Genomic DNA, 144,179 nt, shown 5'->3' with positions numbered 1-144,179 from the left:
TTCTCTGTTCACCTGTTTCCATCAGGATATGGGAGTATCCTATTTAGCCTTGCTGCTCAGTCATTCTAGTGCCGGCCATCAATGTAACCAGAGCCTTTCTGTTGCATGTTCCAGCTCCTAGTCTTCTGATCAGCTAAGTTGGACTCTTAGTCCTAAGTTTGTTTTGTATTTTTGTTCCAGTTCACAGTTGTGTTATTTTTCTGTAGCTGGAAGCTCTTGTGGACTGAAATTGCCACTCCGGTGTCATGAGTTGACACATGAGTCTTAAAGTAATTTCAGGATGGTATTTTAGAGAGGGTTTTCAGCTGACCGTGAAGTCCCCTTTTGTATTTTCCTACTATCTAGTAAGCGGACCTCGCTTTGCTGAACCTACCTTCATACTACGTATGTCTTTTCCTCTGAATTCACCGTCAATATTTGTGGGGGGCTTCTGTCTCCTTTTTGGGGGAATTTCTCTAGAGGTAAGCCAGGTCTGTTTTTCCTCTATTAGGGTTAGTTAGTCCTCCGGCTGGCGCTGGGCGTCTAGGGGCAACGTAGGTACGCCACCCGGCCACTATTAATTGTGTGGTAGGTTTAGCTCACGGTCAGCTCGAGATTCCATCACCCAAGAGCTAGTCCTTATTTATGTTTTTCTGACGTTCTCTTGCCATTGGGAACCATGACACAGGGGTGGGGGGTCCGTCTGTCAGTGCTCAGGCCATACACCTTGCTGCAAAGGTTACATGGGTGGGGGTCCGCCGGTCAGTGTGTTCCGACCATACACATTGCTGGAGATGTTACAGGAGTGGGGGGGTCTGCCTGTCAGGGCTCAGATCATACATATTGCTGCAGAGATTACAGGGGTGGGAGGTCCGCCTGTAAGTGCTCAGATGATACACATTGCTGCAGAGATTGCAGGGGTGGAGGGGTTGACTTGTCAGTGCTCAGATCATACACATTGCTGCAGAGATTACAGGGGTTGGGGGTCCGCCTGTCAGTGATCACCCCCATAGCAGTATAATGCAGACCCATAGAAGTATAATGCGCCTGCTTAGTAGTATAATGCACCCCCATAGTAGTATAATGCACCCCCAACAGGACCGGCGTTAGGGGCAGGCAGACCAGGCAGCTGCCTGGGGCCCCCACTCCCCCAGGGGCCCCCAGCTAGCTGCAAGTCATGCAGCCGCTATGGGGCCCCTGTGAGGCAGGGGGGCCCGCCTGCCACCAGCGCCGACTCCCCAGCCGCATTGAACTATACCGGCATCTGCCGGTACAGTTCAAAGCAATGATGGAGGAGAGAGCGTCACCCGACGCTCCCTCTCCCATCATTCCCCGCTCTGCCTCTGACACTGCGGGTGCGCATCATCGCGCACTCACTGTGTGCCAGGCAATGCGGCGGCACAGGAGCAAGGAGCAGCGCGGGTACGAGGAGAGGTGAGGAGCTTGTGTTTTTTTTTTTACTGGACTGTGGGGCCATTCTCGGGAGGGGAGGGAAGGGGGATGTGGGCAGTGCTGTATGCTACTGTGTGGGCTGTGCTATATACTACTGTGTGGGCTGTGCTGTATACTACTGTGTGGGCAGTGCTGTATACTACTGTGTGGGCAGTGCTGTATACTACTGTGTGGGCAGTGCTGTATACTTCTGTGTGGGCTGTGCTGTATACTACTGTGTGGACAGTGCTTTATACTACTGTGTGGGCTGTTCTATATACTACTGTGTGGGCTGTGCTATATACTACTGTGTAGGCTGTGCTATATACTACTGTGTGGGCTGCGCTATATACTACTGTGTAGGCTGTGCTATATACTACTGTGTAGGCTGTGCTGTATACTACTGTGTGGGCTGTGCTATATACTACTATGTGGGCTGTGCTATATACTACTATCTGGGCTGTGCTATATACTATGGGGGTATATTATATTCTATAGTGGAGGCTGTGTTATATACCGTATATACTTGAGCATAAGCCGAGATTTTCAGCTCAAAAAAATGGGCTGAAAGTACCCCTCTCTGCTTATACTCGGGTCATGGAAGGCAGGGAGGGTTGGCGTGTGAGGGGGAGCGATGACGATCACATACTCACCTGCTCCTGGAGCTCCTGACGCGGTCCCTGCTTGTCCCATGGTACCTTCTTTCTCTGTTCAACGGTCACGTGGTACCGCTCATTAAAGTAATGAATATGGACTCCACTCCCATAGGGGTGGAGGCGCATATTCATTACTGTAATGAGCGGTACCAGTGACCGCTCAATACAGAAAGAAGCTGCGGGCGCCGGAGACCATCTGTCCGGGAGAAGCTGCCAGGGACCGCGCCGGGAGAAGGTGAGTATTAAATATTCACCTGTCCCTCGTTCCAGCGTCGCCGCCGCTCCGTCTTCCGCGTCCTCTGCAGTGACTGTTCAGGTCAGAGGGTGCGATGACGCATTAGTGTGCGCGCTGCCCTCTGCCTGAACAGTCACTGCGGAGAGACGGGATGCTGAGGAGCAGCGACAAGAGATGAGTATGTCATTTTTTTTTATTGCAGCAGCAGCAGCATTATATGTGGCACATTGTTATATGGAGCGTCTGTGGGGCGATAATGAACTGTATGGAGCATTATATGGGGCATATTTGTATATGGAGCGTCTATGGGGCCATAATGAACTGTATGGAGCATTATATGGGGCATATTTGTATATGGAGCGTCTATGGGGCCATAATGAACTGTATGGAGCATTATATGGGGCATATTTGTATATGGAGCATCTATGGGGCCATAATGAACTATATGGAGCATTATATGGGGCATATTTGTATATGGAGCATCTTATGGGGCCATAATGAATTGCATGGAGCATTATATGGGGCGCATTTTAATATGGAGCATCTTATGGGGCCCATCATGAACTATATGGAGCATTATATGGGGCTCCTGATTAAATATGCATATTCAAAAACACGTAACCTACTGATGTCTCAATTAATTTTACTTTTATTGGTATCTGTTTTTATTTTTGAAATTTACCGGTAGCTGCTGCATTTTCCACCCTAGGCTTATACTCGAGTCATTAAGTTTTCCCAGTTTTTTGTGGCAAAATTAGGGGGGTCGGCTTATACTCGGGTCGGCTTATACTCGAGTATATACGGTACTATGTGGCTGTGTTATATATTTGGGGGGGGTACATTATACATTATATTCTATGGAGGAGGCTGTGTTATATACTATGGGGGCTGCATTATATTCTGTGGGGGGCTTTATTAGATTTTATGAGGGATGATTGCATCATACTCTTTGATGGGGCTACATTATATTCTATGGGGAGGTGGGCTGTATTTTATCCTGTTCGGGGCTACATTATATTTTATGGGGGGGGCTGTATTATATTTATATTGTATGAGAGGTGATTGCAACATACTCTATGAGGGGGGCTACATTATACTATATGGGGGGGGCTGCATTATATTCTGTGGGGAGGTTACATTATACTCTGTGGGGGGTTACATTATACTCTGTGGGGGGATTACATTATACACTGTGGGGTGACTGCATTATACTCTGTGGGGTGGCTGCATTATACTCTGTGGGGTGGTGGCTGCATTATACTATATGTGGGCTGAATTATACTGTATCGAGGACTATGGGGAACACATACTATATGAAGAACTATGGGGTGCATTATATTATGGGAAGAGAATTGTACTACATGGATGACTTTGGCGGTGCATTATACTATACGGAGCACTGTGAGTAGTGTATTATACTATATGGAGGACTATGGGAAGTTTATAATACTATATGGAGGACTGAGGAGTATATTTTAATATATGGAGGACTATGAGGAGTGTATTATACTATATGGAGGACTATGTGAAGTGTATAATACAATATGGAGGAGTGTATTATACTATATGGAGGAGTATGGGGCACATTATATTATATGGAGGACTATGGGGTGTGCATTTTACAATATGGAGGACTGTGGTGCACATTATAATATATGGAGGAGTATGGAGTGTATTATACTAAACAAGCAAAATGCTGCATATTCATTGGGTGATTGGATTGTTTATGCCGGAATAAAAATCCTTGTTCTCAGCAGGACATCGCCGGTGTAAACTGTAGATGTGCTGCTGATAACATGATACTGTATGGTGATCTGTTAGTGATCTATTAGTGAACGTTCTGTCCCCATCATTCATTCTCAGACGGTGGAAAGAGGCCGGGAAACAAGCGTCCAACGACTTCAGTATTGTCGATCACACTCGTTTAGCGGCCTGAGATCAGCGCATGTAAATACAACCGAAATGCTTCTGTGGAAAAAGGAGAAGACGGAGCAAATAGGTCTACATGAAAATAAAGCAAGTCTTTTTATTAGTGACAATAGCATATATATGTAAACACAAGTGACGATTAGAAGATACACATGATAAAATCACAGGATAAAGACAGAGAAACCCAAAGGGTCCATATTTGCACAAGCCCGGGTAAACAATAAACAGGTTTTATATAAAGTGCCAGTGCCTATATACTCAGAAAAGTGGTAAGATCGCCATTCCAAACATATTGTAATAAGAGTGGCAAAACAGTCACAAGGAGGGCAGAACTTACCAAAGGGCATAGCAAGAGAGGACCCTGGGCCAGGTGTAGAAAATATACACCGCTTTATCAAGGGGAATGCTTCTGTGTGATGTGCAATATGGTAGCATTTGGGTCCCCATTTTAAACTTTGCCTAGGGCCCCATGTCACGATATTGTATGAAATAACATAAGTTAGTTTCTCTTGCTAGCATGCTGTGGGCTAAAGCCCCCCTTCTTGGAGTGATTCTGCAACAGCTTTTATGGCTTTTAGCTGCAAATTCCTGACTTTCAGCTCCCAAATCCCTCATACCCCTCCCAAAAGAATTTTTACGATCGGGATAGATGCAAAGACAGTTGTACTAGCAGAAACTGGTCTCATCTCGTTTTTAAAACATGCTTTCCTTTGTCCCATTATTGTAAGATATTGGACCAATGATTTAAGGTAGGAAAATACCAAATACATTTTGCAAATCTCCATCGGCGGATTTATCAGCCACTCTAAGCGTGAGCTTCTAACTCCATCAGGTAAAAAGTTTGGATTTCTCTGTAATTATACATCACAAATAGGACATATTTGATCTCATTAGAATGCCAACGTTAATACGAGATGAATGCTGGGTTTGTTATGACTATGACATGTTCTGTAGCGGAGATACAGGCATTAGAGAAACTTGTGCTAAATCTAGTAAGACTGAAGAGGTAGGACGGACTGGGTAAACCATCCCCTTTCTGTGATGTCACAGGCTGCAGCTATAAGTTTTTTGGCCAGACTCCAGCAGGGTGTCTGTCTGCTGGAGCCCATGTGAGTCTGACTTGAAGAGCTGTTCCTACCCAGAGTCCTAATGCACTGGGACAGATGGAAACTCCACTAGCCTGGTTGCCTGCAATACACTGAACACATGTAAGTGTTGATTTCTCATGTACTCCCTGTTTTTTTTTATAATTACCTTGTACATATTTGCAATTGTCTCTTTTTGTAACATCCTTGTAATATTTTTCTATAAACACTGCCTAAACTTTATGGAGTATAATATTTAATACTAGTTCGTTCTTCCTGTTCTAAAACGTACCCTGTCTCCTGAAGGGAATTACGCTACTGTGTTGGGTTAGCTTTGGACCCGTTTAATCGAAGCTGGTGGCAGCATACCGTGCAGGCCTTTGGGTGTTGTTGTAGTGACTGCGGCGTTGATAATTATTGTTCCTGCCTGAGTGGGAGTAGTTTATCGCGTCCCTGCAGCGTGCCCAATAGCCAGTACATAGCAGGCAGCCTTTCTGGCGCCTAATTACCCAAGTTGCAGTACCTAATCTGACTTGAGAGTAAGGGGGCGCCAGAGAGCTGCAAGTTTTAAGTGGAACTGTAAGCGGGATATACATAAATCCCTGCAGTTCGTGGTATATTGAAGAGCAGTGGGATACCTAGAATAAGCCCCTCCTGTAAACTAAGAGGTCAATAGCCTTGTGTGTGTTTTTCATCACATTGTGGAGTGGAGGGATAACTAAGATAAGCCTCTGCACATGTGATAGCCGTCTGTTGGCCTAAAGTCACCCCGATCCGTGACGTAGGGGCGACGGTCACGGTGTGAATCGTGACATATTGGTGGCAAGGCGGTGGGATCTTAGAGCATTAGTGATTTGGTTTGAGCAATCATTCCTCTCACTAAAAACTTGCAAAGTTCTTGCGAGGACTCTGCGCAAATAAGTTTGGAGAACGAACTCAGTGTTTATTAGTCCTGAGACAATTGTGTACTGGTAATTATCCCCTCCCTTTCTCTTCGTTTTTCTATCCTATCTTTTATTTGGCAACCATGGCTGCAAAAGGAGAAGCCTGGTACACTCAGCAGACGAAGGACACTCTTGCTGGGATATGCATGTAACATGGCCTGAACTCCCAGGGCAAGACCAAGGTTCAAATGGTCGCTGAACTGGTGCAATTTGAAGTAGACCAAGCCAGGCCACAGAGCCCAGAGGCCGCAGAAGCCAGCACAAGCGAACATAGTGCTGCAGCAGAGGTCCAACCACTGAATGCTGGCCTGATTAGCAACCAGGGCGAATTGGACCCCCACCTGCGGGCGGCCTTGGAAGAATTCCCCACTGACGACCTTGAGGGACGTCGGCAGCTGATTCAGCAATACCGGCAGGAAGCCCAGGCCCAGCGAGCTGAGCGAGAGGCCCGAGCCGAGCGGCAAGCAGAGCCAGAGTACCAGCTGCAGTTAGCCCGACTGCAAATGCAGGGGTCGTCCCAGTCCAGCGGTGAGCCCAGCAGCGCTCAGATACCGAAGCCCCGGCCTGATCACTTTCCTGTTATGGAAAAGGACGGGGACTTGGACACTTTTCTGCAGGCCTTTGAGAAAGCCTGCAGGCAGTACCAGCTGCCTACACAAGAATGGACACGATACCTGACCCCAGGGCTGAGAGGCAAAGCTCTGGAGGCGTTTGCTGCACTCCCTAAAGAACAAGATGGTGACTATGAGGCCATCAAGCAGGCCCTCATAGCCAAGTACCAGCTTACACCCGAGGTGTACCGTAAAAAGTTCCGGAACCTCCAACGTGGCCCACACGACAGTTGCAGTGATGTGGTGCATGGACTGGGGACCCACTTTGACCAGTGGACCCAAGGACTGTCAGTGACCACCTTTGCACAGCTGCGAGACCTGATGATCAAAGACCAGTTCTTCCATCTTTGCCCAGCTGAGGTGCGACAGTTTGTGATGGACAGAGAACCCAAAGACGTGACGAAAGCAGCGCAGATTGGCGATGCCTATGAGGCCAACCGTAGATCGGAAGTGCGGAAGCCAGTCACCACCAGCTGAAGAGGGGGTAAGCATGCAACCAACACCAGTACCCCTGCCAGCCAACACACCAGAAGTCCTGTCCCCGTGGCCAACAACCCCAGACCTACCACCGACCCTCGCCTGTGTTTCCACTGCAGGCGGCCTGGTCATATCAGTCACTACTGTCCAGACAAGCCGAAGAACCCCTCATCCAAGGCCCCAGGGCCTAATGCAGCAGTTCTTTTTGTGGGTGGTGTGGCTGGGAGGGTGTGTGACAACGTACAGCATGTCACTGTGGGAGGCCATCTTGCTACAGGCCTCAAGGACACCGGGGCTGAACGAACCCTCATCCGACCCGAACTGGCGGCCCCTGAAGAAATCATTCCGGGGAAAACCCTAACTGTCACTGGGATTGGGGGCATCAGCTGTCCCTTACCGATGGCCCGGGTTTATATTGATTGGGGTGCCGGGAGCGGGGTGAAGGAAGTGGGGCTGTCTGATAATTTGCCCACTGATGTTTTGTTGGGGACTGATTTGGGGAGGATGGTTGCATACTACGTCCCTGACACCCCTCCCCAATATACTAATGAGGGTAACGTTAACCCTGATGATGATGATGATGATGATGGGAAATCGCATGTGTTACCTGACCATGCTTTATCTTGTAATGATGCATCTGATAACCATTTTTTCCCTAGGATTGATGGTGAAAATGTTGTACCTGTGCCAACTGAACCTGATAACCATTTTTCTGCATAGGTTAATGTGTCCATAGGTACAGGCGTGCTCAGCCATGTCGCTCTGCGGAGTGAGACGGCTGAGGAACCCCTAGCAGGGGCAAGTGTCGGTGCTACAGGAAATGGGGAGATGCATGGGAACCGTGAGAAAGGTGACGCCATGAAATTGACCAGTGCCACCAAGGAAGGTAACTGGCCCATAAGTAGCACTGCCCCTGAAGTGTTGGGGGGTGGATGGGGAGGTAGAGCCTATAGCAGCGCTGGCTGATGGGTCTGTAGAAACCCCCGGGGAGACAGCCTACGTAGCTGCTGTCACCCGCAGTCAGAGTGCCCGGAACGCAGATAACTGTCTGCCTCCCGGACCCTCCTCAGTCGTGGACCCAGAGCAGGTCCAAGAGGGTTCCCGTGGGGAAGGGACCCTGACATTGCTTCTGGCTTCCCCTAGCCAGGAGTTTCAGGCCGCTCTGCACACTGATGCGAGCCTAGAGAGTTTGAGACAACTCACCAAGACGACCATCTCCGAGACTGATAAGGAGAGGGTGTTCTGGGAACGAGGAAGGTTGTACCGGGAGACAGTACCTGGAGAATCACAAAAGGAGTGGTTGAGGGAAAGACAGCTGGTCGTCCCGCATCAATTCCGGGGTGAGTTGTTACGGATTGCCCATGAGATCCCGCTAGCTGGACACTTGGGGGCTGTCTCAACACTTCTATTGGCCTAAGATGGGGACAGATGTGTCAAACTACTGCCGCTCCTGTATCACCTGTCAAAGAGTGGGGAAGGCGGGGCCTGCTCTTAAGGCTCCCCTGATCCCTTTGCCAGTGATAGAGGAGCCTTTCCAGAGGATCGCGGTGGACATTGTAGGCCCGCTGGCCGTCCCCAGCAGCTCTGGAAAGCAATACATCCTTACTGTGGTAGACTACGCTACCCGGTACCCAGAGGCAGTATCTCTGTCGTCAACTAGGGCAGATAAGGTAGCAGATGCCTTGTTGGCTATCTTTTCACGTGTAGGATTTCCCAGGGAGATGCTCACTGATCAAGGGACCCAATTCATGTCTCGCCTAATGGAGGCTCTCTGTAAGAAAATGCAGGTGAAGCACCTGGTATCGAGTGCGTATCACCCACAGACCAATGGCTTGTGTGAACGCTTCAATGGTACCCTCAAACAGATGCTACGCAGGCTGTTTGAGACCCAAGGGCGCGACTGGGAGCGGTACCTCCCACACCTGCTATTCGCTTACCGAGAGGTTCCGCAGGCCTCGACGGGGTTCTCCCCCTTCGAGCTCCTGTACGGCAGGCGAGTCCGGGGACCCCTTGGGTTGGTAAGAGAATCCTGGGAAGAGGAGCCGAACCCTTCTGAAGTGTCCATAGTGGAGTATGTCATGCGCTTCCGTGACAAGATGCAGACCTTGACGCTGTTGATGCATGACAACATGACACAGGCTCAGGCTGATCAGAAGCACTGGTACGACCAGAACGCCCGGGAGCGGACCTACCACGTGGGTCAGAAGGTGTGGGTGCTGGTCCCCGTACCAACGGATAAGCTTCAGGCAGCCTGGGAGGACCCGTACGTCGTCCACCAACAGCTCAACCCGGTCACCTACGTGGTCACGCTTGACCACGCGCGGGGTAGGCGAAAGGCCTTTCACGTCAACATGATGAAGGCTCATCACGAACGTGAACCTTTCGTCCTACCGGTCTGCAGCGTACCCGAAGACGGGGAGGAAGACACCCTCCTGGACATGCTGGCCCAAGCCAAGGCCGGTGGGTCCATCGAGGACGTGGAGGTAAGCGCCTTGTTAAATGAACCACAGCGGTTGCAGTTGCAAACCACACTGGAACCCTTCCGGGTCGTGTTCTCCAACCGGCCTGGAAGGACTGAGTTAGCAGTCCACGAGGTGGACACCGGGAATCATGCCCCACTACGGCGAACACCCTATCGAATCTCCGACCAGGTGCAGCAGGTTATGCGCCAGGAGATCGATGAGATGTTACAGCTGGGGGTGATTCGACGGTCAAAGAGCGCGTGAGCCTCACCCGTAGTTCTCGTGCCAAAGAAGGACCGGACCACCCGGTTCTGCGTGGACTACAGGGGGCTCAATGCTATTACAGCCTCTGACGCGCACCCAATGCCGCACATCGAGGAGCTGCTTGAGAAGTTAGCTGGCGCAAAATACCTGACAATAATGGATCTGAGTCGATGGATACTGGCAGATTCCCCTGAGCCCCGAGGCGCAGGAGAAGTCCGCCTTTATCACACCCTTCGGACTGTACGAGTCCACGGTCATGCCCTTCGGCATGAAGAATGCCCCTGCCACTTTCCAGCAGATGGTCAACCTCCTGCTTCAGGGACTGGAGAAGTACGCAGTGGCGTACTTGTATGATATTGCCATCTTCAGTCCCTCCTGGGAGGAACACCTGCAGCATCTCGAGGAGGTGCTCAGGCGAATTCACCGAGCAGGACTGACAATCAAGCCGGGAAAGTGCCAGATGGGCATGAGGGAGGTTCACTACCTGGGGCATCGGGTAGGCGGAGGCACCCTAAAGCCAGAGCCTGAGAAAGTGGGCGGGATTGTGGACTGGCCCACTCCCAGGACCAAGAAACAGGTGATGTCCTTCCTAGGCACTGCTGGGTACTATAGGCACTTCGTACAGCACTATAGTAGCCTGGCAAAACCCTTGACGGACCTCACCAGGAAGAAGCTACCCCACATCGTCAACTGGACCGATGGCTGTGAGGGGGCCTTCCAGGCGTTGCAAACAGCACTGTGCAATGCCCCTGTGATGAAAGCAGTCGACAGCAGTCGACCGTTCTTGGTACAGACTGACGCCAGCGAGTTTGGCCTTGGTGCTGTGCTCAGCCAGGTTGACTCGGATGACCAAGAGCACCCCGTGTTATACCTGAGCCGGAAACTTTTGCTGAGGGAAGTGGCCTACTCCACCATCGAGAAGGAGTGCCTGGCCATAGTCTGGGCCCTGCAGTGCTTGCAGCCCTACCTGTACGGCCGTGCCTTCACTGTGGTGACCGACCACAAACCTCTGCTCTGGCTAAACGCCATGTGTGGAACCAACGGCAGGTTGCTACGCTGGAGCCTTGCCCTTCAGCAGTTTGACTTCACCATTGAACACAAAACGGGCAGGGAGCATGGAAATGCAGATGGACTGTCCCGCCGGGGTGAACCTGCTGAGGTGCGCATGGAGGAGCACCGAAAGGTCCTGCCTCTGTAGCGCACACCACAAGGGGGAGGTGTCACGATATTGTATGAAATAACATGAGTTAGTTTCTCTTGCTAGCATGCTGTGGGCTAAAGCCCCCCTTCTTGGAGTGATTCTGCAACAGCTTTTATGGCTTTTAGCTGCAAATTCCTGACTTTCAGCTCCCAAATCCCTCATACCCCTCCCAAAAGAATTTTTACGATCGGGATAGATGCAAAGACAGTTGTACTAGCAGAAACTGGTCTCATCTCGTTTTTAAAACATGCTTTCCTTTGTCCCATTATTGTAAGATATTGGACCAATGATTTAAGGTAGGAAAATACCAAATACATTTTGCAAATCTCCATCGGCGGATTTATCAGCCACTCTAAGCGTGAGCTTCTAACTCCATCAGGTAAAAAGTTTGGATTTCTCTGTAATTATACATCACAAATAGGACATATTTGATCTCATTAGAATGCCAACGTTAATACGAGATGAATGCTGGGTTTGTTATGACTATGACATGTTCTGTAGCGGAGATACAGGCATTAGAGAAACTTGTGCTAAATCTAGTAAGACTGAAGAGGTAGGACGGACTGGGTAAACCATCCCCTTTCTGTGATGTCACAGGCTGCAGCTATAAGTTTTTTGGCCAGACTCCAGCAGGGTGTCTGTCTGCTGGAGCCCATGTGAGTCTGACTTGAAGAGCTGTTCCTACCCAGAGTCCTAATGCACTGGGACAGATGGAAACTCCACTAGCCTGGTTGCCTGCAATGCTCTGAACACATGTAAGTGTTGATTTCTCATGTACTCCCTGTTGTTTTTATAATTACCTTGTACATATTTGCAATTGTCTCTTTTTGTAACATCCTTGTAATATTTTTCTATAAACACTGCCTAAACTTTATGGAGTATAATATTTAATACTAGTTCGTTCTTCCTGTTCTAAAACGTACCCTGTCTCCTGAAGGGAATTACGCTACTGTGTTGGGTTAGCTTTGGACCCGTTTAATCGAAGCTGGTGGCAGCATACCGTGCAGGCCTTTGGGTGTTGTTTTAGTGACTGCGGCGTTGATAATTATTGTTCCTGCCTGAGTGGGAGTAGTTTATCTCGTCCCTGCAGCGTGCCCAATAGCCAGTACATAGCAGGCAGCCTTTCTTGCAACTAATTACCCAAGGTGCAGTACCTAATCTGACCTGAGAGTAAGGGGGTGCCAGAGAGCTGCAAGTTTTAAGTGGAACTGTAAGCGGGATATACATAAATCCCTGCAGTTCGTGGTATATTGAAGAGCAGTGGGATACCTAGAATAAGCCCCTGCTGTAAACTAAGAGGTCAATAGCCTTGTGTGTGTTTTTCATCACATTGTGGAGTGGAGGGATAACTAAGATAAGCCTCTGCACATGTGATAGCCGTCTGTTGGCCTAAAGTCACCCCGATCCGTGACGTAGGGGTGACGGTCACGGTGTGAATCGTGACACCCCACTTTGCCTTAAACCGGCCCTAATCCCAAAAATAGTAGAATGTACCCCTATGGTAGTATAATGCACCGTCATAGTAGAATAATGCACCCCATATACAGTAATAATAAAATAATAATTTATTTATTTATTAATTATTCACTGACCCTGTGGAAAGTTAACAGTACAGTACTGTGGGGACTGATATCAGATGGCAATAACAGCTATTCATCAATTAACAAATATCAACTCGTCCTACAGGAGAACACTGAAAATCAGTAAAATATGAATATAGATAAAATCATACCCACATACATTCATGGCCAAAAGTATTGACACCTCTGCAATTCGGTCAGATAATACTCAGTTTCTTCCTGAAAATGATTGCAAACACAAATTCTTTGGTATTATTATCTTCATTTAATTTGTCTTAAATGAAACAACACAAAAAGAATTGTCCTAAAGCCAAATTGGATATAATTCCACACCAAACATAAAAAAGGGGGTGGACAAAAGTATTGGCACCGTTTGAAAAATCACTTGATGCTTCTCTAATTTGTATAATTAACAGCACCTGTAACTTACCTGTGGCACCTAACAGGTGTTGGCAATAACTAAATCACACTTGCAGCCAGTTGACATGGATTAAAGTTGACTCAACCTCTGTCCTGTGTCCTTGTGTGTACCACATTGAGCATGGAGAAAAGAAAGAAGACCAAAGAACTGTCTGAGGACTTGAGAAACCAAATTGTGAGGAAGCATGAGCAATCTCAAGGCTACAAGTCCAGCTCCAAAGACCTGAATGTTCCTGTGTCTACCGTGCGCAGTGTCATCAAGAAGTTTAAAGCCCATGGCACTGTGGCTAACCTCCCTAGATGTGAACGGAAAAGAAAAATTGACAAGAGATTTCAACGCAAGATTGTGCGGATCTTGGATAAAGAACCTCGACTAACATCCAAACAAGTTCAAGCTGCCCTGCAGTCCGAGGGTACAACAGTGTCAACCCGTCCTATCCATCGGCGTCTGAATGAAAAGGGACTGTATGGTTGGAGACCCAGGAAGACCCCACTTCTTACCCCGAGACATAAAAAAGCCAGGCTGGCGTTTGCCAAAACTTACCTGAAAAAGCCTAAAACGTTTTGGAAGAATGTTCTCTGGTAAGATGAGACAAAAGTAGAGCTTTTTGGGCAAAGGCATCAACATAGAGTTTACAGGAGAAAAAAGAGGCATTCAAAGAAAAGAACACGGTCTCTACAGTCAAACATGGCGTTGGTTCCCTGATGTTTTGGGGTTGCTTTGCTGCCTCTGGCACTGGACTGCTTGACCGTGTGCATGGCATTATGAAGTCTGAAGACTACCAACAAATTTTGCAGCATAATGTAGGGCCCAGTGTGAGAAAGCTGGGTCTCCCTCAGAGGTCATGGGTCTTCCAGCAGGACAATGACCCAAAACACACTTCAAAAAGCACTAGAAAATGGTTTGAGAGAAAGCACTGGAGACTTCTAAGGTGGCCAGCAATGAGTCCAGACCTGAATCCTGTAAAACACCTGTGGAGAGATCTAAAAATGGCAGTTTGGAGAAGGCACCCATCATATATCAGGGACCTGGAGCAGTTTGCCAAAGAAGAATGGTCTAAAATTCCAGCAGAGCATTGTAAGAAACTCATTGATGGTTACCGGAAGCGGTTGGTCGCAGTTATTTTGGCTAAAGGTTGTGCAACCAAGTATTAGACTGAGGGTGCCAATACTTTTGTCTGGCCCATTTTTGGAGTTTTGTGTGAAATGATCAATGTTTTGCTTTTTGCTTCATTCTCTTTTGTGTTTTTTCATTTAAGACAAATTAAATGAAGATAATAATACCAAAGAAGTTGTGTTTGCAATCATTTTTAGGAAGAAACTGAGTATTATCTGACAGAATTGCAGGGGTGTAAATACTTTTGGCCATGACTGCACCTTCCCCATCATCACAATAATGTACCCTCATAGTAGTATAATGCACCTCCATAGTAGTTTAATGCACCCCGTAGTAGTATAATGCACCCCATAGCAGTATAATGCACCCTCATAGTAGCGTTATGCGCCCTCATAGTAGCGTAATGTGCACTCATATTAGCGTAATGCGCCCTCATAGTAGTGTAATGCACCCCCATAGAAATATATTGCACCTTATAGTAGTATAATACACCCCCATAGCAGTACAATGCACCCCTATAGTAATATAATGCACCCTCATAGTAGTGGAATGCACCCCTATAGTACTATAATGCAGCCCCATAGTAGTATAATGCTGCCCCCATAGTAGGATAATGTGCTCCCATAGTAGTATAATTAATCCCTATAGTAGTATAATGCACCCTGTTGTGAATTAGACTTTTTTGGCTCCCTCTTGTGGTCACTAGTGATATGACTCTGGGATTGTCTTTCTTAAGTTTTGGCACCCACCTGGGTCGTTAGTCCAGGGGTGTTGCTATATAAACTTCCTGAATTCTCAGTCTGGTGCCTGGCATCGTTGTAATCAGTTCCTTTCTGTTTGCTCCAGTCTGCTGGTCCTGGATCTTGCAAAATTAAGCTAAGTCCTGCTTCTTTGTTTTTTGGTTATTTGCATTGCTTTTATTTTTTGTCCAGCTTGTACTAAATGTGATTCCTGATTTTGCTGGAAGCTCTAGGGGGCTGGTATTCTCCCCCCAGGCCGTTAGACGGTTCGGGGGTTCTTGAATATCCAGCGTGGGAATTTTGATAGGGTTTTTGCTGACCGTATAAGTCATCTTACTATATTCTGCTATTAGTCAGTGGGCCTCTCTTTGCTAAATATCTAGTTCATTCTTACGTTTGTCTTTTCTCCTTACCTCACCGTTATTATTTGTTGGGGGCTTGTATCCAACTTTTGGGGTCTTTTCTCTGGAGGCAAGAAAGGTCTATCTTTTCCCTTCTAGGGTTAGTTAGTTCTCCGGCTGGCGCGAGACGTCTAGAACCAACGTAGGCACGTTCCCCGGCTGCTGCTATTTGTGGTGCTAGGTTTAGATATACGGTCAGCCCAGTTACCACTGCCCTATGAGCTGTTTTTTTGTGTTTGCAGACTTGGTATTTACTTTTGAGACCCTCTGCCATTGGGGTCATAACAGTATGCCAGGCCAAAGTTGAATGTTTAATGCATTGCAGAAGTGGGATAATAAGAAAGGAAATTCTGAGTTTTTTGTTTTTTTTTTTCCTCTCTTTCTTCCTCCCCTTTACCTCTGAGTGGCTTGAGCTTGCTGCAGACATGAATGTCCAGACCTTGATTACAAGTGTAGATCAGCTTGCTGCTCGTGTGCAGGGCATACAAGATTTTGTTACCAGTAGTCCAATGTCTGAACCTAAAATACCTATTCCTGAACTGTTCACTGGAGACCGATTTTAAGTTTAGGAATTTCAGGAATAATTGTAAATTGTTTCTATCTCTGAGACCCCGTTCATCTGGAGACTCAGCTCAGCAAGTTAAAATTGTTATCTCTTTCTTACGGGGCGACCCTCAGGATTGGGCCTTCTCGCTAGCGCCAGGAGATCCGGCATTGGCAAATATTGATGCGTTTTTTCTGGCGCTCGGATTGCTTTACGAGGAACCCAATCTTGAAATTCAGGCAGAAAAAGCCTTGCTGGCTATTTCTCAGGGCCAGGATGAAGCTGAAGTGTATTGCCAAAAATTTCGGAAATGGTCCGTGCTTACTCAGTGGAATGAGTGTGCTCTGGCCGCAAATTTCAGAAATGGCCTTTCTGAAGCTATTAAGAATGTGATGGTGGGTTTCTCCATTCCTACAAGTCTGAATGATTCCATGGCGCTGGCTATTCAAATTGACCGGCGTTTGCGGGAGCGCAAAACTGCTAATCCTCTGGTGGTGTTGTCTGAACAAACACCTGATTTAATGCAATGTGGTAGAATTCAGACTAGAAATGAACGGAAAAATCATAGACGTCAGAATGGGTTGTGTTTTTACTGTGGTGATTCAACACATGTTATATCAGCATGCCCTAAACGCCCAACAAGGGTTGTTAGTCCTGTCGCCATTGGTAATTTGCAACCTAAATTTATTTTGTCTGTGACTTTAATTTGCTCATTTTCCTCCTACCCTGTTATGGCGTTTGTGGATTCAGGTGCTGCCCTGAGTCTTATGGATCTGTCATTTGCCAAGCGCTGTGGTTTTGTTCTTGAGCCGTTGGTAAATCCTATCCCTCTTAGAGGTATTGATGCTACGCCATTGGCGGAAAATAAACCGCAGTTTTGGACACAGGTAACCATGTGCATGACTCCTGAACATCGGGAGGTGATTCGTTTTCTTGTTCTGCATAAAATGCATGATTTGGTCGTTTTGGGTCTGCCATGGTTACAGACCCATAATCCAGTCTTGGATTGGAAGGCAATGTCTGTGTCAAGTTGGGGCTGTCAGGGAATTCATGGTGATTCCCCACCGGTGTCTATTGCTTCCTCTACTCCTTCGGAAGTTCCTGAGTATTTGTCTGATTATCAGGATGTATTCAGCGAGTCTAGTTCCAGTGCTCTTCCTCCTCATAGGGACTGTGACTGTGCTATAGATTTGATTCCAGGTAGTAAATTTCCTAAGGGAAGATTATTTAATCTGTCTGTACCTGAGCATACCGCAATGCGTTCGTATATCAAGGAATCTCTGGAGAAGGGGCATATCCGTCCATCCTCTTCCCCTCTTGGTGCGGGATTCTTTTTTGTGGCCAAGAAGGACGGATCTTTGAGACCTTGTATTGACTATCGGCTTCTGAATAAAATCACTGTTAAATTTCAGTATCCTTTGCCTCTGTTGTCGGACTTGTTTGCCCGGATTAAAGGTGCCAAGTGGTTCACCAAGATAGATCTTCGTGGTGCGTACAACCTTGTGTGCATTAAGCAAGGAGATGAATGGAAAACTGCATTTAATACGCCCGAAGGTCATTTTGAGTACTTGGTGATGCCTTTTGGGCTCTCTAATGCTCCTTCAGTGTTTCAGTCCTTTATGCATGATATTTTCCGGAAGTATCTGGATAGATTTATGATTGTTTATCTGGATGATATTCTGGTTTTTTCTGATGATTGGGACTCGCATGTAGAGCAGGTCAGGATGGTGTTTCAGGTTTTGCATGAGAATGCTTTGTTTGTTAAGGGCTCAAAGTGTCTCTTTGGAGTGCAGAAGGTTCCCTTTTTGGGTTTTATTTTTTCCCCTTCTGCGGTGGAGATGGACCCAGTCAAGGTCCGAGCTATTCATGATTGGACTCAACCCACGTCAGTTAAGAGTCTTCAGAAGTTCTTGGGTTTTGCTAACTTCTACCGTCGTTTTATCGCTAATTTTTCTAGCGTTGTTAAACCTTTGACGGATATGACCAACAAAGGTTCTGATGTTGCTAACTGGGCTCCTGCAGCCGTGGATGCTTTCCAGGAGTTGAAGCGCCGGTTTACTTCGGCGCCTGTTTTGTGCCAGCCTGATGTCTCACTTCCCTTTCAGGTTGAAGTGGATGCTTCTGAGATTGGGGCAGGGGCCGTTTTGTCGCAGAGAGGCCCTGGTTGCTCTGTAATGAGACCATGTGCTTTTTTCTCTAGGAAGTTTTCGCCTGCTGAGCGGAATTATGATGTTGGCAATCGGGAGTTGTTGGCCATGAAGTGGGCATTTGAGGAGTGGCGTCATTGGCTCGAGTGTGCTAAGCATCGTGTGGTGGTCTTGACTGATCACAAAAATCTGATGTATCTCGAGTCTGCTAAACGCCTGAATCCTAGACAGGCCCGTTGGTCATTGTTTTTCTCCCGTTTTGACTTTGTGGTCTCGTATTTACCAGGTTCAAAGAATGTGAAGGCTGATGCTCTTTCAAGGAGCTTTGTGCCGGACTCTCCTGGAGTCGCAGAACCAGTTGGTATTCTTAAAGAGGGAGTTATCTTGTCAGCCATTTCTCCGGATTTGCGATGTGTGTTGCAGAGATTTCAGGCTGGTAGACCTGACTCTTGTCCACCTGACAGACTGTTTGTTCCTGATAAGTGGACCAGCAGAGTCATTTCCGAGGTTCATTCCTCGGTGTTGGCAGGGCATCCGGGAATTTTTGGCACCAGAGATTTGGTGGCTAGGTCCTTTTGGTGGCCTTCCTTGTCACGGGATGTGCGGTCATTTGTGCAGTCCTGTGGGACTTGTGCTCGAGCTAAGCCTTGCTGTTCTCGTGCCAGCGGGTTGCTCTTGCCCTTGCCTGTCCCGAAGAGGCCTTGGACACACATTTCCATGGATTTCATTTCAGATCTTCCGGTGTCTCAGGGCATGTCTGTCATCTGGGTGGTATGTGATCGCTTTTCCAAGATGGTCCATTTGGTATCTTTGCCTAAGCTGCCTTCCTCTTTCGATCTGGTTCCTTTGTTCTTTCAGAATGTGGTTCGTTTACACGGCATTCCTGAGAATATTGTGTCTGACAGAGGATCCCAGTTTGTTTCCAGGTTCTGGCGATCCTTTTGTGCTAAGATGGGCATTGATTTGTCGTTTTCGTCTGCCTTTCATCCTCAGACTAATGGACAAACGGAGCGAACTAATCAGACTCTGGAGGCTTATTTGAGGTGTTTTGTTTCTGCAGATCAGGATGATTGGGTGACCTTCTTGCCGTTGGCTGAGTTTGCCCTTAATAATCGGGCTAGTTCCGCTACTTTGGTTTCGCCATTTTTTTGCAACTCTGGTTTCCATCCTCGTTTTTCCTCGGGACATGTGGAGCCTTCTGACTGTCCTGGGGTGGATTCTGTGGTGAATAGGTTGCAGCAGATTTGGAATCATGTGGTGGACAACTTAAAGTTGTCACAGGAGAAGGCTCAGCGTTTTGCCAACCACCGCCGCGGTGTGGGTCCCCGACTTCGTGTTGGGGATTTGGTATGGCTGTCTTCTCGATTTGTTCCTATGAAGGTCTCCTCTCCTAAATTTAAGCCTCGCTTCATCGGTCCTTACAAGATATTGGAAATCCTTAATCCTGTGTCCTTTCGCTTGGATCTTCCGGTTTCGTTTGCCATTCACAACGTGTTCCATAGGTCTTTGTTGCGGCGGTACGTTGTACCTGTGGTTCCTTCTGTTGAGCCTCCTGCTCCGGTGTTGGTTGAGGGCGAGTTGGAGTACGTAGTGGAGAAGATCTTGGATTCTCGTCTCTCCAGGCGGAGGCTTCAGTATCTGGTCAAGTGGAAGGGCTATGGTCAGGAGGATAATTCCTGGGTGGTTGCCTCTGATGTGCATGCGGCCGATTTAGTTCGTGCCTTTCACGCTGCTCATCCTGATCGCCCTGGTGGTCTTGGTGAGGGTTCGGTGACCCCTCCTTAAAGGGGGGGTACTGTTGTGAATTAGACTTTTTTGGCTCCCTCTTGTGGTCACTAGTGATATGACTCTGGGATTGTCTTTCTTCAGTTTTGGCACCCACCTGGGTCGTTAGTCCAGGGGTGTTGCTATATAAACTTCCTGAATTCTCAGTCTGGTGCCTGGCATCGTTGTAATCAGTTCCTTTCTGTTTGCTCCAGTCTGCTGGTCCTGGATCTTGCAAAATTAAGCTAAGTCCTGCTTCTTTGTTTTTTGGTTATTTGCATTGCTTTTATTTTTTGTCCAGCTTGTACTAAATGTGATTCCTGATTTTGCTGGAAGCTCTAGGGGGCTGGTATTCTCCCCCCGGGCCGTTAGACGGTTCGGGGGTTCTTGAATATCCAGCGTGGGAATTTTGATAGGGTTTTTGCTGACCGTATAAGTCATCTTACTATATTCTGCTATTAGTCAGTGGGCCTCTCTTTGCTAAATATCTAGTTCATTCTTACGTTTGTCTTTTCTCCTTACCTCACCGTTATTATTTGTTGGGGGCTTGTATCCAACTTTTGGGGTCTTTTCTCTGGAGGCAAGAAAGGTCTATCTTTTCCCTTCTAGGGTTAGTTAGTTCTCCGGCTGGCGCGAGACGTCTAGAACCAACGTAGGCACGTTCCCCGGCTGCTGCTATTTGTGGTGCTAGGTTTAGATATACGGTCAGCCCAGTTACCACTGCCCTATGAGCTGGTTTTTTGTGTTTGCAGACTTGGTATTTACTTTTGAGACCCTCTGCCATTGGGGTCATAACAGCACCCCCATCGCAGGATAATGCACCCTCATAGTAGTATAATGCACCCCATACAATTATAAAGCAGTGTCCTCTGTTAGATTCATCTGAGTTTGCTCTCGGTGACGTGCGTGGTAACGTCAGCTGCCGGGATTGTGATTGGCTAGCAGTTGTTAACTGTTGCCAACGTGCATCTGAGGACGCACAATCAGATACTGGGCCCGGTGAACCAGTAAGGGCAGTAATGCCCTGATGGTGGCCCTGGTGGTGGAGTGTTATGGTTTGGTGCTGCATGACTGTTTCTGATTGTGGGGGGCTACAGTTCATTGAGGGTACAATGAGTGCCAACATGTACTGTGACATACTGAAGCAGAGCCTGATCACTTCTCTCTGGCAACTGGGCCGCATGGCAGTATTCCAACATAATGACCCCAAACACATCTCCAAGACCACCACTGCCTTGTAAAGGTGCTAGACTGGCCAAGCATGTCACAGACCTAAACCCTATGGAGCAACTGTGGGGCCTCTGCAAATAGAAGGTGGAGGAGTGCAAGGTCTCCTACATCCACCAGCTCCGTGTTGCCATCATGGAGGAGGGAAGATGATTCCAGTGGCCACCGGTGATGCTCTAGTGACCTCCATGTCCAAGAGAGAAAAGGCAGAAAATAATGGTGGCCACCACACAAAATATTCACACTCTGGGCAAAATTGTCCATCTTCACTTAGGGGTGTACTCACTTTTGTTGCCAGTGGTTTAGTAACTAATGGCTGTGTATTAAGTTATTAGAGGACACCACATTTGCACTGTTATACAAACCGTTCACTGACTACTGTATATTGTATCACAGTGTCAGATCTTCTGTGTTTTCCCAGGAAAAGATATAATAATATATTTATAAAAAGGTGAGGAGTGTAATCACTTTTGTGAGATACTGTGTGTGTGTGTGTGTGTGTGTGTGTGTGTGTGTGTGTGTATGTATATATATATATATATATATATATACACACATACATACATACATACATACATACATACATACATATGTATATATATATATATATATATATATATATATATATATATATATATATATATATCTCCACATTGTGAGTGTGTAAGCAGGTGCTGAGATGTAGTACGCAGTGATCGCAGGGAAGTGTAACAATATTATGTAATTTAACAGTAAAGATGAAGATAATCTCCTTGCAGGGAGTAAACAAACACTAAACAGGAATTAAGGGAAGAATAAGAGTTAAGGTACCTTCACACTAAGCGACTTTGCAGTGATAACGATAGCGATCCGTGACGTTGCAGCGTCCTGGCTAGCGATATCGTTGTGTTTGACACGCAGCAGCGATCAGGATCCCGCTGTGAGATCGCTGGTCGTTGCTGAAAGTCCAGAACTTTATTTCGTCGCTGGATCTCCCGCTGACATCGCTGGATCGGTGTGTGTGACACCGATCCAGCGATGTCTTCACTGGTAAGCAGGGTAAACATCGGGTTACTAAGCGCAGGGCCGCGCTTAGTAACCCGATGTTTACCCTGGTTACCATTGTAAAAGTTAAAAAAAAAAAAACATACTCACATTCCGGTGCCCGGCGTCCGCTTCCCTGCACTCCTCCTGCATCCTGTGTAAGTGCCGGCCGTAAAGCAGAGCGGTGACGTCACCGCTCTGCTCTGTGGGAGATGCCTGAGATGTTCGGCGCTGACACAGGATGCAGGAGGAGTGCAGGGAAGCGGACGCCGGGCACCGGAATGTGAGTATGTGTTTTTTTTTTTACTTTTACAATGGTAACTAGGGTAAACATCGGGTTACTAAGGGCGGCCCTGCACTTAGTAACCCGATGTTTACCCTGGTTACCAGGGGACTTCGGCATCGTTGGTCGCTGGAGAGCTGTCTGTGTGACAGCTCTCCAGCGACCACACAACGACTAAACAGCGACGCTGCAGCGATCGGCATCGTTGTCTGTATCGCTGCAGCGTCGCTTAGTGTGAAGGTACCTTTAATGCGACAGTCTGAGGTTTAAACAGCTCTTATCGTGACTCCCTCTGGTCCTCCTTGATGTAAAATCCGATGGGGGTTGTTGTTCCAACAACGGTCCGGCTTCTGGCAGCAGCAGGCGGTCTCCGGGTTTACCCGCTGAGCCCCTAGTCCATAAGGCCCCTTTCACACATCAGGTTTTTGCCATCAGAAATATGTGCATCCTTGGACTCTTCCCATCTGTGTATTCCAAAATATTAACAATATTTTACTGCAGTTCGTTTCATATAACAGGAACATCAAACTAAAATACACAGAGGACAAAATGAAAAGCTTGGACAAAGTTGCGGCAAACCTTGATATTTATTGAAAGAATGTCTACAATTGAGGAAGTTTTTCTTTATCATCAAACAATGAACCTTTTGTAAAGATTTGTACTCACTCAGCTGCTTTTCAGGTAGGCACAGGAGGCGGTATTCATGCAAAGTCCAGGCAAGTTTTTTTTTAACTTCATATGCTGCTCCGGGTGGCAAAACAAAACAGGGCCTTATCAGGCACAAAGTGAAAACAAACTGAAACAAATAGTCCATATGGTATTGCGGGTTCGCCCGCTCAGGTCAGTGCCGTTAGCAACACACACTGAAGATAAACACGAACTGCAAGTAAATAGTCCATACAGCACTGTGGGACCCCCTGCTCAGGCAAGTGTCTTTAGCAACACACACTGGAGGTCTCCACACCTCCAGCCACAGACACTGAATGAGAAACTCGGCCTCCATTTTATCTGCCAAACCACGCCCCTGGGGTTGGGATGTGTGAGTGGTCATTCCCATCCATCTCTTATGACCATTTGTAAACCCGACCCTGGAACGGCCAGATAACTCTCTCAGCACTATATGTGCTGGAGCATGCTTCTGAGGTCACATCACCGCAGCTAATAGCAGCGATGACACATATCTCCCCTCAAGGACTCGTCTGGCGGCCATCTTACACTTTTCAAATGGAAACAAACTTAAATGTGTTATCCCCTAAAAAAGTACCTTTTAACTAACAGATCTTTCGTCCACACGCTTGGTATGATGAGTCTACTGTACTTTACCCCTAAACTCAAACGGCAAGGTATGGTGACCCCCATCACAGTATGATTCCTCAATTGCAATCCTACACAGCTCTCCATGCAATATAATGCTCAAAAAAAAGCTCCATTTAATTTAATGACTCCACATAGTCCTTCATACAGTATAATGGGCCCCACATAGTCCTCTATACAGTATTATGGGCCACACATAGTGCTTCATACATTATTATGGGCCCCACATAGTGCTCCATAAAGAGCTCCATTTAATTTAATGACTACACATAGTTCTCTATATTGTATAATGAGCCCCTCATAGTCCTCCATACAGTATAATGTGCCCCACATAGTCCTTCATACAGTATAATGGGCCCCACATAGTCCTCTATACAGTATTATGGGCCACACATAGTCCTCCATACAGTATTATAGGCCCCACATAGTCCTTCATAAAGTATTATGGGCACAACATAGTGCTCTATACAGTATAAAGGGCCCCACATAGTCCTATGCACAGTTTAATGGGATTAAAAAAATACTCACCTCTCCTTGGTTCATGCTGTTCCAGTCTCTTCATGGTGTATTCAAGATCCTTCTGCACATCATGGCACAGCAAGTATGTTTTAATGACGTATAGGGGAATGATGACACAAGATAAAGCTTTTTGGTAAAGCACATCATTCTACTGTTTACTGAAAAACAACAGAATAAGGCCTACAAAGAAAATAACACAGTACCTACAGTCAAATATGGTGGAGGGTCACAGATGTTCTGGGGTTATCTTGTTGCCTCTGGCACTGGGTGCTTTGACTGTTTGCAAGGCATCATAAAATCTGAAGATTAACAACGGATTTTGTGTGGCAAAACTTATGGATGGTTATAAGGAGTGACTGATTGCAGTAATTGTAATTTATTTCAAGGGATGCAACTATCCAAGAAGTATTGTTTCTCCTTGATGAGATCGACATGCTAAGCATGCCGAGATGAGGAGACTTAAAGGGAACCTGTCACCCCCAAAATGGAAGTTGAGCTAAGCCCACTGTCATCAGGGGCTTATCTACAGCATTCTGTAATGCTGTAGATAAGCCCCCGATGTAACTTGAAAGATGAGAAAAAGAGATTAGTTTATACTCACCCAGGGGTGGTCCCGCTGCGGTCCGGTCCGGGGCCTCCCATCTTCTTACGATCATGTCCTCTTCTTGTCTTCACGCTGCGGCTCTGGCACAGGCGTACTTTGTCTGCCTTCTTGAGGGCAGAGCAAAGTACTGCAGTGCGCAGGCGCCGGGAAAGGTCAGAGAGGCCCGGAACCTGCGCACTGCAGTACTTTGCCCTCAACAGGGCAGACAAAGTACGCCTGTGCCGGAGCCACAAGACAAGAAGAGGACGTCATCCTATGAAGATGGGAGGCCCCGGACCGGACCGCGACACCCATAGGACTGGACCGCAGCGGGGAACGCCCCTGGGTGAGTATAATATAACCTCTTTTTCTCATCTTTCAGGATACATCGGGGGCTTATCTACAGCATTACAGAATGCTGTAGATAAGCCCCTGATGCCGGTAGGCTTAGCGCACCTTCCATTTTGGGGGTGACAGGTTCCCTTTAAAGCTGCAATGCTCCTCTGGGTAATATGCTAATTATGCAAATTGTCTCTTAAGAGAGGAAGAGAGCTAGAACTCTAGTGCCACTTATTGGAAGGTAGCAATCCTACAAGTCAATGTTGACCCTTTAACGAGCCTTGTCACATGACTTTGGATAATAGCCAAACCAGAATCTCAATTTGCAGACACTGTGTTTTAGAGTACTGCCCCTCGTCAGTGCAAAGCGGAGATCTGGTTTGACTGTGTGAGAGGCGTCAGGGTCAACATTGACTTGTAGGATTGCTTGTAGGTGGCACTAGAGTTCTAGCTCTTTTCCTCTCCGAAGAGACAATTTGCATAATTAGCATATTATCCACAGGAGCATTGCAGCTTTAAGTCTCCTCATCTTGGCATGCTTAGCATGTCGATCTCCGCAAGGAGAAACAATACTTCTTGGATAACGGTCTGAGGCCTCTCACACAGCGGCAGTCATAGGTCTTCACACTCCCCTGATGAGTCCTAACGGACGAAACGCGTTGGGAGACGCCATTCTGAATAGAGGCATTCTTACCCTTTGAGAGATAGGATGATTCTCTCCAACGTTGGGTGAGATCTATCCACTTAATTTTGTTTTATGCAAAAACTGGCACACATTGGTGCCTGATGACAACGGAGTCTGTTTGAAAAGTATTTTGACCGCTCTAATATGTACAAGGGGGATGCTCATAAATAATGCTCATGGGGCAGTATGGTCCTAGTTTGTTCTAATATGGTGACATTTCTTGGTCATGTTTTGGTTTTAAGCCTCTCTTTATGCTGCTATATTTACTGACAGTTATTTTTTTGTATGGCATGAAGTGCATATGGTACCGTTAAAAGGTGATATTTATATGGTCTGGATATTATTTGGGGCCAGTGGTCATGGTCAGTGAACATTGATATGTGTTTATGGTGATTAATTCATAGCAAAGGGTGTCATATTGTGACCAATTGGATTAAGTAACCATTATATATGACCATTACCATGATTATTAATATACATGTGGAATAGACCCACGGTACATCAAGCTAATATACCAAGGTATTATTATACATATGTGGAGTATACCCACGGAACACCAGGTGAATATACCAAAGTATCAAGCACGGCCTACAATATACACTTTATGTGTGTTCATGATACACAGTACGGTATTTTACAGCTAAACAAATCATTAGCCAGCTATATAACTTAATGGCAGATTTGTCCGATAGTACTGTCAGTAAGATATTTTTTGTTGTTTTTTTGTTTACTTTCCCCATTCTGTGTTGGTTAGGGTCACATTGGCACATAGGTTCTTTTTTCCCCTGTTTTCATGTGATGTGTTTATAATTTTATATATTTATACCTAATAAAGGTTACGTTTTATCCAATTGCTAAATACTACGGCCTCTCACACAGCCAAACCAGATCTCTGCTTTGCACTGACGACGAGGGGCAATACCCCGAAACATAGTGTTTGCAAATTGAGGTTTGGCTATTATTCTAAGTCATGTGACAAGGCTCGTTAAAGGGTCAACATTGACTTGTAAGATTGCTACCTTCCAATAGGTGGCACTAGAGTTCTAGCTCTCTTCCTCTCTGAAGAGACAATTTGCATAATTAGCAAGGGATGCAACTAAATGTTAAAGGAAACCTGTCACCAGGTTTGGCTTTCAGGGCTGATATACAGCATTCTATAATGCTGTATATCTGCCCCCAGTCCGACCTAGAAGAGAAGAAAAATAACTTTTATTATACTCACCTATGGGGCGGTCCGGTCCGATGGGTGTCGCTCTTCTTGGTCTAAATAATTATTAAATCCACCGCACTCCCTATGTGGAATATCTTTTCAGAAATGCAAATGTATTCACTAATTTATATACTATAGAGTGCAGGCCAAAATTGTATATATGTTCTTCTTGGTCTGGCGCCTCCCATCTTACGATGCCGCCCTCCTGCTTGCTTCATGTGGATAACGCGTCCCTGCATCATCCACACAGTCTGCTCAGCATCGTGCTCCTGAGCAAGCGTACTTATCTGCCCTATTGAGGGCAGAGGAAAGTACTGCAGTGTGCAGGAGCCGGGAAAGGTCAGAGAGGCCCAGCGCCTACGCACTGCAGTACTTTGCTCTGCCCTCAACAGGGCAGAAAAGTACGTATGCCGAGGAGACTGTGTGGATGATGCAGGGACGCGTCATCCACATGAACAGGGCCGCCATCAAGGCATTACTGCCCTGACTGGCGTATGGCGTCCGATGAGCAGAGGCGGCCTGCATCGGGCCCCATCTCTTCTGCTCATCAGGCCCCAGCGGCAGGCTTTCGCCTGTGCAGTATCTTAACCTGCGTCCGAGACACAGGTTCAGTTAACTCTATTCTATTAATGGGAGAACATATGACTGGAGCCAGGTATGAGATACACGGTGTCATGACTCTGACAGGATGGTTCCGCCTCCATTCTGGTCAGGTCAGGGTTAATTCTATACAAAAGATCTAACCCCGACACGCTCCAAAAACGTGAAGACAGAACTGTTGCTCTCAAAGTTTTTTAATTTATCTTGTGCAAAAGAGAATGGTTTCCAACGTTTCGGCTCAGGCATGAACCTGCGTAAGGATGACAATCTTATGGTAGTTATATCATGTGTGGGTCCTGGACTCTCAGATTGCCCTTCGGAAGTTTGTCAAAAGTGGTCTTGATTGGCCAGCAGAATGGAATTAAATGAAATTGTTCACATCCATAGTGGACTATCCTTTGTTATCAATTGCTAGGAATACAGATGTATTGAGGTAGACTTAAGGTACCTTCACACGAAACGACTTTACAACGAGAACGACAACGATCCGTGACGTTGCAGCGTCCTGGATAGCGATATCATTGAGTTTGACACGCAGCAGCGATCTGGATCCTGCTGTGATATCGCTGGTCGTTGCTGAAAGTCCAGAACTTTATTTGGTCGTCAGACCGGCGTGTATCGTCCGGTTTGACACCAAAAGCAACGATACCAGCGATGTTTTACGCTGGTAACCAGGGTAAATATCGGGTTACTAAGCGCAGGGCCGCGCTTAGTAACCCGATGTTTACCCTGGTTACCAGCGTAAAAGTAAAAAAAACAAACAGTACATACTCACCTGCGCGTCCCCTGCCGTCCGCTTCCTGCTCTGACTGAGCGCCGGCCCTAAAGTGAAAGTAAAAGCACAGCGGTGACGTCACCGCTCTGCTGTTAGGGCCGGCACTCACACAGTACAGGAAGCGGACGCCGGGGGACGCGCAGGTGAGCATGTACTGTTTGTTATTTTTACTTTTACGCTGGTAACCAGGGTAAACATCGGGTTACTAAGCGCGGCCCTGCGCTTAGCAACCCGATGTTTACCCTGGTTACCCGGGGACCTCGGCATCGTTGGTCGCTGGAGAGCGGTCTGTGTGACAGCTCTCCAGCGACCAAACAGCGACGCTGCAGCGATCGGCATCGTTGTCGCTATCGCTGCAGCGTCGCTTCGTGTGAAAGTACCTTTAGCCTTTGTATCTTTCAAAAGTAAAGGAAGGCGCATATGGTATTGTAAGAGGTAGATAGACCACAATGAGCCTTATTCACTATTCATAGGGAAGGCTGCAGCTGGCATGTGGCTCCCACCCTGTGTCCTTGTGACCGCTTCAGTGTGGAGTAAAGGAGGTTGGTGTAGACAATTGTTTTTTTCCCTCTTTTGCTTTTGTGGATTGCAAGTCTTCAGTAAACTTACTTGACTCGAGGTTGGTGGCCCATTGTGAGATAAGGACAGTCAGGTTGGACACACCCATGAGTGTGGTGGCTATTGACTCGACCCCTTTCAACAAGGAAGGAATCACTTCCATTACCAAAGAATTTGTCCTTAAGGTGGGGTCTGTTCACCTGGAGCATATAGCCTGTTTCGTTCTGGACAACCTCCCTGCAGGTTTGGTTTTGGAGTTTCCTTGGCTACAATGTTATAATCCAGTCATTGACTCGGAGGCCCGGGAGATTGTTAAATGGGGATCCAACTGTGAAAACAAGTGTCTGAATTCTGTGTCTGTGTCGTCTGTCAGTCTGGAGGGTATTCCGGAGTACTTGAAGGACTTCGAGGATGTGTTCTCCGATTCCTGGGGCTAAATTGCCTAAGGCCCAACTGATTAACCTTTCTGGACCCGAGCAGGCTGCCATGAAGGAGTACATATCTCCGTGTCTCCTGTTGCTGCAGGCTTCTTTTTTATAAAAAAAAAAAGACGGAGGTCTCCGCCCATGCCTTTACTTCCGGGAACTTAACAAGATTACTGTAAGAAACACATATCCCCTCCCACTCATTTCCAATTTGTGTAATCAATTGTCCGGGGCCAAATGGTTTTCAAAACTAGACTTGCGGGGGGCATATAACCTTATCCGTTTCTCACCTCAGAAGGACTGTTCAAAAACTTAATTATGCCGTTTGGTTTGACCAATGCTTCTGCGGCCTTCCAAAACTTCATCAATCATGTGTTCTCTGATTTTATTGGGTGGTTTGTGGTTATATACTTAGATGACATTCTGGTTTATTCATTTGATAAGCAGACACATATTGGTCAACTTCGGGCGGTTCTTCAACTTTTCGCTAAGCTAGAGAAATGCTCTTTTTTTGTCCATGAACTGCCTTTCTTGGGGTTCATCGTCTCTAGTGAGAGGTTTTGTATGGATCCCAAAAAGGTGCAGGCCATTGTCGATTGGGTGCAGCCCTGGGACCTGAAAGGCCTTCAGCGCTTATTGGGATTCGCCAATTAATACTGATGGTTTATTAAAAGGTTCTCTCAGGTGGTCAAGCCCCTCATCCACTTGACGCAAAAGGGGGCTAATGTTAAGAACTGGTCTGCCTCAGCGGTAGCGGTGTTTCTGACCCTGAAAAAATGCTTCATGACTGCCCCAGTTCTGGTTCAACCAGATCCATCTGAACCCTTTGTGGTGGAGGTTGACACCTCAGAGGTGGGGGTGGGGGTGGTGATGTCCCAGGGGCCCGCCACTTTGACCAATCTTAGACCATGCGCCTTCTTCTCCAAGAAGTTCTCCCCAGCGGAAAGAAATTATGACGTGGGTAATTGGGAACTTCTTGTGGTTAAGTTAGATTTTGAAGAATGGAGGCATTTTTTGGAAGGGGCGGTTCATTCCATTACTGTAGTTACTGATCACAAGAACCTGGCGTATATTGAGTCTGCTAAAAGGTTGACCCCTAGGCAATCTAGATGGTCACTTTTTTTCCCGGTTTCAGTTCTCGATCACTTTTCGTCCGGGATCTAAGAATGTGAAGGCCGATGCCTTGTCTCGGAGTCTGGATCCAGTTTACCCCCCGAGCCTCCATCCTCCATTCTTCAACCCGGAGTGGTGGTGGCTGATGTGTCGGCAGGCTTGGAACGGGAAATTCTGGAAGCCCAGTCTCAGGCTCCTCCGTCCAAGCCGGTGGAAAAATTATTTGTTCCTGTTCAATTTCGACTCAGAGTCCTCCAGGAGTTCCATGATTCTTGGCTGAGTGGACATCCTGTGATTTCGGCTACTCGTGAGGCCATTGCGAGAGTTTTTTGATGGGCATCGCTTACGTCTGATGTTAAGAAATTTGTGTCTGCCTGTGAAATGTGTGCCCGCGCTAAGAGCACTCATAACAGGCCGGCCGGGGAATTGGTGCCTTTGCCAGTTCCTGATAAACCATGGATACATTTGTCCATGGATTTTATCACCAATCTTCCTCCTTCCAGGGTAATACTGTCATCTGGGTGGTGGTGGACAGGTTTACTAAGCAAGCACACTGTACCCTTAGTGGTACTGCCCTATGCTGAAACTTTGTCTAGGTTGTTGGTTCAACATGTGGTTTCTTTGCATGGTGTACCCTGGAATGTGGTGTCTGACCGTGGTGTGCAGTTTGTGTCCAGGTTTTGGAGGGTGTTTTGTAAAAGGTTGGGTATTGAGTTGTCCTTTTCGTCTGCATACCATCCGGAGTCCAATGGTCAGACCGAACAGACCAGTCAGGCATTAGAGCAAATTTTGCACTGTCTTTCCACTTCCAGTCAAGATGATTGGTCCAATGCCTTGCCTTTGGCAGAGTTTGCATTCAATAACCGTGTTAACTAGTGTTGAGCATTCCGATACCGCAAGTATCGGGTATCGGCCGATATTTGCGGTATCGGAATTCCGATACCGAGTTCCGATATTTTTGCGATATCGGGAATCGGGATCGGGATGCATATTCATGTGTAAAATAAAGAATAAAAATAAAAAATAGGGATATACTCACCCTCGGACGCGCCCTGGTTGTAACCGCTGCAACCGGCAGCCTCCGTTCCTAAGAATGAGCGAGTGAAGGACCTGCGATGACATCGCGGTCTTGTGATTGGTCGCGTAACCGCTCACGTGACCGCTCACGTGACCGCGACGTCATCGAAGGTCCTTCTCGCTCATTCTTAGGAACGGAGGCTGCCGGTTGCAGCGGTTACAACCAGGGCCCGTCAGAGGGTGAGTATATCCCTATTTTTTATTTTTATTCTTTATTTTACACATGAATATGGATCCCAGGGCCTGAAGGAGAGTTTCCTCTCCTTCAGACCCTGGGAACCATCCAGGATCACTTCCGATATTTGTGTCCCATTGACTTGTATTGGTATCGGGTATCGGTATTGGTGATATCCGATATTTTTCGGATATCGGCCGATACAATCCGATACCGATACTTTCAAATATCGGAAGGTATCACTCAACACTAGTGTTAACCACTGAACCAGTACCTCCCCTTTCTTCTGTAATTATGGGTTTAATCCACACTTTGGGGAGTTTTCTCGTTTGGATCGGGGGCTGATTTAGCTGTACAGCAGTTGGGGATTTTATGGCAGGAGGTCCAGAAGAATATTGGGGAGGCTCAGAGGAAGTTTAAGATTTTTGTGGATACGAGACAGACGGGTTGGGGATAAAGTATGGCTGTCTACTATCAACATTAAGCTTAAGGTTCCTTCGGCAAAATTGAGGCCTAAGTTTATTGGTCCTTATGAGATCACGGAGGTGGATAACTCAGTGGCGTTTCGGTTGCGTGTCTTTTAAGATTCGCAAAGTATTCCATAGCGCCCTGCTGAAACCATTGGGGGCTGTGGAGGAAGCATCATTGGGTCCCTCGCCGCTTGTATCAGTGGATAGCCAGGAGGAATACATCGTGGATTTCCTCTCTTTGGTTCTGGGGCGGCTATTTATTCTTGGTAGTTCCTGGGTTTGGTGTTGGTGACACTTCCGTATACTCGGTTTGTGGTTGCTGACCCAGGTTACTCGTCCGTAATTGTTGTGCCTCTGTGCGTGCCAGCTTTTACTGTGTTTGACCCGGTTTGTTCCCTGACTTTTCCCTCTCTATCCCGCTTTGCACTGCCCTGTCCTTCCTGGTTATCTGACCCCTTGGCTTGTCACGGTTTACTCTCTGTCTTATCCCTCGGTACCATGCTCTCGTCTCTTTTTTGACCCTTGGCTCTCCTTCGACTACGTTTATGCTTTGTGCCCTGTACTCTGTGTTCCCTGGCTGCACGTGTGGTGACTCCGCCCCCTGTTATCACGTGACTGCTTTGTTCCAGGTCCTGTGCCCACTGCTTGCGCTCTGCGTGCCTTGTTTCCCTACTCCCTGCACTCGTACCCATGCCCTCTGATAGCGCCAGTGACACCATCGGTGTCATTACACATGGGGCCAGGGGGGGATATTTAAGGGATATTATTACTGCAGTGATTAATTTATTTTATTTTTTGAGGATACTGTCTTAAATGGGGGGGGGCAGTCCTGTTACTGTGCAGAACAACACTATGTCGCCTTTTTTTCTTCATCTGGTGTAGTGTAGAAGTTGGGAAAAGGTTAGGTAATGTGTTCTGCAAGGGGAGCTCTAGATAACTGTGTTATTTCCTGCAGAGATGAGCCCTGGCTGGATGAAGTAATGGCAGTCTGTGCTAGATGAAGATGAAAAGCGAAGATGAATGACTTCACCTAGAGACGTCACTGGTGAGTCGGTGTTACCTGTACACTGACACTATACACTGTGTACTTTACACAGAGGTCCTGTGTAGAATGTCACCAGTGATCATTGTATTACCTGTACACTGAGAATATATACAGAGCTCCTGTGTATAATGTCACCGATGATCACTGTATTATATGTACAGTGACACTATATATAGAGGTCCTATATATAATGTCACTGGTGATCACTGTATTACCTGTATACTGACACTATACACATAGCTCCTATGTATAATGTCACTGGTGATCACTGTATTACCTGTATACTGACACTATACACATAGCTCCTATGTATAATGTCACTGGTGATCACTGTATTACCTGTACACTATACTCAGCTCCTATGTATAATGTCACCGGTGATCACTGTATTACTTTTTTACTGACACTATATACAGAGCTCCTGTGTATATTGTCACTGGTGAGTCAATGTGTTACCTGTACACTGACACTATACACTGTATATTTTACACAGAGGTCCTGTGTAGAATGTCACCAGTGATCATTGTATTACCTGTACACTGAGAATATATACAGAGCTCCTGTGTATAATGTCACCGATGATCACTGTATTATATGTACAGTGACACTATATACAGAGGTCCTATATATAAAGTCACTGGTGATCACTGTATTACCTGTATACTGACACTATACACATAGCTCCTATGTATAATGTCACCGGTGATCACTGTATTACCTGTACACTGACACTATATACAGAGCTTCTGTGTATAATGTCACTGGTGATCACTGTATTACCTGTACACTATACTCAGAGCTCCTATGTATAATGTCACCGGTGATCACTGTATTACTTTTTTACTGACACTATATACAGAGCTCCTGTGTATATTGTCACTGGTGAGTCAGTGTGTTACCTGTACACTGACACTATACACTGTATATTTTACACAGAGGTCCTGTGTAGAATGTCACCAGTGATCATTGTATTACCTGTACACTGAGAATATATACAGAGCTCCTGTGTATAATGTCACCGATGATCACTGTATTATATGTACACTGACACTATATACAGAGGTCCTATGCATGTCACTGGTGATCACTGTATTACCTGTACACTGACACTATATACAGAGCTCCTATGTATAATGTCACTGGTGATCACTGTAAGACCTGTACACTATACTCAGAGCTCCTATGTATAATGTCACCGGTGTGTCATGATTCCCCAATGGCATGGGAACATCAGAAACACAAAATAACAGACTAGCCCTCGGGTGATGGAAACTCAAGCTGACCGTGACCTAAATCTACCACACAACTAACAGTAGCCAGGAAGCATTCCTACGGCTGCCTAGATGCCATGCGCCAGCCGGAGAACTAACTACGCCTGGAAGAGGAAGGAACAGACCTGGCTTACCTCTAGTGAAATTCCCCAAAGATGATAGTAGCCCCCACATATATTAACGGTGAGTTCAGAGGAAAAGACATACACAGTATGAAGGTAGATTTAGCAAAGCGAGGTCCACTTACTAGATAGAGGAAGGATACAAAAGAGGACTTCACGGTCAGCTGAAAAACCCTTTCAAAAACCCATCCTGAAATTACTTTAAGACTCCTGTGTCAACTCATGACACAGGAGTGGCAATTTCAGTCCACAAGAGCTTCCAGTAACAGGAAATGACAAACTGTAAACTGGACAAAAAATACAAAACAAAAAGGACAAGAGTCCACTTAGCTGATCAGCAGACTGGTAGCAGGAACATGCAACTGAAAGACTCAGGTTACAATGATGACCGGCAAGGAAGTGACTGGAGAGCAAGGCTAAATAGGGAACTCCCAAAACTGATGGAAGCAGGTGAGCTGAGGCAGAAAAGAACACACAAGTCTCCAGTACAACCAGCCACCACTAGGGGAGCCCAAAAAGCGGATCACAACAGTACCCCCCCCTTAAGGAGGGGGCACCGAACCCTCACAAGAACCGCCAGGGCGACCTGGATGAGCCCTATGAAAGGCACGAACCAAATCCGAGGCATGAACTGTTGTGGATTCTGTTTGTGGGCTCCCTCTGGTGGTTACTGCTGGTACTGGGTGACTTTGGTGGGTTGCGGCCTTTGGTTTCCACCTGTCCATCAGTGGCTGGGTGTTTCCTATTTTACCTGGCCTTTCTGTCATTTCCCTTGCCGGCTATCAATGTATTCAGATGTGCTCTGTTTGGTTCCTGCCTACCTGCTCCCAGATCTTTCAGGATAAGCTAAGTGCTGATTTTCAGTTGTTTGGTTTTTTGTCCAGCTTGCTTATTATGTCTCTATGCTAGCTGGTAGCTCTAGTGGACTGAGGTTCTCCCCATGTGCCATGAGTTGGCACATGGGTTCTTGTAATCTCAGGATGGTTTTTTTGATTAGGGTTTTTTGCTGACCGCTCAGTCCCCTTTTGTATCGTTCTGCTTTCTAGTTTACAGCGGGCCTCAATTTGCTAAAACTATATATATCATCTCTATGTGTGTGCCTTCCTCTCATTTCACCGTCAATACATGTGGGGGGCAACTATATCTTTTGGGGGTCATTCCGCTGGAGGCAAGTGAGGTCTTTATTTTCTCTGCAGTGCTAGTTAGCTCTTAGGCTGGTGCGTGGCGTCTAGAACCAACGTAGGCACGCTCCCTGGCTATCTCTAGTTGCGTTTGTCAGGCGTAGGGCAGCGGTCAGCCCAGGTTCCATCACCCTAGAGCTCGTCCGTAATATATTTGTACTTTGCTTGTCCTGTGCTATCCCTAGCCATTGGGATTCATGACAGTATAGCCGGCCCACAAAGTGTTAATTGTTTGGGCTGAAGCAGGAGAAAGAGAAGTGTTTAAGGGAAATTTTTTTTTTTTTTTTTTCCCTTCAGAGTTTTGCTGCCTAGCCCTTAATTGCTGTCTAGCTGCTTCTTACCTCCTCTTAACCCTTGAATGGCTCTGATCTTAGCTGTTTAACATGGATGTCCAGAGTTTGGCTTCCAGCCTGAGTAATCTCGCGGCAAAAGTTCAAAACATACAGGATTTTGTTGTTCACACTCCCATGTCTGAACCTAGAATTCCTATTCCAGAGTTCTTTTCTGGAGATAGATCTACCTTCCTGAATTTCAGGAACAATTGTAAATTGTTTCTTTCTTTAAAATCTCGCTCCTCTGGAGACCCTGCTCAACAGGTCAAGATTGTAATATCTTTCCTGCGGGGCGACCCTCAGAATTGGGCATTTGCATTGGCACCAGGGGATCCTGCATTGCTCAGTGTGGATGCGTTTTTTCTGGCATTGGGATTGCTCTATGAGGAACCTAACCTGGAGATTCAGGCTGAAAAGGCTTTATTAGCCCTCTCTCAGGGGCATGATGAAGCGGAGATATATTGTCAGAAGTTTCGGAAATGGTCGGTGCTTACTCAGTGGAATGAGTGCGCCCTGGCTGCAAACTTCAGAAATGGTCTTTCTGAGGCCATTAAGGATATTATGGTGGGGTTCCCTACGCCTACAGGTCTGAATGAGTCTATGGCTATGGCCATTCAGATTGATCGGCGTTTACGGGAGCGCAAACCCGTGCACCAGTTGGCGGTGTCTTCTGAACAGGCACCTGAGACTATGCAATGTGATAGAGTTCAGTCCAGAAGTGAACGGCAAAATTATAGGCGGAAAAATGGATTGTGTTTCTATTGTGGTGATTCAGCTCATGTTATATCAGCATGCTCTAAACGCACAAAAAGGGTTGATAAATCTTTTGCCATTGGTACTCTGCAGCCTAAGTTCATTTTGTCTGTGACTCTGATTTTTTCACTGTCTTCCATTTCCGTCGATGCCTATGTGGATTCGGGCGCTGCCCTGAGTCTTATGGATTGGTCATTTGCTAAACGCTGCGGTTTTAGTCTGGAACCTCTGGAAGTTCCTATTCCTCTGAAGGGAATTGACTCTACACCATTGGCTATGAATAAACCGCAGTATTGGACACAAGTGACCATGCGCATGACTCCCGTTCATCAGGAGGTGATTCGCTTCCTTGTACTTTATAATTTACATGATGTACTAGTGCTTGGTCTGCCATGGTTACAAACTCATAATCCTGTCCTGGACTGGAAAACAATGTCTGTGTTAAGCTGGGGATGTCAGGGGGTTCATGATGATGCACCTCCGATTTCAATCGCTTCATCTACTCCTTCTGAGATCCCTGCGTTTTTGTCTGACTATAGGGATGTTTTTGAGGAGCCTAAGCTCAATTCGCTCCCTCCGCATAGAGATTGTGACTGTGCTATAGAATTGATTCCTGGCAGTAAGTTCCCTAAGGGTCGTTTATTTAATCTGTCACTGCCAGAGCATACTGCTATGCGGAATTATATTAAGGAGTCCTTGGAAAAGGGACATATTCGTCCATCTTCGTCCCCTCTGGGAGCAGGTTTTTTTTTTGTGGCAAAAAAAGATGGTTCCCTGAGGCCTTGTATAGATTATCGCCTTCTGAATAAGATTACAGTCAAGTATCAGTATCCATTGCCATTATTGACTGATTTGTTTGCTCGCATTAAGGGGGCTAGGTGGTTCACTAAGATAGATCTTCGCGGTGCGTATAATCTGGTGCGGATAAAACAGGGTGATGAGTGGAAAACCGCATTTAATACGCCTGAGGGCCATTTTGAGTATTTGGTAATGCCTTTTGGACTCTCCAATGCTCCGTCAGTCTTTCAGTCCTTTATGCACAATATTTTCCGTGAATATCTGGATAAGTTTATGATTGTGTATTTGGATGATATTTTGGTGTTTTCTGATGACTGGGAGTCTCATGTTCTACAGGTCAGGAAGGTGTTTCAGGTTCTGCGGGCCAATTCTCTGTTTGTGAAGGGCTCAAAGTGTCTCTTCGGAGTCCAGAAGATTTCTTTTTTGGGGTACATTTTTTCTCCTTCTACTATTGAGATGGATCCCGTCAAGGTTCAGGCGATTTGTGACTGGACACAACCTACATCTGTTAAGAGCCTTCAGAAGTTCTTGGGGTTTGCTAATTTTTATCGTCGGTTCATTGCTAATTTTTCCAGTATTGTTAAACCTTTGACTGATTTGACTAAAAAGGGTGCTGATGTTGCTGATTGGTCTCCTGCGGCCGTGGAGGCCTTTCAGGAACTTAAGCGCCGGTTTTCTTCTGCTCCTGTGTTGTGTCAACCAGATGTTTCACTTCCTTTTCAGGTTGAGGTTGATGCTTCCGAGATTGGAGCGGGGGCGGTTTTGTCACAGAGAAGTTCTAATGGCTCGGTGATGAAGCCATGTGCATTCTTCTCTAGAAAATTCTCGCCCGCCGAGCGCAATTATGATGTGGGTAATCGGGAGCTTTTGGCCATGAAGTGGGCATTTGAGGAGTGGCGTCATTGGCTTGAGGGTGCTAAACATCGTGTGGTGGTCTTGACTGATCACAAGAATCTCATTTACCTTGAGTCTGCCAGGCGTTTGAATCCTAGACAGGCTCGTTGGTCGTTGTTTTTTTCTCGTTTCAATTTCGTGGTTTCATACCTGCCAGGTTCAAAGAATGTGAAGGCAGATGCTCTTTCCAGGAGTTTTGTGCCTGACTCTCCTGGAGACTCTGGGCCTACTGGTATCCTTAGGGATGGGGTAATATTGTCCGCCGTATCCCCAGACTTGCGACGTGCATTGCAGGAGTTTCAGGTGGATAAACCGGATCGTTGTCCACCAGAAAGACTGTTTGTTCCGGATGATTGGACCAGTAGAGTCATCTCCGAGGTCCATTCTTCTGTGTTGGCTGGTCATCCTGGAATATTTGGTACTAGAGACTTGGTGGCCAGGTCTTTTTGGTGGCCTTCCTTGTCTAGGGATGTGCGTACCTTTGTGCAGTCTTGTGAAGTGTGTGCTCGAGCTAAGCCTTGCTGTTCTCGGGCCAGTGGGTTGTTGTTATCCTTGCCCATTCCGAAGAGGCCTTGGACGCACATTTCCATGGATTTTATTTCTGATCTCCCGGTTTCACAGAAAATGTCCGTTATCTGGGTTGTGTGTGACCGCTTTTCTAAGATGGTTCATTTGGTGCCCTTGCCTAAGTTGCCTTCCTCCTCTGAGTTGGTCCCTTTATTTTTTCAGAACGTGGTTCGTTTGCATGGGATTCCGGAGAATATCGTTTCTGACAGGGGATCCCAGTTTGTGTCTAGATTTTGGCGGACGTTTTGTGCCAAGATGGGCATTGATTTGTCTTTCTCGTCTGCATTCCATCCTCAGACGAATGGCCAGACGGAGCGAACTAATCAGACCTTGGAAACTTATTTGAGGTGTTTTGTTTCTGCTGATCAAGATGACTGGGTTGCTTTTTTGCCACTGGCCGAATTTGCTCTTAATAATCGGGCTAGTTCGGCCACGTTGGTCTCTCCTTTTTTTTGTAATTCGGGGTTCCATCCTCGTTTTTTCTCTGGTCAGGTGGAGCCTTCGGATTGTCCTGGAGTGGACGTGGTGGTGGACAGGCTACATCAGATTTGGAATCAGGTGGTGGACAATTTGAAGTTATCTCAGGAGAAGACTCAGCAGTTTGCTAATCGCCGTCGCCGCGTGGGTCCCCGACTTCTTGTTGGGGATTTGGTGTGGTTGTCTTCTCGTTTTGTCCCTATGAAGGTCTCTTCTCCTAAGTTCAAGCCTCGGTTCATCGGTCCTTATAGGATCTCGGAGATTCTTAACCCTGTATCTTTTCGTTTGGATCTCCCAGCATCGTTTGCTATTCATAATGTGTTCCATCGGTCGTTGTTGCGGAGGTATGAGGTGCCCGTTGTTCCTTCGGTTGAGCCTCCTGCTCCGGTGCTGGTGGAGGGAGAATTGGAGTATGTTGTTGAGAAGATCTTGGATTCTCGTGTTTCCAGACGCAAACTCCAGTATTTGGTTAAGTGGAAGGGTTATGGTCAGGAGGATAATTCCTGGGTGGTCGCCTCCGATGTTCATGCGACTGATTTGGTCCGCGCCTTCCATAGAGCTCACCCTGATCGCCCTGGGGGTTCTCGTGAGGGTTCGGTGACCCCTCCTCAAGGGGGGGGTACTGTTGTGGATTCTGTTTGTGGGCTCCCTCTGGTGGTTACTGCTGGTACTGGGTGACTTTGGTGGGTTGCGGCCTTTGGTTTCCACCTGTCCATCAGTGGCTGGGTGTTTCCTATTTTACCTGGCCTTTCTGTCATTTCCCTTGCCGGCTATCAATGTATTCAGATGTGCTCTGTTTGGTTCCTGCCTACCTGCTCCCAGATCTTTCAGGATAAGCTAAGTGCTGATTTTCAGTTGTTTGGTTTTTTGTCCAGCTTGCTTATTATGTCTCTATGCTAGCTGGTAGCTCTAGTGGACTGAGGTTCTCCCCATGTGCCATGAGTTGGCACATGGGTTCTTGTAATCTCAGGATGGTTTTTTTGATTAGGGTTTTTTGCTGACCGCTCAGTCCCCTTTTGTATCGTTCTGCTTTCTAGTTTACAGCGGGCCTCAATTTGCTAAAACTATATATATCATCTCTATGTGTGTGCCTTCCTCTCATTTCACCGTCAATACATGTGGGGGGCAACTATATCTTTTGGGGTTCATTCCGCTGGAGGCAAGTGAGGTCTTTATTTTCTCTGCAGTGCTAGTTAGCTCTTAGGCTGGTGCGTGGCGTCTAGAACCAACGTAGGCACGCTCCCTGGCTATCTCTAGTTGCGTTTGTCAGGCGTAGGGCAGCGGTCAGCCCAGGTTCCATCACCCTAGAGCTCGTCCGTAATATATTTGTACTTTGCTTGTCCTGTGCTATCCCTAGCCATTGGGATTCATGACAATGAACATCAGAGGCAGTTACCCAAGAATTATCTTCCTGACCATAGCCCTTCCATTTAACCAGATACTGGAGTCTCCGCCTGGAAATACGGGAGTCCAAGATCTTCTCTATAACGTACTCCAATTCACCCTCAACCAGCACAGGAGCAGGAGGCTCAGCAGAAGGAACCACCGGCACCTCGTATCTCCGCAACAACGACCGATGGAACACATTATGGATAGCGAAAGATGCCGGGAGGTCCAAACGAAAGGAAACAGGGTTAATAATCTCCAAAATCCTATAGGGACCGATGAACTGAGGCTTAAATTTAGGAGAAGAAACCCTCATTGGGACAAAACGGGAAGAAAACCACACCAAGTCCCCAACACGAAGGCGAGGACCAACCCGACGCTGGCGGTTAGCAAACCGCTGAGTCCTCTCCTGGGACAAATTCAAATTGTCCACCACTTGTTCCCAAATCCGATACAACCGATCCACCACAGCATCTACTCCAGGACAATCCGAAGACTCCGCCTGACCAGAAGAAAAACGGGGATGAAACCCCGAATTGCAAAAGAAAGGGGAAACCAAAGTGGCCAAACTAGCCTGATTATTAAGAGCAAACTCTGCCAACGGCAAAAAGGCAACCCAATCATCCTGATCCGCAGACACAAAACACCTCAAATACGTCTCCAAAGTCTGATTAGTTCGCTCCGTCTGGCCATTAGTCTGAGGATGGAAGGCAGACGAAAAAGACAAATCAATGCCCAACCTGGCACAGAATGCCCGCCAAAATCTAGAAACGAACTGGGTACCCCTATCAGAAACGATATTTTCAGGAATACCATGCAAGCGAACCACATTTTGAAAAAACAAAGGAACCAACTCAGACGAGGAAGGCAACTTCGGCAATGGCACCAAATGAACCATCTTCGAAAAACGGTCACACACCACCCAGATAACAGACATCCTCTGAGAGACAGGAAGATCAGAAATAAAGTCCATCGAGATGTGCGTCCAAGGCCTCTTCGGAATAGGCAAGGGCAACAACAACCCGCTAGCCCTAGAACAACAAGGCTTGGCCCGAGCACACACATCACAAGACTGCACAAAAACACGCACATCTCGAGACAGAGATGGCCACCAGAAGGATCTAGCCACCAAATCCCTGGTACCAAAAATTCCAGGATGACCCGCCAGCGTAGAAGAATGAACCTCCGAGATGACTCTACTGGTCCAATCATCAGGAACAAACAGTCTACCAGGTGGACAGCGATCAGGTCTATCCGCCTGAAACTCTTGCAAAGCACGTCGCAGATCTGGGGAAATAGCGGATAATATCACCCCATCCTTAAGGATACCTGTAGGTTCCGAATCACCAGGGGAATCAGGCTCAAAACTCCTAGAAAGGGCATCTGCCTTCACATTCTTAGAACCTGGTAGATATGAGACCACAAAATTAAACCGAGAGAAAAACAACGACCAGCGCGCCTGTCTAGGATTCAGGCGCCTGGCAGACTCAAGATAAATCAGATTCTTGTGATCAGTCAAAACCACCACCTGATGTCTAGCACCCTCAAGCCAATGACGCCACTCCTCAAATGCCCACTTCATGGCCAAAAGCTCCCGATTACCGACATCATAATTTCTTTCGGCGGCAGAAAATTTTCGAGAAAAGAACGCACAAGGTCTCATCACTGAGCAATCGGAACTTTTCTGCGACAAAACCGCCCCTGCTCCGATCTCGGAAGCATCGACCTCAACCTGAAAGGGGAGAGAGACATCAGGCTGGCGCAACACAGGGGCAGACGAAAAGCGGCGCTTAAGTTCCCGAAAGGCCTCCACAGCGGCAGAGGACCAATTGGCAACATCAGCACCCTTCTTAGTCAAATCCGTAAGAGGCTTAGCAACACCAGAAAAACCAGTTATAAATCGACGATAAAAATTAGCAAAGCCCAAGAACTTCTGAAGACCCTTTAGAGAAGTAGGCTGCGTCCAGTCACAAATAGCCCGAACCTTGACAGGGTCCATCTCAACAGAAGAAGGGGAAAAAATGTACCCCAAAAAGGAAATCTTTTGAACCCCAAAAACACACTTAGAACCCTTTACACACAGAGAATTCTCCCGCAAGACCTGAAAAACCCTCCTGACCTGCTGAACATGAGACTCCCAGTCCTCAGAAAAAATCAAAATATCGTCCAAATACACAATCATAAATTTATCCAGATATTCACGGAAAATATCATGCATAAAGGACTGAAAAACTGAAGGTGCATTAGAAAGGCCGAAAGGCATTACTAAATACTCAAAGTGGCCCTCAGGCGTATTAAATGCGGTTTTCCACTCATCCCCTTGCTTAATTCGCACCAAATTATACGCCCCACGGAGATCAATCTTGGAGAACCACTTAGCCCCCCTTATGCGAGCAAACAAATCAGTAAGCAGCGGCAACGGATACTGATATTTGACAGTAATTTTATTCAGGAGTCGATAATCAATACAAGGCCTCAGCGAGCCATCCTTTTTAGAGACAAAGAAAAACCCAGCTCCTAAAGGTGATGAAGAAGGACGAATATGTCCCTTTTCCAGGGACTCCTTAACATACTCTCGCATGGCAGCATGCTCAGGTACAGATAGGTTAAACAAACGACCCTTTGGAAATTTACTGCCTGGAATCAGATCTATGGCGCAATCACACTCTCTGTGGGGAGGGAGAGAACCAATTTTAGGGTCTTCAAAAATATCCCCAAAATCCGACAAAAATGCCGGAACCTCAGAGGGAATAGATGACGAGATAGAAACCAAAGGTATGTCCCCATGAGCCCCCCGACATCCCCAGCTTAACACAGACATAGTTTTCCAGTCCAGTACTGGGTTATGAGATTGCAACCATGGTAATCCAAGCACTAACACATCATGTAAATTATGCAACACGAGGAAGCGAATCATCTCCTGATGGTCTGGAGTCATACGCATAGTCACTTGCGTCCAGAACTGTGGTCTATTACAAGCCAGAGGTGTAGAATCAATACCCTTCAGAGGTATAGGAACTTCCAGAGGCTCCAAATCAAACCCACAGCGCCTGGCGAAGGACCAATCCATGAGACTCAGAGCGGCGCCAGAGTCCACATAGGCATCCACGGTAATAACTGATAATGAACAAATCAGAGTTACAGACAGAAGAAATTTAGACTGTAAAGTGCCAATAGAAACAGACTTGTCAACCTTCCTAGTACGTTTAGAGCATGCTGATATAACATGCGCGGAATCACCACAGTAGAAGCACAAGCCATTTTTGCGCCTATAATTCTGCCGCTCGCTTCTTGACAGAATTCTGTCACATTGCATTTTCTCTGGCGTCCCTTCAGAAGATACCGCCAAATGGTGCACGGGTTTGCGCTCCCGCAAACGCCGATTAATCTGAATCGCCATAGTGATGGACTCATTCAGACCTGTGGGCGTAGGAAACCCCACCATGACATCCTTAACGGCATCAGAAAGGCCTTCTCTGAAAATTGCCGCTAGGGCACACTCATTCCACTGAGTAAGCACAGACCATTTACGAAATTTTTGGCAGTATATCTCAGCTTCATCTTGCCCTTGAGACAGGGCTATTAAAGCTTTTTCAGCTTGAATCTCCAAATTAGGTTCCTCATACAGCAACCCTAAAGCCAGAAAAAACGCATCCACATTGAGCAACGCAGGATCCCCTGGTGTCAATGAAAATGCCCAATTTTGAGGGTCACCTCGCAGCAAAGAAATCACAATCTTAACCTGCTGAACAGGATCTCCAGAGGAGTGAGGTCTGAGAGAAAGGAATAATTTACAATTACATTTGAAATTCAGAAACCGAGATCTATCTCCGGAAAATACCTCTGGTGTAGGAATCTTAGGTTCAGAAATAGGAGTACGTATAACATAATCTTGTAAATTCTGAACCTTCGTAGCAAGATTATTTAAACCTGCAGCCAAACTCTGAGAGTCCATCCTTAAACCGGAGAGATCAGAGCCATTCAAGGATTAGAAGGAGAGAAAGGCAAGGCTGTAAATAGAGCAGAAATACAACTGAGCCAACTAAGTAGCAAACATGTGAGGAAAAAAAAAAAAAAAATCTACAGACTTCTTTTACTCTCCTTTCTTCTGCCAATTACTTTAACAGTGGCCGGTCATACTGTCATGATTCCCCAATGGCATGGGAACATCAGAAACACAAAATAACAGACTAGCCCTCGGGTGATGGAAACTCAAGCTGACTGTGACCTAAATCTACCACACAACTAACAGTAGCCAGGAAGCATTCCTACGGCTGCCTAGATGCCATGCGCCAGCCGGAGAACTAACTACGCCTGGAAGAGGAAGGAACAGACCTGGCTTACCTCTAGTGAAATTCCCCAAAGATGATAGTAGCCCCCACATATATTAACGGTGAGTTCAGAGGAAAAGACATACACAGTATGAAGGTAGATTTAGCAAAGCGAGGTCCACTTACTAGATAGAGGAAGGATACAAAAGAGGACTTCACGGTCAGCTGAAAAACCCTTTCAAAAACCCATCCTGAAATTACTTTAAGACTCCTGTGTCAACTCATGACACAGGAGTGGCAATTTCAGTCCACAAGAGCTTCCAGTAACAGGAAATGACAAACTGTAAACTGGACAAAAAATACAAAACAAAAAGGACAAGAGTCCACTTAGCTGATCAGCAGACTGGTAGCAGGAACATGCAACTGAAAGACTCAGGTTACAATGATGACCGGCAAGGAAGTGACTGGAGAGCAAGGCTAAATAGGGAACTCCCAAAACTGATGGAAGCAGGTGAGCTGAGGCAGAAAAGAACATACAAGTCTCCAGTACCACCAGCCACCACTAGGGGAGCCCAAAAAGCGGATCACAACACCGGTGATCACTGTATTACTTTTTCACTGACACTATATACAGAGCTCTGTTGTGAATTCTGTTTGTGGGCTCCCCCGGTGGTGTTTTATGGTAGTGTCACTTATTTGCCTTCTTCTATCCTTGATCACCTGTTGACACCCATTAGGGGAGTTTCCTATTTAAGGCTGCTTGGCTGCTGGTCTGATGCCGGCCAACAATGTATCAGTAGCATTCTGTTGCATTCTCCTGCCTCAAGATCCTGTTCAGCTAAGTTGAATTGTGTTTCTAGTTTATGCTATTTTTGTCCAGCTATTTGCAATGTGATTCTCTGTAGCTGGAAGCTCTCGAGGACTGAAATTGCCACTCCAGTGGCATGAGTTGTCACTGGAGTTTTAAAGTAATTTCAGGATGGTGTTTTTGAGTAGTGTTTTGAAGTTGACCGTGAAGTGACTCTTTCCTGTACTTCTGCTATCTAGTAAGCGGACCTCACTGTGCTAAATCTGCTGTTCATCCTACGTATGTCTTTTCCTCTTGACTCACCGTCAATATCTGTGGGGGGCTGCTATCTCCTTTTGGGGTTCATCTCTGGAGGTAAGGCAGGCCTGTATATTCCTCTGATAGGGGTAGTTAGATCTCCGGCTGGCGCGTGGTGTCTAGGGCATCGTAGGAAACACTCCCCGGCTACTTCCAGTGTCGTGTCAGGTTCAGGTCACGGTCACTTTAGTTCCCATCACCCGAGAGCTAGTCCGTGGTTATTTTGATTTCCCTGCCATTGGGAAAATCATAACAGTTTGGCCGGCCAACATGTGTTAAAACTATGCACTAAAGCAGGAAAGGATATGAAAAGGTTTTTTTTCCTTCTGTGTTTGGAAAGTGCACCTTAGTGCTTATTTGTACTCCTTGCTTAAACTGCAGTCTTCAGCCTTTTTTTTTTTTTCCTCTCCTCTTAATCTCTGAATGGCTTTGGTTACACCTGTTTGAATCATGGATCCACAGAGTTTGGTTGCAGGTCTGAATAACCTGGCTACAAAGGTCCAGAACTTACAAGATTTTGTTATACGTGCTCCAATGTCTGAACCTAAGATCCCTATGCCTGAATTTTTTACCGGAGACAGATCCCGTTTTTTGAATTTCAGAGAGAATTGTAAATTGTTTTTGTCTCTGAAATCTCACTCTGCTGGTGATCCTGCGCAACAGGTTAAAATTGTTATTTCTCTATTGCGGGGTGACCCACAAAGATGGGCATTTGAGGAGTGGCGTCATTGGCTTGAGGGGGCTAGACACCAGGTGGTGGTCTTGACTGACCACAAAAATCTAATTTATCTTGAGTCAGCCAGGCATCTGAATCCTAGACAGGCGCGCTGGTCGTTGTTTTTCTCTCGATTTAACTTTGTGGTTTCATATCTGCCTGGGTCTAAGAATGTGAGGGCGGATGCCCTCTCTAGGAGTTTTGAGCCTGACTCGCCTGGTGATTCCGAACCTACTGGCATCCTGAAGGATGGGGTGATATTGTCAGCTGTCTCCCCAGACCTGCGGCGCTCTTTGCAGGAGTTTCAGGTGGATAGGCCTGATCGCTGTCCGCCTGGTAGACTGTTTGTCCCTGATGACTGGACCAGTAGAGTTATTTCGGAGGTTCACTCTTCCGCGTTGGCAGGTCATCCTGGAATTTTTGGCACCAGGGATCTGGTGTCTAGGTCCTTCTGGTGGCCTTCCTTGTCTCGAGATGTACGTATTTTTGTGCAGTCTTGTGATGTTTGTGCTCGGGCTAAGCCCTGCTGTTCCCGGGCCAGCGGGTTGTTGTTGCCCTTGCCTATTCCTAAGAGGCCTTGGACGCACATCTCTATGGACTTTATTTCTGACCTTCCTGTTTCTCGTAGGATGTCCGTCATCTGGGTGGTGTGTGACCGTTTTTCCAAGATGGTTCACTTGGTACCTTTGCCCAAATTGCCCTCCTCCTCTGAGCTGGTCCCTCTATTTTTTCAGAATGTTGTGCGTTTGCATGGTATTCCTGAGAATATAGTGTCTGACAGGGGTACTCAGTTTGTGTTTAGATTTTGGCGGGCGTTCTGTGCCAGGATGGGCATCGACTTGTCTTTTTCGTCTGCATTCCATCCTCAGACTAATGGCCAGACTGAGCGTACTAATCAGACCTTGGAGACTTACTTGAGGTGTTTTGTGTCCGCTGATCAGGACGATTGGCTTGATTTTTTGCCATTGGCAGAGTTTGCCCTTAACAATCGGGCCAGTTCTGCCACTTTGGTTTCTCCATTTTTTTGTAATTCAGGGTTTCACCCTCGCTTTTCGTCCGGTCAATTGGAGTCTTCGGATTGTCCTGGAGTAGATGCTGTGGTTGATAGAATGCATCAGATTTGGGGACAGGTTGTGGACAATCTGAAGTTGTCCCAGGAGAAGACTCAACAGTTCACTAATCGTCATCGGCGTGTCGGTCCTCGTCTTTGTGTTGGGGACCTGGTTTGGTTGTCTTCTCGATTTGTTCCTATGAAGGTCTCGTCTCCTAAGTTTAAGCCTCGGTTTATCGGCCCTTATAGGATTCTGGAGGTTCTCAATCCTGTGTCCTTTCGTTTGGACCTCCCAGCATCTTTTACTATTCATAATGTTTTTCATCGGTCATTGTTGCGGAGGTATGAGGTGCCGGTTGTTCCGTCTGCTGATCCTCCTGCTCCTGTGCTGGTTGAGGGTGAGTTGGAGTATGTGGTGGAAAAGATCTTGGACTCCCGTGTTTCCAGACGGAAACTTCAGTATCTGGTTAAGTGGAAAGGCTATGGTCAGGAGGATAATTCTTGGGTGACAGCATCTGATGTTCATGCTCCTGATTTGGTTCGTGCATTTCATAGTGCTCATCCAGATCGCCCTGGTGGTTCTGGTGAGGGTTCGGTGCCCCCTCCTTAAGGGGGGGGTACTGTTGTGAATTCTGTTTGTGGGCTCCCCCGGTGGTGTTTTATGGTAGTGTCACTTATTTGCCTTCTTCTATCCTTGATCACCTGTTGACACCCATTAGGGGAGTTTCCTATTTAAGGCTGCTTGGCTGCTGGTCTGATGCCGGCCAACAATGTATCAGTAGCATTCTGTTGCATTCTCCTGCCTCAAGATCCTGTTCAGCTAAGTTGAATTTTGTTTCTAGTTTATGCTATTTTTGTCCAGCTATTTGCAATGTGATTCTCTGTAGCTGGAAGCTCTCGAGGACTGAAATTGCCACTCCAGTGGCATGAGTTGTCACTGGAGTTTTAAAGTAATTTCAGGATGGTGTTTTTGAGTAGTGTTTTGAAGTTGACCGTGAAGTGACTCTTTCCTGTACTTCTGCTATCTAGTAAGCGGACCTCACTGTGCTAAATCTGCTGTTCATCCTACGTATGTCTTTTCCTCTTGACTCACCGTCAATATCTGTGGGGGGCTGCTATCTCCTTTTGGGGTTCATCTCTGGAGGTAAGGCAGGCCTGTATATTCCTCTGATAGGGGTAGTTAGATCTCCGGCTGGCGCGTGGTGTCTAGGGCATCGTAGGAAACACTCCCCGGCTACTTCCAGTGTCGTGTCAGGTTCAGGTCACGGTCACTTTAGTTCCCATCACCCGAGAGCTAGTCCGTGGTTATTTTGATTTCCCTGCCATTGGGAAAATCATAACAGAGCTCCTGTGGATATTGTCACTGGTGAGTCAGTGTGTTAAGTGTACACTGACACTATACACTGTATATTTTACACAGAGGTCCTTTGTAGAATGTCACCAGTAATCATTGTATTACCTGCACACTGAGAATATATACAGAGCTCCTGTGTATAATGTCACCAGTGATCACTGGATTACCTGTACACTATATAAAGAGCTCCTGTGCATGTCACTGGTGATCACTGTATTACCTGTACACAGACACTGCATACTAAGTACAGATCTCCTGTGTATAATGGCACTTATGGTGATAATATTGTGTTTTTATTCGGTCTTCTATGACCGCACCACGAGAGAGGGGATCCACCCTTCAGGGACAGGAAACCTACAGATACAAAAGGGCGGCAGCTCTCCCACGCATCAGTTCGTTTCCTATCCGTGATGGGGACCCTTTCCTACAGATACCTGTGAGGAGTTGTCAGGATCCCATGCTTGGCCGGTCGGTTCAGGTAGCGGGGGTCCCCTGCCTCGGCCGATGTGGTGTCCCTGGAAGCGCGACATTGGGTTCGGGCAGTGAGCGGGTAGATGGAGCGGTGTCCGGAGGATTACCATCTCCGGAGGGCCAGCGCTGGTAGGTAAGTATATCCCTGGGTTCGGGGAGGATTCCACGGCAGTGAGCAGGCAGGTGGAGTGTTGTGTCGGGAGGATTACTGTCCCCGGAGGGCCAGCACCGGTAGGTAAGTATATCCCTGGGTCTGGGCGGTCTCCTAGCGGGTGCTGCCGGCGTGCTGCAGCGTTTTCCGGTCCGGCAGTGTCCAGGGGCAGGCCGGGCGTGTGACCAGGCATCTGGGGCGGGCTGGGAGATCGGCGGTGACGCAGCCTGGGCAGTCCTCTGACGCGGCGTCCCCGTCTGGGGTTGCTATAGTGTTGCGTCGGGTGGTGGAGCCTGGGGGTGTGTCCAGATGCCAGTTGTCGGCCGGCTTTTTCTCGGATCAACGCTGCAGTCACGTGCGCTCGGCGGCATCTGGGTCTGCCTGGGGGCATGACGCTTGCGGCGTGCTGGGTCCAGGGGAAGAATCTGCACCCTAGCCAGAGTCTGCTGACCCGGATATTCCAGGGGGGGGGGGAGATGCATTTAACGGAGCCATGCACATGCATCTGTGCTTCTGAGCCATTGGTCATAATGGACGTAGGTGAGCAGCAGAGCCCTACACAGCAGCATGCTACTCAGAAGCCCCGTACTGCTCGGTGAAAGACCCATGTGGAGTCGGGTGATGGCCACATAAGTGGTCGGTCCAGCTCCAGGAGCTCTTCCAGAGTGGACGAGTCAGCAGCGTTGGCTGAGAGATGCCCCCCTCGTGATCCTGTACCTACTTACTGCTACAATGGCAAGGGATCTTCGTGAATATTCACTCGGTGATGCAGTCTTCCCCTTATTTTCCTATCCTGCTAGGGGAAGAAATGTACAGGGAAGTCAAGACACAAGGAATGTGTCCTCTGCAGATGCCCATTGCCGGACTCTTGTCTGAAAAAGTTGTCAGCCCTGTCTCCAGCAGACGGTGTGGTCTTCAGGGAAGGGGGTATCAGCAGCTAGGGTAGAATACAGTACCTCATGGTTACCCCCCCCCACAGGTTGCGGCGGAAATGCCCAACTTCACCGTAAGCCTGAAGGAAAACATTAGGATGGAAGTGAGGAAGTCCATGAGGTCCCTTTCCTGGGGAGAAGGTTCCAAAGACAAGGAGAAAGGACGTAGAGCAGGCTTTTCCGATTTGGACCCCTCTATTGACTACGTGGGGAATGAGGATTCCTCGGTCTCTTCCCCTTCATCTTCTTTTTCAGATGAAGACTCTGGCAGTTTATGCTTTCCTTTGGACAAATTAGTGAAGGCAGTCAGAGGGACTATGGGGGTGACAGAATCCAGGCCGGAACGCTCTGTACAGGACGTCATGTTTGGGGGATAGTGCAGCGCCCCAGGGTCCTGGTCCTTGCAGTAATATCATTCTTCTCTAGGGGGGAGTGATGTTACGTTTGGAGGCAGAGAAGGACAACCAAATCCAGGTATCACAAACATGCAACACATCTCGCACTCCAGGCCACCAGGAGGAGCTATGCTCCTATTTACTAGGGCACTCTTCACACTTAGGTAAAACTGGTTGCCTGGAGAGGAAGTTAGGCAGTTGCTGGCTGAGCTTCGCTCAGGTAGTTGGTCCCTGACAGGGGTGGGAGCCTGTCAGAGGCCTAGACAGAAGGACATGGAGCTGTGCCTGCCCTAAGTGCGGCAATTCCTAAGAAAGGACACGAAAAGAGAACTGTATTGTAGAGAGGGTGAAGAAGTCATAGCAAAGGAGTGGATACCAGGAGGAGTTCTGCCCTACACAGGCTGCCTACTTCTGAGGCGCAGGATCCCAGTAGCCGGAACACCGAGGGAGCAACAGTCCTTTATGACTTGCTCCAGAGACTGGCAGGACAGCTAATTTCATGTTACTGATCCGCCCCTACACCCAGGTGGCACCGCTTAGAGGCTGGGGCATGATAGAGTCCCTGTAAAACGCCTCAAGCCACCGGTCATACGGGTTTGTCCTATTCATCTGGGGGACAGAGAGAGAGACATAACATTGATAACACCTACAACATCTGTGAGGACCTTATGAGAGGCTTAGCAGTAAGGCACTGCAACACCACGGCGCTAGAGGAAGGCTACTGATTTCTACCTCGATAAGGGGACTCTGGATTTGCCTCCAAACTGGCCGGACTCTGCCAGCCCTGTGGTCTGTGCTCTGGACTGTGGATGCTGAAGCCTTCAGTAAAAGGTAGAGAGACTGCAACCTTGTGTCCTCATTCTTCACTGCGCCTCACACCATCCACCATCTACTCACTGGGAGGCCCTGGGGACATGCTTCACCTGTGGGAAGGTGTTACATCTAGCTGCCATAACATCACCCCAGCAGACCCCTCAAAGCAGCGTCTGTCACCCCAACCGAATACCACAGGTGGCGTCACAAACATTTCCCCTTTAAAGACCTTTCCCTTATACGCAGACCTCCTGAGGGCCACGGACCAGGTCAGCCACCGTGACATCCCCCTGTGAACCGAAGGACCCGGTACCGAGTACCCCCTGCCCTTGGGGGCTCCACAATAGGATCAAAGGAAATGCAGATAGTTTACCCTGAATGAAAAAATTCAGGACCTAAAGGACCTAATTCGCCGAGAGTGTTAGAGGCCGGAAAAAAAGGTCTCCTGGCCTCTGGCATTTAAGCGAAGGTACCCCTTCGAGGACCCCGTTGAAAATTATTGGGATAAGGCCCTGAAACTTGATGCAACGGTGGCCAAGGCTTCAAAAAAGTCCTCCTTGCCCTTTCAGGACCTAGGGACCATGAAGGACCCTCTAGATAGGAAGGCTGACACTTTCCTTAAAGGGGCTTGGGAGATGTGGGCCGGATCTGTTAGGCCAGCTGTGGCGTCCATTTGTACAGCCAAATCAATGATGGTTTGGCTAGCCCAGCTAGAATCTCAATTGAAAGAGGGAACTCCTCATGAGACTATCCTGAACGCCTTGCTGGTAATCCACGGTCCTGAGGCACTTATGTCTGATGCTTCAGTGGATTCAGTCAGGATAGCGGCTAGAGCAGCAGGGCTTTCCAACGTGGCTCGCAGAGTGTTATGGTTAAAATGCTGGCCGGGGGACATTCAAGCCAGGTCCAGACTTTGTTCCATCTCGTGTGATGGGGAGTACCTCTTTGGCCCAGTCCTGGATGAGTTTTTTGGAAAAGCGGGTAATGATAAAAAGAAGTTTCCCAGTTTGTCGACCCCCTTCCTACCGGCGTCCCTTCAGCAGGTAAAGATTCAGCCATAGGAGGCCTTCCAGAGACTGAGCTAGGTGGGATGAGAGGAAGAAAAGAGGTACAGGGTTTATGTTTGGAGGCTCATTGCGAGATCGTGAGAAGCCGTCCCAATGACTAGTCTTCCCGTCGGAGGTAGATTATCTGCCTTCTATCCAGCATGGTCACAAATTACCAATAGTGACTGGATTCAGAGTCTAATATTATCAGGACTCAGATTAGAATTCTCTTCCTTTCTGGGAGATAAATTTAAAGTGACTCCCCTCCGGTCCTCTCCTTCAGAGCAGGCTGCCCTGGAAGCAGAAGTCTATGAGCTTTGTTATAAAGAGGTCCTGACAGAGGTCCCGGAATCCGAGAAGGGTAAAAGGTTTCTACTCCCCTATATTTTTGGTTCGAAAACCAGATGGTTCTTTCAGGACTATCATTAATCTTAAGGTCCTGAATAAGTTCCTGAGAAAACGCACCTTCAAGATGGAATCAATTGGCTCTGCAAAAAAGCTGTTTTTTCCATACTGTTTTATGGCGGTATTAGATCTGAAAGATGCATACTACCATGTGCCCACTCATATAGATCATCAGCGGTTACACAGGGTGGTGGTATCCATGGGAGGTTCGGTTCATCACTTCCAGTTTAGGGCCCTCCCCTTTGGCCTTGCAGTTGCCCCTCGGGTGTTTACTAAGGTAGCTGCCGAAGCCATGGCCCACTTGCGCGAGTCTGACACTCTCATCATTCCCTACCTGGATGATTTCCTCATAGTAGGCAGGTCAGCGGACCATTGTCGGGTTCAGGTAGAAAGGACAATGTCCACTCTAGAGCAATTAGGGTGGTTATTGAATATTAAAAAGTCCCGGCTACAACCCTTACGGGTTCAACAATTTTTGGGCCTTACTTTTGATTCTGAAAAACAGGAGTGTCGCCTACAAGCTGACAAGTTGGTTTGCCTTCATCACCAGGTTTTGAAAGCATCCAACAATCCCACCATGTCCCTTAGACAGGCTATGTCCCTGTTGGGATCCCTAACCTTATGTATCCCGAATCTCACCTTTGGTGTAAAGGTGCTGCAGGCTGTAGTCCCTCCCTAAAGCAGTTATTACCTCTCTGCAATTCTCTCGTGGTGCTGTCATGGGAGACCGAATAAAGTCTTAGTTACTTACCGGTAACGGTATTTTTCAGAGCCCATGACAGCACCCTTAGATTCCCTCCCTTTCACATCTGGGTGTGCACTTCTTCCTCTTAATATACTGCTCAAAAAAATTAAGGGAACACTTAAACAACAGAATATAACTCCAAGTAAATCAAACTTCTGTGAAATCAAACTGTCCACTTAGGAAGCAACACTGTTTGACTATCAATTTAACATGCTGTTGTGCAAATGGAATAGACAACAGATGGAAATTATTGGCAATTATCAAGACACACTCAATAAAGGAGTGGTTCTGCAGGTGGGGACCACAGACCACATCTCAGTACCAATGCTTTCTGGCTGATGTTTTGGTCACTTTTGAATGTTGGTTGTGCTTTCACACTCATGGTAGCATGAGATGGACTCTACAACCCACATAAGTGGCTCAAGTAGTGCAGCTCATCCAGGATGGCATCAATGCGAGCTGTGGCAGGGTTTGCTGCATCTGTCAGTGTAGTGTCCAGAGGCTGGAGGCGCTACCAGGAGACAGGCCAGTACACCAGGAGACATAGAGGGGGCCGTAGGAGGGCAACAACCCAGCAGCAGGACCGCTACCTCAGCCTTTGTGCAGGGAGGATCAGGAGCACTGCCAGAGCCCTGCAAAATGACCTCCAGCAGGCCACAAATGTGCATGTGTCTGCACAAACGGTTAGAAACCGACTCCATGAGGATGGTCTGAGTGCCCGACGTCCACAGATGGGGGTTGTGCTGACAGCCCAACATCGTGCAGAGCGCTTGGCATTTGCCACAGAACACCAGGCTTGGCAAATTCGCCACTAGCGCCCTGTGCTCTTCACAGATGAAAGCAGGTTCACACTGAGCACATGTGACAGACGTGACAGAGTCTGGAGACGCCGTGGAGAGCAATCTGCTGCCTGCAACATCCTTCAGCATGACCGGATTGGCAGTGGGTCAGTAATGGTGTGAGGTGGCATTTAGGCATTTATTTGGAGGACGGACAGGCCTCCATGTGCTCGCCAGAGGTAGCCTGACTGCCATTAGGTACCGAGATGAGATCCTCAGACCCCTTGTGAAACCATATGCTGGTGCAGTTGGCCCTGGGTCCTTCACCATCCACCAAAGTCACGTTGCACCACAGACAGTCCAGGAGTTGGCGGATGCTTTAGTCGAGGTCTGGGAGGAGATCCCTGAGGAGACCATCCGCCGCCTCATCAGGAGCATGCCCAGGCATTGTAGGAAGGTCATAGAGGCACGTGGAGGCCACACACACTACTGAGCATCATTTCCTTGTCTTGAGGCATTTCCACTGAAGTTGGATCAGCCTGTAACTTAATTTTCCACTTTGATTTTGAGCATCATTCCAACTCTAGACCTCCGTGGGATATTAGTTTAGATTAACGCTGATATTTTTTAGGTTTTATTGTTCTCAACTAGTGATGAGCGAATATACTCGTTACTCGAGATTTCCCGAGCACGCTCGGGTGTCCTCCGAGTATTTTTTAGTGCTCGGAGATTTTGTTTTCATCGCCGCAGCTGAATGATTTACATCTGTTAGCCAGCATAAGTACATGTGGGGGTTGCCTGGTTGCTAGGGAATCCCCACATGTAATCAAGCTGGATAAGAGATGTAAATCATTCAGCTGAGGTAAGGAAAACTAAATCTCCGAGCTGTCCGGCCATGGTGTGGGGGTATTTGTTCCTTGTATGTGGTATTATTGGTCAACATGTGGTGGTAATATGTGGTCTGGACATGGTGCGTTGGTTTTTGCGCCTTGTATGTGGTATTATAGGTCACTATGTGATGGTAATATGGTGTCTGGACATGGTAATTGGTGAGAAGTGGAGTTTTTCCAAGAAAGAGCGGCGGGACTGTGGACAGTTTGAGGGGTGGAGTCTCAAGGGGGTCCTGAAATTCCTAGTGGCAGCCCTGCACATGAAGCAAGCAGGAGGACGGGGATCGTAAGAAGATGGGAGTCACCAAGAAGAGCGACACCACTTGGCCTGGACCGCATCTCATATCAGACAAACCTGGTGACAGGTTCCCTTTAAGTTGACGGTGCCAATAATTCTATCCTTTTGGTGAAATTCTGTCCAATTTGCCCTTTCTTATCTCTGATTTTTCTGTGCTATTCCAACAAAAACAAAGGAAATAAATCTGTATATAAGCATGGGAATTGCAAGAATTTACTGGGAGAAATATTTCATTTTCTGGAACAATTTCTAGGGTGCCAACACTTTTGCCCATGACTGTACATGTCACATTATGGGGGTTACACCTCTGTGGCTCCAACACTGACTATACAGAGACGGCAATGCTGGGACTAGCAGACAGAACGGCGGGGCCACAAAGTCAGGGCAACAGCGGCGCACTCGTATCTGGGAGAATCAGCCGATGTCATCACAACTGGATGCTGACATGGAAAAAGAGTCTCCATCTTCTCCATTGCAGTCAGTGCGGGAAACCAGAGCGCACTCAGACGACTCAGAGCTGAAGCGTCCGACTGAGGCCAGAACATGAGCATCTGCACAGGATCCCTCAAGACGTTGAAATGACGGATCCTGTGCAGATTGTGGAAAATGTGTGCACTGGGCCCGTGTTTCTGACGGACCCTTCGAGGCTATGTGCACCTGTTGTGTATGCGTCTTCGCAGCGGTTTCCCGCTGTGAAAACGCATACAAAACCAAACCAGGTTAAAAAAAATAAAAAATCACAATATTCTCACCTACCAGCATCCCGCGCAGCGATGCTCCCGGCAGCTAGCGTTCCTAGTAATACATTGCGAAATCTCGCGAGAAGTCGATTGCAATTTTTTATTTTGTAAATTATTTTTAACATTATATCTTGTTACTATTGATGCTGCATAGGCAGCGTCAATAGTAAAAAGAGAAAGAGAGCGAGCGAGAGAGAATTTCCATGACGGGAAATTTTTCCCCACATGCTCTCTTTGAAAAAACGGGACCCGTCGCTGGTTTCAGCCTTTTCACAGGCAGTGACGCATCCTGCGCCCATAGGCCTCCATTGTAGCCAGCGACGGGCAGCGCAGGATGATTTTCCGACGTGCAGAAAAAACGTTCCTCTGAACGTTTTCTCTGCCCAACGGACCTTTTTTTTTTACGCAGGATCCAGTGCACGATGGATGAAACAGATGGCCATCAGTCACAATCCGTCGCTAATACAAGTCTACGGGAAAATGCAGGATCCTACATTCTCAAAAATCGGCGGATTGTGACAGGAGCTGAAAAACGCAAGTGTGAAAGTAGCAATGACGGATCGACGGACGTCAAGAAAATAGTGAAAAACGTGTGCGATGCATCCAGTGTAATGACGGATGCATCATCCACAAATTCCGGGAATTAAATGTCCAGGGACGAGAGAGCGAGAGAGACCGCGCATGCTCAGAGGGGAAAAACGGGATACGTCGCTGGATTCCTGTGTGTGACGGTCAGCGATGGATCTTGCGCCCATAGGCTTCCATTATAGCTGCTGACGGGCAGCGCAGGATGTGTCGCTGACCCATTTTCCGACAGGGAGAGGGAGAGGCTGACTTTTTCCCGGGCTTGAAAAACCCTTCCGGGCATGCTCAGAGGGGTAAAACTAGGTCTGTCGCTAGATTCCTGTGTGTGACGGTCAGCGGATCCTGCGCCCATAGGCTTCCATTGTAGCCAGTGACGGACAGCGCAGGATGCATTGCTGACCGATTTTCCGACGTGCACAAAAAACGTTTTCTCTGCCCGACGGACCGCTATTTCACGATGGATCCAGTGCACCACGGATGAAACGGATGGCATCCGTCACAATCCGTCGCTAATACAAGTCTATGGGAAAATGCAGGATCCTGCAAATTTTTTTAACGACGGATTGTGTAGCCTAGCTGCACATTCACACTGGTACTGACGCGTTAGTGCGTTGTTATGTTGTGCGGGGGGAGTGCAGGGAGCCAAGCCCGGGGAGGCCGCCTGACGTCACTGAGGGGCGGGGAGAGCGGCCACAGGTGATATAGGCTGCTGAGCAGGACTATCAGTGGCTTCCAGTTTAGGCTCCTCCCCTTCCGGCCGCGGGGGTCACATGACAGTGACGTCAGGTAGCGCTCTCTTGGCGGAGTCCTGGGTCTGCACCGCTGTCTCCGCTCTTCTGGCCGGAGGGCCCAGTGCCGGAGAGGAGCCCGGGGCCTCGTACGTGCAGCGCGGGGGCTGAGGAGAACTGCCGGGCCCTGCGGGTAAGAGTCTGTGCGGGTAACACACCCCGCGGCGGAGGCTCCTTGTGTCCCGACGATGCCGCTGAGTGTGCCGGGAGGCGAAGGAGAGCGGGTGCCGGGCTGTGCGGGGGCGTCAGTGCTTCCTGCAGCTGGCAGTGTGGGGTTGTCATGATGCCAGCAGGTTGTCTGGCACGAAGTCACGTGAGGTGGCGTGGAATCAGTGGGGTTGGCACGTAGTCGGCGGGAGAGGTGACAGCAGGATGGCATGGAGTCAGTGGGGCTGGCGCCAGAGTCGGGAGGTGGCAGTAGGGTGGCACAGAGTCAAGGGGGCTGGTGCGGAGTCAGGGGAGGTGGCAGTAGGGTGGCGCGGAGTCGGGGGAGGTGGCAGTAGGGTGGCGCGGAGTCGGGGGAGGTGGCAGGGTGGCGCGGAGTCGGGGGAGGTGGCAGTAGGGTGGCGCGGAGTCGGGGGAGGTGGCAGTAGGGTGGCACAGAGTCAAGGGGGCTGGTGCGGAGTCGGGGGAGGTGGCAGTAGGGTGGCGCGGAGTCGGGGGAGGTGGCAGTAGGGTGGCGCGGAGTCGGGGGAGGTGGCAGTAGGGTGGCACAGAGTCAAGGGGGCTGGTGCGGAGTCGGGGGAGGTGGCAGTAGGGTGGCGCGGAGTCGGGGGAGGTGGCAGTAGGGTGGCGCGGAGTCGGGGGAGGTGGCAGTAGGGTGGCGCGGAGTCGGGGGAGGTGGCAGTAGGGTGGCACAGAGTCAAGGGGGCTGGTGCGGAGTCGGGGGAGGTGGCAGGGTGGCGCGGAGTCGGGGGAGGTGGCAGTAGGGTGGCACAGAGTCAAGGGGGCTGGTGCGGAGTCGGGGGAGGTGGCAGGGTGGCACGGAGTCGGGGGAGGTGGCAGTAGGGTGGCGCGGAGTCGGGGGAGGTGGCAGTAGGGTGGCGCGGAGTCGGGGGAGGTGGCAGTAGGGTGGCACAGAGTCAAGGGGGCTGGTGCGGAGTCGGGGGAGGTGGCAGGGTGGCGCGGAGTCGGGGGAGGTGGCAGTAGGGTGGCGCGGAGTCGGGGGAGGTGGCAGTAGGGTGGCGCGTAGTCGGAGGTGGCAGTAGGGTGGCGCGTAGTCGGAGGTGGCAGTAGGGTGGCGCGTAGTCGGAGGTGGCAGTAGGGTGGCTCGGAGTCGGGGGTGGCAGTACGGTGGCTCGGAGTCGGGGGGAGGTGGCAATAGGGTGGCGCGGAGTCTGGGGAGGGCAGGTGCAGGGTCACGTGGCTGGCTGATTGGTGGCGCAGAGGCAGTGGGTGCTGGTGGCATGGTGGGGGGAGGGGCTAGTGGTTGGGTGGCGCAGAGTCTGGGGGCTGGTTTATTGTAACATAGGATTAGAAGATCCCTTTAAGATTGAACTCTTAGCTGGGGGTCCGCTGTACGGCCTCGTCTTATTGCACCGTCCATCATAACGTTAGATTTCCTGCTGACGGTGGTAACGGTTGTTCTCGGGCCATTGGAACATTTGCGAGCTGTGACAGGATGTGGAATGTAGACATCACATCCTCCCGTCTGGGTCCAGGCCCCCCAGAAAGGGAGGATGAAACTGTAGCCATTGCAGGGTGCGGTGCGGATCTTCACGATGCTCCCATGGGATCTGCACGGTTTTCCATTCCTCTCGCATCCAAAGCTGCTGCAAAAAACTATCTGCCAAAACCAGACCGAGATTCATGCAGGAAAAAAAATAAACCCTGGCATATTTCTGTTTCCTCCCAGGTCACCAGTACTGAGAGAGCGCTGAGGAGGCTCGTAATCTGCGCAGAGGTGAAGATTTAGGGTAAGTTCACACTAGATGTTTTTTCCTTAATCTCTTGGCAGGAAAGAAGCTGCATAAAAAGGCAGCAAGAATGCCTAGTGTGAATTTAGCATTACTCAGGTGGTAGCGTCTGACACAGAAAGCGGAGCCATGACCGCTGCATAATCCCTCCATGCAACAGTGACGTTCCCGGAATGCTTGTACTGATACAAATGATATTATGTCTTCTACTCTAGTCACCTCCAGAGCGGTATTCCGAACTCTGCTGACTTTGTAATCTGTGAGCAGTTCATCTGTATTAGCGCAGAGGCGCCTCTTCTGGTTAGTGATGTCATCATTACAGCACTGCAGACGCATGATGTCGTGCCTGAGCTGAGGAGGCATCAGGGGTGATGCCAGCAGGGTGGAGGCGGTGTGCAGGGCTCCTGCCCCATGGATGCTGCATCAGGGTTCTATTTAAAGGTCTCATAACCTTAGAAGTGTTCCCATGTGGGCTATTTCTGGCACAGAGATGGGATACACTAGGAAATGCCCGATAGATATGCATCCCACCTGGGCGGGATAAAGGCTCACACCATCAGGAGGTGGACGTGCATGCATGGATCTCTGTTCATTACTGCGCAGTCTTCAGTGCATGATCCGCCACCTCTGTATTCCTGACACAGCACCGTGGTCCCCCTGGAGGCAGGTGGGATCTGCATCTATCGCAGGTTTATATCCTAGCCTGTGGAGATATCCCATAAACGTATCAATATTCCAGATGCTGACCGCCCCTTCCATGTTACGAAATGCGGCCGTGGTGCATCGGGCCATGATGTAAGCTTGTATACATAACTTTATTTATTTTTTCTTTTATAGTTATGACTATGTCACAGAACATTTCAAGCCTCTTGGCATTTGTGACCTCCGAGACTGAAACCGGTAAGTAAACTTCCAGTAATCGGGAACCTCCAGTTGTCTGGCACACGTCATGCCCTCAACCTGCAGGATGGTTGTTGGGTTGGAATTTTACGGAAGCTCCTGTCTGATAATCCAGTAAATACGACCCTCGCCGTGTGACCCCGGGATGGCCTTGTGCTTTGCACCCTCCGTTCCTCACCTGTTGCTTTTCTGTTTGCAGAAAGCTGTGCGGACCCTCGGCTGCAATGATCTAAGTCACTGGATGATAGAAAGCCCCTCAGCATGGCAGGCCTGCAACTCCTGACCCCGGCCTCCTCGCCCATGGGCCCTTTCTTTGGACTGCCCTGGCAGCAGGAGGCGATCCATGATAATATATACACCCCTAGGAAATATCAGGTACTGGCCATTGTTGGGGGTCTCTCACTGTTGCTTGGTGGTACATGGCTTCCTATTTGCACTCATTACCCTCACAGGAACAATCACTCCAGATGTTGCAAAACTACAACTCCCAAACATATTTATGCAGTTCCTCACAAGGCTTCCTTCAAAAAAAAAAGTTTTTCATCCCTCCCAGGCAGCTGAGGAAAGCCACCACAGATCACAAGCGTCGTTCATATTCCCTGTCGGGGATCTCTTGTTCCCTCACCTCTGTACACGCTGATATAATATCCATTGTAATGAGACATCAGGAGAGCACCGCACCCGACCTGTGGAGCTTCATGGTCCTGAATCGTCCACGTCCATGATGGGGCTACTTGCCAGTCTATTATTTTGGGGCCCTATGCAGGGATTTTTAACTCTTTATAGCTCCATGACTGAGAAGTAATGGAATGCATTTGTATTTTTCATGACCTCTCTGATCCTGGTCCTCGATTCTCCCGCAGGTGGAGTTGCTGGAGGCAGCGTTGGATCACAACACGATAGTGTGTCTGAACTCTGGCTCAGGGAAGACGTTCATTGCCGTACTACTCACTAAAGAGCTGTCCTATCAGATCCGGGGAAACTTCCATGACGTCGCCAAGAGAACAGTGTTCCTGGTCAATTCTGGTAACTATTGCCCAATGCGTAGTGGTAATGGATGTGACTAGTTGGGTCAGGTCCTGATGAATGGGATGGGAGCGCATGTGTTGGACTCCAGTCACATCTATGGCAGTGGCCGTGCACATTTTGCACTAGATATCATGAGTGCACGTTTTGACGTTACCAAATTTATCACCTATTCTGCTCATGTGCGAATTATGTGCATACGTGTGACCACTGCACTAGTCTCCATTTTTGGGAGCAGTGATCACATGCACCCTCACCTATAGAAGTGAATGGAGTAGGGGTCAGATGTTCATTACAACCCCTCTCTATGTGGGGATAGAAGTCTCGCCCCATGGTATAAACTTTGCTTCTATTTTGCACCATTTTCCAGTTCTCGGACTGCAGCCTGCAGTGTAAAGAATGGAGACGTTGTGTTTTTTGTAGCAGAGTCCAGAGTGATTTTTACAGTGTAGCAGATTTTCCTCTTATCATGCACCGGAGGTAGACTCTGCATATAGTATCCACTGCAGCAGGTTAGGCAGAGTACCCCCCGCAGACAGGACATGCACCCTCTGGGGGACACGGAGCACTGCTTGAGAACAGAGGGGTTAAAGGAGAAATTGTACTTACATGTAGGTTAGTGGCTAAGGCAACCAAAAATGTAAACCACCATTCTTTACACTGCAGGCCGGACGTTAGTGTTATAACAGTGCTGCTTGTTAATCTGCTGCCAGTATGACAAACACAATCCTGCCAGTCTGGTAAAATAAAAATTTGGATATCTAGATAATGGTTCAAATTTAAGACTAAATTTTATGCCTCTATAACCTGCTGTTCCCCTTTTCGTATCGAGTGCTCAGTGATGTAGAATAATGATGTGACCAGCCTACATTTGTGTCCCTACCAGATAAACAAGTTGCTCAGCAAGTGTCCGCCGTTCGCACACACTCCGATCTGAAGGTCGGGGAATATTCCAGTTTAGAAATTGTGGAAAATTGGTCAAAGGAAAAATGGAACGAGGAATTTGTGGCTCATCAGGTAGGGACGGATCCAGGAAAGGAGAACGTAGCTTCATGTAAGGGGTTAATCAGCAGAGGTCATGATGGCCAAGTAAAGGACTACTGTCCACACAAGTCTTCTCTACTCTCACAGATATTGCCTCCATTTACAGCTGCCGGCATGTTACCCCTAGTATAAAGCAGTGCCGTAACCCAACAGATCTGCTACTCTTACATGGGCGGCAGTGCCGGGCTTCTTCTGGGGCCGGTCGGCGGGCTAAATATGTTCAGTAGGTTAGTAAGGGGGGTAGCAGTTGTCTTTTCTTTTTAATGTCCTTTTTCTGACTTGGCTTGTTCTGCTGTGATGTCATATATGCACATTAGTGCGCTTGGTGGTCCTCGTCATTCCTGCGCTCGTCCTGCTTTGATGTCACTTATGTGCACATTCGTAGCCTCAGTGGTCCCTCTCTGCTGCTCCCAGTCGTACTGCCTGTGCACGTCCTGCTGTGATGTCACGTATACGCACAGTAGTGACCTTGGTGGTCCCTCTCTGGTGGTCCCCGTTGTCCTGCTGTGATGTCAGCTGTATGCATACTAGTGGCCTCGGTTGTCCTTCGCTGGTGGTCCCTGTTGTCCTGCTGTGATGTCACGTATATGCACACTAGTTGCCTCAGTCTTCCCTCTCTGGTGGTCCCCATTGTCCTGCTGTGATGTCGTCACGTATGTGCACGATAGTGAGCTTGGTGGTCCCTCTCTGGTGGTCCCCGTTGTGCTGCTGCAATGTCACGTATATGCACAATAATGACCTCTGTGGTCCCTCTCTGGTGGTCCCTGTTGTCCTGCTGTGATGTCACGTATATGCACACTAGTCTCCTCCGGTGGTCCCTCTCTGGTGGTCCCCGTTGTCCTGCTGTGATGTCGTCACGTACATGCACATTAGTGCTCTATGTGGCACTCGTCATTGCATTGGGGCTGTGGGACATGAACAGAGGTAAATGTGATTTTTAGATCCCAGACCCCTGTGAGGGTGGGCGCTGCGTCATTGGTTGCGCCATCAGTTGTGAATCAGTTAATCCTTCTACCTCCATGAAAGGGTCACTGCTTCAGCTCACATCCCCTAGATGTGGTGCTAGAGGCTGACATTTCCTTTTATCAGCCGTCATAACAGCAATCGGATTATTTCCTTGTGTTACAACATCTGTCATGGCAGCCCCTGCACTGGGAGGGAAGGGAGCCCGCTATCTCCTCGTATAGTGTAAGCTCGGTATAAGGAGTAACTGTGGTGGCGGAGGAGAAACACCTGATTGTTACAAGGTGTCTAATAAAGGGGGCAGTAATTTAAGTTCGGGGCTCTGAGTTTTCACCCGGGCACTTGTCAAACTTCATTCTCCAGGAACATTTAGTATGAGGGCAATTTGGTGCATGTCAGCGGCGGGATGTGATGGGAGTTGTCAGACAGTTTACAAAGGAATCATTGAAAACATGTGAGAGGCGAAATGCAAACCAGACGTCGGCAGGTTCCTGGTCGCCCTCCGAGGCTTCACCGGCTTTGTGATTTATTTCAGATCCTGGTTATGACTTGTCACATCTTCCTCCATGTCCTGAGGGGCGAGAGCCTGTCCTTAGCCAAGATCAACCTCCTGGTGTTCGATGAGTGCCACCTCGCCATCCAGGATCACCCCTATCGCGAGATCATGGAGGTAGGATTTATCACAAATATTGCCCCTCATAGCCCAAAATCAGAGGTCTTTAGTCTGTGGGAATGCGGCAGTATCGGCCGCTGCCCCACTCGTGTCTATAGGAGTGGGGGTCACACATGCTCACTAAAGCACCATTTACACAAGGGTCTTTCGAGTACTTGTTTACAGCAGAGCCAGACCCCCAATAATCATTGCTTATGGGCCAACCCCTTTAAACATGGCTGCTTTCTTTCAAAAACTGTCTATATAGGTCGTGTGTGGTATTAACAATAGAGCCGCAATACCAGACGTCACCCAAAGTGGCACTGTTTGTGGAATAAAGCAGCTATATTTTTCTGACCTTGGACAATCCTTTTAAGAGACTATCTTTTCCTTGCAGGGCAAGTGAACAGGCAATGGTGTGTTACACTATACTGCTGACTCCTCCGGAGCAGAGCGAGACACCCTGCATCAACCAGTCCCCCTCCAACACTTGACGTCTTAATGCCCCATTAGGGCTATGTGAATAGGACGGCGCTTCTCAAGTTGATGAAGTGAAGCCACGTTTCCACTGTTACATAGTCTGTAGACTTGCAAAGTCTTGTCCAGGAGTAGATGGAGCCAGAAGGAGCGCCACCCCTGGCCATGGGCCATTTCGGGTGAATCTGGTGGAGCAGCAATTCCACGGCATGGCCTCTAGATGGAGCAGCGCTGTAATACCACACACAACCTGCAGACAGGGGTGGCAGACATGGTTTTAATCTCTCTAGACATCCCCTTAAAGGAGCCATTGCTTGTAGCATGGTACATTTTTTGTGTTCCTCAGGTTTTTGGGATGTACGGACCCCTATAGTGCAGGCATAGCTGGCTTCTGTCATGTTACCTGGTACAAATGTTTCCAGCAGTACGCTCGTTCATGGTCCGCTGCTTCCCCTGCAGATCTGTGAAGGTTGTCAGACAAGTCCACGAATCCTGGGACTGACTGCATCCATACTGAACGGGAAGTGTGACCCTAACGACCTAAAAGAGAAGATCCAGAAACTGGAGGAGATTCTGAGGAGCAACGCCGAGACAGCGACCGATCTGGTGGTCCTAGACAGGTAAACGCTGCCAGACTTGTCACCTCTTCTATAGGGTAAAGGCATAGCGGTCGTCATTGGGTTAACCCCGACAGGACAGGGCTGCAGGGTGATAATCGTAGCCAGCTTTATAAGATTCTTGAGCAGCCAATTTGTGATGGATTTGTAGTTTACACGTCCTCTCTCGGCAGTGAAGTTGGACTTGGTGATTTCTAACCTGCTTTCTTTGGAATAGATGAGAAAGATGAACTGTGGTTTTCTTTCCCCCTCTGGTGCTGAAGGTACGCCCTGCAGCCGTGTGAGATCGTACTGGACTGTGGCCTCTATCACGACAAAAGCGGCCTCTATCAGAGGCTCCTGTCTGAGCTGGAGGACGCCCTTCACTTCCTGAACGACTGCAATATTCCCATCGTGTCTAAAGAGCGAGATTCCATCTCCATCTCCAAACAGGTACGTGTAGCGAAAGTCCGGCCCCGGATGAGGCAGAGCAGTCAATTTCTGCTCTGGAGCAGCAGCTGGGACTTCGAGCATGCTCAGTCTGTGTAGTGTGGTGAGGCAGTCTGCTGTACAGAGAAGATGTGGCCACTTCTGTGCATATACAGGGCAGGGATCTCGTGCACATGGCCTGGAAGTATGTGCAGACAGTGCACCATCGCGGAGGGGGAGGGTGCCCTCACGGAGCCACACTGATCTGAGCCTAATGTTATTTCCCCCTTCCTAGATTCTCTCAGATTGCCGGGCCGTCCTGCTCGTCCTGGGCCCGTGGTGTGCTGATAAAGTTGCTGGGATAATGGTGCGAGAGCTGCAGAAGTATATAAAACACGAGCAGGAGGATCTGCACCGGAAATTCCTGCTGTTCACCGACACCATCCTCCGAAAGGTCCACGCTCTGTGCGAGGAGCACTTCTCCCCTGCTTCCCTCGATATGAGGTTCGTCACCCCCAAAGTGGTGAAGCTCCTGGAGATCCTGCGAAAGTACAAGCCCTACGAGCGGCAGCAGTTCGAGAGCGTGGAGTGGTACAACAACCGCAATCAGGACAACTATGTGTCCTGGAGCGACTCCGAGGATGACGACGATGATGATGACGAGGAGATAGAGGAGAAAGAGAAGACTGAGACCAACTTCCCCTCCCCGTTCACCAACATCCTGTGTGGAATCATCTTCGTGGAGCGCAGATACACCGCCGTCATCCTCAATCGGTAACATTCTGCCTTGCAAAGCGACATACTGGTCACATTACATCCTGTGTGTCCTAGAAATACCAGTGAACAATGGGTTACCCAAGATATCTCTTTGGTTCCCAGCCTTAAAGGGGTTCAGACATGATTAAACAGCAGCGATCTGAGCTCCTGAGCCGGCGTTAATGGGTTATTCCCATCTTGTAAATAGATGGGCATATTGGTAGGTTATGGGATGTGATCTCGGGGACCCCCAACGATCCGGAGAATAAAGATGGCCGCAGCGCTGATCCCTTTTTTGTATTACCATACAGTCCCCTTGCAGGTCTCCTTCACACCCCAGGTGCCTGTAAGGGGCTGCAGCCCTTTATAGTCACTGTAGCCCCTTCATTTTCTAGTTCAGCTGGAAGTGCCAAAGACCAGACTTCTCCGGTAATTAAGTTTTAGGGGTCTTGTTTAGACATCTCCGTGTATTAACCCTTGAGCTGCTGCATTGGGAATAGTTTAATGCCTCACTTTTACTGTAAGGGACGATGTTGACCGGTCTAATGTTTCCTCTGCTTGTGGGGGTGCATATACATAACCCGAATGTTTGATGTGGTTGCCTGTATGGGAATTCTCCCCTCGCTGTCCAGAGGAGGCGCTCTAATACCGCGTCACCAGCATGATATAACCAATTCTCCCGGCCTTGTCTTGCAGGTTGATTAAAGAGGCAGGGAAGCAGGACCCTGAGCTGGCTTACATTAGCAGCAACTTCATAACTGGCCACGGCATCGGAAAGAGCCAGCTCCGAAACAAGCAGATGGAAGTGGAGTTCAGAAAGCAGGAGGAGGTAATGGTCATGGCAGCGGCCTCTTCCCGCACAGCCTCCTGCCCACAGTCTGCTTTGTGTCTGCTCCCCCTCTGTGGCCTGGACTCCCTCCAGACCCAGCTATAATTATGTGCCATTATAGACCCGGGGCCATCACGTTAGGCCCTTACAGGTCAGCTCTGCTGTTCGTGCAGCTTATTGACCCTGACAGCTAAATCACGCCACTTACTGCCAGTAAGTTACCGTATATACTCGAGTATAAGCCGAGATTTTCAGCCCAAATTTTTGGGCTGAAAGTGCCCCCTCGGCTTATACTCGAGTCACGGTCTGTGGCAGGGTCGGCGGGTGAGGGGGAGAGGGCGCTGAGGCATACTTACCTAGTCCCGGCGATCCTGTCACTCCCCCTGCCCGTCCCACGGTCTCCGGGTGCAGCAGCCTCTTCCCCTGAGCGGTCACGTGGGACCGCTCATTAGAGAAATGAATAGGCTGCTCCACCTCCCATAGGGGCGGAGCCGCCTATTCATTTCTCTAATGAAGCGGTGCCGGTGACCGCTGAGGAAGAGGCTGCGGCACCGAACACAGGCAGGGGGAAGGAGCGGGACGCCGGGAGCAGGTAAGTATGTCATATTCACCGGTCCTGGTTCCACACGCCGGGCGCTGTCTCCATCTTCCCGGCGTCTCTCTCTCTCCTCACTGACTGCAGGCAGAGGGCGCGATGACGCATATAGTGTGCGCGCCGCCCTCTGCCTGATCAGTCAGTGCAGGGAGACGCCGGGAAGATGGCGCCGAGAAGCTGCAAGCAAGACAGGTGAGTATGTGTTTTATTATTTTTATTGCAGCAGCAGCAGCACAGCTATGGGGCAATAATGGACGGTGCAGAGCACTATATGGCAGAGCTATGGGGCAATGGTGCAGAGCACTGTATGGCACAGCTATGGGGCAATAATGGTGCAGAGCACTATATGGCACAGCTATGGGGCAGTAATGGTGCAGAGCACTGTATGGCACAGCTATGGGGCAATAATGGTGCAGAGCACTATATGGCACAGCTATGGGGCAGTAATGGTGCAGAGCACTATATGGCACAGCTATGGGGCAGTAATGGTGCAGAGCACTGTATGGCACAGCTATGGGGCAATAATGGTGCAGAGCACTATATGGCACAGCTATGGGGCAGTAATGGTGCAGAGCACTGTATGGCACAGCTATGGGGCAATAATGGTGCAGAGCACTATATGGCACAGCTATGGGGCAGTAATGGTGCAGAGCACTGTATGGCACAGCTATGGGGCAATAATGGTGCAGAGCACTATATGGCACAGCTATGGGGCAATAATGGTGCAGAGCACTATATGGCACAGCTATGGGGCCATAATGAACAGTATGGAGCATCTATTTTTATTTTTGAAATTCACCGGTAGCTGTTGCATTTTCCACCCTAGGCTTATACTCGAGTCAATAAGTTTTCCCAGTTTTTTGTGGCAAAATTAGGGGGGTCGGCTTATACTCGGGTCGGCTTATACTCGAGTATATACGGTAATAGACTGGGTTGGCCGTGGACTGGAATGGTCTTTCCTCAATCCAAAGCTGCCATGCCAGGGTATCCAGGGTGGGTCTGTGAGACCCTAATGTCCTCCGACGGGGCAATAATTGGAAATACTTTCCTTCCAGCTGCACGCACTGCTTGTTGCAGTGCAACTATCTGCATGAGTTTCCTCGTAGTGGCCCCAAATCATGGTCATGTGGTTTGTGGCTCCTGATCCCTCTCTTGTAATGACCCACGTGCATGTAGATTACCACATGCACCAGACGGAAATAAAATAAAAGTGTTCTGTTCAATAATGCAAGCAGAGCTCCTGCATATGGCAAGATGGCAGCCTTGGGACCCGCAGTGTAGCAGCATGGGTCAGCAATCACAGCTGGAGGTTTGCTGCAGTGTCTGCTTGGGTAATATCATGAGCTAAACACAACGGTACATTCATTTACACTGATTTGTGGTAACCAAAACTAAATTCCATTAAATTTTCAGCCTTTGACTGCAAACCAGACTGTTTCCATTCACCGTCAGCAAGCCTACATCTTGCTAGTTGAGGAATAATAAATTGTCACTTTTCATCCTTTCGTTATGATTTTCTAGTGTGACCTTCCTGCTGACTGTCGTCCCCACTTTCTCCTTTTAGGTTCTGCGAAAGTTTCGAGCTCACGAAACCAACTTGCTGATCGCCACCAGCATCGTGGAGGAAGGCGTGGACATCCCAAAGTGCAATTTGGTGGTCCGCTTCGACCTGCCGACAGAGTACAGGTCCTACGTTCAGTCCAAGGGTCGAGCCCGAGCCCCCATCTCAAACTACATTATGTTGGCGGACACTGACCGGATAAAGGGGTTCGAAGAAGATCTGAAGACCTACAAAGCCATCGAGAAGGTATGACGTCTCCATTTTGCGTGTGGCCAGTTTCGTGCAGCGACTCTGGGGGGGGTTCATGTTCACTTCTATTACATTACAGATCCTGCGGAATAAATGCTCCAAGTCTGTGGATTGTGGGGATGCGGAGACTGACACCATTGTGGACGACGACGCGTTACGGCAAAATGGCGACAGCCCGAGGGCAACACTGAACGACGCCATTGGCCACATAAACCGGTAAGTCCCATTGTGGTGCCAGCAGTTTGTACTAGTATAACAAAGCATAAAGGGAATAACAAAATTGATAAAATGCCACAAACTGTAGGGCCATGGCCTCTGGATGCCTCGAATCTTAGCGCCGGACTTTTTGGCACCTCTGCCAAGACGCATATGGAGTAAGTAATAGTTCACACACTGACTATACAATATACAGAGAAATACCCAGATAGTTGTCGGCGCTTCTGTCACAAGATTCCGTCCGACTATACAATATGTCAGGGCGTCTCTTGCTGCTTTCCTCCTTCATGCTGTCTCCTCTCCATATGCAGGTATTGTGCCCGGCTGCCCAGTGATCCATTCACTCACCTCGCGCCAAAGTGTAAGACCCGGGAGGTGTCTGCTGGCCTTTACCAGTCCACCCTTTATCTGCCGATCAACTCCCCACTCAGGGCCCCCATTGTTGTAAGTACTTGGTAAGAATTCTGTGTCTGCCTCCAGGATTAGAGGTCTGACCGTTAGTGCTGATTTTGTGGTATAATGCCCCTGATTAACCCCTCACTGTCCTCTTTGCTCACAATTTTTTTTTTTTCCTGGTACAGGGCCCATCCATGAACTGCATCAGGCTTGCTGAACGGGCGGTGGCCCTGATATGCTGCGAGATGCTGCACCAGATCGGTACGTCACCCCGCTGTCTGATGGTATGGGACCTGATCCCTGCAGCTACTATTGTCCCTATGACAACAGTTCCTGTGCCCTCTTCTGGCAAGTCCACTGTCATAGGGACATGTAAAGTGAATGATGTCATTCAAATCTACAACTCGCCCCTCAAAAAGCTACCAGCCCTCATACGGGGATGGAAAGAGCAACGTTTGTTTGTTCCACATATAGTGGCCTCTTTTCCTGCACTGTGAGGACTCTGATGCTGATATGAAGCCATGCTGCGGTGTCCTTAGGATATGACCAGGGGCGCAGGATCTGCATGCTTTGGTTCTTCGCATGCGATTTACAATGTTTGGTCATATGGAAATGTGAATTCCTCCACCTCTCCGTGCAGGTGAACTGGACGACCATTTAATGCCAGTCGGCAAGGAAACTGTTAAATACGAGGAGGAGCTGGATCTACACGACGAGGAGGAAACCAATGTCCCTGGCCGCCCCGGCTCCACCAAGAGGAGGCAGTGCTACATCAAGGCGGTACGTCCCTCTCGTGAGGCAGAATGGGGGGGAGGGCACAGTTATTGGGGGTCCTCTCTACCTCTGTATAGGGCTCAGTGTGGATGGACAGATGCAGAAAGATTTTCTTACTCCTTACTATGTCCTTTCTTCCTTCTTTCAGATCCCCGAGTGTCTGCGGAACAGTTATCCGAAGCCGGGCCAGCCGTGTTACCTCTACGTCATAGGGATGGTATTGACGACCCCTCTGCCGGACGAACTGAACTTCCGGAGGAGGAAGCTCTACCCTCCCGAAGACTCAACTAGATGCTTCGGTATCCTGACTGCCAAACCCATACCTCAGGTACCCGTGGTTTACTGCCTGGTGCATATGGCCATAACTGTACAGGGAGCTTACGCAGGAACAGATGTCGGCTGTGTTATACACCCAGCCTCTGCTTGTATCAGCTGTGACTGGAGACGAGCTCTGATCGCTGCTCTTTATCTGTTTAAATGCGGCTGATAACATCATATAAATGGCTTGGTGGACGATGGATATCTTCAGCGTGGTGGTATTCACGTCTCTTGCAGATCCCACACTTCCCTGTCTACACCCGATCTGGAGAAGTGACCATATCAATTGAGCTGAAGAAGTCGGGGTTTACACTAACGCTGCATCAGCTGGAGCTGATCACCCGGCTGCACCAGTACATCTTTTCTCACATCCTTCGTCTTGAGAAACCTGCACTAGAGTTCAAGCCCACGGCGTCCGACTCTGCCTATTGCGTTCTACCTCTCAATGTCGGTGAGCGGCCGTCGATTCGTGCCGATTTAAATATTGTGCCCTGGTGTATTTTTGGCTCCCGGATTGCGAGTCTGCATTACTGGGACGTAATGATGACCTGACTGATTCTAGGATCATTTGGTCACCGTCCATATCAATATCGTCCGCTAAACCTATGTAACCAATCATTGGGATGTTTGGGGATGCAGCAGGTGGCTTTGAACTTAAAGGGGTTTTCCGGCTCCCCTCATTTCTGCTGATGACTTTAAAATCCGGTAATCTGCTAATCATTTTGGCAATACTGCGGGGTTGAAGCGTCATTAACACAGGTTCAGAAACGACTGGCGGGGGATAAACAATTTAACCAGTTAAAATCTGGGCTTTTTTCCCCTTGTTAAGTTGTCAAGGGCTTTGATATTGATAGTCTATACTGAGGATAAGTCTCTAATATCAGACCCCTGTTACCAAATCGATCAGCAAACTGCAAGTCCTATGCAGTGCAGTGGCCGCTCTCTGCACTTCAATGGGACTTGAGCTGCAGTACCGAATATGGCCACTACAGTGTACATCGGACGGACCATCCAACCATCCATACAGGGACAATCCCCTTTTTTTTCTCTATAATGCATATGAGAGTTGTGTCCTTCCATTACTTTATGGTCAATTTTATACAAGAGATTTATATTTTGGGTCCTCGTGGGCGGGGCAATAGCTGTAATATAATTAAATTTTTTTCTTTTTTTAAACGTCTATATTTTATATACATCTTAATAAATATAAGGTCATAAGAGACTTCGTATATGACATGCATATATTTACATTTTTGTATTCCTCTATCGCCCAACAACTTTGTCTTCTCCCCTTTAGTTAATGACTGCGGCACTTTGGATATAGATTTTAAGTTTGTGGAAGATATCGAGAAGTCGGAGGCTCGTACCGGCATTCCCACCTCTCAGTACTCGGCCGAGAAGCCTTTCATCTTCAGACTAGAAGATTACCAGGATGCAGTGATCATTCCAAGGTGGGTCCTAATGACACCAGATCCGTGCAAGGCAAGAACGGGCTGATATGTTAGCGACACAGGTGATCTGGTGTGCAAAACGTAATGGGAAGATCGACTAATATTGATGGTCTCTCCGAAAGAGAAGTCAGTAATATCACATCAGTAGTGTGGGCCTGACACTAGGGACCCCCATCGATCAGCTGTTGCCAGGTTGCATGGCGGTCGGATGTACACAGCGTATGAACCTGAGATACCGCCGTGCACTCTAGTGGCCATTCTGGCTACTACAGCTCAATTGTTGATGTGAATATGGTCTGAGCTGCAGTACCGAAAACAACCACTACACCATGTATGAAGCCGTGTTGTATACTTAAAGTGGCTTGCAAAACTTTCCAGCTCCTTGACGTTTGATGTTCACCAGAGGAAACCACCTATCTTTAAGTCTGACTACAGATTCGCCACTGGATTAAGGTCTGGGCTTTGACTAGGCCACTCCAAAACATTTACACTTTTCCCCTTACGCCACTCAAGTGTTGCTTTAGCAGTATGCTTTGGGTCATTGTCTTGTTGGAACACTCCATCCCAGTCTCAGATCACTGACAGACTGAAACTGGTTTTGCTCAAGATTATCCCTGTTTCACACCATCCATCTTCGCCTCGGTTCAGACGATTTTCCCTGTCACTTCTGCTGAATAACCTCCCCACAGCATGATGCTGCCGCCACCATGGTACACTGTGGGGATGGTGTTCTTGCCGTCATGAGCAGAGTTTGGTTTGGCACCAGATATAGTGTTTACTTTGGTGGACAGAAAGTTCAATTTTGGTTTTATCTGACCACTAACTTCCTCCATACATTTAGGGAGTCTCCCATGTGTCTTTTGGCAAACCCAACTCTGCAGCTCCTTCAGGGTCACCTTTGGTCTCTGCGGTGCCTCTCTGATTAATGCCCTCCTTGCTCGGGCTGAAACTTTTGGTGGCCTTTCAGAAAAGGCAAAATGTATATATTGACAGAAATGTGACACTTAGATTGCGCACAGGGGGACATCCTGTTACTAAGCATGGGACTGATGAAGGGGATTGTTTGCACCAGAAATCTTTAGGGGCTTCATAGCAAAAGGGGTGAATACATATGCAAATGTCAATGTTTAGTTATTTGATCCCATACATTTATTTTATCTCTATAATTTTTCTCACTCCACCACCTACATTTAGTGCTGATGCATCACACTCATCGGATTACAAAAATATTTATTCAAGTTGTAATGTAACAAAATAAGTAAAAGTCAAGCCACTGTAGGGATCTGGGAATAAATGTTCAACGGTGAGTGTGAGGTGTCATACACCGACTGGTTTGATATTTGATTACCTATCCTGAGAATGGACGTCCTGGACAACCCCTTAAATGTATCCATTGCGATGGGCCTGTGCATTCACCCAGCAGTGGTGCATGTATTAGGTAGGTGACCGCATATGAGACCCTCCTTGGATATAATAAAAGGACAATATCCTACGTCATTGATCTCCCGCCCTCATACAGCAGCCGAACTGCCACTACCAACATGCCCTGACAGTCGCAGGTTGGAGAGCGCTGCTGTAGAGGATCTTTCTGCACCGTGGCCTCGTTTCTCCCTCATGACCAGATTCTGCATCTCTTGACTGTGTTTAACCCCCGATTTTTTTTTATTTATTTATTTTTTTTAAATTATTATTTTTTCCTGCAGATATCGCAATTTCGACCAGCCTCATCGGTTTTACGTGGCTGACGTATACACTGACCTGACTCCGCTCAGTAAATTTCCTTCCCCTGAATACGAAACATTTGCCGAATATTATAAAACGAAGTATAACCTCGACCTGACGAACCTCAACCAGCCGCTCCTGGATGTGGACCACACCTCGTCGCGGTATGTACAAGGCCCGGGGGAGGCTCATGGGGTCATACGATCTAGCGGAGCCATGAATGGGCTCGTAGCGTCCATCATTTTGTCTGATTTCTGGGACCCCTATAATCCACTGGCTTTAATACTCATATAGCTGATGTTTCAGTCTAGATTTACCTTTTTCTTGGCACATTTCCCATTTGTGATTCTGACAAATGGAAGAAACAGCAGCCGGGTGACAGACATCTACTTGAATTTCTCTCTAAATAATAAAGTGCATGAAGGACAGGTTAGTAATGAAACTTCAGTATTGGTGGGGTCCCAAAGTTTGGACCTCGACAATTGTAAAGTGATGGCAGATCCTAGTGATGGAAGGGAAAATGCCTTTTGCTTTAACAGTGAAAGAGGAAAGCGTTAGGAAGAAATGTTAAAGCTCCAGATGTTTCCATTCAGTGACAGCAAGCGACGTATTGAATTAACCCTTCATTACACTGTACACAATGATCCTTCTCCCCCGTTAGACTGAACCTGCTGACTCCGCGGCACTTGAACCAGAAGGGGAAGGCTCTTCCTTTAAGCAGCGCAGAAAAACGTAAAGCCAAGTGGGAAAGTTTACAGAACAAGCAGGTACGTTTCCAGTGCGTTCCCCTAGCGTGCGGAGCGCTGCGCAGCGGATCCTCTCCTTCTCTGAACGCATCTCCTCTCCCGCGTTCATTAGATCCTGGTTCCAGAACTTTGTGCCATTCATCCCATCCCTGCGTCGTTGTGGAGGAAGGCGGTGTGCCTGCCGAGCATCCTGTACCGCATGCACTGTCTGCTGACCGCCGAGGAGCTGAGAGCCCAGACGGCTATCGATGCGGGCGTCGGAGTCCAAACCCTTCCTGAGGACTTCCGGTAAGATCTGTTCATCTCTATATAGCCGCTACTTAAAGTATGGCACTGTGCCCTTCTAATAATAGCAATGGGGGGCACTCAGAGAGCTGTGGACCCTCCAATCTGTAGATAGGAGGGACATTCAGAGCTCCGTGGTCTGATAATGAGAGGCAAGTGTCACTGTATTGACGCAGCGCATTAATAGGGCAGGTGCACTATACCTACCATCTGCATCCTGTTCCTACGTCAAAGGTCAGTGTCCCTGCCTTTTATGTGGCTCCGGCGCGGAATCCGCAGCTTTCCCCGCACTATAGATGGATATAGATCAAGTACCTTTAACAGCCGCAGATGGAGCATTGCTAGCGCCTGCGGCTGTGAACCACTTAAATGCAGCTGTCAATCACTAACAGTGTGATCTGACATGCGTCAGCCGGCAGCACGTCACAGAGTCTGCCCGTCATATAACTACAGGGTGCCGATGGGTTGTCATAACAGCCAGGGGTCTGCAGAAGACCCCCGTGCCGGTCATTGTGAATCTCCTGTGAGCGCCAGAGATGATGATTTCTGCTACACATAGCAGGACTGAAGAACTGCTGGTTCCTTCACGGTCCCGATCTCTATGTATCCTCTCCTGGAGCCAGGCTTACAGCCGGACATTCTGCCCTTTTCCACAACAGAGGGTCCACTATGGCGTCCGTGCAGCCCCCACTTCATCACCACTGATTTAAAGCGGATGATGGAAGGAGGCAGAAAGACCCTCTCCACCCCCCTGACTATGGGGATGGTGGATTGAGGGGGGAGTCCCACGACCAGCCACACCGCAACAGGTCTGTGCCAGCTCTTCTACATCACCTCTGTGAGTATGACTGCGGCTGGCACCATCTGGTCGCAGAGACTGGGTCCTGGTCCCTGGGGGAGCGGTGTCACGGCGTCCAGCGGCGTTTTACACCGATTTATTCGTCTATTCCGGCAGGCTTCACAAATTTAGTCCCCGGCTTCTAGCCGGCCTAGGCCATGTTTTTCATGGCTCCGCCCACCGAGGCGGGCACCACCCACACTTCTGGCACTTCTCGGCCTAAATGAGAGGCGCCGCTCCTGCTCTCGGCGGCCATCTTTCTACACCTCAGGAATGGAGCCGGCTTCCTGAGAGCGGTGGCGGTAACATCAGCGCTGATGGAAGCGCTGCGAGGCGTGAGGACACCGACCCCTTCCCTGGGGACACAAGAGCACGACCTGGGTAAGCTGAATCCTCCGGAACTGTCAGCTTAATACCTGAGGTAACGCAGCGGTCGCAAAAATTTAGTCCCCGGCTTTGGCCGAGGTGTAAGTCCCTCTCCACCTCCCTAATAAAGGGATGGCGGATTGAGGGTGACCCCTTTTTCCCTGTACCATGGTCCTAGACTAGCAGCGGCACTGAACCGGTTGTCTGCGGGGACTCTGGCAGGGGGGCTTACTCTGGCAGCAAGGGCGCATTTCTGGGGCCGACTCACAGGGGCGACAGTTTGGCATTTACAACGACTCTGCATGCAGTTTCCTTAAAGGCGCCATGACAGCGTCACGGTCCAAGCTCCCAAAGGGTCCAATAAGACTATTAGTTTTATGTAACTTGCAAAACCCGCGCCCTCAAATGCGTTCAGGAGCCCTCCATCACCCCAATCCCAGTGTACCTAGTTCCCCTGAGGAGCTTCGTCAATGAAGCAATCCGTGGCTTATCTGGCCAAAAGAGATTGAATTCCTCTGTGGATCGGAGCGTTTAGCAGGTCTGATATAAATGGATCCTCTCCTACACTGGAGTCATCGGCTAGCAGGGGCCGCAAGTATTCTAGAATCGCGTAAGCGTCTAGAAATCAGATCCGTGGTACGATTACCTGAGCAATCTCGGGCCTTGGCGTCCGTGAGCTCTGTTTCTCGCTCTCTCACCAGTGATTTACAGAACAAGACTCTTGAGTTTGAATTGGATGTTTCCCGGATCTGCACTCACCAGAGTTCCAGAAAATGAGGGACTTGCTTATTGAGCCCGTTAATCAGACTCTAAAGGTTGACGAGGATTGCGGTTCTGTCCCAGAACACACAGTGCCCTTCAAGAGGACTAATCGCCCTCATACAGCGTTTACCATTCACCCGGAGGTCCAGGTTATACTTAACCAGCGCTGAGAGCAACCTGTTAAACGTCTCTAGGGTTAGCTGCCTCTTGAGGCGTGGTACACCCCCTGTTTTGATCTGTGGAAAGATTGAGCTGAATCTCCTGCGGTGAACCCGCCAGTATTCATTTCGGTATTCAAAATCCTTCTATCCTGGCAGGATGGATCATCACCCACGGACTGTCAGAGACTCTGACTCGCTCCGTCTTTGAGACCTCTGGTTCAGCATTATCCATCGTATGCCGCGGCAGGGGTAGCTAAAGCCATGGTATCCTGGTCGCCTTTTTGGATGCAGCTAGCTGTGCTGCACTATCAGCGATGGAAGCCATCACTTTCGGAAGGTTTTTTTTTATGGCTTATTGAATAGAAAGCGGATGTGTGCAAAAAAAAAAAAAGTCTGACATCTCTTCCTTCCAGAGTGGCTATTTATTTAGAGTGAAGCGGACTCTAACCCTGAGGCCCCGTTGTTTTTCCCTGCAAAGGATGCATGGGATTAACAGGTCATGGTGTATTCTGTCTTACAGCTTCATTTTCCTGAGGCTGGGATCTAGACTACACTATACCTCCCCCGAGTGGTCTTAGTCGCTGTCGCAGCCCATGGCATCACTGACCACAGCGATACAGTCTTGACGATCCTTCCTCTATCAGTCAGGGTCTTCACCAGCCTGACTGGGATAATTCTTTCATCTCTAATGCAGCACGTTGGTTCAGTGGCTAGCACCACAGCCTTGCAATCTGGAGTCTTGGCATCAGATCCCACCAAAGGATCATGCTCACTCGTCTATAAAAGAGGGACACTTCTAACATCCATTGACAACGGGATGTTTTTTTCCTACATATTCGGATTTTCCCCCCTCTAAACAATCCTGTGCTTCGCCATTCCCTAACAGCATTTTCAGTTCACATTGTGCTCTCGCAGGTCATGATGGCTGTCATGTTCATCTTGCACTCTTGAGGCGTGATCTTTCTGCCCGACTCAGACGACCTTCTCATCAGGGGTCTGTCCTTCCAGGACTGCGCGAAGTGCCTTCGCATTTCTGGCGATACTCTTCCTCCCCTGAGCTTGTGGATAAATGTATACAGGCTCCCCTCATTCCAGCCCAGTGGATATCCTTTTTAGGAATGACCCTCTCCTCCAAGGGTTAGTGATTCTCCCTCAAGATAAAGTCCGAGCCTTTTTTAACAGGAAGCCCACGCACTTAACCACTCACTCCGTCATTCTATCCGGTTTGCTTTGATGGCACTGGGGCAAAATGGTGACCGCAATGGAAACGGTCTTCTTTTTCGTTCAGCTGAAACTCCGTCCCCTGCAGCATGAACCTGTTTTCTTCCTTGATCGCCGGTGCTGCATGCCCCGGCAGATCAGGTAACCTCTCAGGTGGTGGACATTGAGACCTTCTCTCTTCCAGAGGAAATATTTTCACCCGGTTTAATGGCTAGTGGTGTCTACCGATGGCAGTCTCCTTGACTGGGGAGTAGTCTTAGGCGCTGATCAACTCAGGAGTTGAACCTTCCGATTAATGTCTGGGAAATCCGGGCTATCAGGATAGCCCTGCAACAGTTCCATTATCTCCTGGTGAGTCACCCCATCCGAATTCAATCGGATGAAGCCAGGGCTGTCGCATGTATCAATCTTTAAAGGGGGTACCCACAGCAGGGTGGCCATGCACAAGGTAGCCCATATTGCCCTATGGGCAGAGAGGAACCACTCGGTATTTTCAGCAGTCCATATCCCAGGCGGCAGTTTTTTCCTAGCCGTCAAGGTCTCGCCTTGGGACAGTGGGAGGCCTTTCGACAGAAATGTATTCATTTAAGGACTCCGGGCGTGGATGGAATGGCTTCAAGATTGAGCGCCAAGGTATTCCACTTCAGAGCTCGGTCTCGGGATCCATAGACCATCAAGGGGCATACATGGGTCTCTCCGCGGCTTCAATTTCCTCTTCAGTGCGTGCTTTTTTTCCCCGCTTCCTTTACTTCCTTTACTTCTGAGGGTCATCAGGTAGACCTGAGCAGGGGGACTCCAGTAATCCTTGTCTCCCAGGTTAGGCCACGCTGGGCGCGAGATGCAGATTTAGTGCAGATAGTCATCGATGTCCTATGGCGACTGCCGGATCATCCAAATCTGCTCTGCCAACGTCTGTTTTTTGTCAGGACGTCCTCATGTGTCTTCTCTGTTCCCTCCAATTTGGGAAATTCTCCAGACTGGTCTGGAATCAGGTTTGGTGCGCGCTCTCTCGCGCTCTCTCGCGCTTGCTCGCTCTCTCGCGCTCTCGCTCTCGCGCCTCTCTCGCGCCTCTCTCGCGCTCTCTCTCGCGCTTGCTCGCTCTCTCGCTCGCGCTCTCGCTCTCGCGCTCTCTCTCTCGCTCTCTCTCTCGCTCTCTCTCTCGCCCTCTCTCGCTCTCTCTCGCCCTCTCGCGCGGAGAGAGAGCGCGGAGAGAGAGAGAGAGGGGAGAGAGAGCGCGAGAGCAGGCGCCTCTCTTGCGCTGCCTCGCTCTCCTGCTCTCGCTCTCCTGCTCTCGCTCTCCTGCTCTCGCTCTCCTGCTCTCTCTCTCCTGCTCTCTCTCTCCTGCTCTCTCTCCTGCTCTCTCTCCTGCTCTCTCTCCCCTGCTCTCTCTCCCCTGCTCTCTCTCCCCTGCTCTCTCTCCCCTGCTCTCTCTCCCCTGCTCTCTCTCTCCTGCTCTCTCTCTCCTGCTCTCTCTCTCCTGCTCTCTCTCTCCTGCTCTCTCTCTCCTGCTCTCTCTCTCCTGCTCTCTCTCTCCTGCTCTCTCTCTCCTGCTCTCTCTCTCCTGCTCTCTCTCTCCTGCTCTCTCTCTCCTGCTCTCTCTCTCCTGCTCTCTCTCTCCTGCTCTCTCTCTCCTGCTCTCTCTCTCCTGCTCTCTCTCTCCTGCTCTCTCTCTCCTGCTCTCTCTCTCCTGCTCTCTCTCTCCTGCTCTCTCTCTCCTGCTCTCTCTCTCCTGCTCTCTCTCTCCTGCTCTCTCTCTCCTGCTCTCTCTCTCCTGCTCTCTCTCTCCTGCTCTCTCTCTCCTGCTCTCTCTCTCCTGCTCTCTCTCTCCTGCTCTCTCTCTCCTGCTCTCTCTCTCCTGCTCTCTCTCTCTCCTGCTCTCTCTCTCTCCTGCTCTCTCTCTCTCTCCTGGTCTCTCTCGCTCTCCTGGTCTCTCTCGCTCTCTCTCTCGCTCTCTCTCACGCGCTCTCTCGCTCGCGCTCTCTCTCTCTCGCTCGCGCTCTCTCTCTCTCTCTCTCTCGCTCTCCAGAACTTGGCCTTATCTGTTTTATTCCAGCGCGGAATTGCTTCTATTCTGTAAGTGAGCATTTTCTTTCAGGGGGTCTCCCATGTGGTATCCCCCTATAGCTTGCATTTAGAGCCCTGAGACCTGATATGATCCCGGGTGCCCTTTAACAGACGCCTTTCGAACCGTTGCAGGATGTCTGTAAAGTCGTCTGGTTCTTCTCGCTGCGCTGTCCATCAACCAGGTTTCAGAGCTACAACTCTGTTCAGTTGAGTTCCTTTCCTGATTTTCCCCCAAGACAAGGCTGTTATCGAATCATCTACGGTCTCCGGTTTTTCCCAAGGTGTTTTTTTTTTTTTTTTTTTTTTTTTTTATCTCTTTCCACCTTAACACGGACTTTGTCCTTCTCTCTTTGTCCAGCTCCGGTTCATCTGGTGGAATGAACCCTTCACACCCTGGACATAGTAATGGCTTTCCGAAGGTGCATCTAGAAGACGGCGCCCTTCAGTAGGTCGGACGCCCTATCTGTGCTTCCTGAGGGTCTCAGGCACCGTTTAGCCATTTCAGGGCTACGATACCAAATGGTCTCACTTGGCTTTTCAGATGTCCTACTGCGTCAGACAAGCCTATCCCAGTGGGATTAAGGCATACTCTACTCGGACGGTAGACGTTCTTTTTTGTGCCTTTCGGCATCAGGCGTCAGCACAACAGGTCTGCAAGGCTGTAACTTCATACAGCCTACGCTCTCAGACTTCTGCACAAACGGCCCATCGCAGATGTATTCTGCAAGAGTCGGTAGCGCAACTTTAGTCAGTTGGTACATGGGGTTAGATCTGTAATGTGATTCCCCTCCCAGGGACTGCTTTGGGACGTCCCATGGTCTGTCCCCCAATGAGGCTTAAGAGAAATAGGGATTTTTGTGTACTCACCGTAAAATCCTTTTCTCCGAGCCAATCATTGGGGGACACAGCACCCACCCTGGTAATCCTTTGGCTTGTGCTTGGTTTTTCTTTAATCTGATATGAAGTTTATGATCTCCTACTGCTTTTGCACCTAACTGGTTCTCTGGGAGCCAGCTGGAAAGTGTATACTGCAGAGGAGGAGCTAACTTTTTTGTTTCAACTTAGTGTCCTCCTAGTGGCAGCAGCATAACACCCATGGTCTGTGTCCCCCAATGATTGGCTCGGAGAAAAGGATTTTACAGTGAGTACACAAAAATCCCTATTTCATCACACTTGGATTTATTTTCCCTGTTTTTCAGTGCACTGTATGGTAAAATCAATGGTGACGTTCAAAACTAAAACTCCTCCCACAAAAAACAATCCCTCGAACCACTATGGGGATGGGAAAATTAAAAAATTATGAATCTTGGAAAATTGGGAGGGGAAAACGGAAACTGAAAGCCGCAAGGTCATAAAGTGGTTAATTTGGCGCCATTTCTGATGCTGCAGTTATATTCTGCTGCTTCTAATTTAGAGGCTGTTCTTCGCTGATGCATTGTTACAAGCTGCACCTGTTTCAGGGTACGACAAGGTCCAGCCGCTAAATAAACAAATGTTTTCTTTTGCAGATATCCCAATTTAGACTTTGGGTGGAAAAGGTCCATCGATAGCAAAACGTTCATCTCGAGCCTCAACCCCTCGACAACCGACGCTTTGGCTGCGACTCCTGAGCTCGGTGCCAAACTGGAGGCCCCTGCAGAAAACTGTGACCAAATGCCTACGAAGTGTCCAGCATCCTGTGCCCCCAGCACCCACCAGGAGCCGACCGATTCGGGGGCCGTCAATGGCATCTCCTGTAACGGTCTCACTAATGGTGACGTTTGCCCAATGAAGCGATTGACTTGCTGCAAGCAACTACCTGTTCAATCCTCTACCTCATTAACCCTTGAGACTTTACCTAGCGAGAAGCAACTCGTGGCCAACAGCGAATGTACTGTGAGCGACCATACCAAACCTACCTCAGGTGGGAGCCCCGGCCCCTCGGCCAGCGCAGAAGCTGCAAAGTGCGAACACGGGACTTCCAAAGGGCACTCATCCAAGACTCTGGGGCCGAACCCTGGTCTCATCCTGCAGGCCCTGACCTTGTCCAACGCCAGCGACGGCTTTAACCTGGAGCGCCTGGAGATGTTGGGCGACTCCTTCCTGAAACACGGCATCACCACCTACCTGTACTGCACCTACCCCGACGCCCACGAGGGCCGGCTGTCCTATATGAGGAGCAAAAAGGTTGGTGCAATTCTCACAAAATATCAAAAGCGATGCCACTCTGCAAATAATGTAGATTGAAGTTTCTCACAGGCAGATCCCGTAGTTGTGGGGGTGGTTTAGGTCCCCCTGTACCTGCTTTTAGGCACACATCAATTATGACCTCAGGAAGGTCCTGTTGTCTATATAAAATTAGAAAAGTGGAAAGACACTTTTCCACCACTTCGTTTTTTAGGTTTTATTTAACCCCTTAGTGACAGAGCCAATTTGGTACTTAATGACCGAGCCAATTTTTACAATTCTGACCACTGTCACTTTATGAGGTTATAACTCTGGAACGCTTTATCGGATCCCGCTGATTCTGAGATTGTTTTTTCGTGACATATTGTACTTCAAGTTAGTGGTAACATTTCTTCGATATTACTTGCGATTATTTATGAAAAAAACGGAAATATGGCGAAAATTTTTTAAATTTTGCAATTTTCAAACTTTGTATTTTTATGCCCTTAAATCAGAGAGATATATCACGAAAAATAGTTAATAAATAACATTTCCCACATGTCCACTTTACATCAGCACAATTTTGGAAACAAAATTTTTTTTTGTTAGGGAGTTATAAGGGTTAAAAGTTGACCAGCAATTTCTCATTTTTACAACACCATGTTTTTTTTAGGGACCACATCACCTTAGAAGTCCTTTTGAGGGGTCTACATGATAGAAAATAACCAAGTGTGACACCATTCTAAAAACTGCACCCCTCAAGCTGCTCAAAACCACATTCAAGAAGTTTATTAACCCTTTACGTACTTCACAGGAACTGAAACAATGTGGAAGAAAAAAATGAACATTTAACTTTTTTTTGCAAACATTTTACTTCAGAACCATTTTTTTTAATTTTCACAAGTGTAAAAACAGAAATTTAACCACAAATTTTGTTGTGCAATTTCTCCTGAGTACGCCGATACCCCATATGTGGGGGTAAACCACTGTTTGGGCGCATGGCTGAGCTCGGAAGGGAAGGAGCGCCGTTTTGGAATGCAGACTTTGATAGAATTGTCTGCTGGCGTTATGTTGCGTTTGCAGACCCCTAATGTACCTAAACAGTAGAAACCCCCAACAAGTGACCCCATTTTGGAAAATAGACCCCCCAAGGAACTTATCTAGATATGTGGTGAGAACTTTGAATGCCCAAGTGCTTCACAGAAGTTTATAATGCAGAGTAGTGAAAATAAAAAATATATTTTTTTCCCACAAAAAAGATTTTTTAGCCCCCAAATTTTTATTTTCACAAGGGTAACAAGAGAAATTGGACCCCAAAAGTTGTTCTCCAATTTGTCCTGAGTATGCTGGTACCCCATATGTGGGGGTAAACCACTGTTTGGGCACACGGCAGAGCTCGGAAGAGAAGGAGCGCCATTTTGGAATTCAGACTTTGATAGAATTGTCTGTGGGTGTTATGTTGCGTTTGCAGAGCCCCTGATGTACCTAAACAGTAGAACCCCCCCACAAGTGACCAAATTTTGGAAACTAGACCCCCTAAGGAACTTATCTAGATATGTGGTGAGAACTTTGAATGCTCAAGTGCTTCACAGAAGTTTATAATGCAGAGTAGTGAAAATAAAAAAATATTTTTTTTCCCACAAAAAAGATTTTTAGCCCCCAAGTTTTTATTTTCACAAGGGTAACAGGAGAAATTGGACCCCAAAAGTTGTTGTCCAATTTATCCCGAGTACGCTGATGCCCCATATGTGGGGGTAAACCACTGTTTGGGCGCACGGCAGAGCTCAGAAGGGAGGGAGCACCATTTGACTTTTTTAGCGCAAAATTGTCTGTCGTGTTTGGAGACCCCCTGATGTACCTAAACAGTGGAAACCCCCCAATTCTAACTCCAACCCTAACTCCAACACACCCCTAACCCTAATCTCAACCCGATCCATAATCCTAATCACAACCCTAACGATAATCACAACCTTAACCCCAAAACAGCCCTAATCTCAACTCTAACCATAACCCTAATCAAAACCCTAAATCCAACACACCCCTAACCCTAATCTCAACCCTAACCTCAAACCTAACCCTAATCCCAATACACCCCTAACCCTAATCCCAACCCTAACCTTAACCCTAATCCCAACCCTAACCCTAATCCCAACCCTAATCCCAAACGTAACCCTAATCCCAACCGTAACCCTAATACCAACCCTAATCCAAACCCTAACCCTAATCCCAAGATCTTCCGGGTGCCGGGCAGCGGGCGCACTGCGCATGCGCCCGCCATTTTTTCCCGGAAAAAAGATGGCGGCGCCCATCGGGAGCCACGAGGAGCACCGGGGAGATAGGTGAGTATTGGGGGGCTATTGGGGGCCATCGGGGACACTATTTCTCTGTCCTCCGATGTGCGATCACATCGGAGGACAGAGAAATTAAATGGCAAATCGCTTTTTTTTTTTTTTTTTTGTTGCGACCGCTGGTAAACGGTTAATTACCGGCGATCGCAACTCGGGGGTCGGTAAAAACCCCCCGAATCATGTTCTCTGGGGTCTCGGCTACCCTCGGCAACCGAGACCCCAGAGAAAATCCGACTCTGGGGGGCGCTATTCACTTTTTCCACAGCGCCGTTAATTAACGGCGCTGTGGTTTAAGTACCCTTAGCGGCCGCCGTTAAAAGGCGTATCGGCGGTCGTTAAGGGGTTAATATCGTTCATTGTGTACTTAAAAACGACCCAGCACTAAGATTCTCCTGGTTAATCTGAATATTATTTTTTTTCTTTATCGCTTCATTGGGAGACACAGGTAACCATGGGGTGTATGCTGCTGTCGCTAGGAGGCCGACACTAGTCAAAAAAGGAAACGCAGTATATACCGTATTTTTCGGACTATGACACACTTTTTTCCTAAGAATTTCTTGGGGAAAATAGGTGTGTCTTACAGTTGGGATATACTTAAAAGTAGTGTGGTGGCAGCAGGAGTCGGGCGAATCTGCGGCGGTCCTACGCTGCAGGGCGATGATCACACTCCCTTCTCGGGCTGGTGCGGCAGATTTCGGGATGAGAGCTCATTGCCGAGATCTCAATTTGAGCATGCCCCGGCCATTTTTCTGCACCTGTCACGGAGCTTCTCCTTCCTGGCTGTTCACGCCCCTGGCGTGTCATCCAATCGGAGGGGGATCTTCGTTATCGTCGTCCACCAGATTGTCCTGGCTGTTCACGCCCCCAGCGTGTCAGCTAATAGGACACTTTATTTCTTTTTTGCCTGCCAGCAATTAGCAGTGCTGTGGGACAAGCCGAGGAGACTCTGCATACCGCTGCACGTGCTGCAGACCTGCTGGCGCTCTGCACATGAGGGGACGCGCCGCAAAGGGGGACACAGCTCCCACATTTCTGGTCGTCGCTGGCATCGGGTAGGCTCTGTTCTTTTTTCGTCTGGCTCCTCCACAGCAGTACCCCCAAGGCTTGGCTTATGCCCAACCCTAGAGATGCTTCTTCTTGCGCCTCTAAGCCCACTGTGATTCACTACGCCTGTGCCCTTTGCAAAAGAAAGTGGTCTTCAGACCAGTCTTCCCCTTTCTGCCTGTCCTGCAGCCCTTCCGCTATGTCTGCCCCACAGGAGCCCTCTAACGCCTGTGATGAGGGCACACCCTTTCCTCCAGAGTGGGCTGTTGCCGTGGCACAGTCGGTCTAGACCTGACAAAAAGTTTCACAGTCCCTGGTCCAGGTCCTGGAACGACTCCCACATTTGTCCAATGCACGCACCAGACCGCGACCTTCAAAGGGACCAATCGGGCCCAAGACAAAGGAAGCGGCCTCTTTCCGTTTCTTCCTCCAATTCTCTGGGTCCCTCTACATCCTGGATGCATACCTCCCCTCCATGCCCCCTCCTCTGAGGTGGCTTTTGGGTCGGATGTGGATTCCCAGTCTGATTCTGATACGGACCAGACCTCAAAGATGCAAGATATGGTCAATAGCCTTATCCTGGCAATTACCCAAATGCTGAACCTAAAGGAGGACAAGGCACCTGCTCAGGAACAACTCGTCTCCTTCAAACGGGTAAAACGTCCCTCCCAGAATTTCTCTAATCACAGGGAGTTTGAATGTATTATGTCCAAACACTGGGAACACCCTGATAAGTGCTTCCCAGGAAGGAAGCAGCTCGATATTCTGTATCCCTTTAGCCCAGACCTGTTTGGTAGTTGGGCAGAATGCCCTAATGTGGATCCGCTGGTTTCTCGCCTGTCTTGGCAGATTTGGCAGACCAGATTGCCCATGCCAGCAAATATCTTTTGACCGCTTCTTTGGATGCGGCCGGTTGTTCCACCAGGGCTACCAGCAATATCGTTGCTATTTGCTGCATTCTCTGGTTGAAAGCGTGGATTGCAGATCCAACTTCAAAAAAGTCCCTTACTGGCCTTGCCTTCCAAGGCCCTAGACTTTTTGGGTCCAAACTGGATCAAATAATTTCCGATGCTACCGGCGGAAAAAGCACCTTGCTTCCCCAGTCCAAGCCTAAATGTCTTTATAATAATAGAAAAATGTTTAGAATTGAGAGTCCTCAGTGGTTGATACCTTTTTAATGGCAAACTAAAAAGATGGTAACAAATTGCAAGCTTTCGAGACTACACAGGTCTCTTCATCAGGCATAGACTAATACAAATTCTGAAGAATCACATATTTAAGCACAACATAGCACAGAAAAAAAAAAAAACATGGATAAGACAGGTGGCATGAAGCAGAATTACCATGAGTGATAAACAGTTATGTCCATAAATGTTGGGCCAGTTCTTAGATAAGGAATGTTTTTTTGTCCTCTGATTGGGGTCTCTGTTGTGATGACCCCTCATAGTCTGAGGGGCAAGTTCCTTAGTTGATGTAAAAAGACATAAATCCATGCGACACATTCATTCCACCACTAAGACAGTCAAAGGGATGACAATGGGAAGTAAAATGGCCCCACAGTATGCAAATCTTTTCATGGCCAAGCTTGAAAGCGACTTTTTGTCCTCATGTCCCATCAGGCCTCTGGCGTACTACCGCTACATTGATGACATTTTAATCATCTGGACGGAGTCTGAACCACAGCTAAAGATGTTCCATGAACAGTTTAATCAATTTCACCATCATTAAGCTGCAGAACAATAAAAGAGACATCCCTGTATCAGAAGCCAATCGACCGTCCAACATACCTTAAATGGGACAGTTTCCATCCAAAACACATAAAAAACTCCATTGTCTACAGGCAAGCCATCAGATACAATCGTATATGTTCCAACCCAATGGATAGGGTTGAACACCTTGATCCCCTCAAAGACCTTTTCGAATCAGGGCTACCATCCAAGAACAGTTGAAAACCAGATTACAAGAGCCACCAGAATATCAAGGAATCACCTGTTACATTACAAAGCTAAAGAAGAAAATAACCGGGTACCTCTAGTAGTTAACCTACAATCCAAATCTGGAGGTGCTAAGGGGAGCTGCACGGAAATTACAACCTTTACTACAAAAAGATGCCCAATTACAATCCATTTTTCCAGACCCCCCACTACTGTGTTTTAGACAGCCCCCAAATCTAAGAAGCATCATTGTCGAGAGCTCCCTGTCCTCTCCAACAGCTGCAGGTACCTTTCCCTGCAATCAGAAAAAAATGTAAAACCTGTCCTTTTATAATGACCACGGACAAGATAAAGATCCCCAATTCACATCAGGACTACAAGATACCAGGTACTTTCAGCTGCATCACGTCTAATGTGGTGTACCTAATTATTTGTACTAAATGTCCAACTGGGGGTCTGTATGTGGGGGAGACAGGGCAAAAGCTTAGAACAAGAATGAATTCTCAGGGGCGTGGCGATGTAGTGGAGCTGAACAGACGTGTCAGGCTGGAGCTCCCGTAATCCTGCAGAATCCTGCTTTAAATACTCACCCGGGAGGGATCCGGTGAACACCGCTGGAATCCTCTGGGTGCCTGGGGGTCCCCGGCTTCTGAGAGGGCGCGAGGTGCGGCTTCGGTCGGGCGGAATCCCTGAGGCGCGCGGACGGAGAACAGAGAAGGCAGGAGGCGGCGGCCATCTTCCCTGCAGCGTGCACTGGAGTTGGAAGGCGCGAAGTGTGCCAGGAGACTCGGGAGGTGCCGGCCACAACTACCGGAGGTACTTGAGAGGACTGTGCGGTGTGAGTCCTGGAAGACGGACCCTGCACCCCTCTCGTTACTGTTGCACCATATTATATAGAGCCGACCGGCTCCAGCATCGCCCATAACTTTAGATCCTCTCCCCTGCACGGCTGCCCGGGTGGAGACTATACGTCCTCTGTGACTCTCAGATAACAGAACCTATAACCTGCACTCTGCAGTTATTGGGAGACAGAGCCTACAGATATTATAAGAAACTGAGCCTTATTTGTGGTGGGGGCTGCTCCTGGAACTCTCCCCTCATTTGTATCCATAGTGGTGAGCCCTGCACTATACTGCTACTTTTGCGAGGTTGCACAGGGAGGACCCTACAGGCTGTGTGTGCATTGTGACTTAGTGGCTTGTTAACCAAACCATAATCAGCTGCAGCGATATTTTAATTCATATCATCCAATATGAGTCGCTATAAAAACTCGGGCACAGCTGAAAAGCTTAAAAAGTTTGCACGAACGGATCCACCTGATAGTATACGTTCAAAAAAGAACTCTCCTTCACCTGTGAGCAGATCTGAAAACCAATTAAAAAACCAAGCCTCTGATGGTGAGGAAGATGGAGATCAGGAAGAATTGACATTGAAGCAGGCATCTGAGCAATTGATGCAAGCTATATCATTGACCAGGACATCATTATCGGGAAAGATAGAGGAAGTGCACTCTGAAGTGGGGCGCCTCAGACAAGACATGCAGACCATGGGAGGTCGTATTACTGAGGTTGAATCACGTGTATCTCGCTTAGAAGATAATTATGGACCTATGGAGGCTAAATTGACAAAGGTGGCTGGCTCTATAAATGCATGGAAACAGAAAGCGGACGATCTGGAAAACAGACTGAGACGGAATAATATCCGTATAATTGGTTTGCCGGAGCGGTCGGAGGGTCAGCACCCAGAAACATTTCTAGAGGAATGGCTGAAGGATACCTTGGGAGGTGGTTTCTCCACCACCTTTTCCGTGGAGAGGGCCCATAGAGTGCCAACAAAGCCTCCCATTCCTGGCGCTCCTCCGAGACCTTTTTTAGCACGCCTGCTCAATTGTAAAGACAGAGATATGATCCTTCGCTTGGCTAGACAAAAGAGTCCCATCAAATATAACAATGCTACTATCTCTGTGTTTCCAGATTTTTCCATGGAGTTGCAAAAACAACGATCTCAATTTATGGAAATTAAAAAACGGCTTAGAGAGAAAAACATCTTATACTCAATGTTATACCCTGCCAGGCTCAGAGTGGTATACCAAGGCTCTTCTTCCTTTTTTGCAAATCCGGCTGAGGCTGAGGAGTGGATGCGGTCGTGTTTGGGGGCAGGCGGGAGTGGAGAGAAATCCTAAGAGGACCGCTGTCTTCGTTTGTCTAGAATTTGGAACCTTTTTGCCGGATTTTCCTTGACGGTGTGGGGAGCTCCTCTGCCAGCGTCCTGGGAAACAACTTTACTGAACTCTGTGTTCAGAGATGGTATCCCCTTTTTTGGACTGGGCTATCTGGAGCGCGAATTTTTGCTCCTTTACAAAGTACTTTTTGCTTTTCAATGTTTTGATTTTGTTTACTGTTAGCTACTTAGAAATTACTGCCATGTTTTTCTCCACTACAGGTGTAGCAGAAGCTCGACGTGACGCTATGCATTCTAGACTGATAAGTTATGGCGTCTGACATCACATGTATGACATGGAATGTGAGGGGCCTTGGGTCGCCTCGTAAGAGGGTCAAAGTGTTTTCTCAGATACGACGTTACCACCCTCATATAATAGCTTTGGTTGAAACACATCTAACTAGGGACTCGGCCCGTTATGTACAAAAACCCTGGGTACAATGGTCTGTACATGCATTCCATACTAGTTATTCTAGAGGAGTATCTTTGTTAATTCATAAAGATATCAGATGGGAGGTCAGAGAAGTTCGGAGAGATCCGGAAGGTCGTTTTGTGTTTGTGCACGCGAATGTGAATTCAGAGGACTATGCGATAATGTGTATATATAACCCTCCCCCTGCTAAGATGTCGATTATTAAGAAAGCGGTTGATTTTGCTTTAAATTATCCAGATGCGCATGTCCTGTGTATGGGAGATTTCAATATGCTAATGGATGAATGTATGGATAGACTTCGGTTTGATGGAAATATCATGGATGTGCACCCTTCACCATCCCGATTGTCAATACTCATGGAAGGCACTGGTTGGTTAGATCTCTGGAGAATGCGCCATCCCGATGTAAAGGAGTATACATGTCATTCATCTGTCAGACGCACTCTATCTCGCCTAGACTATATATTTGGCTCTGGTGGCTTGGCGGTACGGGTGGAGGAGGTGCGTCATGGGAGTAGAAGTATCTCAGACCATAGTCCTGTGATTCTTAAACTTAGGCTGAGTCGGGCGAGGAACAGTATAAATTGGAAGGTGAACCCATTCTGGATGAAGTTGATAGGCCCAGACGACCGGACTGTTGACCAGCTGGACTGTTTCATTACATCCCACCCTATGCCGCAAAATATTAATATTCTATGGGATGCCCTCAAAGCATATTTGAGAGGATGCTTGTCTTCTACCATCTCATATATTAAGCGCCTGACTTCAAAGGAAGATGATGACATGGATAGACGATTGAAAGATTCAGAGGCGGCTTATATAGCTAATCAGACAAATGAGAATAAGACGGAGTGGTTACACCTGCACAGACTCCATAGTCAATATACCGACACCAAATCCAAACGTAAATTGTTTTTTACTAAACAGACTTACTTTGAACTGGGAAACCAGTCCAGTAAACTCCTAGCATATATGGTACGTCAACACAACACATCCAACACTATACTCAGAATCCGGAAATCAGATGACTCTGTAGTGACCTCGACAGACGACATACTCCAATGCTTTTGTGATTACTATAAAAGTCTATATAGCTCCAAAGGAGATTCTGATATTTTGGAATGCCTAGACTACCTGTCGGATCTAGTATTCCCTATGTTGGATGCTGCACAGCAAGCCTTTTTAGATGCAGATTTTACTCTCGATGAGGTAAACAGGGCCATAACAGACATGGCTTCTGGCAAGGCACCGGGCCCAGATGGTTTCCCCATAGAAGTATACAGAAAATATAGAGACGCTTTGACACCAATTCTCTTGAAAGTATTTCAGGGGATTTGGGAGGGTGGTTCCTTGCCGGATTCTTATTATGAAGCAAATATCATAGTCTTAAAAAAGGAAGGGAAGGACCCCCTGGACTGTGGATCTTACCGCCCCATCTCGCTGGTCAATGTAGACTATAAGATTTTTACTAAAATTCTAGCCACTAGGTTAAATGCGGTAATATTGGATATAATACATCCGGACCAGACGGGTTTCATGCCGGGCAAGAGTACCTCTATTAATATTAGGAGGGTTCAATCAATAGCTCAATATAGTACGTTAGTACCTGAGAATAAATGGGCCATGGCCTCGCTGGACGCGGCTAAGGCATTTGACTCCCTTGAATGGCCCTTCCTATCTGCGTGTTTACAACGATTCCAATTTGGTCCCAAGTTCCAAAAATGGATTGCAGCATTATATTTGAAACCAAGAGCTCGGATAATTATTAACAATTCTATTTCTGATTCGTTCTCCTTAAAGAGGGGAACTCGCCAGGGATGTCCTCTGTCTCCGGCATTATTTGCCCTAGCGATAGAGGCGTTAGCGATTCGTATGAGGTCCTCCCCACTTATTAGGGGTATTACAATAGCAGATCGCACGGACACTATCGGTCTATATGCAGATGATATGGTGGTGTTTCTTGATGAGGTGGAGGAGACCTTGCCACATGTGATTACTACTATAGAGGGGTTCGGTAGACGTTCGGGATTGTATATAAATTGGGACAAATCTGCCTTGATGCCTCTTTCTCATGGCTCGATGACACATCTCAACACTTTATCCCCACTGCCGGTTGTCACTAGCTTCAAATACCTAGGAATAATTATACCAAGATGTAGTAGACTTGATCTACAGTTTAATGTTCTCCCATTGCTAGAGCTAGTTAAACATAAATTTGCAATTTGGAGTAAACTACCTTTATCTGTCTCGGGCCGTATAAACTTGATAAAAATGATACTTCTCCCGAAACTCAACTATTCTCTCCAACATAGCGCAGTACCGGTCCCTAAATCCTTTTTTGCCAATCTAAACTCATTAACTACATCTTTTATTTGGGGAAGGGCTAGACCTAAACTTAAATTGTCCACCTTATATAGATCTAAACAGATGGGAGGGGCAGCGTTGCCAGACTTCTTCTTATACTACCTAGCTGGACAACTTAGAGCTTTGGGGAAATGGATGCCGGGGGGAGATTTACCGAACTCAGAACACCATTTGATTCAGGCTGCCAAAATCAAATGCCCGTTGGGTTTTTTGGAGGTGGACAAACCCTCTGCCTCTAGTTTACTACCATTGCTTCGCCTGGCAAGATTGATTTGGCGTCAAGTGAAGAAGGCAATTCATTTTGATGGTATAGTAGCTGAACTTCCATTATGGGATAATGAATATTTTCCGGGCTTGTTGAACCACCCCTCTGCTCAATTCTGGACACTGCATGGTGTCTCATCGCTTAATGACCTCTATGAACAGGGAACCCTAATGTCCTTTGAACAAATACAGCATAAATATGATATACCGAGACCTCAGTTCTTTCGATATCTTCAACTCAGATCTGCGATTCAATCACATTTTCGTAACGTTGAAATGGCACGAGTAATGTCCTCCTTCCCACTGATAGGAATATTCAAGTCACAGGGGCCCCGGGGTCTTATCTCCGTATTGTATACTTATATGTTATCAGTGGGTGCGGATGCTGCCTTGTTGCCGATAAGGGACAAGTGGAGGGTCCTGATACCCGACCTGCAGGGTGAGGACTGGGAGGTGGCCCTTGAATCTCCAACCAGGGTGTCGCCCTCGGCCAACAATAAAATGATTCAGTTATATATTTTGCATCAATCATATCTAACCCCACTGCGACTATTTAAAATTGGGTGGTCCCGGTCTTCAGAATGCACTAGATGTCACATGGAGGAGGCGGATTTCATACACATGATATGGGAATGTCCAATTATTATGTCTTATTGGAAAGAGGTAACCGCGTTGTTGACTTCCCTTGTACATATTCCTGTTCCCCTAACCCCATCAGTGTGTTTATTTGGGATATTGGAGGAGGAGATCTGGGGCCACCATGCTCAAATCTTTCTGAGAGAGACACTTTTTCTGGCAAGAAAATTGATTGCCTTACGTTGGATGGGTACCTCACATCCGTCTCTTAGGGCCTGGATGGAGTTGGTAAATTTAATTGTGCCATATGAACGCACCTTATACCAAAATAGAGGCTGCTTGGATAAATTTAATAAAATTTGGGACTCGTGGAACTCGTCATACCTTACTATGTCGTCACGCAGCTGAGGGCCTAGTTTCTGTACAATAAAGACTTGAGACATAGAGTGAGTCACGCTGGGCATTGAAACTGCTATGCTACGGTAGTGGAGACAGTTTTGTTTTGTTTAGGCAGTAAGATAGGTTGAGTTTAGGATTTTCAGTATATGTGACATACTATTATATTTCAAAATTGCATGACCCGATCGGTGTATAAAGTATTCTGTGGATGAATCTATCTTTGTGATGTACCTACACTGACGTTGAAATAAGTACACTGTGTATGTTCATGTGAATTAAGTGTTCTAATAAACGAATTTAAAAAAAAAAAAGAATGAATTCTCAACGCCATACAATAAGAGAAAAAAGAATGGATCTACCTGTGGCAATACATTTTTGTCTCCCAAATCATAGCATTAGGGACATGAAATTACTTGTGTTGAAAGGTAACTTCAAAACTCAGAGAGACAGAAGAGTCTGGGAACATAAACTGATGACGACCTTTGACTGTCTTAGTGGTGGAATGAATGTGTCGCATGGATTTATGTCTTTTTACATCAACTAAGGAACTTGCCCCTCAGACTATGAGGGGTCATCACAACTGAGACCCCAATCAGAGGACAATAAAACATTCCTTATCTAAGAACTGGCCCAACATTTATGGACATAACTGTTTATCACTCATGGTAATTCTGCTTCATGCCACCTGTCTTATCCATGTTTTTTTTTTTTTTTTCTGTGCTATGTTGTGCTTAAATATGTGATTCTTCAGAATTTGTATTAGTCTATGCCTGATGAAGAGACCTGTGTAGTCTCAAAAGCTTGCAATTTGTTACCATCTTTTTAGTTAGCCATTAAAAGGTATCAACCACTGAGGACTCTCAATTCTAAACATTTTTCTATCTACTGGCTAACACGGTACCAAGATATATATCTTTCCTGTTTATAATAATAATAAGAGGTCACTTCAATTTCGTTCCTTTCTGACCTTTTCTGCTTCAGGAGCTTACGCCCAGCAAGACCGCTTTTCCACCCAAGGGGAAAGGAAGAAGCAGTCTTTCAAACCTGCCCCTCACCAGCGTCTAAGGGGTTGCTCCTCTAAGTCTTTAGGGTTCCGCGCCAACAGATTTTCCTCAGTGTGACGGGTCACCCCCACCTGGGAATCACTCCAGGGTGGGAGGCCGGCTTCTTCTCTTCCGGGACGCATCGTTGTCGGTGGTCGACGATGCCTAGGTCAGAGAGATACAGTGCCTCGGGAAAGTATTCGGCTCCCTGGAACTTTTCAACCTTTTCCCACATATCATGCTTCTAACATAAAGATGCCAAATGTAAATTTTTGGTGAAGAATCAACAAGTGGAACAAAATTGTGAAGTTGAACGAAATGTATTGGTTATTTTAAATTTTTGTGGAAATTAAAATAACTGAAAAGTGGGGCGTGCAATATTATTCGGCCCCTTTAACTTAATACTTTTTTGCACCACCTTTTGCTGCGATTATAGCAGCAAGTCTCCTGGGGTATGTTTCTATCACTTTTGTATATCGAGAGACTAAAATTCTTGCCCATTCTTCCTTGGCAAACATCTCGAGCTCAGTGAGGTTTGATGAAGATTGTTTGTGAACAGCAGTTTTCAGCTCTTTCCACAGATTCTCGATTGAATTGAGGTCTGGACTTTGACTTGGCCATTCTAACACCTGGATACGTTTATTAGTGAACCATTCCAGTGTAGATTTTGCTTTGTTTGGGATCACTGTCTTGTTGGAAGACAAATCTCTGTCCCAGTCTCAGGTCTTTTGCAGACTCCAACAGGTTTTCTTCAAGAATGGTCCTGTACTTGGCTCCATCCATCTTCCCATCAATTTTAACCACCTTCCCTGTCCCTGCTGAAGAAAAGCAGGTCCAAACCATGATGCTGCCCCACAGTGGGGATGGTGTGTTCAGGGTGATGAGCTGTGTTGCCTTTGCGCCAAACATATCATTTGTCATTGTTGCCAAAGAGTTCGATTTTGGATTCATCTGACCAGAGCACCTTCTTCCACATGTTTGGTCTGTCTCCCAGGTGACTTGTTGCAATCTTTAAACAACACTTTTTATGGATATCTTTGAGAAATGGCTTTCATCTTGCCACTTTTCTATAATGGCCAGATTTGTGCAGTCTACGACTGATTGTTGTCCTACGGACAAGCTGTCCCACCTCAGCTGTAGATCTTTGTAGTTCATCCAGAGTGATCATGGGCCTCTTGGCTGCATCTCTGATCAGTCTTCTCCTTGTTTGAGATGAAAGTTTAGAGGAACGGCCGGGTCTTGATAGATTTGCAGTGGTATGATACTCCTTCCTTCTCGATATGATCGCTTGCACAGTGCTCCTTGGGATGTTTAAAGTTTTAGAAATCATGTTTTATCCAAATCCGGCTTTAAACTTCTCCACAACAGTATCATGGACCGGCCTGTTGTGTTCCTTGGTCTTCAAGATGCTCTCTGTGCTTCAAACAGAACCCTGAGACTATCACAGAGCAGGTGCATTTATACGGAGACTTGATTACACACAGGTGGATTATATTTATCATTAGGCATTTAGAGCAACATTGGATGATTCAGAGATCCACAATGAACTTCTGGAGTGAGTTTTGCTGCACTGAAAGTAAAGGGGCCGAATAATATTGCACGCCCCACTTTTCAGTTTTTGAATTTCCACAAAAAATGTAAAATAACCAATACATTTCGTTCAACTTCACCATTGTGTTCCACTTGTTGTTGATCCTTCACCAAAAATTTACATTTGGGATCTTTATGTTTGAAGCATGATATGTGGGAAAAGGCTGATAAGTTCCAGGGAGCTGAATACTTTCGCAGGGCACTGTAGTTACGTCCTGTTACAAAGTCGACACCCCAAACCCCCCCTCAATAAGACGTTATTCCCTGTCTCACCCGCCAAGACTCCCGTCTCAGGGCCCAGAGATTCCTCAGGCTGTCTCTTCCCTACCATGCACAGGAGTAATCGTACCCGTTCCCCAGAACAAATGGTTTTCAGGGTTCTACTCCCATCTTTCTTCGGGACTCCGAAAAAATTGAGCACTCCGTCCAATTTTGGATCTCAAGCGACTAAACAGTCACGCTCAGATCCATCATTTCAGAATGGGAGTCCCTACGTTCGGCTATCGCCTCCATGAAACCAGGAGAATTTCTTTGCTCTGTAGACATTCAGGATGCTTATCTTCACATTACTGTTTGTGTTCAGCATCAGAGATTCCTACGGTTTGCGATAGGACCACCATCAGTTCACGACTCTTCCCTTCGGCCTGGCCTCTGTCACCAGAGTATTCACGAAGGTCATGGCAGCGGTCATGGCAATCCTTCGCTCCAAGGGGATTCTCATAATTCCTTACTTGGATAATCTTCTCACCAAGGGGCTGTCCCGCCAAGACTGCAACCAGAGTCTTCAGATCACTCTGGAAACTCTGGTCCATCTCGGCTGGATTGTCAACAGAGAGAAGTCCTTCCTGACCCCAGCTAACCACCTGGTGTTTCTGGGTATGAGGTTCGACACGGCCCAAGCCCGTGTCTTCCTTCCAAAGGAGAAGTTTTCATCCCTCTGCCAGGGAATCTGCACTCTAAAGCTCCTTTTCCCCTGCGGTCCTGCATGAGAGTTCTGGGAAAGCTGTGCCTTTTGTCCAGTTCCATACCCGTCCTCTCTTCTCATCTCCCTGGACTGGCCCGTGCTTCTGCCCCTCAAGGTGAGGCAATCCCTGACCTGGTGGATGCTATCCGCCTCAGTTCTGTGTAGGAGGTCCTTCCTCCATCTCCAGTGGCAGGTCAACACCACCGACGCCAGTCTCCTCGGTTGGGGAAGCGGTCTTCCTTGATCACTCAGCACAGTGTCGCTAGAACGTCCAAGAAGCCGCTCTCCCCATCAATCTTCTGGAGCACAGGGCAATTTTTCTTGCCCTTTGACGCTGGCAATCCATCCCCGAAGGCCAGCCAGTGCGCATACAGTCAGACAACGCCGCAGCCGTGGCTTACATAAACCATCAAGGCAGCACTCGCAGCAAACAGGTGAGGGCAGAGATAACAAGGATTCTGCAATGGGCAGAGCATCACATTTCCGCCATATCAGCCGTACACATTCCGGGGGTGGAAAATTGGGCAGCTGATTTTCTCAGTCGTCAGGGTCTCGCATCGGGCAAATGGTCTCTCAACCCCGCTGTCTTTAACCAGATATGCCAGAGGTGGGGCAGGCTGGACGTCGACCTGATGGCGTCTCGGATGAACCACAAGGTTCCTCGGTTTGTAGCCAGGTCCTGGGATCCACTAGCCATCGATTGCGATGCCCTAGTGACCCCGTGGTCCCAATTCCAGCTGCCTTATCTCTTCTCTTTCCCCCATGACTGCATTATGGAGAGAGGGGATCCACCCCTAGGGACAGGAAACCTACAGATAAAAAGGCGGTACCTCTCTCCTGCATCAGTTGGTTTCCTGTCCCTGAGGAACCTACAGTCGACATGGACAGCAGAGTACGATCCAGGCCTGAAGTGCCACCTCCGGGGTCAGCAAACCTTGAGGGTGTGTGGGGGGAGGTGGCAGAAGAAATGGAGGAAGACCACCTCTCCCTGGTGTCCCAGTCTGCTTCATTGCGTGCGGCGTCCGGGACTCTGGAGCAGCAGTGCGCACGCGTGAGAATCGCGGCCTTATAATGCGAACGGGCGCTGCAGTGCATTACTGGGAACGCTGTGGCCGGGCACGCAGCGCTCCCTCATGAAACGGAAGCTGTGGGAGGTCCTGGAACAGAGATTTAAACAGCGGTAACGCCTGGAACAGGGCTTCACATGGAGCTTGGCGTCCCTACCGGCATGAGCGACCAGGAGCTTCCAGAAGAGCAGGCCTCGCAGGGTCAGTCTCTCCATCATGGGCAGAAGCAGCGACAACGGCAGCAGAAGTGGACAGGGAAGGATTCTTCCCATCGACGCAGCGGCAGCAACCACTCGGGCTCTCAACACAGTAAGGGCTCCAGCGTGGTCGTCAGCGGAAAAGAAAACCCATCTTTGGAAATGGTTTCTCCCCCGAACCCGGTATCCTTATTTCTGCTGGGATGGTAAGTGAACTCAGTGAAAGTCCACTCTGTAATTAGTGTCCTGTTTTCCTCTTCCCTTATAGGGGAATAAGTGTACCACTAAGTCTAAACATAGGGTTTGTGCGCTCTGTGCAGAGGAACTACCCGCGACATGGGGAAAGAGACTCTGTGATTCTTGTATAGAGCAAACAATTTGCGAGGCGTCCCCGAAGTTTGCTTTCAGACCTTTTAGGGCTTTGATTAGAAGTCAGGTGGAGGCATTCAGCAAGAGCAGTGGCAACTTCCTGGGCGGAAAGAGCCGGCGCCTCGATAGAACAGATATGTCGAGCCGCTACTTGGTCTTCCCCCTCTGCTTTCTTTAACTACTATCGGCTGGACCTAGCCTCCTCTTCAGACCTTACCTTCGGGAAAAGGGTTCTGGAAGCAGTGGTCCCCCCTATCTAATCTGCATATCTCTGCAATTCTCTCCATGGTGCCGTCATGGGGGAAAGAGAAAAATACTTTACTTACCGATAACTGTATTTCTCTGAGCCCATAACAGCACCTGTACATTCCCTCCCTTCACGTGTGGGTTTAAACACTTAGTTTACATAACGTTATGTTTAAAAAAAAAAAAAAAATTTGCGGTGTCTCCATTAAGTTTCATAAGTAATGATAAATATTTTTTAGTTATTCATGTTGTTGATCTGAAGTTTCTTTAGTGCTCTGTTAAACAACTGATGCAGGAGAGAGGTACCGCCTTTTTATCTGTAGGTTTCCTGTCCCTCGGGGTGGATCCCCTCTCTCCGTGGTGCCGTCATGGGCTCCGAGAAATACAATTATCGGTAAGTATATATTTTCCGCCTCTCCCCTTGATTCCGAGAGTCGTGAAAAAGATAAAGGCAAAAGGGATCCCCGTAATCCTCGTAGCTTCAGACAGGCCAAGAAGGGCATGGTATGCGGAGCTGGTTGAACATGTTCATGGACACTCCATGGAGGCTTCCAGAACGTCCAGATCTTCTGTCACAAGGCCCCCTCTTCCACCAGAGTTCACAGTCTGAGTTTAACGGCATGGGCGTTGAGGCCGCAGTCCTGAGGGAGGCCGTTTTTTCCCATCAGGTCATTCAGACCTTGATTAGGGCAAGAAAACCAGCACCTCGCGTATCTACCACAGATACTGGAAGGCATTCTTTCGGTGGAGTGAGGACAACAATTTGGTCCCTATGTCTTTTTCCCTTCCTTCCATCCTGGGGTTTCTACAAGTGGGTCTTGATTCTGGTCTATCTCTCAGTAGCCTAAAGGGTCAGGTTTCCGCTCTGTCAGTTCTTTTCCAATGAAATCTGGCTTCTCCTTCTCAGCTAAAGACTTTTCTTCAAGGAGTCACCCACCTGGCACCTTCTTATCGTCCTCCGATTGATCCATGGCATCTTAACCTTGTCCTTGGCGCACTTCAGCGCCCTCCTTTTGAGCCTATTCTAGACATTTCCTTTTCTCTCCTGTCATGCAATGCTGCCTTCTTAGTTGCCATTACGTCCATCACGAGAGTTTCTGAGTTAGCGGCATTATCCTTCCTTTCTCCGTCCCTGATTCTACCTCAGGACAAGTTAGTTCTAAAACCCGTTCCTTCTTTCCTTCCTAAGGTGGTCTCTTCATTTCACATTAATGAAGACATCGTCCCTCCTTCTCTATGCCCCTCTCCGGTCCATCCCCTGGAGAAGTCCCTCCACAATTAGGATGTGGTCAGAGCCATCCGAGTCTCCCTTTCTAGGACTGCTTCCTTTCGCGACTCTGATGCCCTATTTGTCATCTCCGAAGGTAGTTGTAAAGGGCTCTCTGCTTCTAAATCCACTATTGCCAGTTGGATTCGTTTGGCACTATTGGAGGCATACCGAGTGCAGGACAAACAGCCTCCTCCGGTGGTGAAGGCTCACTCCACTCAGGCGGTGGGGGCTTCCTGGGCAGTTCGTCACCATGCTTCGGCTTTAAAGATTTGTAAGGCCGTGACCTGGTCATCTTTGCACACCTTCACGAGGTTCTACAGGGTTCATACCCATGCCTTGTCTGAAGCAAGCATGGGAAGGAAGGTGCTGCAGGTGGCGTTACGTACCGGCCAACCTAAGTCTATTTTCTTTGCCATTTTTTCTGACTCCCACCCTAGGGACTGCTTTGGGACATCCCATGGTTACTTGTGTCCCCCAGTGAAGCGATAAAAGAGGGATTTTTGGTACTCACTGTAAAATCTTTCTTGGAGCCTTCATTGTGGGATGCAGCACCCTCCCTGTTTGTACCGCTTTTTGGCCTACGTGCTATGTTGTTTGGTTGGTACATATGTTGAGTTTTGGTTGGTTCTCCTACTGCTTTAACAATAATTGAGGTACTTGGTGCTTGTCAGTGGGTGTATACTGCTGAGGAGGAGCTATTTTCCTTTTTTGCCTAGTGTCAGCCTCCTAGCGACAGCAGCATACACCCATAGTTACCTGTGTCCCCTAATGAAGGCTCCAAGAAAGATTTTACGGTGAGTACCAAAAATCCCTCTTTTTGTGGATTTTAAACACTTGGGAATTGTTAAAACTAAATTAATGCCTCATTTTCCCAGACCCTTGCTTTTTTTTTTTCTCTTTGAATATATTTTTTTAAATGTAGTTTTTTACTAGTATTTTCTGGTTCATACAGTGCTTTTGATTGTTTTTTTTTTGCATTTTTCTCAGGACGTGAAACACCTGAAAAAATGTTCCGCCATAGATTTTTACAATTTTAATGACTTTTTACTTAGTTTCTCATCCCATCCCAGAGTGGACTGAATTTGTGATGGTTTAACACCTTCACGGTCGGTGACTTATATTGACGCCATTGCTTCTAACCGCTGAGAATCACCCGCAACTGTTGACCAGTTAAATGCTGCTGTCAGTCCCAAACAGCGGCATTCAACTCTCTCGCATGCGCACACAGGAAGCATGTCTTTGATCATGCCAATTGGCACCTCTCACGTGTTTGTGGAGCCCCGATAAGTTGTCATGACTGAAGACCTCCGTGCCTGTCATCGCGATCCTCCTGTGCTGAAGCCCTGCTACAGTGGGGGAAATAAGTATTTGATCCCTTGCTGATTTTGTACGTTTACCCACTGACCAAGACATGAACAGTCTGTAATTTTAAGGGTAGGTTAATTTTAACGTTGAGAGATAGAATATTAAAAATAAAATCCCGAAAATCACATTGTATACATTGTATGAACCCTTGTTGGCCAGCACAGCAGTCAGATGTTTTTTGCAGTTGATGATGAGGTTTGCACACGTCAGGAGGAATTTTGGTCCACTTCTCTTTGCAGATCATCTCTAAATCATTAAGATTTTGAGGCTGTCGCTTGGCAACTCGGAGCTTCAACTCCCTCCATAAGTTTTATATGGGATTAACGTCCGGAGACTGGCTAGGCCACTCCTTGACCTTAATGTGCTTCTTTTTGAACCACTCCTTTGTTGCCTTAGCTGTATGTTTTGGGTCATTGTCTTGCTGGAAGACCCAGCCACGACCCATTTTTAATGTCCTGACGGAGGGAAGGAGGTTGTCACTCAGGATTTTACGGTACGTGGCAGCATCCATTTTCCGATTGATGCGGTGAAGTAGTCCTGTGCCCTTAGCAGAGAAACACCCCCAAAACACAATGCTTTCACCTTTATGCTTGACAGTGGGGAATGGTGTTCTTGAGTCATAGGCAGCGTTTCTCTTCCTCCAAACACGGAGAGTTGAGTTAATGCCTAAGAGCTCAATTTCTCCTTCGCCTCATTGGGGGACACAGACCGTGGGTGCTGCTGCCTCTAGGAGGATGATACTAAGTGATACAAAGAAAGTTAGCTCCTCCCCTGCAGTATACACCCTCCTGCTGGCTCTCATCTAACCAGTTCATGCTTAGTGTCCGTAGGCACACGGACGGGTCTGCTATTCAGACCCAAAACTCTTTATTTTATTTTTAATTTTACTTTTTACAACAAAGGGACGACGGATCCTTTCAAGGCTCTGATCTCGCCGAACCATCAAGTGTCGCCTCTCCGTATCCTCTCCTGCGACGTGCCATGCCTGAGCTGATTCTTAGGGGCGATGGGTCCCTTCAAGGGCACCGATCTCCCCACACCCTGAACGGACGAGCACATGGAGTGTCGCCTGCACGTACCCTCTTCCCCAATAGGCCTAATGCCGCACAACTGGCCCTGTCCACCCGAGTGCTTGAACTCCGTGGATTTCGCAACCAAAATGCTAAAAAAACGCATACATATGCATCCCATCATTTATAATGGTTTCCGCAATTTTTGTGCACGTTGCGTATTTTCCCCCCCAAAAAAAATGCATGTGGAAAAATACGCAGCATGTTCATTAATTTTGCGGATTTTAAGCGGATTTCCCAATATATTATTGCATTGGGAACCTCCGGAAAAATACGCTATAAAAACGAGACAAAAACACGTGCAGAATTCCTATGGAAAACTTCAGGATTTTCTCAGGAAATTTCTGCATACTTTCTGGACGCGTGCACATACCCTTAAAGTGGATAGCACAAGGAGGCGGACAGTTCCTCTCCACCTCCCTAACAAAGGGATGGTGGATTGAGGTTTATCCCTGCACCGTCCACGCTGCAATACCTGACCTGCAGCAGAACAGCAGAGTGCGCGCGCTGAAACCCAGTCATCGCGGCGGCTCCATGCCAGGACGCACACCGATGGTGAGTGGATCCAGTCAGCGGTGGGCCAATGCAGTGGGATATTCTCATGCTGACAGGCAGCCTCTGCCATGGCTTCCCCCTGTGACCCACCTCCCTGAGGTAATGCTCCGACCAGGTGCAAAAATTTAGCCCCCGGCTTCGGCCGATGTGTAGGCTGCATCCCGGAAGCCGCACCCGCACTATGGCGCACTAAGGCGGCTCCACGCACCTTTTCTGGCGCTTCTCACCTAGCACGGGAACGCTCACTTCTCTCGGCAATGCCCCTCTATTCTACCCCTGGTATTGCTCCCTCCGGCTGCAGAAATTTAGGCCCCGGCTTGGGTCTATTGGAAATCACAGGGGCGAAAGTACTGCTCCTCCCCCTGCATCTCCCCCTGTGCTTAAAGGCACAGGACCAGTATTTCCTGGTCTTAAAGGCACACGACCAGTATTCCCTAGTCGTAAAGGCACATGACCAGTATTCCCTAATCTTAACCCCTTTCTACCATTGGACGTACTATTCCGTCCATGTGGGGTGGGCCCTACTTCCCATGTCTGGAATAGTACGTCCAGCGCGATCAGCCGCGCTCCCGGGTGTCAGCTGACAAACGCAGCTGACATCCGGCACTATGTGCCAGGAGCGGTCACGGACCGCTCCTGGCACATTAACCCCCGGAACGCTGCAATCAAAGATGATCGCAGCGTTCCGGCGGCATAGGGAAGCATCGCGCAGGGAGGGGGCTCCCCTGCGTGCTTCCCTGAGACCCTTGGAGCAACGCGATGTGATTGCGTTGCTCCGAGGGTCTCCTACCTCCTTCTCCTACCTCCTTCTTCTGTGCAAAGTGTCAGATCAGCGATCTGACACTATAGTGTGATGTCCCCCCTGGGGCAATGTAAAAAAGTAAAAAAAAAAAAATATTTACATGTGTAAAAATAAAAAAAAATTCCTAAATAAAGAAAAAAAAAATATTGTTCCAATAAATACATTTCTTTATCTAAATAAAAAAAAATAAAAGTACACATATTAAGTATCGCTGCGTCCGTAACAACCCGACCTATAAAACTGTCCCACTAGTTAACCCCTTCAGTGAACAGTCACAAAAAAAGAGGCAAAAAACACTTTCATACCGCCGAACAAAAAGTGGAATAACACGCGAACAAAAAGTGGAATAACACGCGATCAAAAAAAGGATATAAATATCCATGGTACCGCTGAAAACGTCATCTCCCACAAAAACGAGCAGCCATACAGCGTCATCAGCGAAAAAATAAAAAAGTTATAGTCCTCAGAATAAAGCGATGCAAAAATAATTATTTTTTATATGAAAGTTTTTATCATATAAAAGCGCCAAAGCATAAAAAAATGATATAAAAGAGGTATTGCTGTAATCGTACTGACCCGAAGAATAAAACTGCTTAATCAACTTTACCAAACGCAGAACAGTATAAACGCGCCCCCCCCCCTTCCCCCCCCCCCCCCCAAAAAAAAAAATAAAAAAAAAAAAAATTCACAAATAGCTGGTTTTTGGTCATTCTGCCTCACAAAAATCGGAATAAAAAGCGATCAAAAAATGTCACGTGCCCGAAAATGGTTCCAATAAAAACGTCAACTCGTCCTGCAAAAAACAAGACCTCACATGACTGGACCAAAATATGGAAAAATTATAGCTCTTAAAATGTGGAGACGCAAAAACTATTTTTTGCAATAAAAAGCGTCTTTTAGTGTGTGACAGCTGCCAATCACAAAAATCCATTTAAAAAACCCGCTATAAATAGTAAATCAAACCCCCCTTCATCACCCCCTTAGTTAGGGAAAAATAATAAAATGTAAAAATTTATTTATTTCCATTTTCCCATTAGGGTTAGGGTTGGGGCTAAAGTTAGGGTTGGGGCTAGGGTTAGGGTTGGGGCTAGGGTTAGGGCTACAGTTAGGGTTGGGGCTAAAGTTAGGATTAGGTTTTGGATTACATTTACGGTTGGGATTAGGGTTAGGGTTGCCGTTGGGATTAGGGTTAGGGGTGTGTTTGGATTAGGGTTTCAGTTAGAATTGGGGGTTTCCACTGTTTAGGCACATCAGGGGCTCTCCAAATGCGACATGGCGTCCGATCTCAATTCCAGCCTATTCTGCGTTGAAAAAGTAAAACAGTGCTCCTTCCCTTCCGATCTCTCCCGTGCGCCCAAACATATGGTGTACCAGCGTACTCAGGACACATTGGACAACAACTTTTAGGGTCCAAGTTCTCCTGTTACCCTTGGGAAAATACAAAACTGGGGGCTAAAATATAATTTTTGTGGAAAAAAAAAGATTTTTCATGGCTCTGCGTTAACTGTAGTGAAACACTTGGGGGTTCAAAGTTCTCACAACACATCTAGATAAGTTCCTTTGGGGGGTCTAGTTTCCATTATGTGGTCACTTGTGGGGGGTTTCTACTGTTTAGGTACATCAGGGGCTCTGCAAATGCAACGTGACGCCTGCAGACCACTCCATCTAAGTCTGCATTCCAAACTGCGCTCCTTCCCTTCCGAGCTCTGCCATGCGCCTAAACGGTGGTTCCCCCCCACATATGGGGTATCGGCATACTCAGGACAATTTGGAAAACAACTTATGGGGTCCAATTTCTCCTGTTAACCTTGGGAAAATACAAAACTGAGGGCTAAAAAATAATTTTTGTTGAAAAAAAAAATAATTTATTTTCACGGCTCTGCGTTATAAACTTATGTGAAGCACTTGGTGGGTCAAAGTGCTTACCACACGTCTAGATAAGTTCCTTAGGGGGTTTACTTTCCAAAATGGTGTCACTTGTGGGGGGTTTCAATGTTTAGGCACATCAGGGGCTCTCCAAACGCGACATGGCGTCCTATCTCAATTCCAGTCAATTCGCAGGTAATATCAAAGAAATGTTACCACTATCATGAAGTACAATATGTCAAGAGAAAACAGTGTTAGAATCATCAGGATCCGTTGAAGCGTTCCAGAGTTATAACCTCATAAAGAGACAGTGGTCAGAATTGTAAAAATTGGCCCGGTCATTAAAGTGCAAGTGGAGTTAAAGGCACATGACCAGTATTCCCTGGTCTTAAAGGCACAGGACCAGCATTCCCTGGTCTTAAAGGCACAGGACCAGCATTCCCTGGTCGTAAAGGCACATGACCAGTCTGAAACCGGTCACCCTAAATGAGCTCAGGAGCCCTCCGCCGCTGATCCCAGCTTACCCCAGAGTACCTAGTTCCCTGAGTGGGGTTCATCACTGCCGCAACCCATGGCTTCTCTGACCAAGAGATTGAATCCCCCTGTGAACCCTCTGTGGCTCGGAGTGCTCGCAGGACTGATATAGATGGTCCCTCTCCTTCATGCGAGCCATCAGCTAGCAGGGGCCGCAAGTATTCTAGAAACGTACAGGCGTCTAAAAAACGGAAGTTTCATTTCTTGATCCCTCACCAATGATTTGCTGAGAACAAGGCTCTGAATATGGATCGGATATTGCCTTGGTTCTGGACTCACCAGAACTTCAGAAAAGGATGAACGCGCCTATTTATATCATCAACCAATCTCTGTAGATTGACGAGGACTTCGGTTCTACTCTAGATCACTCAGTGTCCCTCGTAAGGAGACTAAACTCCCTCGCAGAGCATTTGCCATTCACCCGGACAGGGAGCGTCTGGATAAGCGATTCACTGGACAGAAGCCTCTGCAAGCGCGGTATCCTTTTTTTGCCAATATGCGAACACGTGGGGTGTCCCCTCCACGTATACCCCACTAGGACGTGGGATGCCATGCCTGGTCTGATTCTTAGGGGCGATGGGTCCTTTTAATGGGCACCGATCTCCCCACACCATCAATAGACGATCACATGGAGTGTCGCCTCCATGTATCCTCATCTGCAGCCAGCCCTAACGCCGGACAACCAGCCCTGTCCACCCGGTGACCTGAACTCTGTGGATGTACAGAGGCACCCTTTTTGGCATTAGAACATCCCCCCTCTGCATCACCACTATTTAGCAGATGATGCAAGAAGGCGGACGATCCCTCTCCACTTCCCTGTTAAGAGGATGGTGGATTGAGGGTTCATCATTTTAACTTCGCACCATCAAAAGAGAGTGGCGATTGCAAGAGACGGCTATTCCTGACCTTCCGGATGCAGCCGCACATTCTGTCACTTGGCAGATTAACCGGGTAGAATCTCCTGTGGTATACCTTCCAGTATCCCTGCCCGATGGGTCATCAATTAAAAATACCACGGACTGTCAGATAGCAAATCTGGTTAGTTCCGTCTTGCGGCCTTGGGTTCAGCACTCTCTACCCTTCCTTAGCCGCCGCATGGGTTGCTACAGCAATGGTCTCCTAGTCAGAGACCTTAACTTCCTTGATTCATAACAGTAACCTTCTCCCAAAGACATACAGCTGGTCAATCAAATTTCTTGAGTGGGAGACTAGCTGCTTCACGTCTCTCGAATGCGACTATTTGCGCGGCGCTGTCAGCTGCAAACGCCATTACACTCAAAAGGACTTTATAGCTCAGAGAATGGAAGCGTACTCTGCGTTCAAAAAGCCTCTGACATCACTCCCTTACCAGGGTGATAGGTTATTCGGTGAGAAGTTGGGAGCGTTCCCCACGCAGGAACAAAGGATTGCATGTTTCCTATAGACCCAACCAGCAGTGGATGAGTTGACCAGGACAGTCTAGATCTAAGGGATCTTGGATCCAAAAAGGGGACCGAAAAGTAAGACCGATCCTGGACCTCAAACTTCTACCAAGCTTGACAAGGTCCCCCTTCTTCAGATGGAGTTCCTCCCCTCAGCCACTACTTCAACGGGGAAAGGTAGAGTTTCTGGCATCCAATGAAATTCGGGATGCTTACCTTCACATTCCTATTTTTTCCCTCTTCAAAAAAGCTTTTCCATTCGCGAACAGCATTTTCAAATCACGACCTTGTCCTTCGGCCTTGCTACCGCACCCAGAGTGTTCGCAGGGGTTATGGCGGCTGTCATGTTCCTCTTGCACCCTAGAGGCATGGTTGTCCTGCCCTATTTGGTCGACTTTTTTGCCGCTCTTCCAGGACTGCGCTGAGTCGTCTATATCTCTTGCGATACCCTTTCTCACCTGGGCTGGCAGCTAATCTTAGACAAGTTTTTCCTCATTTTCAGCCCAGCAGATATCCTTTTTGAGGATGATCATGGACACTTCCGGAAGGTTGGTAATTCTGCCTTGAGACAAGGCCTTGGCCCTTCAACAGGGAGCTCGCGCACTTGTTCACTCATCCCTTCATTCCATTCGATTTGCTAGGAGGGTTCCGAGGGAAAATGGTGACGACAATGGAAGCGGTTTCCTTCGCTCCTCTCGTTTTATGCAGGTCAAACAGGCTTTCAGAGGGTAGTCTCTGAGCTCCTTCCTCATCCAGGGGAGATCCTTTCTCCCGGTTCAATGGTTATTAGTGACTACTGATTCCAGTCCTCTTCTCCTGATCATTGTTCTGGGGATCCGAACGGTATGGCTAATTCTACAGCAGGTCCTCTGCCTTCTGGCGAGTCACCCCATCCGAATTCAATCGTACAATGCCACGGCTGTGTCATACGTCAATCATCTAGCAGGTACCCACGGTCAGGCATCATGGTCGTGGTACCTCACATTCTCTGATGGGCTGAGATCTATCATTCAGGTAATCTCGGCACTACACATCCCAGGAGTAGAACTCTAGACTGCAGACGCCGTCAGGGTCCCGCCTCAAGTGAGTGGGATCTTCACCCGGAAGTCTTCCATCAGATCTGCCTTCTCTGGAGCACTCCAGATGTAGGTCGGATGGCTGTTGTGAATTCTGTTCTGAGCTCCCTCCTGTGGTTATGAATGGTACTTCGGCGAGTTCTGTTCATGGACTCCCTCTGGTGGCTGTGAGTGGAGCTGCTGGTTCTGAGGTTCCTTCTCCAGCTGATCTCGTTTAGGCCTTTGCTGGCTGCTCTATTTAACTCCACTCAGATCGTTACTGGATGCCAGCTGTCAATGTCCTAGTACTGGTTCAGTTCTCTTGGATCTTTCAGATGACCTGTCTACTTCAGCAAAAGCTAAGTCCCTGCTAGCTTATTTGTTACCACTGTGTTTTTGTCCAGCTTGCTATTATGATTTTGTCTTGTTAGCTGGAAGCTCTGGGATGCAGAGTGGCACCACCGCGCCGTGAGTCGGTGCGGTGGTTTCTTTTGCACACGTGGTTTTTTGTTAGTTTTTTATGCTGACCGTAAAGATACCTTTTCTATCTTCAGTCTGTTTAGTTAAGTCTGGCCTCCTATGCTGAAACCTATTTCATTCCTGTGTTTGTGACTTCCATCTTAACTCACAGTCAATATATGTGGGGGCTGCCTGTTGTGAATTTACCTTTTGGCTCCCTCTAGTGGTTACTAGTGATTTGACTCTGGGTATTTCATTCATCCCTTGTATGCTCACCTGGGTCTTTAGGTCAGGGGTGTTGCTATATAAGCTCCCTGGACCTTCAGTTCAATGCCTGGCAACGTTGTAATCAGAGCTAATCTGTTGTGCTCTTGTCTACTGATCCTGGTTCCTGCTAAATTAAGCTAAGTCTGCTTTCTTGCTTTTTGCTATTTGTTTTTGTTTGCATTTTTGTCCAGCTTGTACATAATCTGTATCCTAACCTTGCTGGAAGCTCTAGGGAGGCTGGAGTTCTCCCCCCGGGCCGTTAGACGGTTCGGGGGTTCTTGTATCTCCAGTGTGGAATTTTGTTAGGGTTTTTGTTGACCATATAAGTTATCTTACTACATTCTGCTATTAGTAAGTGGGCCTCTCTTTGCTAAACCTAGTTCATCTCTGTGTTTGTCATTTCCTCTTACCTCACCGTTATTATTTGTGGGGGGCTTGTATCCGACTTTTGGGGTCTATTCTCTGGAGGCAAGAGAGGTCTTTGTTTTCCTCTTCTAGGGGTAGTTAGTCCTCCGGCTGGCGCGAGACATCTAGCGACCAACGTAGGCATGTTCCCCGGCTACTTCTAGTGTTGGCGTTAGGAGTAGTTATATGGTCAACCCAGTTACCACTGCCCTATGAGCTGGATTTTTGTACGTCGCAGACTTACTTGTTCCTCTGAGACCCTCGCCATTGGGGTCATAACAGTTGCCTATTTCTTTGGGGAATTTCTCTGAGGCAAGGTAGGCTATATTTTCTATCTTTAGGGGTAGTTAGCTCTTAGGCTGTGAAGAGGCGTCTAGGCAGAGTCAGGAACGCTCCACGGCTATTTCTAGTTGTGTTGATAAGGATCAGCGGTTGCGGTCAGCAGAGCTCCCACTTCCCAGAGCTCGTCCTGTATTGCTAGTTTGCTCATCTGGTCATTTCTAGTGCTCCTAACCACCAGCCCAACATAACAGATGGCGTCCAGACTGAACGCCAATGTACTTTGGTTCATGGTTCGGCCTCGAGATCCAAAAGCCATCGCAGTGTATGCTCTGGTTCTTCCATGGTGCCAGTTTCCATAACCCCTCTTCCTCTACTTCCAAGAGCCTTTCGGAAGCAGGAAGGGCCCCAGTGATCCTGGGAGATCCGCACTGACCATGTCAGTTTTTAAAAAAAAAAAAAATTTTGTTTGCGGAACTAGTATTTTTCCGTCTTATTGCAACAAAACTGCAAGTAGGGACTTCCTCGCAGGGAGTTTTCACATGTGGTTCTTTCCTATCACATACTGTTAGATCTTTGGGACCTTAATGGTCCTGGGAGTTTTACAGTAGACTCCTTTTGATCCGGACAGACTTTACTATCAAGGAAGGTCGCCTTTTTTTCTCTGCGATCTAGTCATCCTGATGACTCTTCGGAGCTAGCCGCTCTGTTCTTTCGGACTTTTTTTCCCTTATTACCTTCAAGGCAAGGTTTTCCTCAGGCCATCCCAGTGGTATTGTATTCCCACTGTTATGAGGGCATCGTTCTTCCCTCATCTCTTTCGGCACCAGTCCACAAAACGGAATGGGTTCTCCATATTCTGGACGAAGTGAGTGCTCTGAGTAGGTACGTCTCGAGGAAAGCGTCCTTCCGAAGGTTGGACGCTTTATTTTGGCTTCCTGACAGTAAGAAGGCGGCTTCCTGACGTTTACAAGAAGGGGTTAAGCCGTTTCATCGGCCATGTTAGCCTGGTGGATTCGTTACCATCCAGGAGTCCTTCCGTGTTAGATGTCAGCCTATCTCTGTCTATCGAGGTTTCATGGGTTCTAGTCATCAGGCGTCGGCAAAGCACGCCTGCAAGCTTGCGGGTTCATCCATTCCGCATGCATTCTTGAATCACTATAATTCCCAGACTTCCACAGATGTGAGTCTGGGCAGTCGGACTCTGCATGCCGCGGTGGCGCACTTGTAAGTAGCGGTTACACAGGGTCTGATCTGATGTTGTCCCCCACCCAGGGACTGCTTTGGGACGTCCCGCGGTCTGTCCCGCAATGAGGCGAAGGATAAATAGGGATTTTTGTGTACTCACCGTAAAATCCCTTTCTCCGAGCCATTCATTGGGGGACACAGCTCCCACCCTGTTATTAGCTTGTGCTTGTTTTATAATTTGACATGCTATACTCTCATATATAATGTTACATGCTATACGCTCATATGTTATTGATCTCCTACTGCTTTTGCACCGAACTGGTTAGCTGATAGCCAGCAGGAGGGTGTATACTGCAGAGGAGGAGCTAACTTTCTTTGTATCACTTAGTGGCAGCCTCCTAGTGGCAGCAGCATACACCCACGGTCTGTCCCCCCCAATGAATGGCTCGGAGAAAAGGATTTTATGGTGAGAACACAAAAATCCCTATTTTTGTCTCATCTGACCACTGCAGCTTCTCCCAATCACTCACAGAATCATCCAGGTGTTCATTGGTAAACTTCAGACAGGCCTGCACATGTTACATAGTAACATAGTTATTAAGGTTGAAGGGAGACTTTAACCCCTTTCTGACATTGGACGTACTATCCCGTCGAGGTGGGGGGGGGGGGCCGTATGACCACCGATGGGAGAGTACGTCCAGCGCGATTGGCCGCGCTCACGGGGGGAGCGCGGCCGATCGCGGCCGGGTGTCAGCTGACTATCACAGCTGACATCCGGCACTATGTGCCAGGAGCGGTCACGGACCGCCCCCGGCACATTAACCCCCGGCACACCGCGATCAAACATGATCACGGTGTGCCGGCGGTACAGGGAAGCATCGCGCAGGGAGGGGGCTCCCTGCGTGCTTCCCTGAGACCCTCGGAGCAACGCGATGTGATCGCGTTGCTCCGAGGGTCTCTTACCTCCTCTCCCTGCAGTCCCCGGATCCAAAATGGCCGCGGGGCTGCATCCGGGTCCTGCAGGGAGTGGCTTACCAAGTGCCTGCTCAGAGCAAGCGCTTGGTAAGCCTGCAGCACTGTAAGTCAGATCGCCGATCTGACAGAGTGCTGTGCAAACTGTCAGATCAGCGATATGTGATGTCCCCCCCGGGGCAAAGTAAGAATGAAAAAAAAAATTTTTTCCACATGTGTAAAAAAAAAAAAATAATTCCTAAATAAAGAAAAAGAAAAAAATATTATTCCCATAAATACATTTCTTTATCTAAATACAAAAAACCAAACAATAAAAGTACACATATTTAGTATCGCCGCGTCCATAACGACCCAACCTATAAAACTGTCCCACAAGTTAACCCCTTCAGTGAACACCGTAGGAAAAAAAAAACGAGGCAAAAAACAACGCTTTATTATCATACCGCCGAACAAAAAGTGGAATAACACGCGATCAAAAAGACGGATATAAATAACCATGGTACCACTAAAAACGTCATCTTGTCCCGCAAAAAACGAGCCGCCATACAGCATCATCAAAGAAAAAATGAAAAAGTTATAGTCCTCAGAATAAAGCGATGCCAATATAATTATTTATTCTATCAAATAGTTTTTATCGTATAAAAGCGCCAAAACATTTAAAAAATGATATAAATGAGGTATCGCTGTAATCATACTGACCCGAAGAATAAAAATACTTTATCAATTTTACCAAACGTAGAACGGTATAAACGCCCCCCCCCCCAAAAGAAATTCATGAATAGCTGGTTTTGTCATTCTGTCTCACAAAAATCGGAATAAAAAGTGATCAAAAACTGTCACGTGTCTGAAAATGTTAACAATAAAAACGTCAACTCGTCCCGCAAAAAACAAGACCTCACATAACTCTGTGGACCAAAATATGGAAAAATTATAGGTCTCAAAAAGCGTCTTTTAGTGTGTGACAGCTGCCAATCATAAAAATCTGCTATAAAAAAATGCTATAAAAGTAAATCAAACCCCCCTTCATCACCCCCTTAGTTAGGGAAAAATAATAAAATTAAAAAAATGTATTTATTTCCATTTTCCCATTAGGGTTAGGGTTGGGGCTAGGGTTGGAGCTAAAGTTAGGGTTAGGGTTTGGATTAGAGTTAGGGGTGTGTCAGGGTTAGGGGTGTGGTTAGGGTTACCGTTGGGATTAGGGTTAGGGGTGTGTTTGGATTAGGGTTTCAGTTAGAATTAGGGAGTTTCCACTGTTTAGGCACATCAGGGGCTCTCCAAACGCGACATGGCGTCCGATCTCAATTCCAGCCAATTCTGCATTGAAAAAGTAAAACAGTGCTCCTTACCTTCCGAGCTTTCCCGTGCGCCCAAACGGGTTTACCCCAACATATGGGGCATCAGCGTACTCGGGACAAATTGGACAACAACTTTTGGGGTCCAAGTTCTCTTGTTACCCTTGGGAAAATATAAATTTGGGGGGCTAAAAATCATTTTTGTGGGAAAAAATATTTTTTATTTTCACGGCTCTGCGTTGTAAACTGTAGTGAAACACTTGGGGGTTCAAAGTTCTCACAACACATCTAGATAAGTTCCTTAGGGGGTCTACTTTCCAAAATGGTGTCACCTGTGGGGGGGTTTCTAATGTTTGGGTACATCAGGGGCTCTGCAAATGCAACGTGATGCCTGCAGACCAATCCATCTAAGTCTGCATTGCAAATGGCGCTCCTTCCCTTCCGAGCTCTGCCATGCGCCCAAACAGTGGTTCCCCCCCACATATGGGGTATCGGCATACTCAGGACAAATTGGACAACAACTTTTGGGGTCCAATTTCTCCTGTTACCCTTGGGAAAATACAAAACTGGGGGCTAAAAAATCATTTTTGTGGAAAAAAATTTTTTTTATCTTCACAGCTCTGCGTTATAAACTGTAGTGAAACACCTTGGGGGTTCAAAGCTCTCAAAACACATCTAGATAAGTTCCTTAGGGGGTCTACTTTCCAAAATGGTGTCACTTGTGGGGGGTTTCAATGTTTAGGCACATCAGGGGCTCTCCAAACGCGACATGGCGTCCCATCTTAATTCCAGTCAGTTTTGCATTGCCATTATGATTCTCCAGGTCACTACGAGTTCATAGACACCTAACATGGCTAGGTTATTTTTTACTTAAGTGGTGAAAAAAAATTCCAAACTTTGCTAAAAAAAAAAAAAAAATTGCGCCATTTTCCGATACTCGTAGCGTCTCCATTTTTCATGATGTGGGGTCAGGTGAGGGCTTATTTTTTGCGTGCCGAGCTGGCGTTTTTAATTATTCCAATTCGGTGCAGATATGTTCTTTTGATCGCCCGTTATTGCATTTTAATGCAATGTCGCGGCGACCAAAAAAACGTATTTCTGGCGTTTCGATTTTTTTTTCTCGTTACGCCGTTTAGCGATCAGGTTAATGCTTTTTTTTTATTGATAGATCAGGCGATTCTGAACGTGGCAATACCAAATATGTGTAGGCTTGATTTTTTTTTTTATTGATTTATTTTGATTGGGCGAAAGGGGGGTGATTTAAACTTTTATATTTTTTCTATTTTTTTCACACTTTTTTTAACTTTTTTTTATTTAACTTTTGCCATGCTTCAATAGCCTCCATGAGAGGCTAGAAGCTGGCACAACCCGATCGCCTCTGCTACATAGCAGCGATCTGATGTTCGCTGCTATGCAGCAGAATTGCAGGTGTGCTGTGAGCGCCGACCACAGGGTGGCGCTCACAGCTACTGGCGATCAGGAACCATAGAGGTCTCAAGGACCTCTATGGTTACAATGGAGAAGCATTGCCGACCTCCGATCATGTCACGGGGGTCGGCGATGACGTCATTTCCGGACGCCTGGCCGGATGCGGTAGTTAAATGCCGCTGTCTGCGTTTGACAGCGGCATTTAACTAGTTAATAGCAGCGGGTGAATCGCGATTTCCACCGCCGCTATTGCGGGCACATGTCAGCTGTTCAAAACAGCTGACATGTCCCGGCTTTGATGCGGGCTCACCGCGGAGCCCTGCATCAAAGCAGGGGAGCTGACCTCTATCCCGTCCGAGGTCAGTAAGGGGTTAAACATTCCAATAATTCCTGTGAAACACCTGAAGGGTTAATAAACTTCTTGAATATGTGGTTTTGAGCACCTTGAGGGGTGCAGTTTTTAGAATGGTGTCACACTTGGTATTTTCTATCATATAGACCCCTCAAAATGACTTCAAATTAGATGTGGTCCCTAAAAAAAAAATGGTGTTGTAAAAATGAGAAATTGCTGGTCAACTTTTAACCCTTATCACTCCGTAAGAAAAAAAAATTTTGGTTCCTAAATTGTGCTGATGTAAAGTAGACATGTGGGAAATGTTACCTATTAAGTATTTTGTGTGACATATCTCTGTGATTTAAGGGCATGAAAATTCAAAGTTGGAAAATTGCGAAATGTTCAAAATTTTCCCCAAATCTCCGTTTTTTTCACAAATAAACACAAGTTATATCGAAGAAATTTTACCACTATCATGAAGTACAATATGTCACGAGAAAACAATGTCAGAATCGCCAAGATCCGTTTGAAGCGTTCCAGAGTTATAACCTCATAAAGGGACAGTGGTCAGAATTGTAAAAATTGGCCCGGTCATTAACGTGCAAACCACCCTTGGGGGTAAAGGGGTTAAGTCCATCTAGTTCAACCCATAGCCTAACCTAACATGCCCTAACATGTTGATCTAGAGGAAGGCAAAAAAAACCATGTGGCAAAGAGTAAGCTCCACACTGGGGAAAATAATTACTTCCTGACTCCACATACGGCAATCAGACTAGTTCCCTGGATCAACACCCTAACAAGGAATCTAATATATATACCCTGTAACATTATACTTTTCAAGAAAGGCATCCAGTCCCCTCTTAAATTTAAGTAATGAGTCACTCATTACAACATCATACGGCAGAGAGTTCCATAGTCTCACTGCTCTTACAGTAAAGAATCCGCGTCTGTTACTGTGCTTAAACCTTCTTTCCTCCAGACGTAGAGGATGCCCCCTTGTCCCTGTCTCAGGTCTATGATTAAAAAGATCATCAGAAAGGTCTTTGTACTGTCCCCTCATATATTTATACATTAACATAAGATCACCCCTTAGCCTTCGTTTTTCCAAACTAAATAGCCCCAAGTGTAATAACCTATCTTGGTATTGCAGACCCCCCAGTCCTCTAATAACCTTGGTCGCTCTTCTCTGCACCTGCTCCAGTTCAGCTATGTCTTTCTTATACACCGGAGACCAGAACTGTGCACAGTGTTCTAAGTGTGGTCGCACTAGTGACTTGTATAGAGATAAAATGATGTTCTCCTCATGAGCATCTATGCCTCTTTTAATACATCCCATTATTTTATTTGCCTTTGTAGCAGCTGCCTGACACTGGCCACTAAATGTGAGTTTGTCATCCACCCATACTCCCAGGTCTTTTTCATTGACGGTTTTGCCCAGAGTTTTAGAATTAAGCACATAGTTATACATCTTATTACTTCTACCCAAGTGCATGACCTTACATTTATCCCCATTAAAGCTCATTTGCCATTTATCAGCCCAAGCTTCTAGTTTACATAAATCATCCTGTAATATAAAATTGTCCTCCTCTGTATTGATTACCCTGCAGAGTTTAGTGTCATCTGCAAATATTGAAATTCCACTCTGTATTCCCCCTACAAGATCATTAATAAATGTTAAAAAGAAGAGGGCCCAATACTGACCCCTGTGGTACCCCACTGCTAACCGCGACCCAGTCTGAGTGTGCTCCATTAATAACCACCCTTTGTTTCCTATCCCACTTGCACATATTTTCCCCTATCCCCATTATTCTCATTTTATGTATCAACCTTTTGTGTGGATCCGTATCAAAAGCTTTTGAAAAGTCCATATACACTACGTCCACTGGGTTCCCTTAGTCCAGTCCGGAACTTACCTCTTCATAGAAATTGATGAGATTATTCTGGCAGGAACAGTCCCTAGTAAACCCGTGCTGATACTGGGTCATGAGGTTATTCCTCATCAGATACTCCAGCATAGCATCCCTTAGAATGCCCTCCAGGATTTTACCCACAGTAGAGGTTAAACTTACTGGCCTATAATTTCTGAGTTCAGTTTTTGTCCCCTTTTTGAATATTTGCACCACACTTGCTATACGCCAGTCCTGTGGTACAGACCCTGTTATTATGGACTCTTTAAAGATTAAAAATAATGGTCTATCAATGACTGTACTTAACTCCTGCAGTAATCGGGGGTGTATCCCATCCGGGCCCGGCGATTTGTCAATTTTAGTGATTTTTAGACACCGACGTACTTCCTGCTGGGTTAAGCAGGTGACACTGAGGGTATGTGCACACGTCAGGATTTCTTGCAGATATTTTCCTGACAAAAACTGGACATTTCTGCCAGAAATCTGCATGCGTTTTTTCATGCGTATTTGACGCGTTTTTTGTAATTTTTTTCCAAATGCATGAATAGCGGGAAAAACGCGGAAAATCCGCAAAATTAATGAACATGCTGCTTTTTATTACCGCGATGCGTTTTTTTTTCGCGGAAAAAAATGCATCATGTGCACAAAACATGCAGAATGCATTTTAAATGATAGGATGCATAATGTATGCATTTTTAATGAGTTTTTATAGCGAAAAAACCTGAACGTGTGCACATACCCTTAATGGGGAATTTTTGTTATCACTGATCATATTGTCTGCCATGGAATTTTCTTGTGTAAATACTGATGAAAAAAAGTAATTTAGCATATTGGCTTTTTCCTCATCCACCATTTCACCCAGACTATTTTTAAGGGGGCCAACACTATCATTTTTTTAGTTTTTTACTATTTACGTAGTTAAAGAATATTTTGGGATTATTTTTACTCTTTCTGGCAATGAGTCTCTCTCAATCTTTGCTGCATTGATTTGCTTTTTTACAGAATTTATTACATTTTCTGTATTTATTTAATGCCTCATCACTACCTACAGTTGTGGCCAAAAGTATTGACACCCCTGCAATTCTGTCAGATAATACTCAGTTTCTTCCTGAGAATGATTGCAAACACAAATTCTTTGGTATTATTATCTTCATTTAATTTGTCTTAAGTGAAAAAACACAAAAGAGAATGAAGCAAAAAGCAAAACATTGATCATTTCACACACAACTCCAAAAATGGGCCAGACAAAGGTACTGGCACCCTCAGCCTAATACTTGGTTGCACAACCTTTAGCCAAAATTACTGCGACCAACCGCTTCCGTTAACCATCAATGAGTTTCTTACAATGCTCTGCTGGAATTTTAGACCATTCTTTTTTGGCAAACTGCTCCAGGTCCCTGATATTTGAAGGGTGCCTTCTCCAAACTGCCATTTTTAGATCTCTCCACAGGTGTTCTATGGGATTCAGGTCTGGACTCATTGCTGGCCACCTTAGAAGTCTCCAGTGCTTTCTCTCAAACCATTTTCTAGTGCTTTTTGAAGTGTGTTTTGGGTCATTGTCCTGCTGGAAGACCCTTGACCTCTGAGGGAGACCCAGCTTTCTCACACTGGGCCCTACATTATGCTGCAAAATTTGTTGGTAGTCTTCAGACTTCATAATGCCATGCACACGGTCAAGCAGTCCAGTGCCAGAGGCAGCAAAGCAACCCCAAAACATCAGGGAACCTCCGCCATGTTTGACTGTAGAGACCGTGTTCTTTTCTTTGAATGCCTCTTTTTTTCTCCTGTAAACTCTATGTTGATGCCTTTGCCCAAAAAGCTCTACTTTTGTCTCATCTGACCAGAGAACATTCTTCCAAAACGTTTTAGGCTTTTTCAGGTAAGTTTTGGCAAACTCCAGCCTGGCTTTTTTATGTCTCGGGGTAAGAAGTGGGGTCTTCCTGGGGTCTTCTACCATACAGTCCCTTTTCATTCAGACGCCGACGGATAGTACGGGTTGACACTGTTGTACCCTCGGACTGCAGGGCAGCTTGAACTTGTTTGGATGTTAGTCGAGGTTCTTTATCCAACATCCGCACAATGTTGCGTTGAAATCTCTTGTCAATTTTTCTTTTCCGTCCACATCTAGGGAGGTTAGCCACAGTACCATGGGCTTTAAACTTCTTGATGACACTGCGCACGGTAGACACAGGAACAATCAGGTATTTAAAGATGGACTTGTAGCCTTGAGATTGCTCATGCTTCCTCACAATTTGGTTTCTCAAGTCCTCAGACAGTTCTTTGGTCTTCTTTCTTTTCTCCATGCTCAATGTGGTACACACAAGGACACAGGACAGAGGTTGAGTCAACTTTAATCTATGTCAACTGGCTGCAAGTGTGATTTAGTTATTGCCAACACCTGTTAGGTGCCACAGGTAAGTTACAGGTGCTGTTAATTACACAAATTAGAGAAGCATCACATGATTTTTCGAACAGTGCCAATACTTTTGTCCACCCCCTTTTTTATGTTTGGTGTGGAATTATATCCAATTTGGCTTTAGGACAATTCTTTTTGTGTTTTTTTTCATTTAAGACAAATTAAATGAAGATAATAATACTAAAGAATTTGTGTTTGCAATCATTTTCAGGAAGAAACTGAGTACTATCTGACAGTATTGTAGGAGTGTCAATACTTTTGGCCACAACTGTACATTACTTTAATTCTCTAAATGCTTTCTTTTTGTCACTTATTGCTTCCCTTACAGCTCTATTTAGACATATTGGTTTCCTCCTATTTCTAGCATGTTTATTCCCATACGGTATATACTGTGCACAGGTCCTATCCAGGATGCTAATAAACGTCTCCCATTTTCTTTGTGTATTTTTATGTCTCAGGATATCGTCCCAGTTAATTGCACTAAGATCATCTCTCATCCGTTGGAAATTTGCCCTCCTGAAGTTTAGTGTCCTTCTAACCCCTCTACTACACATCTTATTAACCCCTTTACCCCCAAGTGTGGTTTGCACGTTAATGATCGGGCCAATTTTTACAATTCTGACCACTGTCCCTTTATGAGGTTATAACTCTGGAACGCTTCAACGGATCTTGGCGATTCTGACATTGTTTTCTCGTGACATATTGTACTTCATGATAGTGGTAACATTTCTTCGATATAACTTGCGTTTATTTGTGAAAAAAAACGGAAATTTGGTGAAAATTTAGAAAATTTCACAATTTTCCAACTTTGCATTTTTATGCCCTTAAATCACAGAGATGTCACACAAAATACTTAATAGGTAACATTTCCCACATGTCTACTTTACATCCGCACAATTTAGGAACCAAAAATTATTTTTGTTAGGGAGTTATAAGGGTTAAAAGTTGACCAGCAATTTCTCACTTTTACAACACCATTTTTTTTAGGGACCACATCTCATTTGAAGTCATTTTGAGGGGTCTATATGATAGAAAATAACCAAGTGTGACACCATTCTAAAAACTGCACCCCTCAAGGTGCTCAAAACCACATTCAAGAAGTTTATTAATTCTTTAGGTGTTTCACAGGAATTTTTGGAAGGAACTTATCTAGATGTGTTTTGAGAGCTTTGAACCCCCAAGGTGTTTCACTACAGTTTTATAACGCAGAGCTGTGAAGATAAAAATTCTTTTTTTTTTTCCACAAAAATGATTTTTTAGCCCCCAGTTTTGTATTTTCCCAAGGGTAACAGGAGAAATTGGACCCCAAAAGTTGTTGTTCAATTTGTCCTGAGTATGCCGATACCCCATATGTGGGGGGGAACCACTGTTTGGGCGCATGGCAGAGCTCGGAAGGGAAGGAGCGCCATTTGCAATGCAGACTTAGATGGATTGGTCTGCAGGCATCACGTTGCATTTGCAAAGCCCCTGATGTACCCAAACAGTAGAAACCCCCAAAAGTGACCCCATATTGGAAACTAGACCTCCCAAGGAACTTATGTAGATGTGTTGTGAGAACTTTGAACCCCCAAGTGTTTCACTACAGTTTACAACTGAGAGCCATGAAAATAAAAAATATTTTTTTCCACAAAAATGATTTTTTACCCCCCAGTTTTGTATTTTCCCAAGTGGAACAGGAGAAATTGGACCCCCAAAGTTGTGGTCCAATTTGTCCTGAGTATGCTGATACTCCATATGTTGGGGTAAACCCCTGTTTGGGTGCACGGGAAAGCTCGGAAGGGAAGGAGCACTGTTTTACTTTTTCAATGCAGAATTGGCTGGAATTGAGATCGGACGCCATGTCGCGTTTGGAGAGCCCCTGATGTGCCTAAACAGTGGAAACTCCCCAATTCTAACTGAAACCCTAATCCAAACACACCCCTAACCCTAATCCCAACGGTAACCCTAACCACACCCCTAACCCTGACACACCCCTAACTCTAATCCCAACCGTAAATGTAATCCTAACCCTAACTTTAGCCCCAACCCTAACCCTAGCTCCAACCCTAGCCCTAACCCTAGCGGGGAAAATGGAAATAAATACATTTTTTTAATTTTATTATTTTTCCCTAACTAAGGGGGTGATGAAGGGGGGTTTGATTTACTTTTATAGCATTTTTTATTGCGGATTTTTATGATTGGCAGCCGTCACACACTAAAAGACGCTTTTTATAGCAAAAAGTTTTTGCGTCTCCACATTTTGAGACCTATAATTTTTCCATATTTTGGTCCACAGAGTCATGTGAGGTCTTGTTTTTTGCGGGACGAGTTGACGTTTTTATTGGTAACATTTTCGGACACGTGACAGTTTTTGATCGCTTTTTATTCCGATTTTTGTGAGGCAGAATGACAAAAAAACAGCTATTCATGAATTTCTTTTGGGGGAGGCGTTTATACCGTTCTACGTTTGGTAAAATTGATAAAGCAGTTTTATTCTTCGGGTCAGTACGATTACAGCGATACCTCATTTATATCATTTTTTTATGTTTTGGCGCTTTTATACGATAAAAACTATTTTATAGAAAAAATAATTATTTTGGTATCGCTTTATTCTCAGGACTATAACTTTTTTATTTTTTCTTTGATGACGCTGTATGGCGGCTCGTTTTTGCGGGACAAGATGATGTTTTCAGCGGTACCATGGTTATTTATATCCGTCTTTTTGATCGCGTGTTATTCCACTTTTTGTTCGGCGGTATGATAATAAAGCGTTGTTTTTTTGCCTCGTATTTTTTTTTTCCTACGCTGTTCACTGAAGGGGTTAACTAGTGGGACAGTTTTATAGGATGGGTCGTCACGGACGCGGCGATACTAAATATGTGTACTTTTATTGTGTTTTTTTTTTAAATTTAGATAAAGATATGTATGTATGGGAATAATATATATATTTTTTTCTTTATTTAGGAATTTTTTTTTTAATTTTTTTTTTACACGTGGTATTTTTTTTTTTTTTACATTTTTACTTTTTTCCCAGGGGGGACATCACAGATCGCTGATCTGACAGTTTGCACAGCACTCTGTCAGATCGGCGATCTGACTTACAGTTCTGCAGGCTTACCAAGCGCTTGCTCTGAGCAGGCACTCGGTAAGCCACCTCCCTCCCTGTGGGACCCGGATGCCGCGGCCATTTTGGATCCGGGGACTGCAGGGAGAGGAGGTAAGAGATCCTCGGAGCGACACGATCACATCGCGTTGCTCCGGGGGTCTCAGGGAAGCATGCAGGGAGCCTCCTCCCTGCGCGATGCTTCCCTGTACCGCCGGCACACCGCGATCATGTTTGATCGCGGTGTGCCGGGGGCGGTCCGTGACCGCTCCTGGCACATAGTGCCGGATGTCAGCTGCGATAGTCAGCTGACACCCGGCCGCGATCAGCCGCGCTCTCCCCTGTGAGCACGGCCGATCGCGCTGGACGTACTATACCGTCGGTGGTCATACGGGCCCACCCCACCTCGACGGGGTAGTACATCCAATGTCAGAAAGGGGTTAAAGGAGACATGAAAACTTATTATTTTGTGATCACTATTCCCCAAGTGACCCCCAACCCTTATATTTGCTATGCGGTCTGGCCTGTTGGTTAATATTAGGTCTAGCAGTGCCCCCCTTCTTGTTGGGTCCTGAACCAGTTGTGAAAGGTAATTGTCTCTCATAGTTGTCAAAAACCGATTACCTTTGCTGGAACTGCAGGCTTCTGTTCCTCAATCTATTTCAGGGTAGTTGAAGTCCCCCATAATAATGATTTCTCCTTGAGTCGCAGCTTCATCTATTTGCTTTACGAGGATATTCTCCGTTGCTTCCATTATTTTTGGAGACTTATAACAAACCCCTATCAGTAATTTATTATTTTTTCCCCCTCCCCTTATCTCCCCCCACAGGGACTCTACATTTTCATTAGATTCACCTATATTATCACGCAGGATGGGTTTTAAGGATGATTTTACATATAGAAACTCCCCTCCCCTTCGCTTATCCGTTCGGTCATTTCTGAACAGACTATAGCCCTGCAAGTTAACAGCCCAGTCATGGCTCTCATCCAGCCACGTTTCAGATGATATCCCCACCATGTCATAATTATGCTCCAACACCATTAATTCGAATTCGTCCATTTTGTTGGTGAGGCTTCTGGCATTAGTATACATACATTTTATGTATCTCTCTGCACCTCTATTCTTTCTTAAATGATTAATTGATCTTGCATGGTGCCCCAGATCGATGTCGATTGACAGTCATTTTGTATTTCTTCCATTTTCTTACTATTACACCAACAGTTGTCTCCTAGGGTATTGCTTATGGTTTTGTAGCCCATTCCAGCTTTGTGCAGGTCTATGATCTTGTCCCTGACATCCTTATAAAGCTCTTTAATCTTGCCCGTTTTGTAGAGGTTATAGTCTGAGTGATTGAGTCTGTGGACAGGAGTCTTTTATAAAGGTGACTATGTAAGACAGCTGTCTTTAACCCCTTTCTGACATTGGACGTACTATCCCGTCGAGGTGGGCCCGTATGACCACCAACGGGATAGTACGTCCAGCGCGATCGGCGGCGCTCACTGGGGGAGCACGGCCGGGTGTCAGCTGATTATCACAGCTAACATCCGGCACTATGTGCCAGGAGCGGTCACGGACCGCCCCCGGCACATTAACCCCCGGCACACCGCGATCAAACATGTTCGTGGTGTGCCGGTGGTACAGGGAAGCATCGCGCAGGGAGGGGGCTCCCTGCGTGCTTCCCTGAGACCCCCGGAGCAACGCGATGTGATCGCGTTACTGCGAGGGTCTCTTACCTCCTCCTCGCTGCAGGTGCCCAGATCCAAGATGGCCACGGCATCTGGGTCCTGCAGGGAGGGAGGTGGCTTACAGAGTGCCTGCTCAGTGCAGGCGCTGGTAAGCCAGGAGCGCTGTAAGTTAGATCGGTGATCTGACAGAGTGCTGTGCAAACTGTCAGATCACCGATCTGTGATGTCCCCCCCTGGGACAAAGTAAAAAAGTAAAAAAAAAAATTTCCACATAAGTTAAAAAAAATATATATATATATTATTCCCATAAATGCATTTCTTTATCTAAATAAAAAAATAAAACAATAAAAGTACACATTTAGTATCGCCGCGTCCGTAACGACCCCACCTATAAAACTATATCACTAGTTAACCCCTTCAGTGAACACCGTAGGAAAAAAAAGGCAAAAAACAACGCTTTATTATCATACCGCCGAGCAAAAAGTGGAATAACACGCGATCAAAAAGATGGATATAAATAACCATGGTACTGCTGAAAACGTCATCTTGTCCAGCAAAAAACGAGCCGCCACAGCGTCATAAAAGAAAAAATAAAAGTTGTAGTCCTCAGAATAAAGCGATGCCAAAATAATTATTTATTCTATAAAATAGTTTTTATCGTATAAAAGCGCCAAAACATTAAAAAAAATATAAATGAGGTATCACTGTAATCGTACTGACCCGAAGAATAAAACTGCTTTATCAATTTTACCAAACGTGGAACGGTATAAACGCCTCCCCCAAAAGAAATTCATGAATAGTTGGTTTTTGGTCATTCTGCCTCACAAAAATCGGAATAAAAAGCGATCAACAACTGTCACGTGTCCGAAAATGTTACCAATAAAAACGTCAACTCGTGCCGCAAAAAACAAGACCTCACATAACTCTGTGGACCAAAATATGGAAAAATTATAGGTCTCAAAATGTGGAGACGCAAAAACTTTTTTGCTATAAAAAGCATCTTAATGTGTGACGGCTGCAAATCATAAAAATCCGCAATAAAAAATGCTATGAAAGTAAATCAAACCCCCCTTCATCACCCCCTTAGTTAGGGAAAAATAATAAAATTTAAATTTTTTATTTATTTCCATTTTCCGGGCTAGGGTTAGGGCTAGGGCTGGGGTTAGGGTTGGGGCTAGGGTTGGAGCTAAAGTTAGGGTTAGGGTTGGGGCTAAAGTTAGGGTTAGGGTTTGGATTACATTTACGGTTGGGATTAGGGTTGGGATTAGAGTTAGGGGTGTGTCAGGGGTGTGGTTAGGGTTACCGTTGGGATTAGGGTTAGGGGTGTGTTTGGATTAGGGTTTCAGTTAGAATTGGGGAGTTTCCACTGTTTAGGCACATCAGGGGCTCTCCAAACGCGACATGGCGTCCGATCTCAATTCCAGCCAATTCTGCATTGAAAAAGTAAAACAGTGCTCCTTCCCTTCCGAGCTTTCCCGTGCGCCCAAACAGGGGTTTACCCCAACATATGGTGCATCAGTGTACTCGGGACAAATTGGACAACAACTTTTGGGGTCCAAGTTCTCTTGTTACCCTTGGGAAAATATAAATTTGTGGGGCTAAAAATCAGTTTTGTGGGGGGAAAAAAAGATTTTTTATTTTCACGGCTCTGCGTTATAAACTGTAGTGAAACACTTGGGGGTTCAAAGTTCTCACAACACATCTAGATAAGTTCCTTGGGAGGTCTAGTTTCCAATATGGGGTCACCTGTGGGGGGGTTTCTACTGTTTGGGTACATCAGGTGCTCTGCAAATGCAACGTGACGCCTGCAAACTAATCCATCTAAGTCTGCATTCCAAATGGCACTCCTTCCCTCCCGAGCTCTGCCATGCGCCCAAACAGTGGTTCCCCCCCACATATGGGGTATCAGCGTACTCAGGACAAATTGGACAACAACTTTTGGGGTTCAATTTATCCTGTTACCCTCGTGAAAATACAAAACTGGGGGTTAAAAAATTATTTTTGTGAAAAAAAAAAAAAAAAAAGAATTTTTATTTTCACGGCTCTGCGTTATAACCTGTAGTGAAACACTTGGGGGTTCAAAGCTCTCAAAACACATCTAGATAAGTACCTTAGGGGGTCTACTTTCCAAAATGGTGTCACTTGTGGGGGGTTTCAATGTTTAGGCACTTCAGGGGCTCTCCAAACGCGACATGGCGTCCCATCTTAATTCCAGTCAATTTTGCATTGAAAAGTCAAATGGCGCTCCTTCCCTTCCAAGCTCTGCCATGCGCCCAAACAGTCGTTTACCCCCACATATGGGGTATCAGCATACTCAGGACAAATTGCACAACAACTTTTGTGGTCTAATTTCTTCTTACCCTTGGGAAAATAAAAAATTGAAGGTGAAAAGATCATTTTTGTGAAAAAATATGATTTTTTATTTTTACGGCTCTGCATTATAAACTTCTGTGAAGCACTTGGTGGGTCAAAGTGCTCTCCACACATCTAGATAAGTTCCTTAGGGGGTCTACTTTCCAAAATGGTGTCACTTGTAGGGGGGGGGTTTAATGTTTAGGCACATCAGGGGCTCTCCAAACGCGACATGGCGTCCCATCTTAATTCCAGTCAATTCTGCATTGAAAAGTCAAATGGCGCTCCTTCCCTTCCGAGCTCTGCCATGCGCCCAAACAGTCGTTTACCCCCACATATGGGGTATCGGCGTACTCAGGATAAATTGTACAACAACTTTTGCGGTCCATTTTCTCCTCTTAACCTTGGTAAAATAAAACAAATTGGAGCTGAAATACATTTTGTGTAAAAAAAAAATTTTAATGTTAATTTTTATTTAAACATTCCAAAAATTCCTGTGAAACACCTGAAGGGTTAATAAATTTCTTGAATGTGATTTTGAGCACCTTGAGGGGTGCAGTTTTTAGAATGGTGTCACACTTGGTATTTTCTATCATATAGACCCCTCAAAATGACTTCAAATGAGATGTGGTCCCTTAAAAAAAATGGTGTTGTAAAAATGAGAAATTGCTGGTCAACTTTTAACCCTTATAACTCCCTAACAAAAGAAAATTTTGGTTCCTAAATTGTGCTGATGTAAAGTAGACATGTGGGAAATGTTACCTATTAAGTATTTTGTGTGACATATCTCTGTGATTTAAGGGCATAAAAATTCAAAGTTGGAAAATTGCGAAATTTTCGCCTAATTTCCTTTTTTTTTCACAAATAAACGCAAGTTATATCGAAGAAATGTTACCACTATCATGAAGTACAATATGTCACGAGAAAACAGTGTCAGAATCGCTAAGATCTGTTGAAGCGTTCCAGAGTTATAAACTCATAAAGGGGCAGTGGTCAGAATTGTAAAAATTGGCCCGATCATTAACGTGCAAACCACCCTTGGGGTTAAAGGGGTTAATACAAGTAACGATTTGATTAGGAGCGTCTAACTGGTCTGTAGGAGCCAGAACTCGGAATGGTTGGTGAGGGATGAAATCCTTATTTTTTACTGCAAATGTAAATGTACATTTTTATATTTTATACAATGTGATTTTCTGGATTTTATTTCTGATATTCTATCTCTCAATGTTAAAATTAACCTACCCTTAAAATTATAGACTGTTCATGTCTTGGTCAATGGCAAACTTACGAAATCAGGACGGGATCAAATACTTATTTCCTCCACTGTATGTATAGCAGTCGATCGGATGATTGTAGCTTGAAGACTCCTAAGGGGGCTATTAACCCCTTCCTGACGTCGGACGGGATAGTACGTCCGACGTCAGGTCCCCTGCTTTGATGCAGGGCTCCGCGGTGAGCCCACATCAAAGCCGGGACATGTCAGCTGTTTTGAACAGCTGACATGTGCCCGCAATAGCGGCGGGTGAAATCGCGATTCACCCGCCGCTATTAACTAGTTAAATACCGCTGTCAAACGCAGACAGCGGCATTTAACTACCGCATCCGGCTGGGCGGCCGGAAATGACGTCATCGCCGACCCCCGTCACATGATCGGGGGTCGGCGATGCTTCAGTATTGTAACCATAGAGGTCCTTGAGACCTCTATGGTTACTGATCGCCGGTAGCTGTGAGCGCCACCCTGTGGTCGGCGCTCACAGCGCACCTGATTTTCTGCTGCATAGCAGCGATCTGATGATCGCTGTTATGTAGCAGAGCCGATCGAGTTGTGCCTGCTTCTAGCCTCCCATGGAGGCTATTGAAGCATGGCAAAAGTGAAAAAAAAAAATTAAATTTTTTTTTTAAAAAAAATAAAAAATCATAAAAGTTTTAATCACCCCCCTTTCGCCCCAATCAAAATTAATTAATTAAAAAAAAATCAAACCTACACATATTTGGTATCGCCGCGTTCAGAATCGCCCGATCTATCAATAAAAAAAAAGCATTAACCTGATCGCTAAACGGCGTAATGAGAAAAAAATCCGAAACGCCAGAATTACGTTTTTTTGGTCGCCGTGACATTGCATTAAAATGCAATAACGGGCGATCAAAAGAACGTATCTGCACCAAAATGGTATCATTAAAAACGCCAGCTCGGCACGCAAAAAATAAGCCCCAACCGACCCCAGATCATGAAAAATAGAGACGTTACGAGTATCGGAATATGGCGCAATTTTTTTTTTTTTAAGCAAAGTTTGGAATTTTTTTTCACCACTTAGGTAAAAAATAACCTAGTTATGTTAGGTGTCTATGAACTCGTAATGACCTGGAGAATCATAATGGCAGGTCAGTTTTAGCATTTAGTGAACCTAGCAAAAAAGCCAAGCAAAAAACAAGCGTGGGATTGCACTTTTTTTGCAATTTCACCGCATTTGGAATTTTTTTCCCGTTTTCTAGTACACGACATGGTAAAACCAATGATGCCGTTCAAAAGTACAACTCGTCCCGCAAAAAATAAGCCCTCACATGGCCAAATTGACGGAAAAATAAAAAAGTCATGGCTCTGGGAAGGAGGGGAGTGAAAAACGAATACGGAAAAACGGAAAATCCCACGGTCATGAAGGGGTTAAATACAATACAAAGTAACAAAACATTATTTTTTTTTAAATATATCAAAGGTCAAATCAGCCTCCTTTTGCCCCGTTAAAAATAAAGCATTTAAAAATAAAGCACATATTTGGTATCGTTTTCTTCAGAAATGTCCAATCTATCAAAATCTAAAAATAATCCAATCGGTAAACGTAAAAGAAAAAATCAAACTCCAGAATTACGTTTTTGGCTGCCGTAACATTGTATTAAAGTGCAATAAGAGGTAATCAAAAGTTTGTATCTACCCAAGGTGGTATCAAGAACACCATCACAGGGCGCAATAATTATCTACCCCAACATATTGATAAAAGTCAGCTCAAGATGCAAAAAATAAGCCCTTAGATTTTTCTTTTTTCCCACCGGTTTCCAGTAGGAAAATAAATGGTGTCATTAAAAAAAAAAAAAAAAAAAGTCCCGCAAAAAAAAAAAAGCCCTCATACGGCCATATTGACAGAAAAATAAAAAAAGTTATGGCTCCTGAAAGAAGGGGAGGGGAAAGCTGAAAATGCCCAGGGGTGAAGGGGTTAAGTTTCTATGTAATATGCACCCTATTCAATGGAAGCTTGCAGAGGTTTGGACACCGAGAGGAGCTGACACCTAAGATACATTGTAGCGACACAGCCTTTCTATAAGATGTTTCAAGGTCGTACGCCGTTCCTGCTCTCATTCGTCCCTCGTCATCCTCCCCGCAGGTCAGTAACTGTAACCTTTACCGTCTTGGGAAGAAGAAATGCTCGCCAAGCCGCATGGTGGTCTCCATATTTGATCCACCTGTTAACTGGCTTCCTCCCGGATATGTTGTGAACCAGGATAAAAGCTCCTCCGAGAAATGGGGAAGTAACGAAACTGTGAGTAAGAAGGAAAAATGTTGTAGGTGTGATATGCAGTATCACCTGCTCTGGAGGGCCGGAATTAATTTTACCTGTGATTAAGGCTTTAAAATGCATTGTATTTGGTACCCTCAGGCCAGCGACAGCGTGACCGCAAACGGCAAGATGGATGATGACTTCGATGACGATGAGGATGAAGACCTGATGTGGAGGAACCCTAAGGAGGAGGTGGACTTTGATGACGATTTTCTGGAGTACGACCAAGAGCACATAAAGTTCATCGACAGTATGCTGATGGGCTCAGGTGCATTTGTCAAGAAGATTCCTCTTACAACCTTCTCCACTCCTCACCCAGAATTTGAGTGGAAAACCCCGAAAAAAAGCGCCTTGGATAATTCCCAGTTCTCCCCTGATCTTGACGACTTTGATTACAGTTCTTGGGATGCCATGTGCTACCTAGATCCCAGCAAGGCCGTAGAGGAAGACGACTTTGTGGTGGGGTTTTGGAACCCATCTGAAGAAAACTGTGGTTTGGAGTCTGGCAAGCAGTCAATCTCCTACGACCTCCATACGGAGCAGTGCATCGCGGACAAGAGCATTGCGGACTGTGTGGAGGCCTTGCTGGGTTGCTACCTGACCAGCTGCGGAGAACGGGCCGCCCAGCTCTTTCTCTGTTCTCTCGGCCTCCGAGTTCTCCCTGAGATCAAGAAACAGGAGAATGGCTGTGACTTTAGTAAACACAACAACAAGGCAAGTTCTGATCTGTCAACCTGCAAAGGGGTGGAGTACGGTTATCTGAAAATACCTCCCAGGTGCATGTTCGACCACCCAGATGCTGAGAAAACTCTGGACCACCTGATTTCTGGGTTTCATAATTTTGAGAAGAGAATTAACTATCAGTTTAAAAATAAAGCTTACCTCCTCCAGGCCTTCACCCACGCCTCCTACCACTACAACACCATCACTGGTGAGTGAGACTGGAAGTGTACTGCCATCTGTGTGCTGTATACCTGTTAGAATACTTTCTCTTATGTGCAGGAATATAACTACTATAATACTGCCCCTATATACAAGAATATAACTACTATAATGCTGCTCCTATTTACAAGGATATAACTACTATAATACTGCCCTGTATGTACAAGAATATAACTACTATAATACTGTTACTATGTACAAGAATATAACTACTATAATACTGCCCCCTATGTACAAGAATATAACTACTATAATACTGCCCCTATATACAAGAATATAACTACTATAATACTGCCCCTCTGTACAAGAATATAACTACTATAATACTGCTCCTATGTACAGAAATGTGACTGTCCCTATGTACAAGAATATAAGGGTCATAATATGGGTCTTTTGGGGGCATTATTATTATAGGTCGTGTCCTCGTAGGTCAGAGTTTCTGTTTATAGCTTTCTTTGTCCCAGAATGATCGTCCGCAGTAGTATATATGAGCTGGATGATGAGGATGTAGTATTGACGTTCTTTTTATCTTAAGTTTGTGAATTTATGGTATCCTTTTCTGGTTGGATCCATGTTGCTCTATGGCGGTGTCCTGTCGCATTGCGGTGCGGTATTATATCTTTCTTTTCTCCTTAGACTGCTACCAGCGCTTAGAATTCCTCGGAGATGCAATTTTGGACTACCTCATTACTAAGCACCTTTATGAAGACCCCCGCCAGCACTCCCCGGGGGTCCTCACTGACCTACGCTCTGCTTTAGTCAACAACACCATATTTGCTTCGCTGGCGGTGAAGTACGACTACCACAAATACTTCAAGGCCGTCTCCCCGGAACTTTTTCATGTCATAGACGACTTTGTGCAGTTTCAACTGGAGAAGAACGAGATGCAGGGGATGGACTCAGAGGTAACCCGCTAATCCCGAAATTGGGGGCAACCTCAGCCCCTCATCACTGACTGCCCCACATTCATTAACATCCCCCCCATCTACAATATCACTTATTTATTTTCCTCTTTAGCTGAGACGATCGGAGGAGGATGAGGAGAAAGAAGAAGACATTGAAGTCCCGAAGGCCATGGGTGACATATTTGAGTCTCTAGCAGGAGCCATATACATGGATAGCGGGATGTCACTGGAGCGCGTATGGCAGGTGTATTACCCCATGATGAGACCATTAATAGGTATTTATATATGAGGAGACATTGAGATGTTGAGATTTAACGGGGTCTGTCAGTAGGGGACGCCTTCACGTTATGGCATTATGGGGTGGTAGTGTCTCCGATCAGAACAATTTTAATAGGATTCATCGCTAGTATAATGATTTATTTCCCTTTCGCTTTACTTTCCAAAGTGTTGCTCTTGTAACCTCTGGTCTGTCTGGGCTCCGACGCCAGCTCCTGTCACCTCTGGTCCGTCTGGGCCCCGACACCAGCTCCTCTCGCCTCTGGTCCGTCTGGGCCCCAACTCCAGCTCCTCTCGCCTCTGGTCCGTCTGGGCCCCGACTCCAGCTCCTCTCGCCTCTGGTCCGTCTGGGCCCAGACTCCAGCTCCTCTCGCCTCTGGTCCGTCTGGGCCCCGACGCCAGCTCCTCTCGCTTCTGGTCCGTCTGGGCCCCGACGCCAGCTCCTCTCGCTTCTGGTCCGTCTGGGCCCCGACGCCAGCTCCTCTCGCTTCTGGTCCGTCTGGGCCCCGACGCCAGCTCCTCTCGCTTCTGGTCCGTCTGGGCCCCGACGCCAGCTCCTCTCGCTTCTGGCCCGTCTGGGCCCCGACGCCAGCTCCTCTCGCTTCTGGCCCGTCTGGGCCCCGACGCCAGCTCCTCTCGCTTCTGGCCCGTCTGGGCCCCGACGCCAGCTCCTCTCGCTTCTGGCCCGTCTGGGCCCCGACGCCAGCTCCTCTCGCTTCTGGTCCGTCTGGGCCCCGACGCCAGCTCCTCTCGCCTCTGGTCCGTCTGGGCCCCGACGCCAGCTCCTGTTCCCATCAGCTTTAACCCATTTTGCTTTTACCTCTGTGTTGTTTACCTCCCAAGTGGCAAGCTAAGGTCTTAGAACCTTAACCCACGTCCTGGTTGGGAACCTTCGACTCCTCACCTGCTGGCACTAAGTGCTAAGCCTCTCTCTATGATGTAGGTACCCTCTGTTTCACCACGCTGCAACCCTTGCCTTCCCATTGCTATTGTCTTCCATAATGAATTATCTTATAGCCTCTTTCATAAGAATGTCAGGATGTCCTCACACACAGTTCTGCACTGGGGAAAGAGCTGCTATGTTTCAAGACTGTCTTCCACCATGTCTGAATAATTTGGGGATATATCGGACTTGGCATTTAGCTCTGGCACAGGGACTAATCCGCTCTGTGCTCCTTAAGGAGAGGATTTTCTTCTGGTGGTGGCAAGTTTGTTTTCGTTCACATCAGTTGGGAGAGTGTGCTCAGTGTCATCAGGGGGAAAGGCTCCATTGACCTGCTCTTAGAATAGTTGCATACGTCTTATGCCTTTCTTCAGTAGGCCTGAGGTCCTCTTCCTTGTTAGGAGCAATTTGGTTTCTCAGTGGTCAATAACAGCCATCACCTTGTTCTTATCCAACACTATGTCCTTTAGATGACATAAAAGATATATCAGACGCATACCCTACCGTAAGGGCATCAAAATCCACTGAAACATACTACATAAATGTCAAAACTGGCACAATGCCACAGTATAAGACCAGTAAGGAATATAAATGGACACTCCCGATAATATTAATCCTAGAGAAAACATGGAGTATAAATCCACAAGATGATAATCAAATAAATTCATTGAATAATAAAGCATAAAAATTATATCACAAAACATATATAAACAAAGTAAAAAAAAAAAAAAACAGGATCAGGAAAAGCTAAGCCTTGAGAAGTGACAGTAGCCTCGTGGTTAATAAAAACATTAAGTACTTAGTGCAAATAAGTGCAGCACAATTGCCCAATTATGTTATTCTAGAGTCACCTACTCAGCCCTGGGCTGTAAGTAACAAACAGTCCATAGCTTGTCATCTCCAACCTTCAAGATTTTCTGGGCCTATTCACTCAGTGACTGTTTGCATCGACTTTATTCTGACAATCTTCCCTTGAGTCTGCACATCTGACAGCCAAGAGAATGACTTGATAGATCGTTGGTCAATGTTCCGTCAGTTCTTGGACCCTGCCTCGTAGAACGATTTTATTTGTCTTGCGAGGTAACACCTTTCATAGAACCACAGGAGTTCTTGGTCATACAGGTGTTCCCAAAATTTAACACTTTTTTTAATGACTTCTCTTTTTCTTGGGGATGACATTTTTTTCGTTCCTCATATTTTCACCCCAATAAAGCCTGCACCTCCAGGATCTGGTCAGGGAGGCTTGTACTGTTGATCCTTCCTCTGGAAGAACAGCGAAAGCCACCTTTCTTACTCTGCAGTTACATCTTCTATTTGTGGACGATGCCTGCCTAGTTTCTGTGGGTTTCCCACCTACAGTTATATGAAAGTTTGGGCACCCCTATTAATCTTAAGCTTAATGTTTTATAAAAATTGTTTTTTTTGCAACAGCTATTTCAGTTTCATATATCTAATAACTGTTGGACACAGTAATGTTTCTGCCTTGAAATGAGGTTTATTGTACTAACAGAAAATGTGCAGTCTGCATTCAAACAAAATTTGACAGGTGCATAAGTATGGGCACCCTTATCATTTTCTTGTTTTAAATACTCCTACCTACTTTTTACTGACTTACTAAAGCACTTTTTTTGGTTTTGTAACCTCATTGAGCTTTGAACTTCATAGCCAGGTGTATGCAATCATGAGAAAAGCTACTTAAAGTGGCCACTTGCAAGTTGTTCTCTTGTTTGAATCTCCTCTGAAGAGTGGCATCGTGGGCTCCTCAAAACAACTGTCAAATGATCTGAAAACAAAGATTATTCAACATAGTTGTTAATGGGAAGGATACAAAAAGCTGTCTAAGAGATTTAATGTGTCAATTTCCACTGTGAGGATCATAGTAAGGAAATGGAAGAACACAGGTACAGTTCTTGTTAAGGCCAGAAGTGGCAGGCCAAGAAAAACATCAGAAAGGCAGAGAAGAAGAATGGTGAGATCAGTCAAGGACAATCCTCAGACCACCACCAGAGAGCTGCAGCATCAACTTGCTGCAGATGGTGTCACTGTGCATCGGTCAACTATACAACGCACTTTGCACAAGGAGAAGCTGTATGGGAGAGTGATGCGAAAGAAGCTGTTTCTGCAAGCACGCCACAAACAGTCGGCTGAGGTATGCAAAAGCACATTTGGAGAAGCCAATTTCTTTTTGGAAGAAGGTCCTGTGGACTGATGAAACCAAAATTGAGTTGTTTGGTCATACAAAAAGGCGTTATGCATGGCGGCAAAAAAACACAGCATTCCAAGAAAAACACTTGCTACCCACAGTAAAATTTGGTGGAGGTTCCATCATGCTTTGGGGCTGTGTGGCCAATGCCGGCACTTGGATTCTTGTTAAAGTTGAGGGACGCATGGATTCCTCTCAGTATCAGCAGATTCTTGACAATAATGTTCATAAATCAGTGACAAAGTTGAAGTTACGCAGGGGATGGATGTTTCAGCAAGACAATGATCCAAAACACCGCTCCAAATCTACTCAGGCATTCCTGCAGAGGAACAATTACACTGTTCTGGAATGGCCATCCCAGTCCCCAGACCTGAATATCATTGAACATCTGTGGGATCATTTGAAGAGGGCTGTCCATGCTCGGCGACCATCAAACTTAACTGAACTGGAATTGTTTTGTAAAGAGGAATGGTCAAAAATACCTTCATCCAGGATCCAGGAACTCATTAAAAGCTACAGGAAGCGACTAGAGGCTGTTATTTTTGCAAAAGGAGGATCTACTAAATATTAATGTCACTTTTCTGGTGAAGTGCCCATACTTATGCACCTGTCAAATTTTGTTTGAATGCAGATTGCACATTTACTGTTAGTACAATAAACCTCATTTCAAGGCAGAAACATTACTGTGTCCAACAGTTATTAGGCTACGTTCACATTTGCGTTGTGCGCCGCAGCGTCGGCGACGCAACGCACAACGCAAACAAAAACGCAACAAAACGCATGCTAAAACGCTGCGTTTTGCAACGCATGCGTCCTTTTTGGCCGAAAGTTGGACGCAAAAAAAAATGCAACTTGCTGCGTTTGCTGCGCCCAACGGTTGTGGCCAAAAAAACGCATGCGTCGCAAAACGCAGCACAACGCATGTCCATGCGCCCCCATGTTAAATATAGGGGCGCATGATGCATGCGGCGACGCTGCGGCGCCCGACGTTGCTGCCCCGAACGCTAATGTGAACGTAGACTTAGATATATGAAACTGAAATAGCTGTTGCAAAAAAAACAATTTTTATAAAACATTAAGCTTAAGATTAATAGGGGTGCCCAAACTTTTTCATATAACTGTATATGGTCTCTCCTGACTGTCCACAATTCCTCCAAGCTTTTTATGTCCTCTTGTTTCAAAAGGACTTTGTGTTATGGGCTCAGATCGAATCCACCTACACTAGACTACCTCACCACTCCCATTACTCTTTCTGTGGAACGAATTGGTGGAATCTTATCCACTTTCCCATTTGCTTGGATTCCCAATAAGTGTTTAATCCTCGCTTTAATCCAAGGCTGACGTCCCATTGCCAGGCGCAAACCTCTGATTCTAGTCTACTGTAGTTTTCTGCTCCTTATACCCTTTTCAGTGCTCTTGATGTCTGCAAGCTGTTGTAGATCTCTTCTGGGGCGGACCAGTGCTCAGCCCTTCTGGTATAGGCAGGAGCATAGATGTCTCACCATATTCTGTTTATAGTTGGATTCCTTATTTCATTAGCTCTCCCCTGTTTTTCACAGATTCCATCTCTGCAGGGTCTCTGCTTGGTGACCATCACCACTATTTGCAGAATCTGTGTGAGCTGGGCATCTGCGGATTCGGCTTCCTTGGGTGGTCTTACTTTTTTGCCATCTTTTTTTTCCCATGAGAAGATCTTTTCCTTGTGGACATAGTCCTCACTGCTTGGTCTCCTTCCTATTTTCATCAGTGTTTGCTGCATGTGGCTTTGATGATTCTTTTTGGCTAAGAAAGCCTCTCCAGCTTTCCATCTCTTTCAGTGACGTTAGGCAGCACTGGCTGCGGTCGGTCTCTTAAGATGACCTTTTTTCCAGATCATTTGGTCTGCTAAGGTGGAAGCCTACAGGTCCAGGAGTGCCGCTGCTCCCCTTTGTGTTAACACTTCTCGAAAGAGCTGCCCAACGTGCTGCTCTTATTACCCACATCGGCAGGGTGACTGGTCCTCTGTTTGCATCATGCAGGGTTTTTTTTTCCCAGGTTACCAAAGACCTCCCCAGATGCTAACTGGGATAGTAAGATGCCGTGACCCACTGCGTACTAGGTGGTCCACACAGTCACTTATTTCTGTTGTGCTTGGCCCACCAGGCAGCGCAGGCACTTTTTTCTGTCTACCTAGTTTTGAGCCTCCTTGTGGCATGGCGTATACCCGCGGCACTGCCTTCCCCATGCTATTCCATGAGAAAGGGATTTTACTGTAGGCACTGAATTCCATTTTTTACCTGCTCATTAGGGAAATTATATTTTTTTGGGGAGGTTAATATTTGCTCTACTTCATATATCTGAGTGCTTTGTCCTCTCCCTAATATGTGCTTTGATAAAGTGTTTTTTATTACAGAAAAGTTTTCGGCGAACGTTCCCCGATCCCCAGTGCGAGAATTGTTAGAAATGGAGCCAGAGACGGCCAAATTCAGGTGAGTGCGAGGCTTCTTTACTGAAATTGGGAATCCTTGAGTACAGAAGTGACTTTAAATATTTTTTGGGATCTGGTAAACAAAGTTTTCTTTTTTTTTTTTTTTCCTTCTGGTTTTCATTTCTTCAAAATGTAAGGCTGCTTGGTCTTGTGTTTATTCTGTAATAAAAAAAAAAAAAGACGCATCTGAAATCTATTGTTATATTGGCAGCCCTGCCGAGAGGACATACGATGGCAAAGTTCGCGTCACCGTGGAAGTCGTCGGAAAAGGCAAATTCAAGGGTGTCGGCAGGAGTTACAGAATTGCCAAATCGGCCGCTGCTAGGCGAGCCCTCAGGAGCCTCAAAGCAAATCAACCTCAGGTCGTGAGCAGCTGAAAGATCTCATTACCCATCCCCGGCGCCGCCTAGCCACCGCCGCCATGGGCAAATGCCCATCCAGAATATCGATCCATTTTAACCCTATGACCATGAGCTCATGGCATCCAGAGGAACCAATCGCCGATATGTGATGGAGCACAGCACTCAAAAACAAAAAAAATACCCCAACCCAGTCCAATCCCACACTGCGCTGTGGGTAACGATACAATGCGCAAACACAATCCGGTCACCTGTCCCCATGTCACAAGAGGGCTTTATCCATGACTCCATCGAGAATGTCTGACTTGTTTTTGTGAGGGGGATATAGCGGCTGGAAGCAAATTTGGGGGTTTTGATAGGGAAAGGGGCAGAGGGTGAAGTAAAAGTTTGTCCCTGTGAATGAGATCTATAGCTATAAATTCACATATGTTGAGTATTTTATTCACTTTTTGAGGGCTGTTATTTTTGGGGGAGCGGAGGGATGTTTATAAAAGTTTTATTGGGATTCTCAATTCCAATGGGAGTTTCCAGCATCATGCAAGAAAAGCATAACCTTTACTTACAACGTACATTGCACTTAGACACCGACCTGTGTCAAGGAGCGCGCAAAAGGATGAGCGCTACAAATGGGTCAATTTTTTTATTTTTTTTATCTTTTTTTTATTTTTCTCTGAGGCTCCTTTTCCCTCCCCAACAAATTCCCACTGCCTATATAGACACGAGACCCATTCACTTAAGCGGACTTAGTCATATGTGGATTTGATGCACAGGCAGTAATTGTTTTACAATTTTTTTATTTTTTTTTGTCATGCATCAATGGAAATTTTGTAACATAAAATAAATAGGGGAGCAAAAAAATAACAAAATTCCCCATTGATGGACATCCCAACATTTTCCAATGACTGCTGTGTATGCCGAGTGGTATTTGGCATCACAATCTAAATTTTTTTTTTTCATGATAATGCCAGAAGAAAAAAAAAAACAATCTGTAATCAAGGCAATGTTGTCTTTTAGGTAAGGATGAGTGGGAGAAAGCTGTAGGTTTTTTTTTGTTTTTTTTTTAATATATCTTATGGGTTGGGTTTTTTCCTAAATTCGTAGTCTCTGTAGGCAGTCTTCACTTGAATACCTCATTTATCCTTTTATTTTTCATCGCCGCATGCTTTCTGATTTGTCCCGGTGCTATGTTTATGTATTATGCTTGAAATGCGTATTTTTCTAATTTGCACTGTAACTATATTACCTCTTCAATTTACGTGTTTCTTACAAAGCAAAAGTGGGGCATCTTCATCCACCGTGAAATCATTGGAGGTTTGCTGCAATTGATTTTTATTTTCTTCTGGTTTTCCAACGGACATTTGAAGCCTCAAACAAATCAAAGGGTTTCCCTAAATTAAAGCCGAGGAGAGCTGTGCCGATCAGAGATTTGCACACTCCCCTTTGGGTTTTTTTTTTTGCATTTTAACTTCATTTTTTGGTGCCACTGTCCAAAAAAAGAAAAATGCAAAAGTATCTTAACATTTAACATACTAGAATTTCTTTGAATTTCCCAGTGGCTTTTATTTGCAATTGATCTCAAATTTCTTTTTAAATTTTTTTATTTTTTTTTTTAATTGTAAAAACAAAAATTAGATTTCTATTAGAGCTGACTTCACCTACTTGCTGACCTACAACTTGATGTCTGAATATTTTCAATTCTTGGCTTTCACCATGTTAAAAAATAAATAAATAAAAAAAAACCCATATACATACACAGTACAGACAAAGTTTGGACACACCTCATTTCAAGATTTTTCTGTATTTTCATGACTTTGAAAATTGTAAATTCACACTGAAGGCATCAAAACTATGAATTAACACATGTGGAATTATATACTTAACAAAAAAGTGTGAAACAACTGAAATGATGCCTTATATTCTAGGTTCTTCAAAGTAGCCACCTTTTGCTTTGATGACTGCTTTGCACTCTCTTGGCATTCTCTTGATGAGCTTCAAGAGGTAGTCACCGGGAATGGTCTTCCAACAATCTTGAAGGAGTTCCCAGAGATGCTTAGCACTTGTTGGCCATTTTTCCTTCACTCTGCGGTCCAGCTCACCCCAAACCATCTCGACTGGGTTCAGGTCTGGTGACTGGAGGCCAGGTCATCTGGCGTAGCACCCCATCACTCTCCTTCTTGGTCAAATAACCTTTACACAGCCTGGAGGTGTGTTTGGGGTCATTGTCCTGTTGAAAAATAAATGATGGTCCAACTAAACGCAAACCGGATGGAATAGCATGCTGCTGCAAGATGCTGTGGTAGCCATGCTGCTTCAGTATGCCTTCAATTTTGAATAAATCCCCAACAGTGTCACCAGCAAAGCACCATCACACCACCTCCTCCATGCTTCACGGTGGGAACCAGGCATGTAGAGTCCATCCGTTCACCTTTTCTACGTCGCACAAAGACACGGTGGTTGGAACCAAAGATCTCAAATTTGGACCCATCAGACCAAAGCACAGATTTCCACTGGTCTAATGATCATTCCTTGTGTTCTTTAGCCCAAATGAGTCTCTTCTGCTTGTTGCCTGTCCTTAGCAGTGGTTTCCTAGCAGCTATTTTACCATGAAGGTCTGCTGCACAAAGTCTCCTCTTAACAGTTGTTGTAGAGATGTCTGCTGCTAGTACTCTGTGTGACATTGACCTGGTCTCTAATGTGAGCTGCTGATAACCTGCGAGTTCTGAGGCTGGTGACTCGGATAAACTTATCCTCAGAAGCAGAGGTGACTCTTGGTCTTCCTTTCCTGGGGCGGTCCTCATGTGAGCCAGTTTCTTTGTAGCGTTTGATGGTTTTTGCCACTGCACTTGGGGACACTTTCAAAGTTTTCCCAATTTTTCAGACTGACTGACCTTCATTTCTTAAAGTAATGATGGCCACTCATTTTTCTTTACTTGGCTGCTTTTTTTCTTGCCATAATACAAATTCTAACAGTCTATTCAGTAGGACTATCAGCTGTGTATCCACCAGACTTCTGCACAACACAACTGATGGTCCCAACCCCATTTATAAGGCAAGAAATCCCACTTATTAAACCTGCCAGGGCACACCTGTGAAGTGAAAACCATTCCCGGTGACTACCTCTTGAAGCTCATCAAGAGAATGTCAAGAGTGTGCAAAGCAGCCATCAAAGTAAAAGGTGGCTGCTTTGAAGAACCTAGAATATGACATAATTTCACACTTTTTTGTTAAGTATATAATTCCTCATGTGTTAATTCATAGTTTTGATGCCTTCAGTGTGAATGTACAATTTT

General features: G+C 46.8%; 1 protein-coding gene across 1 annotated transcript; it reads left to right on the top strand.

Annotated features, from left to right (window-relative positions):
• Positions 1-58,696: 58,696 nt before the first annotated feature.
• DICER1 (dicer 1, ribonuclease III) lies at positions 58,697-142,604 on the top strand. The gene is made up of 29 exons (XM_077268657.1): positions 58,697-58,856; positions 60,579-60,639; positions 61,477-61,539; positions 61,739-61,914; positions 62,403-62,565; positions 63,452-63,582; positions 65,108-65,242; positions 66,161-66,321; positions 66,582-66,750; positions 67,022-67,500; positions 68,179-68,311; positions 70,471-70,713; positions 70,796-70,932; positions 71,244-71,376; positions 71,514-71,589; positions 71,969-72,108; positions 72,251-72,430; positions 72,658-72,871; positions 73,718-73,871; positions 75,575-75,757; positions 76,255-76,360; positions 76,452-76,627; positions 83,545-84,202; positions 132,621-132,776; positions 132,894-133,725; positions 134,373-134,641; positions 134,754-134,916; positions 140,456-140,531; positions 140,742-142,604. Exons 4-29 carry the CDS (start codon positions 61,801-61,803, stop codon positions 140,905-140,907), a joined length of 5,547 nt encoding a protein of 1,848 aa, XP_077124772.1. The 5' UTR covers positions 58,697-58,856; positions 60,579-60,639; positions 61,477-61,539; positions 61,739-61,800; the 3' UTR covers positions 140,908-142,604.
• Positions 142,605-144,179: the final 1,575 nt, after the last annotated feature.

The sequence above is a fragment of the Ranitomeya variabilis genome, chromosome 1 (assembly GCF_051348905.1).
Source record: "Ranitomeya variabilis isolate aRanVar5 chromosome 1, aRanVar5.hap1, whole genome shotgun sequence".
Classification (NCBI taxonomy): domain Eukaryota; kingdom Metazoa; phylum Chordata; class Amphibia; order Anura; family Dendrobatidae; genus Ranitomeya; species Ranitomeya variabilis.
This window is presented reverse-complemented; position numbering and strand designations above follow the sequence as displayed.

Bases quoted from the DNA above. Each gene is read 5' to 3' on its own strand.
- DICER1 (XM_077268657.1), top strand. From the start codon at position 61,801: ATGGCAGGCCTGCAACTCCTGACCCCGGCCTCCTCGCCCATGGGCCCT. The intron at 65,243-66,160 runs GTAGGATTTATC...CTTCCCCTGCAG, and splicing joins CCTATCGCGAGATCATGGAG to ATCTGTGAAGGTTGTCAGAC. The intron at 71,590-71,968 runs GTACGTCACCCC...CTCTCCGTGCAG, and splicing joins CGAGATGCTGCACCAGATCG to GTGAACTGGACGACCATTTA.